A 143,125-nucleotide genomic window follows, 5' to 3' on the forward strand; every position below is an offset into this window, starting at 1 on the left:
ACTATGCCAGGAGTTCTTATGCCATTAGGTCTCAATGCCAGTCATGAAGTAGGCAGATACTTAAATAACACCTTGCCAGGTTTGCATGACTCGTTTCACGTATTTAGATAATGATCATCGTGGTGTCTTCCCACACAAACCCCCTCCCTTCATCTCCTCTGACAGTCAGGGCTTGTTTCCATGGAGCTATTTCATCCATACCTTAGAAAACCTTTTTTTCTGTTTCCCTATAGACATAATTTGAGGTTTCTATGGCAACATCTGAAGAGGGAAGTCCCATGGTATCTTAACCAAGTAAGAACTGATTTTTGGTAAGCCCCACGTATGAATGTATCCTCATAACACACGTGATGGCAGTGTTCACTGCCATATTAGTTATTCTAGCTTATGTCAAATATGGTGGGAAAAAGCCCGAGCGACTGCCTGACTTAAAGCTCAAATGCTGAAAGTTACAGTTCAAAAAAAGCAAAAGGAGTTCCGAGCTGTTAAAACTTAACTGTGTCATGCTGTATATAGCTGTAAAGACATTTGAGTTCAAAAATGAATGATGCAATGTAACTTCATTCAATGTCAGTGAATTTAGTAGAAGGATAATACGTCCTGTAAATCCCTAAGCTTTTATGTTTTAACATTTAAAGAAGTTGTAAAATAATACATTAAAACCAAATTATTTAAAAATAATTAAACTGATCGTATATCTAAAGAAAAACAGTTTTTCTTTCAGACTTCCAATATTTATTTGGGGGAGGAAGGAAGTAAAATAGTCACTCTATGTGGATGCCAACATCAACAGCATTGTTTAATTTCAGGAGAATCAGGAAGTGGAGTTCAGTTGTGTTGGAAGCAGAGTAGAGATCAGGAAATGACTGTAGTTGAAATAGCAGAGTCTGATCTGAGGCTCTGCCTATAGTGGGGTTGATACACACACACACACAAAAAAAAATCTATACTGGAGCTGATGAGAAAAAGATAGTAAACATTTCTGGGGGAAGACATGAAGGGCAGTCTTAAACTACCTGAAACAGGTTTGCCACATTGCTTCCTACAACACCCCTGCTCCCCAGCCAGCTATTTGAACTTCAGTTTGAACTGATTGGAGGTGAGAAGACTGTAGTTTGTTTAACAATAATCATTGGTCTCGTGTCACTTAAGACAAATAGTTCAAGAATAGGCATGTCCTTCCTGTGCCTGTGTTCCACTGTACTTCTAGAGATGTTTTACTTGGTTGTATTGAGTTGATGAGAGGTTTTGTTGCTTGTAGCGCTTTCTGGATCACATCCTGTGATTTTAATCTTGAAAGATCCTTTGAAGAATCCTGGAGAAGGAAGGGTGCCAAAAACTCTCCTAAGAAACTTAGCCCTGGGTATTTTTGTCACTTCAGCGAGTTGGAAATGTATTTCAGTGGTATTAACTGAGAGGCAGATGAGAAGGCTCTGCTAATGACTCATAAATAGAGGGTAGTTTTGTGAGTTGGAAGTGCTGTGAGTGTCTGGAGGTGGATTATCAACTATTGCATTAAAGAAACGCCTGAAGAAAAAAGATGTGAATCTTAGGAAAACATGGGCCTTCAGTTTTCTGTTAAACTATAGCTCTTTGTGTTCTTGTCATTTGCCTTTTCTTGAATTGAAAGTGACTAATACGGAGTATGTCCTAATAAGGGATCAGTTTAACACTCATGGGCATCTTCGCTATGTGGATTACTGGCAGCTGTTACACATTGTGAGCTTCAGTTCACTTTTTGCTCTTGTGGTTTTTTGTGTACTTTCATAAGCAGCACCCAAGAGTGAAGAAACTTGTATATAAACCAAATTCCCAGTGCAGTCCACCTGATAATTCTTGGGAGGGGGGAAGAAACCCCTTCAGGCATATCCCAGTTCTTACAACATTCAGTCAGGCGGCTGACCCCTTCTAGAGTGAAAAAGGATGTGTGGAATTACTAGTCGCTTCTGAAAAGTTCTATCTTTAATGTTCTTTATGTAAGACAATCTCCTTTCACATCTCTTGCTGCCTTCTGTCCTAAAAACAGATGCTGTAGAAAAGTTGCTTCTTAGAGGAGGTTCCTTGTGAGGGACAGGATCTCCTCAGTGTATGCCTGCAGGCCCGAGACCCGCCTGACAGCCACTTGGTTTCCTTCTGGTCCTTGTGGCAGCTGCTGTAGTAGCAGTTGTTGGTTGCAGTTGCTTTCTATGCCTGCTGAAATGCCAGAGCAAGCTGCTAATTCACTACAGTTTCAGACAGATTAGGGCCAGTGTTATAAATGTTAACTTTCTTAGTCATAGTCTTGTTTTCTGCCTCTGGCTTTGAAACCGCTCTTAGGTTAGCGGTGGGAAGAGAGCCACGGAAGATCCTGCCTGATTCTCATACTTCTATTCAGCAGGATTTCCTATGATCTGGTGATCCTCCCTATTCCACTTCCCCCCACTCCTTTTCTGTCCAAATAGAAATCCATACAGAGTGTGCCTTCTCTCCAGCACCACTGCAGCTCCCAGAGGCGATGAAATGAATCCAGTGCTGTGTTTTAGAGGCTTCCCTGATGAAGATAGCCACAGAAGACTGCCTATGCTCTCTGCTGTTTGTTTAACCCCGTAAGTGCTGCACTACCATGTGTATTTCATACTGGCTATTTGATACGTATACTCTACTGAGCATATAATTATTTAAACTTCAGCAATTTTAGTTCAAAACAAAAAATAATCAGCTACCAGAAAGGAGAAAAGTGTGAGTAGATGTGCAACAGTGGGTATTAAAGAGACTTGTTGATTGTGGCTTATGTTTTTTTATGTGAGGCTGTACAGAATAATAGCAGTTTCCTTAAAGTATTTGTGAAGGAAACTGCAGTAAATGTGGAGAAGTTTGCTAGGGGAGTTGGAGTGTCAAAGTGCTATATAGAAAAAGCATTACGATATTACACTGGTCGATTTTTGTTGAACAGTGATTCTTGACTAGTGATATACAGGTGAAATGAAAATACTGTTGTCCATACTATAAGTATTAGTCGGTAATGGAATTGTATTTAAATGAATGTCAGATGCTCTGTTATGCTCAAAAATAAGGTAAACGGTGAGTACTTCTTGAGACAGGCTGAATTGGTCAGAAAAGTGTGAAGAGATCTCAAGAATGTGAGTTCATACAGGCCGTTGATTACAAGCCTTTGTTTGTTACTTAAATTGGTGTTCACATCTTTTTAGCTCATCAGTGGCTTATGTACTGAAATAATGGATCTTGATCCTGTGGGAACTAATTTGTGGCTTTCCCTTGTTTTGGTCTTGGTTTTTTTGGCATAGGTTCATTTGTGAAAATGGCTTGTGTAGGCACCTGATGAGAAAGTGTGTTCCTACCATGCTCACTTCAGTAAAGATCTAATTCCTGCAGTTGTCTTTGAGTTTTATGTGGAAAATACCAGCCAGCAGTGACATGAGAGATAGATTCCCTACTCCCAGGGCAGTATTGACTTGTATGTTCACAAGTTTGATGCAACTCCTATAGAGAAGGGCTGGTTTTCCTAGAGCTGAGGATCTCAATTCTTCGTGCATGTGAGTTTGCTTAAGTGATTTGAGACTGACAGATGATGATTATTTTTATTTGTGTGACAGAAACCTTCTGGATGTCTTGAGCAGATGCTGTCGAATTCTCATTTTTTGAGGGGGAGAGACTCAGCCTGCTCATCCATCTGTCTGGCCTTCTGCCTCATTAAGTGCTCTATATTTTAGACTAAGTGGGCAGATCATTTTGATCTGAGCTGTTAGGTGTATTTTTATCTCAGACATACAGCTCCTTGTGTATGTATTGTATACCTGATTTGTCTGTCCATCTAAGTTTGGGAAAATGAAATAACATCTCTTGCACAGCAGTTCTTCAACTGAGCACAAGTACCTTGTAAAAGGTGCATTAGCAATTATTCTTATCCCAGAAACCTGCTTGGTATGGGAGTACAAATTTCACTGGAAGTTGGTGAAAGTTAGTTCTATAACATTCAATGATCATCTGAAAGTCCTATTGAACTACAACTGTGCAGAAACAAGGTAGATGAGTACAGACAAATCACTTTCCCCCTCCAGGCCTTAGTTTTACTAGGTAAAAGCTAGTAGAAGTATTCATTACCTGTGTTGTACTAGAGATAAAAACTTCAGTTGCTATCTGCAAGGTTTTACTGGGATTCTGATGCTACTGGTGCTGTATAGTGGGCTAAGCAAATGCTGGAAGCTCACCAGCTGCTTTCCAACATGCTTAAACCAAGGGATAGCTTAAAACACTGGTGTGATGTCAGGGACTATCACATCTTTATGTAAAGATCAAAGATGCAACAAATCCCATGTCTTTTGGCAGGGATTAAACTTAGGATCTTTGGAGGCAAACTAAGTTGTAGTGGAAGAGAAGGAAGATCGATGAGGGCCCTGGGCTTGGTCCCCAAAAGACACAGGTTTGCTGCTTTCTTGCTACACACTTAGTATTAAAATAAATAGCTTTACTTTGAGAACTCTTGAGGAAGTGTATTGAGCAATTGGCAGTCATCCTACTGCTATCAGAATCTTTTTAACTATGCCTAATTATAAAGCCCATTGGTTATTTTAGATCCAAATCAACCACTTACACTCTGTTAGATTTAATTACTAGATTTATTTAAATTAGGAACACTGATTCATCCGAAGTAGGTAATTGCCAGATTCCAGTGTGTTGGAGAGAGACGTTTATCTCATGCCTCACTGAGCTACTGCTTACCGGCTCTTATTCTTTTCTGTTCAATCTGGGCTTTTTTGTTACAACTTAATAAAGGTATCATTGTGCAGCTTAGCACCAGGCGAACTGATGAGAGGCCCAGAAATATAATTTTAAAAACCAATCTAATAATAAGTGTTATTGTTTGCTCTTATCTAATACTGGTTGGCTGGGAAGAAGTGGGAGCAAAATTGTGTGCAGTCAGGAATGAATGGCAGATATATTTATAACTAATGAAAAGATTTGGTGAGGATCTAAGTATTCATTCCTGCACAGGTTATTGACTCGGATGCTGAGTCTGGGCTGAATAATTTTGTAACTGAGTGAGAACTTCTAAATTCACGATTCAAAGGTTTCTTCTCTGTCTACATTTGAAACAGAATTGGAGAGCAGTGATATAGTTTGCTGGAATTGGTTTTTTCTCCCCACTCTCTATACAGCTGTAATTTGACCCTGAGAATAAGATGGTGTTCTGCTTGTAAATTAGTAGTTCAGTCTTTAAAATGTGTTGTGTAGTCTTATGTAGAAATTAAAAAAAAAAAACACAAATTAACTTCTAAAGATAAATAGTTAAAATGAGAAACATCTCGGGTTGGCACTGTTTCCACACACGCATCCACACACCTTCCCTGTGTCCTCTACCCCTTGTACTTTCTATGCACTTTGAAAATTAACAGTGGTTAATATTTTAACATCCAGGAACAGTCTGCTCTGAGAGCCCTTGGTTTCTAAATTCAATAGACAGGGCAAAATGGGAGATGTGGACACTTATGAAAGATCTGATTCTGTTTAAGTGATTAGCCAAAGATTTAGTCTGTAGCAGATAATGAAGTTAAAGGCTGAAGTCCTAATGTGCTTTCCTTTGTTACAGTAATTGTTCTCATGTTTTACAACATACTTAAACTTCCTTACTTGCTTAGCAGAGCTATGAAAGAAGGAACAAGTCTTCCTCTAAAAGCTGGGTTTTTTTGATACATGCCTACATGTCCTCTCCCCCCCCAATTTTTGGGTTAAAACTGATAGCCTTTTTGGTTTTTTTTTTTTTGAAACAGTAAAAGCTTACTGACAGGAAAAAAGTATAATCAACCCTACTGTTTGATCTCTGCAGGATTCTATGTTGGGAAAAAGAAGAAATAGTTTTAACTTTGTAAAAAGTAATGGGGGAAGAGGATAAAATCTGGACCTGAATCTTTCCTGGTCTAATTTATTTGACTTCATTGATTTATGAGGGATGAATTTGTTCCTTAGTAAATGCTATGTACCGTGTTTTGCATGCCTGGCTATCAAAACCTATCTGCACCCAGCTAGGTCCATCAGCTTTTCATTAGAATGTCTGCCCAGGAAGAGGCTTTTTATCTAAACATTTTTCTCGGAATAACCCTCTGAACCAGAAACAATCAGCCAGGTATCTCAGCTCAGGCTGGGACCTTGGTTTTTCTATCTTCTCCTCTGATGCCCATTTCATTCTTGATCTGCTAGTGTCTACTCATAACCCTTTCTCCTTTTAAAGTCTGTCTGACATCACTTCAGAGCATCTTGTACTCTGAGGGGAGAACTTTATTTTCTGTATGGGCATTGAGGCTGCTGATATGGAACAGCTTAAGACAAGCAACTGGAATGTTGCAAGAAAAACACTTTAGTCTATGAAGAAACTAGTGTCAAGGAGGTCAAATGCAGTTCCCAAAGTGGGTAAATAGGATCAATAGGTAATCAGAGCTCCCAGCTGTTGGAGAAAAGAAATTTTGTGGCTTATGGGTGATGTGCCTGGCTAGCTTCAAGATTCTGCTGTACCCCAGGGCTTTCTGCTATTGTCCAGTGAATTGGTTGACAGATTTCATGGGATTAAAGAGATGTTTTTGTGGATGGCTTATGAATTTATGAGTTTTTCACAAGAGAATAACGCTGTTAGGTGTGAAAGTGTCTGGCAACATTTAGCGGCAGCTAAGGACTTCAAACTTGGACTTGCAGTGTTGTGTTAATTCCTGTTTATCTGTATTTAACAGTATCTTGGAGGCAAGGAACCGATTTAAAAGCAAGCTCATGCCGATGGTATGGTACAAGCTAGGCTGTTAAACTGCCTGCAGCTTCTCAGCCGCTAGAGAGCAGCAGGGTCCCGTTGGTGAAGGGTCCCCTACCAGGTGTTTTGTTTCTGCCATACTCGGTCTGCAGAGACTCTGGGGGGCTGTGGATTTGGGAAGGCAGGAATAGGAACCCGGACCAAGTGTAAAATGCATCTCGCTGTAGGGATTCATGACACATCCAGGAAAATTCAGGCGGAACAAGTGATCCACTGTGGATGCTCCACTTAAATTACACTTCAGGGGGTGAGGCAAACAGACTTGTAATGTGAAATTAAGATGTGATCTTCTCTAAAAATTAGATGATAAATAAAAGCTCCATTTAGTTGGATGAAGGAGCCCCTGAAACAAGTAGCTTTTTATCTTCTATACAACTATCTTCTATAGTTAAAAGGCAAATGAAAGAAAATTCCTTTTAGTTTATGGCCATTACTGGTGTTTGTAGTTCCAGGCATAGATGAAATAGATAGAGCACACATTGTTAGTGTAAGCTTCCCCCCCAAAGCGCTTGACTCCGACCTTGAGTGCCTCAGCAGAGTTTGACCTTCCTGTCTCCACGAGTCTCAGGGGCACAATAATGATAATTTGGAGGGAAAATACGGGAAGCAAACTTCTGGCAATTGCAACATAACCTGACAGTTCTAAGTTATTTCGTGAAAAGATGACCATTAGACTGATGACCCTCAGCAACTGTTTGGAACTAAGTCGGTCAGAGGCTCTGTGGCACTTGAAATTGCATGTGTATATTTAGCTTATTTACAACCTGTATTAGCAATGTAACCTACTCTGGCAGCAAAGGCATCACTAGTCTTAGCAGGTGAAAATGTAGTAACAGATTGCTGCTGGGAAGATGTGACTAGGAGGGTGGTGTCTGTCATGTTTGGGCAATAGCCATAATGACTGTTTCTAAGATCTGCAGGATCTGCTACATTCCTTAATGTATTGTGGGGGCGTTTAGCAGTTGTTTCACACCTGCACAGGCATACTCAGTTAAAACTTCTGCCTCAGGGGCATATTCAATGCATTCTGCTTATACATGTGGCACTACTTTGTGACATGGCATGTGACAGTGCTCTGTGATCTCAATGTATAGAACTCTTCCATACTTAGTGCAGTCTCTACCTACTGGTGCTGCAGGTGTGGTACATGCACTGTCTTATATGTGCTCTGTTATGCAAACAAGAAACACAGGTATGAGTTTTATAGTCTGCATATTTTATCCATCAGGCATGTTTATGGCATGTATTACATCAATGGAGAGATTTGTCTGTATCATATGACGTGTATGTTGAATATGTGCTGGGGAGGAGGAAGAAATGTGCTTGGCTGGCTTCACTTCATAACAGCAAGTGCAGGATTGTAAGTGTGAATGGCAAAGCCAGCTGGAGGAGACATTTTTCAATTGTCCATGAAGTATTTTCCAAATAGCTTTCTTCCAGAGATCATGACGAAAAATGACAGTTGTCCTCAGGCATTTGTCTAATTGAAGGAATGGGCTCCATCAGCCTTGCTGCTGAGGTTGTTGATAATTGAGGTGATGCACAGGAATGGTTTTTATAAAGCAACTTCTATATGCTTATTATAAAATGAGTTTACCAATCATGGGAAAGAATCTTTTCTGTTCCTCTGTCATTTTAGTGGCTCTTGGGAGTTCAGAGCAAGTTTTGGTAGTTTCCATTTGGCCTTGTGCAGAATAAGGGTTGAGAAAACCTTTTTCTGGCAGGCATTTGTTTTCTCAGTATTTTAGTAGGACAAAGAAATATTCTGCTTCTTCCTATTCAGTAAAGACAAAAGGAGGGAGATGACGTTTAGCTGTCCTAAATATGACAAAGCAGAAATACTGAAGACCGTTCCGCTTCCAACCATGCTGTTAGTGCAAAATAATGATCTACGGGTAACATTAACATTTATTCGCTTTAGACTCAGTTTTAGAGTGCTGTATTTCCTGTATCAGTTGTGCAAAGGGCATACAAGTCATGAACTGGGAACCTCTGCTCTTAAAGCAGATAGAAATTTTAATTGGAGTCGGGCCACTCTAGAAAGGACAATATAGTTCTTGATAAAGCATTTGGTGTCTTTCTGAGCTAAAACAAAGGCCAAGTGGGAAGCAGATCTATGTAACCCCTACTCACAGGAGGGGCACTGAATGTATTATAGAGTTGGAGACTCGGGTCTCAAAATTCTTCTGATTAGGTAAAGCTGTCCTTTTCCAGACTGCTTTTTGTGCAAGTAATCAGTTGTGTCTTCCTTGAATGAGAGGGGGAAAATGGCTGATCATGTGAGTCTCAGTCACTGAACTGTAAGGTATTCTGTAAAAAAACATCATTCCTTCTTTTGTTACTTTTGTTTCAAAGTTATTTGTTTTGTTGAGGTGCAGAATGGAAACAAATACCAAAACCTTGCTGCTCTTGTAATTTGGCTTGTCCTATTTCCTATAAACACCGATTTCTTTTTTTTTTTTCCCTTTCAGCTAGTAACACCTTGTATTTTGTGATCTGTGCTTTCTTGATCAGAGGGGCTTTTAATCTGTCAAACTTTATTCCTGCTTTCATGCAGATATTGAGCTTTTCTTCAGAACTGTCTGCTGAGTGCTGATATTTTCAGTGTTGGAGGAAAGGGGCTGATTCAGTTATTTGTACAAAAACCACAAGTGATAAAAATTTCAAGAGCATTGTGCTGGGATCTAAGCCTACTTGCATGTGGTTTAGCAGAGGGAAGCAAGGATTTATTTTAATCTAATTTTGCTGCCCTTGAGGCAAATAAAACTTAGGCATATTCAAATTTTTGATGAGAACTGTGAGAGTTTGTCACTTCTATGTAGGCAATGGGGTTTATTTTCCCAAATAGAGGAGAAAGAGTTAAGTTCTTACTGAAACTGTTTTGTAAACGTATCGCACTAAAGCAAAATGTTTGGATTTTTTTAGAGGGTAGATGATTACATTGCAATATCTAGGTGCATAAGGATGCAGGGACCTGGGAGAACACTTACCCCGTGGTGAGCAATGCAGTATGCTGCTGTACATGCTTGTGCACCCCTGCTCTCAGTTGAGAGTCTAATTTATGTTGTCTGTGTTTGAGAGCATTGGCTGGGTTGTTCACAAATGCTACAAGGCCTAATTACTGCTATGCTGAACACTCGTTAGGGTGTGACTTGGAATCCAGCTCTCTGGTGCTTCTTGTGTGTGGTTTAGCAGAGGGAAGCAAGGATATATTTTAGTCTAATTTTGCTGCTCTTGGAGCAAACAAAACCTAGGCATATTCAAATTTTTAATGAGAACTGTGAGAGTCACACCTGTAGGCAATAGGTTTTATCTTCCCAAATACTTCACTGAAGTTTTTCAGTGTGCTCGAGGTGCATGTTTCTGTGTGCATGTCTGAGTTAAATACCGCAAACCTGGCTGACCTGAGCTAGTGAAGCAGACATTTTCGCTAGATCGGGAAGAATGTACTGTTCAGAGACCTTTTGTACTTACAGACTTGTTCTCCTGTGGTTAATGGTGTGTGCTGTGAGCTGTGACCCATTAGTTAAGTGCTGTACAGGTAGAGGAATTCCAAGGAATTTGGTCAGTCCCCTTGCTTCCTTCATATACAGTGTATATAATGCAAACCAAATGCCAAGCTCCTATGGAAATTAATTCTAACGGTAGCCCTATGTTTTGTGAGCGACTGAATTTAATTGATTTAACCTATATCCCCTCTATTAGGTTTATGAGAATAAAAGAGCTTCCCTTTTCAATGCTCAAGTGAGAGGTCTTGCGCAGTATAAATAAGCACTCCCAACTAATTCACTTCTGTTCTAAATTGCAAAGAAAACTCAAACTGAGAAAAAGGTCCTGGAACCTTTGCCCTACTGCTGTCTTCTGATCAATTATTGCTGCAAAGTCATGACACTGATTTAATTTGCTTTGCTTGCTATCTTACTGTCCCCTTTAATTTGGCAGAAGAGCACTACCTGAAGAAATCAACTGTGAAAGTATTGTCCTAATGCTGAAAAAATATGTAATGTGCTATGCTATTTGAATCATGCTTGACAAATTCTGGATTTCTGGGTGGTATCTGAAGACTCTGGGGTTTGCTACTGTGTATGAGACCAAAATTTAAATACCTAGGTATGTGTGGTACTCTTGTTAGTAAGAATTCACAGATTGAAGTCTCTAATGGTTATTGCTGACATGAGACTGGGAAGGGAAGGCACAAATAGATATAAGTTAACCTCTAATTGGAAAGCCCTGTTGGAATCTGCTTTCTTCTGAGCCTTTTCAAGTATTGTTGAAATGACCAGCAATTAATATGTAATATAATGTATATTCCACAAGTTGAGTGTGGTTCTGGTAGGAGAGATGGGATACTTTGTGCCTAAGCCTATTGCAACCACTTTCTGTCCCATGCTGTTACCCTCCAATGATGGGATTCGGGTAGGAGTTGAGAGCTACTGCTCCTAGTTCTTGGATCAGGTAACAATTCTGTAATGCACTTAGCACGTGTGCAAGCTATGCTTTGCACAGTGAGTACAAGTGTGTGTACACCTGTATTTTAGTTCAGAGGCCAATTATTATTGACCAAAATGACAGACATAGTGAAGTCTTATGCATAGGCCGGTGCAGTTCATGTAACTTACCCAAAGGTTGATTTCTCGCTGACTGGAGACTTGATTTAAAGCACTTCTATTATTTTTGGTCAAACTGCAATGAGAACTGTTTTGTTCTTTGGTCAAGTGGCATGAAAGGGACATCCCGAGTCCTTTGGGATAAAAATGTATTTATGTTCCTTCACACCATGTTTTTTTGGGAGATGAAGGAAGAGGTGCTGAGGCGGTGTTTGACCCAGGTAATCAGTATTTGCAGTCACTAAAGAGTGTGCAAGACTGCTTTCTGAACTGGGCTGCTTGTGGAAGAGCTTCTGTCAAGTCCTGAATAAATGTTGTACTGAGCAGGGAAGAATGAGGGAATGTATGGGCCACAGGAATGTCTCCATCTTGCTTTGTAATACACTGGGATATCAGTCTGCTGGTATTTCTCACCCTGCAGCCTGTGAAATTTGTCATCTGTCTTGTAACATAGTCCTTGGGTTTCAGAGGACAACACATGGAGGTATTGGGTATCACAGTAAAAATAAAATTGACTGTTTATTTTCAAATGATAGCAACTGCTGGTTGGTTGTGCATGATTTAAAGGGACAGACCTGTAGGAGACTAAAAATAAGAATGGTTGGCCCATACGTGCTCCTTGCATGTAACCACAAGTTGTCTTATGTCAAATTGTAATAGGCCTCATTTTAACTTAGGATGCAAAGACCAATGGATGGCCAAAGTCCTAGTTCAAGGAAGTGTTCCAATGACAAAGCTATTATGGAAAGGACTGCCAAAGAATCTGTACTAGCATTATTTCATGTTCTTCACTCAAAGGGATTTTTAGTTTTTCAGAGGATTTTTCTTTCTTCTTTGCTTAATTCGTAAGTGCTACTCTGAGGATACTGGAAAACCCAGGATGTTTCCTTAAGAGAAAGGCAGAGACATTTTTGTTCAACCTGAAGCATTGACAGCCATATGCTGCTCTAATGAATCTGTTGTTAGATGGATCATTAAACTGCAGAAGTAGTCATTAAACAAGGATCTAGTAATACCTAGGCTCTCGTTGAAGCAGTCCAACTGTGCTGTTGTGATTTGTACAGAAATAGTGCTTGATCACGGCTGGTATTTTTCACTTTGCGAGTCAGGTGTTTGAGCTGTCTCTCTTATTACATAGGTTCTCTTTTTTCTAAGCATCAGACAGGTGGCCAGCATCCTCTCTCCAAAATAAAAATGCACTGAGAATGTTGGAGTGCAAGGAAGTGCTGCTTACTAACCAGTGAAGTACTTGGAATTAAAGGGGTAGTCCTCATGCATGTGTACCCTGTCCTAAGTGGAAGGATTCTAGTGGCAGAGTCAGACAGAATTATTTTCAGTTTTGTATGTGCGAAGGGGAGTGGAAAAGGATCCTATCTACTGAATTCCAGTAGTGTTCTGTGAGGCTGAGGGTGAAGAAATTGTACTGGCATGGCCATGGCAACACAAAGCAGATAGGTGAAAGGGCTGTTTTTTCCTTGTCAAAGGCAGTGATTACCAAATGCTACTATTGCCCAGAGCAATGTGGTATGTATTAATCTTGTTGATTAATTAGAAAACATCTGTGGGGATTTTAAGGGTTTGCGATGTCTGCTGTGCAATTTATTACTAAAGAAAGCATGCCAAAGTACAAACTTTGACCCTTTTTACTTGCACATCTTTCTGCAATTAAATGAGAATCTTACATAGTGGATAAAAGATCCCACAGAGAAGAAACAAAACTTCTTTACGATAGCCTGCAAAGGGCCACTGATCCCTTCCCCCAAAGTTGCACATACTTGCTCTTAGTTAAAATTTAGGAATGATATTGCGGGTTTTCAATTCCCAGATGCCACGAGAAGGAAGAAAATGTAAGTTAATTTTCTGTGTTAACAGGTAGGCAGTAATAGATTGTGTACAGGTGACTTCTGTGTATGTGTGGTGATGTGATAAAAATCATGGCAACAGATGGCTGAAATACTCAGGTTCAGGTTTCTCCATATTGTGGATGAGGAAGACAAGGTACCAGGCCTTGAAAGGCAGAGAGGATGTACAGCTACTCATGCAAGTGTTCAAATATGGATTACTGACTTTTTGTCTAATATATAGATTTTTGTTTCTCAGACTTGAAAAAACTGTTTTATTTGACTTTATTTTTTTAAGTGGTGTAGAAGATGTTCTGAGTGTGTGTGCATGCGTGCAACGGATCTATGGACACCAAGGTGACAGGAGCTTCAGAAATTGAAGAGTTGCTCAAGCTATTAATTTACAGGATGAACAGAGCAAAAAGGACAGTTCAACAAAGAATATAGCACCTGAGGATTGAAAAAAAAAAAAAAAACAAACACCAAAACAACAACAAACAAAACCAAACAACCTCCCCCCCAAACATATTATTGAAATGTTTCCTTCCCCCTTGTTCCTGCTGTTATAATTTTTGTTTCTGACATGTTTAGTTCTGTGTATCTGAGATGGCAGTTTTTGATGTTCAGAGTTCTTTTGAAGTTTATTTTCAAACAAAACTGAGGCAGTCCATGCAAGAATCTATTTTCATTTGGGTTGACAAATATTTTCTGATCTGAAACTAATATTTTTAAGAGTTCAGGCTGTTGAACAATGAAAACTAAAGCTTGTCAGGTTGATTTGGAGACTTTTTTTTTTTCTGACAGCACACTTGAAATTCACGCAGCTGAATTCTAATCATTCCCTTAGAGTATTTAAGTTCTATGTCACTTTTCCACCTGAAAATACAACTACATTCAGGAGCATTCAGTGAAATTCAGGGAATCTTGATGTAGAATTTGTCATGCTGTTTGTTTTCATTATCTGATTTGGTTTCCTTACCAGAATTTCACAATTGTCCTGAGGCTGCTATTCCTTCTAGTGCCTGACCCTTGGTAGAGCTTCCTTAGTACATTAAATGCCTGGGAACCTTCTATGTAGTATGTGTCTTTCTCCTGGTATAAAATCTGTTCTGCATGTCTGATTGTCTTTGTGATGTCTTTGTTGGTTCCTGGACCTGAGACCATGCATCATCCACTGTCATTTTGGAAGCAGCATTGCCCTCCAACTTTTATCAGCTTTCACTTATGTGAACCTGAGCTATAAAACCAACCAGTCTCCCAGTTCTGGTGCCACCTGCTGCTACTGCCTTTTTAGCTATTCCTCAATCCCTCTCCTTCTTTGCCTTTTCTGTGAGCAGTCAATTGGCACGAACCCCCCCTCCCCTATTTGTGAAAGAAGGCTGAAAGTCCAAGTTTACTTGCTCCCTCACTACGTGGGGTGGGCTTTCTGAACAGGAGGGTGGGACAAGGGGAAAGCTGGTTCAATTGGCTTCTACAGAAGGCTGTTATCCCTTCTTACCCCCTGTCATTCGGTTGATTTGTAGCAGCAGCATATTTGGTAATCTAAACCCTGTCTCTTGGGATTAAGAGTGCATTTAACTTGCAACAGCTGCCTGCGTATGTCTTACCAGTTACAGAAAAAGAACATGCAGCTCCTCCTATTCTTGCTCCTGATGTTATCTAGTATTGTTGCTTCCCTCCCTCTCTTTGTTTCTCTTTCTGACCTCCTCACAGCTCCACGCCGCTCCACTCCATACTTGCTTCGAGAAGACTACAGCTGAGTTTCCTAGCACAGCCCCAGGAGATTGTCTTTTCTGAGCCAACAGAAAGCAAAGGCGGCGGGAGGGGGGAAGTGAGCCAAGCTGTTGCTGGCAACCCTTTTCTCTGTGTGAAACCTGCTGCTTTTAGAGAGACCGGGCAGGGGAGGGACTTAGTGTTGTAGAGAGGAGAAGGAAAAAAGAAACTTGAAACTGGCTTCCCTTGTGGCATGTCTGTGTCCTGAACATCCCCTCCCCACCCTGCTGTTTGTTAAATGAAAAGCACATGAAGAACATGAGGTTTTCTGCTTGAGAGGGAGGGCAGTACAGGACTGGGTGAGGGAGGAGGAAGGCAAGTTGTGCTTTTGCGGTCTGGTTTACACCGAGATCAGAGATAGTGTGCCTGGGGGTGGGAGCAGAAAGTGAAAGGGCATCTGATGCCAGCTGCCAATATGACAGAAACCCTGCAGCTCCCAGCACTGCAAGTCCCAGAGCAGCAGGTGGTGGAGGGTGGCCGTGCCTGGTCCAGTTCATCCACCCCAACCCTGCGCAGGAAGCGCTTCAAGATGAGGCGGATGAAGAATGTGCAGGAGCAGAGCCTGGAGGTCAGCAGGTATCAGGATTCTCCTTCTTCCAGCAAGGAATACCTGCAGCTCCCATCCATTGAAATCACCCCCTCCAGTGATGAGGACACTCCCTGGTCCAACTGCTCCACACCCAGTGCCTCCCCGCGGCGTAAGCGCTTCCTCCTTCGGAAGTGGCTGCGTGTGAGAGAGAAGAAGGAATGCAGTGAGAGCAGGTATGTTTTTGGCCACTTTACCTTCCCTGCTTCCAGGAAGAGCCTGGGACAATAGCTAGGTAGGGTCTACTGTCCCCCTAGAAATCTTGGTGTGCTTCTCCCTGGGACAGTCCTCACCAGTTAGCTGGAGTGGGTTATGTGGTTGGACTTGCTGATGCCAGATCAAATGGCCTAATCCTTATGTGCAAGCAGTAGGCATGTTGGAAACAGCAGTGCCGTGTTCTGTCTTTGTTTGTGGTCCTCTAAATACCATCAACAGGTAATAGAGAGCCAATGAAAAGAACTTGCTTCTGAGTGATGGAGACTGTCCTGAAAGAATGTGTGATGAGATTTAACTTGATTAAGGTTTTCTGAAGAGACCCTTGAGAAAGGAGGTGATCGCTCTGCTGGGATCACCAGGACAGGGAGTGATGATGCTAAACCTCTGTCAGCATTTTTTTGGTGATGTTCATTCCTACTGCTGGAACCTTCTATGAAATCCTTCCTTCAGTAGCTGATGTTGGGAAAATGAGAGGATGAGAGAGAAATAAAGAAGCCTTGTGGCTAGTAGGTGAGTCTGCTTGATCAGATAGTCTGGGTTCAGTTCTTGCTTGGCTTTCCAGACTTGAAAGTCACTCACTCCTTTGGCTCAAAAGAGGACAAATCATTTATGAAGACTTCCAAGAGCTTGTCAACACAGGAAAATTGATGCCCAGGGGAGTTATTGTGTGGCCATACAAAGAAAAAGCTGTACTTAATGTAATCCTCTGCAGGTGCAATCAGGGTCTACAACATGCAGTGTAGTTTACTGCATCTTTAATGGAAGAGTGGAACAATCTGCATTTCCTGAAGGCCCAGAATACACGGGACACTTTAAAGGTTTCTCCAAGAAGTTAGTGCATTATAAATCCTTATGGTACCTTAGTGTGGGCCAATTTCTCTTTTGTTGTGTGAAGCCTGTGTTGGTTTATGCCTGAAAGTATGTACTGTACTTCCATAAAAAAGAAACTTGTTTCTTACTGTTTCTGCACCCAGCGGACTAGAATGGCTCACTGACTGCTGTGTTGCTTGAGTGCTTATAGGACACATTCTTCTACTATATATAATATACTTCTATACAAGTATAATTCTTCTATTAATATCCAGTCTGACTATGCAGTAACTGTCCTTGCATGAGGTCCCTTTAGCAAGGTCAGTCTGTCACTTTAAGTTTTGGGGAAGTTTTGCAAATAAATGCATGCCACCAAGGATTTGATAATACCTCTTTTAAAAAGTTGACACTGAAAAACATAGCTTGGTTGAGAAATACTACTGGTTTTCCCTTAGCTGTGGTGATTTAAGTAGTGATTCAGTTAAAGCATAGAAAACAGGGGAAGGGTAATGCGTAGGGCATATGCTGAAGTGTCAGAATCGCAAAGTTCAGGTCTGAAGTTCAACAGAGGATGGCTTTTCAACTGAAGTGTTTAATTTGGATTTAGGGTGAATGTGTTTGAGACGGGGCCAAGACATGTTTCTTTCAGTGTGAATGCATAAGAAAACTTAGTTCTTTCATGTTTGCGTGATAGCTCCATGGCTATGCTGACAGCTTCCTGTGGATTCATCATTAAGACATTTCTGCCTTAAACCTGGTTGTTTTTGAAGCAGTGACTGGAAAAAAGTTGAAGTGGTTGATGGATTAGGTGGTATTAGCATACCAATGCCAGCACGGCATCTCCATTCTTCGTATGTAGCAGGCTCCAGATCTATTCCTTTTGCAATAGGAAATATGTTTTCAAATGGAACTTTTCCCTTTCTACTCCAGAGGAAAAAAGAAAAACCAGTTTGCTGGTCACTTTGTGCTGAGCCTCTGGGCTTGCAGAATGCACATATCATCATTGGGATGCAAAACTCAGCAGGCATGGAAACAACACAGCAAGCAGAATCAGTGGGGAGTTAGTGATGAACCCTGAAGGATTTTGTGGCATTAATTTGAGAGAGACTAGCAGCTAGCACTGTGGGGTAAACCTTACTGCACCCCAAGGCTGTTGCATGGGAAACCCTGTTCTAAAATAGCAGGGCAGGAAGCTGACTTTCTGTAGCAGATACTGCCTGTCTACTTTCCCCTCTTTATACTTGGTCATCTAGAACACTGGCTCTTGCTGCTGTTTTATAATGTTGCTGATTGTTACAGAGGCTAGTAATGTCATTTACTGTACTATTAATTTCTTCAAGGGCAACAGGGGCTACAGTACTAGAGTAAAGGCTGCAGCATTTTGTCCAGTGATTTTTTTTTTTCCACCAAGCCCTGTCTCGGGGTGTAACAACAGTGATGATGCTTGAACTGTCCAGCTGGTTAATTGTAACACTATTGTAACAGAGAACCACCGTGGTCAGTGTGCCGTCTATCTGCTAGGAACTCAGGTACACTATTAAGTATGCAGGTTCCCAAATAACACCTGATGAAAGGGGGCAGCCGTCAGCATGTGGTTCCCGCCAGGGAAATGAATGCAGTTTGCTTCCAGTCACTCCCCCTTTCTAGTTAAATTGTTATCAAGCAGTTTGATTTTCTTTTTGCAGTCTGATAACCTTTAGCCCCATTATGTGGCCAGATGTCTGACTGTTTCTATGGCAGGGTTTTCCCAGAAAAGCTGGTAGTTGAGAGCAAACTGTGCACCAGCTGACTTATTCCAGTGATGCATGTGTTGCTTATGTGCCCCTGAGCAAAAGCAATAGCTCTGTGACCATTAGCATACAGTAAGCATCCAAGTGAATAAACAAATGCTTTTAGGACTCGAAATGCTGTCTGTAATCCTCCGGGTCTGATGAAGGCTGGCTGCTTTTTTCATCCGGAAACTCCAGCCTACAAAATGTACTGTATCACTGATTAGTTTTTAACAGCCTGGGTAATTTTAAGGTTTGTTTACCTGCTGGGTCTCTAAAAGCTGTTAGGTGGCTGATAGTGAAAGCAGAAAAGGAGAGATTGTTTCTGTTCATTAAACAGCAGAGGTGGCATGTGAGAGCCTTGCTTGCCTATGACATGGTTTTGTTTAAGGTGAAAGAGCAGGAAGAAGCTATTTCTTAGGGATAGGAGTTTCCCTGTAATTTGTCCTTGCAGAAAGGCCTGATGATCCAAACTATGTTTGGTGCTCTGGGGGTCTATACAGATGATAAATAAGATGCTTTTTCTAAGGGATGCAGACAACTTCTTACCTATACTCCTGATCCATCATGTGCTACCCAGGTAATGATAGAATTTATTTCCTTGCATACAGCTTTACACAGCATGAACCTTGCACACAAGTGCACAAATTTTTTAAGACACGATGATGTGTCTTTCCTCACAGGCTAGTAGATGCAATCTGTTAGCATTTTGCTATGCATGTAATGAACATGTGTTATTAATGTGGGGATGTGAGTGTATCTGCTTTAATTTATTATTTACTTCTTAAAGCCACCCTTGCTAGTAATCTCTGGAACTGCACATGTAAGGAACTTGATGTTCCTTACAGGAACATGTAACTGCACGTGTAAGGAATTTGCCGTGCAAGGCAAGAATTGCCGGAGGGTAGATCACTCTGGCTTAAAGGACTGCTCTCCTTTTGGCCTAAAATCATGGAGTTGAATTGGAATGAGATCCCGTGCTTCCACCCATTCATTGGCAGAAGCTGAGAATAAGTAGGTGTAACCTGCTTGATCATTGCCTGACTTGGGCTCCAGTGTGAATACTCTGCAATAGTACATATGTAACAGTTGAGGTACGGTAAATCTTTCCATCTTGAACAGTTTTCTGCGAGGCATTCATGCTGGGTAAAGATTGTACTAGTGGTAGTCTGAATGTGCTCCCCGAAAAAGCTCCAGGAGCAAAGCCTGTAGAGCGTCTGACAGTCTGGAAATGCAGTCTGAGAAGTCTACTGTCTTTAGATAACATGAGCATATTTACTAACCTCGGAAACAGTGCTTGATGAAGACATAACTGTTAAAGCTCTGTGCTGCTTCTGATTAAAAAGAGGACTAGAAAGGCTTTGTGGACTATAGTTTTGTTCATTTCATGCCATGCAATTCCAAGAAGCTGCAAAATATGTGACTCTAAATTTTGTAATTTTCAGTTTCTCTGGCTTTCATCAACTTCCATGTTTCAGTTTTAGGACAGAAGAAAGGAAGTGGGGCTTCTCCTTTATTAGAAATACAGCAAGCTGCTGCGGGAAGTGGTGGATGTGTGTATTGGGATTGCCAGTGCACTTTTGCTTTTTAAAGTTCTGATAAAATTCTTGTTGAAATCCCATTTTTGTGAGGAGCAGACAGCTCCATAGGGATTTCATAATGGAAGAGGCCAATGGGTTGCATTTTTTCAGGTTCTGCTTGCAGCTGGACTTGGTTAATTGAGGTTTTTAGGAGGACAAGTATCAGATGTGGTATGCTTTGAAGTGTAGAGAGATATTGGCAGAAATTATTTTGTTACATGTTGTAATACTGTTCCACGTTTCTGGAATATGTCTCTCTGTTAATCTTTGAAACTGAATTAAAAACTTTGATTTTTGGCAAAAACTGGAGCAATGCGATGTGTGAATAAGCAGTGGATTTAATTTGGGACTTAAATACATAGTTGGGTATTTAGCTGGTATCTGTGCTCTTTTGCATCTTCAAAAATGGTACAAGTTGGGGTTTTTTAATATAGATTTCTGCAGTAAGCAGCCCATCTTCTCTGCTTTTGGAAACTTTGGAAAGTCCATAAGCACAAACTTCCATTTATGTGGTATCTCTCCTAATCTGAAATGTGAGAGTGGCTTAGTAGCAACTTGGCTATTAATGTAATCTTTTTTCCATTTAGAACCTGCAACTTCAAATGAGACCTAATCTGTGCTTCCAGTGAATCGATTTTTTTAAGTGTTATTTGTTTGTGATGATGTGTGTCAAGTGCCTGTGAATCCCACCAGCTCTGGTTTGTTTCATGTGTGTGGCTTTTTTTGTTTGAATGAGTCTTACTGCCTTTGTGCAGTAGTTCGTAGTTTTCTTTTCAAATATTTACCTTTCAGTATTTGTGTGGTTTAGGATGCCCAGTCACACAAAAGTATCAAAGTTGACTAATTTACAAACAGCTTGGAACTTAAATGGTGTTGATCTTATCTAGTCAGCAAATATTTACTGTTGGATCATCTGAATTTCATGTTTTACACAGCATTCTGCCTCTCAATGGTGTTTAACAATTTGTCATCATGTTCATTACCGCAGTTGTTTTCAACTGGATTGTGTTTTGAAATTCAAGATATCTGTTGTTCATTGTTGAATATGGTGTTGATGAAGGGGCTTGCCTTGACAGCTGTGAAGGTTGATGTTGATGCTTTAATTTGTGAAATGAATGCAGTAAGAGGAGAAAACTTGCCCATCCTGCCCCTTGTAACCTTTTCCGGCAAGGAGAGAAGATGACTCTTCTACAGATTCAGACTCTGGCTCTCCAATTCTGAATGTGATTACAAAGGGCACAGTCAGTACTAATTATGATGATGGTCTCTGTGATATATGCAACTGTTCACTAGGGCCAAGGCAGCTGTCCCTTATCTTTTTTGATCATTACTAATGGGTTTGGACTGTAAACATTGCTTTATATCCCTTGTCGATAAAACTGAGTTATTCAAAACATATGAAGGTGTGGAATAGGAAGTGACCCTTCGGTTGTTGGGAATGCTGGCGATACGTTAGGCTCCAGGTAGTGCATGTTCAAAGTTTAGCTTAAAAAAGCCAGTTGAAATTTGATCTGCAACCTCTGCCTTCTGTTTGTTGCACTGATTCACTGCGAGTGTGGGTGCAAATTTTCTTCCTGCCTCTCCATATGCCTATTTCAACTTCAGTCAAATGTGTGAAGAAACATGGTGCTTTGTACCTATTTCTTGAAGAAACTCCTTCAGAGTCAGTCCTTAGATGGAGCAGGGCTGTGTAGACTGAAGGGGTGCTGTGATCCTTAGAAATGTTGTGGTGCCTTTCTCGTAGAGGGCTTGGTATCAGTTAGGCAATTACAGTTTGCTGAACGTGAATCTTCCTTATCTTTTTTAATCAAGCCTGATGTTAGCTTGCAGCCTTCAGTGATAAGGGTATGTTTCCCCTGACAACTTTACACTTGTTTGCTGAGAGTGGGAACTTAGAGCACCTATGGGAGAGCTTTAGAGTGAAGGCTTTAGGTCTATCAAAGGACAGTCCACCTTGATGAGGGTGACTGTTATTCCTTGGAACTTAAGTTACTTCTAATTCATGTCCCTTATCTTCCTTTCTTCTTCTTCCCCTCCACCTGGCAGTTCCTTGACATTTGTAATGGCACAGTCATTTATGTATCCATGCAACCATAGTTACACAGTGCTTTGGATGACAGGAATTTAATTGGCCAAGGACAATGAGGTGCTGTTAGGCAGCTGGGACTGGGAGGGCCATTTCTGCTGTTTCATGGGAAATAGGAGGGGGGTTACATTCTGTGAAGGATGAGCAGAGCAGGAGGGTGAAATTTGAAGGTAAAATTGTTGTTTTGTCTTTGACAAGCTCCTAAAGCCCCCTGTGGGAAAACACCCAGAGGGAAATTTTCTTCTGACATATTTTCTTAATTATTTTTCTTTAGTATACGGAAGTCATGCAAATAATGCAAAATTGAATAGTTGTTTTTAATCTACAGATTTGAACAAAATGAGGGGTGTGTGATCAGGACACCTGTTTTTCACTCAGAAAAATGTTTCTTTTGTACTTGGGCTGCTACCTGAGTAAATTGCTTTGGAGCAGTGAAGTGAGGAGTGGTGGAAGTAGACTCCTCAAAGATTTAATTGTTAAAAGGCATGGTTAATCTGTATTTAAAACTCTTTATTGGTTTCTAAAGTTGTAAGTTATGAGTCCAAATATGTGCATGAGAATTGAAGGGGAAAAAACACAGGATATAAGCCTTTAATGTTTAGCATCTTTGAAATTATGAGAGAAAAGGGCACACTGGGGCTGTGTACCCAAAGATTTAAGACATGTCCAAATTAAGTTTATCATTGCTGAGCTTTGGAATGAGATAAGCTTGTTTTGCTGATTTTTTCCTGAGATTTTTAATCAGCTATTGGTTGTCTTTGTAAGTACGAAACTGATGTGACTATCTAAAAGCTTCCCTCATATTACTTTTCAGTAAAAATCATACATATCTTACCTCCCCTTATATTATCTCCAGTATAACAACAGTAATTTCTTGTTATGCTAGCTCAAAGGAACACTGTTGTCTTAAAAGCAGGTCAATTTAAAATGGACTGAAAAGCATCATAAAGCAATAGGCTTTGTGTTTCAACTGCTCTGTACTTTTTAGGGAATTTAACAGCTGCGCTGTCTGATAATCAGAATGATGAAATGATTTTCTTTGTGCGAAAAGCTCACAAACTTTTGCAAAGCTTCCATGCAAAACTGTTGTAGCGAAAATTAAGCTCATTGAATCCTCTCAAATAGACAAGTGGGTAAAAATGAATTTCTCTCTCCTGGTCTGAGTTTGTATCTTTGCTTGTAACCTTATGTTCCCTAGTGACAAGGGGGGTAAGGTGGTGTGTTGCCATGTGTTGCAATATCTGGATTCCATTAAATTTTAAACCTTGATCTGGAGGACTTTCTGAATGAGGAGTTAAATCATGGGTGGGTGAACATGAAAAGGTCGAAGGTTCATCTTGTATAGCTGCCCAAAAGCAAACTTTCACATGGGATTACTGGCACTGCAGGTGCGTTGTTGGGCTGTGATATATTGGGAATTATCTTTTGGTAAGTGTTGCTATATCTGCTTGATCTGAATTGAAATGGCAAAGTTTGGGGGGGGTGGGGTGGAGGGGGAAGGTTATGAAGAAACAAATAATTATAGAAATAGTCCCTGCCATGCTGCTTCTATCCTTTGAATTAGGAGGGAAGGTGTGGTTCCTTCTGCACTCTTTCCAAACCAGTTCACTGGGCTATAATTAAGCTCAGAAGTACAGGAGAGATGTTTCTTTGCTTTTTGGGATATATTGTCCTTACCCAGCTGTTGATTTATAGCTTGAAGCCAATAGACAATTCTTATGCTTCGATTATCCTTTCTACAGCGAGACACTTCAGAAAAGAATGACTAAGTATGTGGGTGTGGGAGGAGAAAATTAAATCTGTCTCCTTGCTGAGAGCCTTTTGCAAAAATGTTTACCTGTCTTGGCTAGGCTGGTAAATCTATATACTGTGCAATGGGGAAACAAGCTAAGCGTTCTCTGTGGGTTTCTGGGTATGTGCCCACACAAGATGCACATCTGACTTCTGTGCAATGCACATAACTTTAAATCTGTAGCTGAAAGTCACAAATATTGCATGAGTTTCGTGGTTTCGTGTGTCCAGCCTGAAAGGCTAACTTCTATATTACTTGTTCAAGCATTTTATAAATACCAATCAGGAATTACTTTCTTCTGCAATATTCAGCCTGCTCTTTATATTTTAACAGTAGGAACAGTTTTCTGCCTTATATTCTGAACAAGTGGCAAAAATAGTGGACAGTGTGATGTCTCTCAAATGCTAAGTGGGTCCCCAAGACACCTATTTTGTGTTCCAGAAGGATTGTATTCAATAAGATGGAGTCCTTGAAGACCTCAGAGAAGCTGGTCAAAACCAAGGTGGTTGATGAAGATATTAAATTAAAATAAGACTTTGGCTTTTTTCGTTTTGGAGGAAACTGCAAACCTCTTTGGCAAAACTCTGATTTCATAGGGGTTCTGCCAGGAAAACTAACTAATTGGTAAGGTTGCTTTGTGGGGAAGAAGACAGGAATTTTAGGGATTCAGGTCCCTGAAAAGTGTATGTGGGGACTTGTTAGAGCCATTTATTTATAAAGATTTGCTGAAGAAATGCTGTTCAGTACTGGAGCATGTAGCTCTTGCTTGTTATTGAGGTACTTGCTGGTACTACTTCCTCCCCTGCTGGCCTGGCAGTTTTTTATCCTTCCTTGGAAGGACAAAGACAAGATTACACATAAACCTCTCAACCTTTTCAAGTATTTTCTCTGTTAATATTCTGCGGTGGTAGAAGTAATTTCTTATTTTTGCAAGGGACTTAATTTTTTCAAGTCAGTACTCTTGCTACCATTGGGTGATTCTTTCTGTAGTTGAGTTGTAAAGTATAAGTAGGTGTAGGTAAGAATGGCTATAATTACTTTATGCAAGCACCAGAGTATGTTTAGAGAAGAAAAAAATCTGTTAATGTGTTTTTTTTCTGAGAAATTTATAAAGGGAGAGAGTATTGTTGAAGTGGAAAGAAGGTAGAGAATGCCTCTTGCACAGCAGAAGAAAGTGTCTTCTTCCAAGAAATAGGGTCCTCCTTATGGTGCTTAAAAAGCTGAAGGCCAGGTAAAAACAATCAAACAAAACCAACACAAACAAAAAAACCCCCTCCTAATCCCGAACACGTACACTTCGTGGAAAACTCCTATTGTTTTGGTACTATGCTTTTCCCCCCAAAATAAGCGTTAGTGCCTGAGAATTATTGCTTTTTAGAATGAAAAGATGTGATTTGGTTCTTTTTGATACAGTATTGTGCTGTGCAGATCTGCGTATGATGTGGTAGAAGCTGTAGTTACAAGCATGCGCATGTATACCTGAACTGGCTTTATTTGAACAGTTTAGATCCTGCCAGCAGCGAAGCTACAGCATTTTTAGCACATCCTGTGTGCTCGGGCAAGTGTCCCAAGTGGGACTGTGCAGTTTATGCTAAAGTTGTGTTGCCATGACTCCACAGCTGGTGGTACCCAGGTAAAGTAGATTAAAGCTATCCCGGGGACATCTGCTTTTTGCGCTATAATCTGTTACCTGGAGGCGGAATCAGATCTGTCTAGTGCTTGGAAGGAAAGCTCTTTCAAAGAAATAAAGCTATACAAATGATAAGCAGGAGCCCTGATGAGTCCTTGGAGCAGGTGGAGGCTGTTAGAAGGGAATAAGGCTGACTCCATACAATACACGTGTAGGGGAGAAAAATAAAATGCCCCAAAACACCGATTTAAAGAGGGAGAGTGACATCTTGTGGGCTCAGCATGCAACTCGCCAACAGAAATTCATCGTTAGCCACTTCATTGTTAGTAAGAGTTCATTTTAACTGCTTTTTTGTCCTGCTGCCTGGAAGTAGGGGGTGTATGAACAGACAGCAGTTTGATATTTGAATGTTAAGCTGTATGAAACTGTTCTGGGATGGCATGATGAAACAGTGCATAGGCAATGTATTTTGGAAAGTTCTTAGCAAAGTGTCGCTAAGTGAGGTTGAGGCATCTAACGAGTCATGCCTGGTGTAAAGCAAATACGAACTTGCTGTCTTCTGTTGTTTTCTCTTAACACCCCCAAATATGAAGTATGAACCTCGTGTTTTTCTTGTTCTGGCTTTAAACCAGAGTGTTTCATAGGGACTTATACAAATCTAATTGTTTCTGTTTTCCTGTTTCATTGCAGTAGCCAACAGAGCAGCCAGCAAAGCAGCCACGATGATGACTTGTCCCGATTCTTGAGCCCTCATATGCGTGAAGACAGGTAAGTTTGTCGGCAGCTGAGTTGGGGGAATGCCTGGAACCACTCAGTGAAATTACATGGGCTGGGCTGGTTGAGGTCCTTAACTTGTTTTCCCTGTATTGTTCAGAGTTGTTTAACAAGTGTGATTTACCTTGGTCTTTACCAATGTCTAAAAAACCAAAATTTTCATCTGTTTAGAAGTAGAACAAATGCATTAAACTCCTGATGTACCCTACATTTTCTTGAGACTCGTTCCCTGAAATTGTAGCTGGTTTAGCTAACTTCACCAAACTTGCTGTGTATTGATCATTATCAGCTCTGATCTTTAAATACACAAGCGAAAATTCATGTGTGGTTATGCTCAGCAAGGACAATATTGAGCTTAGCTGTTGTATTTCCCTTCTGCTGTGTTGTAATGGTCCTGAGATATCTAGAGCTCATGGGTTGCAGCTGGGTGAGAACTGCTATGATGTTCCTGAAGAAATTTGTTTCATGTACTTAGGGTTGATTAATGACTACCTCAAATTGCAGCTTTGGCACAGAAGCTGTTGAAAAATGAATGCTTATTTTTGTCCATGATTTATTATTGTTGCTTTGCTCAGAGCCATGTGATTAAGAATTTTGCTGTATCTTGTAATTCATCTTTTGAGCCTGAATCTGCTTCATTTTCTTCATCTGTGGATGAACTCTGAGCCCTTAGCTACTGCCACCTTTCTATCCTGGGCCTGTTTCCCTACTAACATCCTGGGGTCCAGCATTACATCTGGACTTTGGTTTCTGAAATACCCAGTGTTTTTTATTGCATGTACGGTAGAGTCATGTTGCATTTTCCATAGCTCATCTTGTGACTGTGGGTTACAGTGAGCCCACAGGAGGGCATATGCTGTGATTTGGGAACAGCTTCCTTTGTGCTGCTGCGTAGTGGATTACAAGACGCATCTGACTGGTGTCTTCCAGTCTGCATGCTTGTATCCAGGCATGGTCCCTCAGAGTATTGTTTCAGGTCTCTTACTCGGTTATTACACATAAGCTGTCTCTGAGGTCAGAGGTCTTTCTTACGAACTGTCTAGTAGGGCAAATGCTTCTTGAACTCAGATTCCTCACTATGATGTCAAAGGCCAATAGATTGAGTAAGAACTGAGTAGCAGCTGACTGAGCATCTGAGGAATTGACTCACTTGAGAGAACATCCTGACCTTGAAGCGCTAATTAATATCCCAACAGAGTCTGGCTCAGAATTAGCACTTGGTAGTTGTAGCTAACCTTTTCCTCCATATGTTGCACTCCAATTATCAGTCTCTCTGGTGCTGAGGAGCCTGGCATAATTGACTAGCGGGGAGTGGTGTTTCCAACCAGGAAATAAAGAATCTGACAGCAAAGCAGATGGGTACTTAGATCCTACCTGGACTTCCTCTGTGTAGTGTATATCGGTGTACCATTTGTTCTGAGATTTCATAGGTTAAACAGTGTTAGGCTTCATTAATACTCAAATGGGGGATTTCTGAGCATAGCAAGAAGGGAATATTTTGGAAGTACTGCTTGTTTCAGATGTAAACTAAACAGGAGCCTTTAGACTGGTGCTGAGAACAGGTTCCTGGTGGGAAGGGACATGTTTCAGCTGGAGCGCAGTCAGGTCTCAGGCCTATTTCTACAGAGTCAGGGTGATGGTGAGCCGGCTGACCTCTTATTGGGGAGGCAACATTCCTGCTGCCTAGATTAAATTAGAAGTAACTTCTGTTTTCATGGAGGATACTGGGCCTAAAATGATCCATACCATGGCTAGTAAATAACCTTTTCCTCTTTGGGTATTTTTTTTTTGGCCTTTGCCAATGTTAATTGCATCAGGCTCTGCTGGTAAAGTCTTCCTTTGGATGCTGGTGACTTGTGCTTATGAAACTTAACCAAAAAGTAACTCGAACGTGTTTTGAGTTTCATGTAAGGTGTGAAGCTGGACATGAAAGAGTCTTGAATCCCTAGACTCTTGAAAATTGAATGATTTTCTCTGTTCTTATGGTGGCATTTTTGACCACTAACAAAAGGTCCTCCAACCACACTTTTGGAGTGCTCTGCTTCTGTTAAAGATCTGCAGGCAATTTTCTTCACCTGATCAATGGACTTGTACAGCAGCTCTTAAAACCCAAAAACCCAAAAAAACCCAAACAAAATCAAAACACAAACCCGTACAAAAACCCAAGTCAACAAACTAACCCAAACAACAACAAAAAAATCCCCCTGGAAAGACACAATCACCAAGGGTTTTAGCAGTCCTGCAAGTTGTGAAAAAAAACTGGGCAGAAGAGGAGAGAGCAAAAAACCGTGTGGTATGTACTGGAAGGTGCACCTTCCCTTGGCACGCTGCTGCTGACATCAGGCAGAAGGAGCCTGTGCTGTGCTTGAAGGATTAGAGCAGAGAGCGAGTGAGGATCTGTACCAACCTCCGTACATCTGGGAAAGTGCTGAAAGAAGCTACCCTAGCTAAAAGTAAAGGGATGCTGAGTTGCTAAGTTGGCTCTGGGATAAAAAACAGAGGAATACATAGCTGAGGATGGCTGAAATCTGGACTAGGCTTAGCCAAGATCTTCAGTGCTTGCCTGCTCTTGCTGTAAAGGATGGTACCAGGGTATGCTGCCAGTGGAGTTAACTTCGCGGTGACGGATTTCCAAGGACCGTGCTCCAATTCTCAGGTCCTTTCAGAGAAGATTGAGAATTTTGTCCTGCTGCTGGCAGATGCATTTGGTGCTCTCCAGCAATTTTTTTCTTGAGGTGTAAGTGCTGCTGTTGACTTGTGCATTGTGAAGTACGGCCATGGTCCAGAACCCATACCCTGAAAAGGTGTCCTGCAGCACAGCAGTGAAGCAGGTCTGCCATCTGCGTGTATCTTCTCTGAGGAAAAAGCTTTCCTTCTGCAAAGTCATGTAAGTTGTCATGTGTCTGTCGTGCCTGGCTCTTTATGCTGAGGGGGAGCCTATGTAGATTTTGCTTTGTCTTGGGGTAACCTTGGGCTTTCATCTAGATTAAGTCCAATTTCACGAGCCTGCTTCTGCTTGACCCAAGGACTTTGTCTTTGTCATGACACTGAGGCACCTATCGGGTTTAGGATGCCAAGTATCTTTAAGAGTAAAAGTTAAGATACTGAACTGGAGGAAAAAACGCCAGTCTGTAGACTCATAGTCGAAGGAGGAGACAAACTGTTGAAGAGGGAGCAGCATGGAAAGCACAAGGATGGAAAGCAATAGGCTGCAGGGAAATAGAGGGGAGAGAAGTGACTGGCAGTTTACAAGAAATGATATCAAAATGATTTACATTAGAGATCATATCAAAATGAAGGCAATGGGGAAGAGCAGTTAGTTTTAAAGTATCTCGGAGTTTGGTATGTCGTACACTTTTGGTTTCAGTTTGATTAGCCCCTTAATCTATGCAGTACCTTATTCTGATGGTTCCAGGGCCGCAGGGCTTATTTTTCCGTTGCGCAAGCTAGTAAGTTTCTCAAAAAAAGGATCAAAAATCACAAAAGAGAGCTTGCAAGATTAGGGAATGGTTTAAGATATAGGCAAGTTTAAGAAATTTTGCCTGCTGCTTGAATTCTCACGAAGTTGTGTAAAGATCAGAAAGGAGGTGAAACTTTGCAAGGGTGCCAAAATTTACATCCTTGGGGTGTGTGTAAAAGGTCAGGATAAATTCCATATTTTATCTGTGTACCCAGGGCTTGCTTATGCTGCATCTTCATAGCCTGTGTCCCTTTCCCCTTGATAAAAAAGTTGGCGCTAACGTACTGTGCCCCTGTTTTCCTGCAAGTGAAAAGATTGCTACCTCTGCAGCTTCAGGGAGGGTGGAAGGTTTTTTCCATTGCTTGGGGCAGCTGAAGAACAAGTGAGGACTGAGGGCAAAATGTGGCCACACGTGCTGGGTCCGTTCTTAAAAGGGGAGGGTCGAGGCTGACAGAGCCCGGGGACCCTTTTTTGTGTGTCTGGATGTGACGATGCTGCAGGGAGCAGAATGCAGTAGCTCTCTGACCTGAGCTGTGCTAACCCGTGCAGCATGGTATAGGCCTCCTGTATTATTAAGGAGAAAAGCTTACTGGAATAAAAGGGGGAATAGATGCTGTTATAAAGGGGACCATTAAGTAGAAGCCAGCTGCTGCTTTCTATGGTATGAGTGTAAAATTTGGGGAGGCTAGTACACTGCTCTTGCCAACAGTGCTAGCTGTAAGGGATGACTGAGTCCTTGGTAGGGAGGGTCCTGATAATAGTGCAATCCCGGAGTAGCTTGTTTCTATTATGGATGGATGCCTGATGCATCATCTTTAGGGAGGTTTTCAAAAGTGGTGCTAAAGACCTTGTTGTGGAGGCTAATGAGCTCCCAGAGGGTCTCAGACCAGAACCCTGGTGCCTTTGTGATAACTTTAGGGTGAGTTTGAATCTGGATCTAGCTCCAACAAACTCCGAGTCAGTTGGACTTAATACTAAATAGAAAGCGTAATGAGAAAGGTGACAAAGGAGACTTGTGCCAAGGAAAGGTGGTTAATATTTAGATTCAGAGCTAGTATCGGTTTTCCTCTCTCACCTTCTGGTTGCTGCTGCTTCCTGAGCCCCAGCATTGATTCTGTGCTGTAGAAGACAAGAACAGCTTAAGATCAGATCTATTGCACTTGGATTGCCAGATTGGCTACTGTCAGCAGAATTACTATGAATGGAAGTATCACCTGCTCTCTGCTCCTTGTATGCCAACATTGGTTTTGTTTGAAGATGAGCTGTTGTTAATTGCAGAGTATGCCAATGTTCTGCTGTCAGTGGAGGTAAGGCTGTTCTTTTTGTAGAAAGTCAGTACTGGATTTGATTCATCAATGTTGTGCTCCATTTGCAAGCTCTTCCATTCTTGTTCTCCTTTAATCCTAAGGAGACTAAATTGAGAGCACTTTGATTTGAAGCAAAGGTGATAGTTCCTGTTGTTCCCTCCTCCACGACTGAGGTATATGGAAGGACAGATACCTCTCTTCAGTTTGTCTTATTGGGGCCAGAGGCAAGGAGAAGACCTGGGTGGGATTAACTGGTTTCCTTGTGCCTTTTTCTTGGTGGTGGCTGTTGCTCAGTGCATGGGAGCCTGCAAGTTTGGAGACTTCAGAGCAGACTTGAGAGCAGGGTAATTCTACGCTCTGTATACTAATGTAGTCAAATAGCATAATTCTGGGCATTAGCTGGGTAATTCTGAGCATTAGAATCTCCAGAGTCACTAAAAAGAAGCAATTCTTAAAATTTGGCCCTCTGTTCAAGCTGTCATGGTCAAATGATACCTGCCTACTTCCCTTCTAAAGACAGCTCTGAGAGAGCTTGTAGTGTGAGAGCCTCCATACAGATCAGTAATGTAATTTCACAAGAAAAGGCATGGTCTTACACTAGATGTAACAGCAGGACAAACCAGGATCTGGATCTCGTTTCTCCATTTCCTGATCAGTTCTGTCTCTACTGGACTAGTGTTAGTTAAGATTAGATAAACCCCAAAGTGCCTTGCATATCACTGAATGCAGAGGAGGTCTGACAGACCTCACACGGCTGCGTCACTAACTCGTGATACTCAGGAACATGAGGAGGAGGTGAAGAGGCGTTTTAATGTCCCTCTTTTTCCTTATCTGAGACACTGGGCAGACTCCTTACCCTTCCTTCCTGTTCCCAAGAGCAGAAGTTGTAGTTGTGTAACTGCATTTCACTCGCAGACCTTAAGTAATGGTCACCCCATCAGCTCTGTATCCTCTGGGGGTGCTGTGATTCTCAGAATATTACGGCAGCTGTCTTGAAGCATGTGGAGGAGTGGCGGAGAAGGGGGTAGGAGGCTGGGATGCATTATAATTAACTATCCCCTTTCATAGGTTTCCAGTTCTGTACGCAAGCCTCCTTGGCCCTTGTCAGCAGGGGGCTTTTTTGTGCAGCGTGCTGTCAGCTGCTGAGCAGTTTGCATGGTTTCACCTTGCAGCAAAGCATTTACTGTGCTCGGAGCCTTCCCTGTGTTGCCTACAGCAGGTCTGAGGGAATGATGCTACCAACTGGATGCTGAAGAGCATGCTGGTATCTATTGCTTGGTGTGAGTTTATCAAGGATATTTCCCCGTGATCCTTGGACAGGGTACCTCCTAGCCTGCTTAGAGGTACCCAGGTTTTGCTAAATCACCTCTGCCAATGAAATGCTGCAGTCAAGCAGTGGCTGTGGTGCAGAATGTATTGCGCTGCCAGCTTTGTTTTCGTGTTTGCATGTTCTACTTGGGACTTTTTTCAAGTAGTCATTGCTGTGAAATGCCAACTGGCTGTTGAGAGTGAGGCTAGTTTTTCAGAAGATTAATTTAGGTTTGTTCTGCTTGCACTTCCTTCCGTTTTGTACCAAATGTGGAGAAGGGCATTCTGAGAGGGAAAGTGTTGGCATTAAGCCTGTTTTAGGGCCTCTTGAGATTATTCACCTTGCCCTTTTATTCGGTCAACAGTTGGACCAATTTCAGGCTCAGACAGACAAGGCCACTGTGGGCTTCTGCTGCAGCTCTAAAACTTCAATCCTGCTATAAAATTAGCCATCGGAGTCTCAGAACTTGCCTGATTTCAGCCTCTCACAACCAGAGCTAGAGCGTTGCAAAGATGCAGGGAAGCGAGGGGTTTTCTAGGCAGCCTGATGCTTAATTATTTTGGTGTGTGGCCAGATCTATGCAGGAAGTGACTGCTATGAAATCTGTATTGCAGATCTCTGGGCCAGAGTTTCTCAAGGTGTGTAGAACACATCCCTTTTGATTGGGGATGTCTTCTCAAGCTGGGATATGGCCTGGGACGCATCTAGGGGCTGTAAGTGTCCCTCTGACTTTATTGTATGTGCCCAAATGTAGAAGGGTCTGGGAATTTGAACCGTACCAGTAATGTCTTCTTGATAACACTCGTAGAAACAAACTGATGCTAGAAATCAGTGCAGGGTTTCCTCAAAAAGGGCACTGTGTAGGCAATCTCTCTTTGTCTCCTTGTCAGAGAAACCCACCTTTGTTCATGCTGGGAACACTTTAACTGAGATGTCATCAGAAACCAAAGTGTACTTATGAGTCATGTCATAAATGTGCCTGGTGCTCCTGCTGCAAAGAAAAGCTCTGAAAGTACATTGTTCCTGACTTCCATCTTATGTGGTGTGACTGATTTACTAAATACAGTGCAGTAAAACAAAGGTGATGTTAAAATAAAATGGGGTGGGATGGTGTACGGCTCTTCAGGTCCTCGTTTTCTAATCTCTTTTCCTTGTGACGGGAAGGGGTTGTTTGGGGAATCAGCTGGGCAAACACTAAAAAAAGTACATCTCAAAATATCAGTCTGGAGTTCTGTGTTACTTTCAGTCGTTAACCAGGTCTCCCTCTTTTTCCCCAGATACGATAGCTGCAAGTCTAGTTTGTCATGCATTAAATCTTTTGTTAATATTATTTGCATACATTGATGCCTAGGATCCCTGGTCATGGTCTTGGACTTGGTGTGCTATTTAAGTGGAAGCAAAAGGGGATCCTCGCTGCACAGAACGCAAATCAGCGTTAGCATCGCTTTTCACAGCCCTGGCTTTCTAGCCAGTGGCTTAGAGAAGCTGAATGCACAGGGAGAAGCTAATCATTCTGCCTGTATTTCAGACTGCAGCTGGATGATGAAGTGCTGTTGACCCATGATGCTGCTGCCTCAGCTTCCCCTGAGACACTGGCAGGTTATGCGAGTGGTGGAAGAGGATCTGTGAATATTTTTTTTTTTTTCAGCTTGAATGCATGTGCTTTTGCCCTTACAGAGACCTTTACAGATCCTTGTTTACAGCGTGGCCATCAGCTGTTTCTGAATCTGCTGCTCAGTGCAGGATATCTTGTACTTTTCTGTAGGGACAGAAAAATTCTCCCAAAGTGTAAGGGCCCTGGTCTGAACTGGGAATTCAAGTTGTTTTGGATTTGCTTGGTGAAACATCCTCCTAATCTTCTAAGATAGCAGCTGTCTTGTACAGGTTGGTATCCCTGAACAAATCAGCTTTTTCCGAACTTTACAGTCAGCAGGTAAACACTTTATTATGGCCTTTCCCATTCTTTTAGTGCTATATATCTTTAGCGTATGCAAGTATTTGCAATGTTTACCTTGAAAAATATTTGCATCTCTGCTCTTTACAGTTGACAGTCTAAATGTGGAAATAGAAAGTATTCAAACTGAGTTATAATATAAAGCCGTAGAAACAACGTCGGGTGGGAAATATGTGGTGATGGTAAGCACTGAATTCTTGCTGCATTCCATGACCGTAGGAAATGAAATGATCTTTGGAAATGCAGTGCACAAAGAATAGGTACTTACTGTAAGGAGGAGTTAAATCATGGAATCGTGTATCTTACAAAGAGATCCTTGTGACTTTATACTTTACCTGCCTCTTTTTAAGTATCTCCTCCCCACCCTGAGATTGCAACTCCATTTAGCAGAGCATGGGACACAGTAGGAGGAGTTCATCTGTGTGTCCCTGGGAAGAAGTGTTAATAGGTGCTGGTTTGTTGTTGGGAGAAGGGGCGCCTCTATCAAGCAGAAAGTGTACAGGGTTCTCTGTGTGACCTGATACCTCACTGAGCTGCTCAGGCTGCTCCTTTTACCGGTGCATCAGAAAGTTCTGGCAGAAAAGGCAAATAGGAGAAAAATTTCCTTCTAATGGGTCAGATGGGCTTGGAACATCCTTTTGTGGACTCTGCCTCTGGCTTTCTTCTGAGCTAAACACCTGTGCGTTTCACCAAGAGGAAAACTGGTAGTGATGTTGATGTTAAAACCACTTTTCCTTCCCGTTTCAGGAGACTGGGGAAAAGCTGTGTTAGCTTCTGCCTGGGAATGGACAGTCTAGTTGAAGAGAAATGATAGTTAATTCTGGCCTTGAGAATTTCATTCTGGTAATTATCAACCTCAAATTATTTTTGTTTCAGTAGAGAATTCTTAATTCTCTCAGGGTTTGCGCATATTATCCCATAGCAGCAGCATATCTGGGAGAGACTTAAAGGCAGCTGTACCTTTAAAATTGAATTGCCTGTGATGGAGGAAATCTGAGAGCTGAGAAAGGAGGACCAGTGCCTCTTGCGCAGATCAAGGTCTTCAGAGATTTCTCTATAGCTCTGCCTTCTCATCAACCTAGTCAGTGCTCCTTACCTCTGGGGCCCAACTAGCCATCCTAGAACTGTGTCAGTGGTGGCATTGCATCTTTCTACGGTGGATTCTGAGGTCACCGGCTCTGTGCTGCCTTTTCTCTCAAAACTACTTGTGTGTGTAAACAAGCTGGGATTCCATCCTCCTTCAGCTCAACAGTGTTCTGCTCCCTTGCTGCTGAAGTGACGCTTCCTCAGATCACTGGGGAGCACACTGGCACTTGGACAGACTTCCCCATTTCTGCAGATGACAGTAACCGTGTGAGTGCTCACTGACCTCCGTTTCTTCTTTTCCTTCACCTCTTTCCTTGTTTTTCTTCCCATCCATTTCTTTCTTGGCCTTTGCAGAGTATTTGTTGTGCATTTCAGTGATAAGATGGCAGCATGCGCCTCCCCACTGCACCATGCATCGTAACAAGGTCAGGCATTGTAATGGTACTAGCCAAGGTCTGTCCTTGAGCCTCTCTGCTTTTTTCCTGTTCTCCTGCAAGTTTGACCTAATATTTTTCCTTAAGCCTTGTCTGCTGCTTGTTTTCCCTTCCCTCTTTAGTACGCTGCTCCAAATCTTCAGTTGTAGTGTGCTCTGTTGTGTGCTCTCTCTCTTCTGAATCCTTTCCTCCTGTTTAAATGGTAGGCCAAGTGTAATATGGGCCTGCTTGAGGGGTATGGGTCTAACAAAGTTTCTAGCGTTATAGGCTTTTTGTTATTTTTCTAGTTTGGAAAAGAATCTTTGTTTCAGGCTTAGACATGTAAATGCTAAGACTTCTTTATGTGAGCTTGAACAGGCTGTTGCTTTGTGCAGCACCTGCCATGCATCAGTCCCCTCAAACCAGGAATCTTTTTTCTGGGTTCCCCTATGAAGTGTATAGCTTTGTGGTATGTGACACTGTGAAGAAACCAGGCATCCTCTGTATTGTATCCCTGTTTGCAGCCTCCCATCCTTTGTTCTACCCTGTTGCTGATGCCACTGCTACTGGAAGACCCCTCAGACATGTGAGGGGTGGTATGTGACTTGAGCTTTGGGAGGCTTTCACTGCTCATCTGAAATGCCTCTGTCTGCAAACTGGAAGCTTGTGTTTAAGACCTGGGTCTTGAGCCCCTGCTTTAGCTAGTTTCTTCTGTCTTTTTAGGTTTCAGAAATTAAGGATCTAGGACCTTTCTCTTCCGTTCATGAACTTGTAGTCGTTCTTCTAGGGTATCTATTGTTAAAGCCAAAAGTAATGCTATGTGTGTTCTTGCTACAAGGTTTTCACCCATTTATCTGAAATGTCCAAGGTTAGTTTTTGCCCAGGATAGGATATTGCATTAGACACCCCATGGGTCCACATGAGTACAGAAGGCTTTGTTTCTCTGGTGTGCTACCTCTGTGTCTCTATAGGTTATCCTATAGGCAGTGCTAGCCCAAAACCCGCAAGTTGTTGGACTCTATATAGACATTTAGCTCAATGTACTTGAAAGACTTTTAGGTTACAAAGGATCCAAAACATCTTGGCTGTTAGGCACTTTAAAGTACTCTGATCTTGAGATCTGAGTGAAAATCTTTTTCTGTTAAGGTACTGGGCTATGGTGTGATGTGACTCATTTCATGCCATGAGTTGTTTCAGAACATCTTGATGCAAATAAAAAGGGAGATGATCAGGTCATATTTCTGCCCAAGGTAATGAAGTGTCATTACCTTTTCACTGGTGACTGCACGTTACTTGCAAAAGAAGGTAAAAATTAGAAGATGGCTTTTCATTTCTTGATGAATTAAAATCAAGGAGGAGTTTTTCTATGAAACATGCCATGAGTCATGAAGTTTTCTGTTAGCCTGACCCTTTTCAGAGGGAATGAGTCTTCTAGGGTGTGAGAGGTTATTACACCATCTCAAGCAAATGGTAGGTTAAGAGTTCAAACACAAAAGACAATGGGGGGGGGGGGGGAAGATCGGAAGGACTGTGTGAAAGCAGCAGCCCTCTTTTGTTATAATATTGCTCAAGAAAGAAGCAATAGTGATCTGAATCATCCCAGTTTTTCCATCCTCCTGATACTGACCCTCTTCTTACATGAATAGTGTTCTTCCTCCTCCAAATTCCCTGTAGGGAATTACTTTTCTTCACCTTTTGATGGAGGGGAGCTTCTCTCCATTCTCTTCTTCCAGGATAGCTGAAGGTACTGCTCTTCCGCTGTGATGCTCTTCTACCTTGTTCTCCCTTCCAAGACTGTAAGTTCTAACTTGCATGCTGTGACAAGCGCTGCTTTCGTGTAGCTTAGAAAGGAAAGGCTTACGGGCACTTTCTGTTCTGTATTCAGTGTGACTACAGCTCCCATGATGCTAAGAGTGTGAAATGCATATTTACTTTCTGGAAATGAAGTCTCACGTGACTTCCCAGCTGCTGCAGCAGAGAGAGAGAGTCCCTTCTGAGATTTTTTTTTTTTTTTTTCTCCCTGGGGAAATGGAGGTGTGCCCTAGCTTGCAGATGCTGTGATTGCATATGACTTCCTCTGACAGCTGAGGCTGTAGAGCTGCAGAATACTGCTGACTTCGGGAAGGATTCAGGAGTTTATCCATCTGGCACATTTCCTGGGGATCTGTATACGTGTACACTGAGGTGCATAATAGTTAAACTATCTCTTCCTTACATTCTGGCGTTCTTTGTAGCAGTTCTTTCTCTTTCCCAGTAATGTTTCCTGATTTGTTTCTAGTTTTCCCTCCCACTAGCTCTGTTACTAACAGGTATTGTTTTGCATGAATGTTTCACACAGGCACAGGGTTGTTTTTTTTTTTTACTGTTCCCCCAACTTATGCAGACTTTCCTTTCTTGCCATATGGGAGAATCAAACTGTAGCTGAAGTGATTACCTCAGAGGTTGCATATTGCATTTTGTGCCTGCAGGTTATGCATCTTTTCTGGTGAACTAATCTGCCTGAGCCTTTTAAGCCCCTTGTTTCCATGTGTGAATACTCGAATATGTAAAGTTTTCAATTACCATGGATCTTTCGGAGGTGAGTCTGCTCTTGTTAGTGTGAAGCTAGAACTGTAATGATGGGTGGTATTAAAGCCACAATCTATATCAATACGGAGGATGCCCTAGTGTCTGTAAGTTGTGACAGTGTATGGCTATTTGAAGGGACAGTGACATTTATAGGTGGTTCTTACGACAGGCAATGTTTTCTAATTTGTAAAACATCTTTTTGGAGGCTATTGCAAGTTCAAACCCTGAGCTAATGTGATTGTTGCTGTAGCTATTTATAGAGCTTTGAATTCTTACCCTGACCTAAAGTGTGTCGTAGTGGGTTGTTCCCTTCCGAAAAGTGGACTTCCTCAGGAGATGTTTCCTGTTTGCTTTTAAGTTCATAAGCTATTGCACCCTGCTGGGACTACAGATAGCCTCTGCTGTAAAGAGACTTCAGCATGGAAATTCAGCTTTTTCTGAATTGCAAAGTCAGGCTTTACTGGTTCTCTAGCTTAGGATTTGCTGAAGGTCCTTTGTGAGGCTGGTGGTGATGGTTTGTTTTTTTTTCCCCTGTGCTGCTGTGAATACTTGTAGCAAAATGCACAAAAGTGAGTAGGCTGCTCTTAAGGGACTTCAGTGGCTCCATAAAAGAGGGATTGGGGAGTAGATTGTCCATAGCATGGGCATTTGCTGCTTGTGTGTCTGTGTCTGCACTGGATGTCTTAGGGTTGCTTTTCAGACAACCGTCATCAGTGTTATAGCATAGGAGGCATTTGGAAATCCATCTAGTGCACAACGAAGATGACAATACTTATCCTAGTGAGCGTAACTCAGGTGGTGTGGTGATATTTTTCTTATGTGGCATTGGATCGGGTATGTTGAAGCTTCATTATGTCCACAGCAATGCTGGGGATGAAAATGGAAAATATATGTTATGGCATACCATGGCCCGTGATCTACATGTGTTCATAAGGTGGGCTTTATGTTGCTGATAAGCATGAGATTGGTATATTTGAATATGCTGAGTAAAAAGGCGTAGTGTGGCAGCCTTGATGTGTATAAGCAGGTTGCTGCCTGAATGCCTCAACAGAAACATACCAGAAATGTTTCCTGTATGTGAAGTCAAGACTTGGGAGCTTTCTCTGTGTATATTAGTTACTGATGGCCCATTTTAGAGGTGGTTTGAGTGCTCAGTGTTGTTATCTGTCTGTGGACTGCTGGACCCTCTTTACTATTTCCATCGTAAATCTGCATGATAGTGACATCTGTTATATGTATTCCAGTGCCTACTAATACTTTTAATGCAAAATACTTTTAGTATAATGAAACCCAGTGGGTCTGCTCTATGGGCAGGTGTGCCTGTGCACAAGGGAATAGTAGCGCTATGGTTTTGCAGAGACTACGTAGCTGCCCTTCAGTGTGTGTAAACTGTTCAGTGTGCTGTAAATTCTTTTCCAGTGCCCCTGGTCTTTGTGTACTACACTGTGGTGCCTGCTGTGTGCCTGAGCACAGCGTGCTGCGCTGTTGTATGAATAAGCACTTTCACGCGCTGATGTTTCTAGCCCTCGGAGGCTCTTAATTTGACTGAGCTCTGCAGTGTTTTTTCTACCTCCCTCCCAGCCAGGATTGCTCATGTCTGTCTGGTTTGCCAGGGCGCTGTGAGGAGCTGCGTACGAGGGTTCCTGGGCTGGCGAGCTAATGGATCTCCAGCCTGATTGAGTGTAGTGGAGCAGGCCAGGAGGAGCCTGCGGGACCGGGAGGCAGCAGCTCGGTGATGAATGGGGCGGCATGAAGTCACCGCGCTCCGCCAATCAGGGCTGGCTTCTGCCAGGCAGGGCTACGGCGCTACGGGTGCCTCTTGATGCTGGCACAAATCTTGCCTTAGACGATGATTTGATATTTTCGGTCTGAGCTGAGTGTGCACCAAAGAGCCCCTAGTTTAGGCCCAGTCACTTCTGAGTGTTACTGAGGTGAGTGTTCTCAGCAGGGTGCAGATGACTAGCCTCCACTTTGCATTTTTCTCTGCACGTGTAAATCTCTCTCTTTAAATGGTCTGTCTCTGGTATGCTTATTTTGCACCATTGCTTCTCTACCTGTCTGGCTGACTCCTTTCACACTTTTCTTTCAGAAGCTGCCTTTTCCTTTGCTGCGTCCACCCTCCTCATGTCTGATCCTTCCTCCTTTACCTGTGCACTGTCCTGATTCCTAAAGTACCCATTTGGGGGGTTGGTTGTGTCACTCTCCCTTTCCTGTGGAGTGAGAGGGAGAAAGAGCAGCATGTCTGGAAGACAGGGTTGCTTGCCTGCTCCCTGCAGAGCTCAGACTTCAAAAGGAAGCTGGGAGGAGGGTCCTCAGCATTCTACTGTACCTTTGGGTGGTGGCAGGGGGGAGGAGTTGGAGGAGGATGGCAATGACTTAGGTCTTGTGCCGGACTCCAGTTAAATATCTCAATTGGGACTAGCTTGAGATACTGCCTATCTCTGAGGGCAGGAGGGAAAACTTGGGACTAGCTCTTAAGTGACTTTTTTGGTTTTTCTCATCCACCTGTCAAGTTGTTCGTCTCCTTCTCTTCATCTTCTTTTGACTTTCCCTTTCTCTCTCCTCCCTTTTCCTTCAATGCTCTTGTTTACTGATAGGCCAAGCAGAAAACATGGAGACGTCTGATATGGCGACAGCAAAGGTAGGATGGAAATGCTGCCGGCCTCACTGTGCGTAAGTGGTTTCGCTTGGCAACTTCTTATTTTGTCTCTCAACCATTTTACTTGCTCCTGACCCTTTACCCTGATGCTTGGAGTTGGTACTAGTGCTGGGGTATGTGATGGGATTTGGATTCTGGGAGGAAGTAATGTTGTGAGCACAGTCTTTATATGTTGCTTTTCTCATAAGATTTGAGAAAATCTTAATGTTGATGCTCTAGGCAAAGGTCGGAGGTGGGTTGGAGAGAAATAGGGGAGTCTGCATTACTGTTGGTGGCAGTTTGTCTGTGATGCCAAGGAGGGAGTCGGGATGCTGGCAGAAGCCTGCCTCGCTGCTGTCTGAGAAAGCGACGCTAGAGGGTGCTTTAGGGGCAGCTTTCCTGCTCCTGGGGACTGTTGTGTGAATAGAAATGCCTTTTGGCAGCCTAAATGCTGCTTTTTTTTTTTTTTTTTTTTTTTTTTTTTGGAAAGGATCTTGGGGAATGCTGAGTGAGAAAGTAATTCGAGCTCATAGATGCATCCGCCCTTTTCTGTGAGGCTGTTCTGTTGCCTGTGCCGCTTGCTTTTACCAGGTTGTAGGTTCTGCTTTCCTGTGGGCTGGCAAACTGGAAATCTGTGGGAATGGAACTCAATGGATCAAGATGGTCTTGTGAGGTTGAAATGGGAGATGTAGACCACGTGTGGCTGCGGCATTGTTCGGAGAGACCTGGGAAGCATAAGATGTGTCTCACCATTGAATGGTTCTATCTCATGGCAGAGACCACTGATTATGTCTTCGTAGCAAACAGTTTGTTATCTAGCATGAGCCTGCCACCAGTGTGACTTCCCTTGGTGTCAGAATAAGGTTAATGTGCTGGGAATGTATCTGTGAAATGTATCTTGTGCTGTTATCTCAGCAGGGTCTGAAATTAAGCATGGTTGAAAAGAGCCATAGCTTGGAAAGAGTGGGAAATGGCATTAGTAGGTAGAAAACTCCTGCTTTTGAGCTTGCACTGAACTGGATGCTCGAGCGTGGCGATATGGCATGCTGTGTTCCAGGAGAGAACTGCTCTACCTGGGGATAGCAGTCCATGGTTAAAAACCCCTGTGGTGCTGCTAACAGATGGTAGGGCTTATTTTATGTCTCAGCTAGAATTCAAGTTGAGTTTGAGTTTTCCCTTTTCCCGGGCCCAGGGCTGGCAAAGAACTTCTGAGAAGGCTTAACAGTTGTGTTTTCTCAGCCTGAGATGATGCCAAAAGGGGCTGTGGGATGTAATATCAGGATGTTACTTCCACGGCTCCTCTCCATTGTGTTACGCTGTTGCTTCCTCTTCTGCTGGGGCACCTTTCAGGGTGCCTCAAGAACTGGCATTTCCTCGTGTGCCCAACAATGGTCCCACGTTTAGCACGTTAAAAATATAGAGCCATGCAGCTCTTACTATTTTGTAGCTTATGGTTTTAATAGCAAGGTAATCAATCACTCATCCCCATCTTGAGGCTTTTCAGAACTGTCATTGGAATCAGAAATTGTTTTGTCCCTTGTATGCTATGGAGGGGTACCTTGTTTTGGGATAGTGACATGGTGCCATGTCACCTCACAGATTTGCTTACATGGTGCCCTGCTAGAAGCAGGAACCCTGATTGTTTTGTCCCTGCTCCTTGCTGAGTGCGAAAAGGAATAGTTAACCTATTAGAGAGAGAAAAAAAATAATCGGGCCAATATGAAGCTAGAATGCTTCCTGGGAAAGCATGAATCACTTTCCAGGTAATCAACTAGTGGAAATGAGGAACATAAATCGGTGAGCTGCCTCTCATTCCCCTGACACTGAAAGGTTCTTGTTCTCTGTACTGCAAGTACATACACGGAAAGTCCTCAGACCTTTTAGGGTGAGGGGGAGATATTTAAGCATCTGATACCCTTGTTCCATCTTGATGGAAATACGTTCTTATGATTTGTAATGGGAACGATGAATGAAGCAAGAAAAGATGCCTATTTACAGTAGTGCACAGCTTTTGAGTAGAGATTATTTCCTTGGCTTTTATTAGATAACACTTGCTCAGGATGGAATTGCTTGGAGAAGTATGTGTAAGGGGAAAAGGACAATAGGGTAACACAAAATAGCCGATACGTGAATAGAAGTGCTAAATACTAAATACTGTCATATGACACTTAATTTTTGTGGTTGCCTGTGTGCCTTCAGCTTTCATCCAAGCCCTGACAAGGGAGGTGACAAAATGCTGAGTATGAATTGCCTGTTTCTTGCCATCTGACCAGAATACAAGAGAACACCAAGACCTAATTCATTACTGTCTGTTACTTTGTACAGATGTTCTTGCCTGTAGAGAGGACACATAAAGCACTGTCCCATCTGGACAGTACTATTTAGTGCTGCTTTCATCCAAGCTGGAGGTCAGAAATAAAAAACCCTACTCTGGTTTTGTGTATTACAGACCTAACTTTTTTAATTTATGTGGCCTTGACATTTTGTAGTTACGGGTCAGGAAAACATCCGGTTTTTTTTCTAACTCCTTTTTTTCTGCTACTCATAATCTCCAAGTCTTTCTTCAGTTTGAGAAAGTTCTGCATGGTTTTAACTTTGTTGCTCTTTTTAGTATTTGTGTGCGCTGTTTGACTTCCTCATCCTGACTGGGGGTGGAAGCAACCAGAAGCCACAGGGGAGTCTGTATTCATGGTATTCTTGCTCTGGACCAGAAGTACTCAAAATGTTACTGGCAGTAGGCCAGGGCCCCAGTTATCTTGTTTTAATCCTTTTTGAAGTTTGAGAATTCTGCCTGGAGGGAGGGATGTGGGACGACAGACACCATGTAAACTTGTCTTTTTGTTATTTATTGTTTATGCTTAGCAAATGGTGTACCTAATATTCTGCAATTAAAAAAAAAATCCTTTTCCCAAACACTCACAATTCTATTGCAAAAAGAAAATACTTTGACTTAGAGATTTCATGGCTAGAGGGGAAAATTATGAACATCTGATCTAGTATTCTGTATGAAGGGCGGTCCTTAGTGAAAATATACATATGTCTCTGTAAATAGGTCAAATATGAATGAGTACAAAAAAGGAGATTGGTAGAGGAAGAAATCATGAAAAAAGTTGGGTTTGGGGGAAAGGTGATCTGATAACTGAGATAGGAAAGTGAGCTGAGAACAGAACACAACACTGAAAGATGTGAAGGCCTTCAGCAAAAATGTTATGAAATAGTTGATGGAGGAGGGATATAAAAGAAGGAAGGAGAGGAGAAAGAAGCAGGAGCAGGTGTAGAGAGAAGTGTGGTGTTTTCTAGGAAGAGGCAAAAGATGCAGTTCTGATGTGGGCATAGAGATGGCTGTCAACAGAGAGCCAGGAGAGCCACAACTGCAGCATCTTGTGTAGAGACAGGTATGTGGGTGGGTGGGGAAGGTGGGTTACAGAAGCTGTAGGCACTCTGAGCTGGTTGATGATCCTGGTGCTCTAGTGAAAGCGTTCGTACTTTGGAGACTACTGCCTTACTCAGCAGAAGTGAAGGGCGCCTCCATGTGTTTCATGTGGCTGCTGTTGAATTCAGAAATTTTTGGTTAGGCGAGAGAGGAGAGGCTGTGGTAGGTGAGACAGAAAGCAGACAATGTTGTTGCTGTGTTTTTGGGATTTTGTGATTGCTAACGTTGGCCAAGAAGACACCTGCTCGCAGAAATCTTTCACCGTTTTCTGCTATGCTTGTTTTCATAAAACATGAAAGCAAACCAAAAGGAAAACCAATGTTTATGCATTTATTTTTGCTATTTTTTTTCTATCTGTATGGAAAAATAAAAGAATTTTTACCAAAATAACTATGGCTTGGGAAAGCTCTTTTGCATGCAAAACATGATCATCAAAGATTGTCACTGTCATTGATAAGTGTCAATGTAATTGTTTTGGATTGTATACTTATTACAACCACATAATGCCTCCTTACAACACGTAGTTGCAGGGGTGAGAGAAAAGACACGGATTATTGTGGGCTTACTGGGCATAACTGGGCATACCCATTTTCAAAACAGAGGTCTGTAGCAGAGCCAGAAATGAGTTTGGATCTCCCAAGCCTCAGTTCTGATTGCTCTTTTTCTGTTTTCCTGTTTTGTGGGATGGATGCTTGGGATGGAGTAGGTAGATAATTTATCTGGAATTCAACTTGCGTGTGACTTCTAAGTATTCTTAGCATTGCGGAGGTGGACAGGGTGGCTACGTGTAGCCTATCTCTCTTGATATCTACATATGCTCTTTTGTTACCTTATTAAAATTTTAATATTTTTTTTTCGCCCCTGGAGTGGTTGTGTGCAGAGAGGATGGAGAAAAAGTTAAGGGCTTGCCCATGCAGTATTTGCTGCCACAGATGGACCAGTCAAGTGAATACAGAATTGAGACTGTAAATAGCAGTGACAGCGGGGTCACCTGCTTTGGAGTTCATTGAAGATGGTGGGTGACCCACAGTCCCTTCACCAAGGCTCCTGCTGCGAGGATTTCAGAGAGGAGATCCCAGCTGAATTCTGGCAGAGGTGGCTGTGCCTGTCAGCTGGATGCTTATATGGACACTTTCTTCTGAGTGGTTTATCTCCTTCGATAATTTCCTAACCCTCATGTTAATTTAAAGAAAAATATAGAAAAGTTTTTAAAAAAAAAAAAAAGTACATGATTGCTTATCTCTTAATACCTTTCTTGCCTGAGCTTTGATTTCTAAACATGTGACTCTGCAGCATTAGTCTGTCCCAGATTTGCCAAGCTTGCAGGTCTCCTGACCCATTTTACAGCATTGTGATTTGCTTCCCTCCTTGACAACCTGCAGGCCACAGATGCAGAGCGTCTCATGGAGAAAAGTTGAGTCTGAGCCAGGCATCTAATATAGGTTGGACCTAATGAGGGCTGCATCTGAGATTATGTGGAGTCAGATTTGAATGTGGCGTGGTTTGTTTTTTTTTTTTTTTTTTTGATACTGTTTGTCATGTGGAAATGTGTGTGCCCAGCTTTATGGCTAAGCTAATGCTTTTTGTCTAGAAATAAACAAAAAGGCATGGTGCAAAGTTCATGTTGGAAACAATTCTCAAAGCAGGGGTTTGAAGTCTCTCTGCCTGGCATGGGGCTCTTCTGCAGGGTACTGTCCCTCTCCGTCCTTCCCAAACAGAGGGAAGACAGTTCTACAGAGGATGCAGTTCCACACTAGTTGCTTCCTTCTGCAGCAAGCACCCAAGCATGATGATATTTAATAATGAGAAAAAAGACTGTAGCATGTCACAAGTGTTTGGGGAGCTATTTGGAGGGGGCTAGCACTGAGCTGAGTTTTCCCTTTATCACTCAACTCCCTAGAAAGCGATGTCAGTGTTAACTTGCAGGGGTTTTGAAACTTCAGCCCCCTGTCAGGATCCTGTTTCCTTTCACCTGCCCTGGAATCACCGAAGCCCTACAACTGTGGCTTCCTGCTGAATTCAGAACTGGAACTTTGCTTCTGTCCATCTGTTCAGGCTCTGGGAGAATCAGAGATCTATTGCCTTTATTAAGCAAAATATGGAAGTGGAGGAGCACGTGTTTGTTACGTGAGCATCAGCGTCTCAATGTTTGTTCAAGTAATGAGGACAAATTTCACAGAAAGCCTTGTACAAGACTTCAGACTAGTAACCCCAGCACATCCCTATCCCATGAAACGTGCACAGAATGGAGGTGGTGATTTTCAAGCCACGATTTCTCTATCATTCCACTTGGAGATATCAACTGCAGTCCTGGGGACAAAAAACACCCTTCAAGATAGTAGAATCTTCCTATTTTCTTTTACCTGACGGCTGTCTTTACCACCACTGCCATTGATGAATTCCTTTACTGTTCAAAACTATCACCCTGTTTCTGGCCCCACACCAAAGATACTCTGATCTCTCTCTAAGCTGTGAGAGCACTCCCAAACTTCACTTTTTGATGTACATTAGATGACCCTTCAGTATGAAATAGGTGAAAGTATAGGTGATTTGAAATATACTGCCCTGCTCCTTGTGCAGAAGGAGCAGTAGAATGCATTATATCTTGCAAGCTAGAAAGAAGAATTCCTGGGAAAAGCATAGTGTGTAGAAGGAAATGAGGGAAGTGATGCAATAACTGCCACTGCTTTCCCCTTTTTGCCAGGCCTTGCCCATGGCCCAGCTCTCTGTGTGCTGTGGTGCAGATGATATTTATAGTATGGTGTGGGGAGGAAGAGGTCTTGACCCTGATACCATGTGTGATGGTCTGCAGATACCTCTCCTCTTCTGTTTGTGCCGATGCTGCCCCTGGGTGTCATGAGAATAAGATACCCCCTGCTTCAGTTCCAGTGCAGGGACTTGTCTCCTGCCCCTCTGAAAATTTCAGTTCCAACTAAGCCCTTCCTTCACTTTCTGTAGCAGGCGTTATTCAGCCCCTTCGCGCTCTGCAGTCGGAGCCGTGGGTTAATTAATCCCCCTGCAAAGAACTAGAGGGAGCGCTGGGGGCCGCCTGTCACTGCCCGAACATGGGAAGAGAGAAGGGAGGAGGGATGATGGGACGAGAGGAAGGCGCATTCCTCTTTTCCTGGCTCCCGGCCCGTGGGAGCTGTCTCCCCGGCCCGGAGCATCGCTGCGGGCGCGGGGGGGAGCGGGGGAAGCTGAGGGCCGCCCCCCGGGGCCGGCCGCGGGGCGGCGCGGCGGGCAGGCGCGGATGCCATGGCATGCTGCGCGGCGCGCTGTCCTGCCGGTGCTGCACATGCTCAGCAGAGAGCGGGGCGGCTCAGCCCCTGGCGGTGCTAGTGCGGGGAGCCCTGTGCCTCTCGGCGGGGGTCTGGGGGGGCGCCGAGGGCGGGAGGCGGCCGTGCCCCGGCGCGGGGGGCTCTGTGCATGGGGCTCGGCGCTCCCCGGGGGACGCTCGCCGGCCGGGTCTCCTCCAATATGTCCTGGGACCTCTGGAGCTGTCAGTGGGCAGACAAGGACACGGGCATCGGATTATCGTGACTGTACTAATGAAAGGGTTCAAGCTCGCCTGGTAAGCAGAGCGCTGGGGAAAGGGGGGCGATGCGATCACCCCCGTTCCCGAAATCTTCCTTCTTCCCAGCCCCGCTGCGCGCCGCAGCGGCGATCCCAGCGCTGCCGGCGGTGTTGGGGGGGGGGGGGAGGCGGCGGGGCCGGCGGAGGAAAGGGATGCGCTCCGCTAAGTTGGCCGGTGCCTGCGCTGCGAAGCTCGGGCCACTGCAGCACCGCCGAGGGGACGCTGTGCGGGCTGCAGGGGACACCGTCGGGCTGCGGTTGGGAGGGAGCCGCCGGGGAAGTCATCGGGGATAGATGCAACGATGGGCCGTTCCTGTCCGGGCATCTCTGCATCAGGACTGTGATGCCGTGAGCCTCCCTCTGGTCTGCCTGCATCTTCCTCCCTGCTGCCGCCACCCCTTCTCCTCCTCTTCCCAGCTTTCACTATGGTTGTGCATGAATTTGCATCTGTGCACGCACACGCATAGCACCCGCACACCTGACAGTCTGGGCTCAGTATCTATTTTCATACGGAGAAAATAAGCCCGTGCAGTTTTTTCTGAAGAAAGGTGGAGAAAACGTATTGAATCCTATGTGCGTGCAATGGCTTCTGCTCAACTTGTCCTTTAAATAGCCGCTTTTGGGGATGTACGTTATTGGCGTGTTTCTGTAATGATCTATTAGAGTTGGGAGGTGAGGGAACTGACAGCTTCCTGTAAGGTACCACAGTGCTCAATTAATTCTTTGATCATTCCTGGGTGTTTTGGGGGAAAACTCTCTGGTTTTGGACAAGTGGGCAATGAATGAAAACGTGTAGGTGAAAGTCGGTCAACAAAGCTGTGAGTGTATATCTAAAATGTTTGCCCGTAAATATTTTTGTTGGTCAAGTTTGTATTTGATATGGGTAGGTAAATATTTATGTAGGTAATATACGTGGATGCAATTATATATGTATAAAGTAGATCTAATATAAACGGGCCAACTAAGATTTATATAAAATCTGATTTATATCAAAACTGTTTTAAACCTCTAGTATGTCAAAACTACTTAGTTGCAATAAGTAGTCTTTAAATTATTGTGATGAAATTGATTTAATCAGAACTTTATCGGATGGGAATGGTTCCATAGCTAATAGTGGAATGCGACTTTGTAATTTGGATAGAAATTGCAAAGTGGATGACAAGAGCAACATGAAGGCCTGTTTCTTTTTCTTAATCCTTTTTCTCTGTAATGAAAAAGGAAGCGATCGTAGAAATAACAGCCTCTCTCTCAAGTGTGCTGGTTTGATTCAGTATGAATTTAGTGCTTTGAGATCCCTGTCTGTAAAGTGTGAGAAAACAGTGAAGTTATTTTTTATTTGTTGTTTTATTTATTGTTGCTATTTTTTTTCTGTGTAAAAAATGAAAGCACTACAGCCCAGCACTAGGAAGCATCTTGTACTGAGCCCCAGGGGACGGACTAGAGCCAGGGATGACTCAATAGGTCATCTCTTTTTCTAATTTCTTTAATTTTGTCTTTTATTTCACTCCACTGAGAGCCCTTGAATTTTCCTCTGTGTGTGCATGGCCACGAGTAACATAGATTGTAAAAATGATAATGCTGTTAGCATTTGAAAATCATAAACAATTTTTCTTTTTTTTTTTTTAAATTAAAAAAAAAAAAAGCCTAACTCTTGCACTGATTTGCTGCTTTACGTGGTCTGCAGTTGAGCTGATGAGTTGCATAATAGCTTAGTGTACTACCGGGAGAGTGAAGCATGTGTTATAAATGCTGTGATCGTGTGTGTGTATCTGCAGTAACGTGGCACCCCCCCGCATTCCTTTCTGTACCTCTGCAGGAGCAACACTGGACGTTTTTGTAATTGGAGCACTTTTACATACTCAGCTCTATGACAGCATTTATAGCAATTAAGGTTGAAGTCAGTCTGTTAATTTTGTCAGACTTTGGAGCTAAGCAAGCGAGGCTGGTAGATTCAGGAGCTGGCTGGGGGACATAAGAAGATTACTTATGTGCTGGATGAAATGGTAGCGGTGTTTCAGTAGGTGACGCTCTTCCCTCTGAGTTTTCTCCGTCTTGGGCTCCTGGCAGGTCCTAGGGACACTGTGCTGTCCTGGGTTCCTGTGTTCTGGTGGGGAGTGCAGTAAAGGTCCCCATCGGTTCCCCTGGCTCTCCTGGAAACGCTTGAAGAGTGCTAACCAAGCCCTGCTTGGGCTACCTCTTCAGCATCCCCCCTTCATCTTCCTCTGAATCCCAAAGAGAAATGAGTCAAATACGCTGATTGCTTGCCTTATTTAATGAAAGTGTACAGCATTTTAGATCTTTGCGATAGTTACTCTGTTTCCCCTCTAGGATGTTTACAAGCCATTTTATTGTGCTGCAATAGCCAGGCACAGAAGGGTGAGTTAAGGATATTATTTCAAGTCCTGTTTCACTTGTGTTTGTCACTACTGGACTGATTGGCGTGGCTCTGGAGGAGCATAGATTTAAGCGTAGAATACGGAGTTCTCTGCTCTTTGCTGTTTGTCAAACTTGGCTAGGGTACCTTAACGTGGGTTGTACAGCCTCCAATATTTGTAGTGGAATAGCTTTACAGCATTAGTATTTGTCTAAAGAAAAAAAAAATATGTTAAATGCGTGGCATACAAACGGATCTTTTGGTCCTTGCTGTAGAAGTGGTGATACCAGTTCTGGGCGGCACTGCTGGGGTTAATGCAGATTTCCTTACGGAGCTGTTCTCAGAAAGACACATGATTTCTTTCTGTACCAGGAAGGGCAGTAGCACAGGGACAGAATGCTGTCAGCAGGAGCAGCCCTCCCTGACCGTTAGGAAGAGGATTTGCTCTTGCCTGTTTTCAGACCACCCGTTCATTTCGTGCTGTTAGACCGCACAAGATAACATGATGCATTTTATCAGGGAACCTCTGGCCACCTCTGAGTCTCAGCGCAAGCTTGTTTTGGCACAAGACAACGTGCTGATCTCTAATACGATGTCATGCGTTTTTGCAGTACATCACCTAATTCTGCCCAAAATGATCTCATCACCATCTGGTATCATATCCCAGCATAGCTGTGTACCGTGGAGTCGTTAGGTGGTCATAGTACGCTGCAGTACAGCAGAATCCGGACGTATCACCATCATGGCTTTATGACATCAAAATGTGACTGTACTGTATCATGATGCGAGGTCCTGATGTACCAGTGCAGCATCATTCTGTTGTGGTACAGCGTCCTGCTATCAGAAACAACATTGCAGTCCTCTAGTGGGTTGTTACCACATGGCAACAGTTTGTCTCGTTGGGGCCTAGTGTCTCGGTTTAATAGGTCATCTTCATGTCACAGCGTAATATTTTAATACCGTTGCATACGTCTTTATGTTGTAACAGGGTATTGCGAGAGAGAACTTTTGCTTCCAGTTGTACATCACCGTTATCTCATAGATCCTTAGGGACTATACGTAATGATCCAGGCCTCGAGCTTTGAATTTCAGAAAACCAGAAACTACAACTGCAGGGCAGGCAGGCTTTCCCTCCCCTCAAATCTTGAGCAGTGCTGCTTGCTGTTAGCATTCTTCCTTGTTAGGAGTTTTAGGGAGTTCCAGTACAGATGGATACTAATTTGGATCTTTTAAGAAAAATGTGAATCAAACGACTGAAGAGTCCTGCAGGTACGCAAAAGCAAGCTGAGAGCTGAACTTGATGTCTCATAAATGGGATACCGAACAAAACTCTGCTCATCTGATTTTCTGTCTTTTGTGGTTCCTTCTGCATTGCTTGTGCCGATTTGTTGATTGGAATATTTCTGAGCCACAGAACCTGCTATATGGAACCTACAGAGAAAATAAGGGCCAAAGGCTCTACCTAAAAATAAATCTGTAATTCATTTTCCTGCAAGTGCCTGTGGGTGAGAAAAAAACTCTTAATGTTCCAACACCCTACTTATCTGAAGGAAGGATCTATTATATAGTTGTGGGGGTGGGATGGGAGCTAGGTAGGGTTACAGAACAGCAGAGCTAAATTTAGAAGTTGTTTGATGTCAGGGAGCAGCGAAGATGAACGTTAGGCAGTTTCAGTTATGCCTGCTGTAAGGCTGCGACTTCGGGAGCTCTTTGTATCTAGAGCAGGGTAACGAGACCTGCCCTTTCGGTCGATTTGTCAGAGTCTCAGGGCCACGAGTGTGTAAGAGGGGAGCGAGGGGTTCGTAAGCTTATCATGCTCTGTCCTTACAGTCTAGGATGGCGACTTCTTTGAAGTCTAAAATAACAGGTTAGTGAAAAAAGGACAGGAGGAACGTGTTCTGCCGTCAGTTGTAGAGAACTAGTACTTTCTGTCATACAGAAAGGCGATGGAGGTGGGCGTTAGGGATTCTTGCCCCCTTAATTACACAGCGAAACGATGAAGCCATTTAAATTGCTTTCAATTTCATATGGATACTGCAGAGACTTAAAGAGCTGCTGCGTGCAGTGAAAATGAACTTTGTTTCCAAATCAATTTTTCCTCAATTTTTGGGAGAAGGCTGGCAAAATAGTTCCGTTGAAGTTACATAATTGTGCTGTTGTGCATATTGTCCTGTTCGACCTTCACGTTACGGGTTAAAATGTTATGTTTCAGTGTCCTTTTCTCTTCATCGATTTTTCTGCGTCTACATCTTTCTTCTTTGTGTTTTTTATTCGAAAGGAAGAAATAGGTGCTGCTAATCCTCCGCTAAAAACCATCAAAGATGACCCACATACATATAAATACGGTTCTAGCATTTTGGAAAGAAAAGGCTTTCGCTCATTATAAATTCTGCAAATGGATCTTAGGAATCAGAACGTTCCTGTGTGCTGTCGATGTGGTAGGAAGAGGAAACCACATTAATAGGTTGCTCATCTCTCCCTGCGTCCAGAATGTTCTGAACAATTGACTGAACCACTGTCCATAAAATAGTTTCTATCCTTTCTCTCTCAATAGGAAGAAGCGTTATGATGTTGTGTAAGGCGACCTGAAGAACAACTTCGAGCAGTATCGGTAGATTTATTTTGTAAATGGTTTCATAGTACGCGGGAGTGGTTAGCAGCAGCAGGTTTTGTGCTAATTTATCTGGGCTTTTCCGTACTGGGAAGTGACAGTAAGCAGTTAGGAGCCTAATCCAAGTGCCCAAGTGCCTAATCCAAGTGCCGTAATCCAAGTGCCCAAGGAAAAATCTTGCACACAATTCACTTGGCCAGACTGTACTCGGAGTCACTAACTGAGCCAGAAATAGAACCAAGATCGGCTCGTTACCAGTTTTTGTCCCACACTGCACACTGCCATGCTGAATGAATACCTTCAGTGGTAATATGGTATAAAGTACAAGTGAAGTGACTATTTTAGTAAAAAAAAATACAAAATTACAGTGGAAGGGGAGACTATTTGAAGAAAAACTGAGTCATTATGAAGCCCTTGATCTGAGATTTGGTTTGCTGTAGCTCTGTGTGATGATAGACTGGCAAAAGTACCCCTTTAGTGTTTTTTGCTTGTTTTGTGGTGTGCTTTTGGCATGAACTTTTGATTTAAAATTGGATAAACACGTATCATTTTATTCTTTAATATGTATGTGCTTACTGAAACCTCTCCGAGGGCAACTAGTCAGAAGAGTTCTTTGACTTATGCCATGAAGATGCTGTGCTTTGCAGAGCTTGCTGCCAACACGCAGAATCTCTCCTTCAGATCTCTCCTTGGGCTGCAGATTATTTTGGCTAATTGAATCCTAATCATTTGTTTTGTTCTAAAATTGCCTTTTCCTCTTATCAGATGGTAAAATCACCTTGCTCTCTCTCTCTGGTCCTTCAGCAGCCTCACAAATGTCAAGTGAAGGGCAAACTGCTTGGAACCGTTCTGGAATTCTGCAGCCATAGCATGCTCAGAGCCTTAAGTTGGGATGAATGAGGCTGCATGAGGCTTCTCCAGAGATTCTTCCCCTCACGTACTCAGGAGGAAAAATCTTAGAAAGAGGAAAATTCAGTCCAGAAGAGGCTGTAGATAAAATTTCGCAGATACCATTTTTCTTTCTCAAAGCTTAAGTGTGGAGCTGAGACTGTTTTGTGCTGTTTGACTGCTTGGTCCCTTCAAATGAGAAGCAAGGGCCTGACTGTCACGAGAGGCCAGTTTTATGCCTGAATCTGTCATTGACCAGTTGTATCATGATCTTCTTGCCTATGCCCCAGTTTCCTTGTCTGCAAAATGGGGCGTACCATTCGTCTCTTCCTTCTTCCCTTGTGCTCCCTCTCACTGAAGCAGTTTGATATTTACACATGACTAGTGCTGGAAGGGGCAAGTTGAACAGTGTTCTGCAATTGGTAAGCTTGTGATTCGTCCCAAGTGTGTTAATAGTTCTGTTGAACTAAATGGAAACACTCACGTACTTTAAATTTCTGCTTGATCAGGGCTATTTGGCTCAGCAAGTGGGCATGGTCAAGGTCTGAAAGAGCTAAATGTTGCCATCAAAGCTTTTGTGGCACGTTATGCAAGAATCACTGTGTCCTGGTCAAGATCTCTTTTGTTTAATCACATTTGCCAAGTAAAATTCCCCTTGGGAACAGGATGCTTCTTCGCCCTCTACTCTAAACTAGTTAGTGGTATTCCTTTGGTTGATTAAGCAGCTGCTGTGTTTATGCTTGAATCTTCCCTTTCATGCCTCTGATTTCAGTCCTGGTTAGAAAGTGCATCTTAATGGCAGGCTGCCGTTATTAGTATAATTGCTACTTATTATGAATGGTAACTGTTAATTTCAGTATTTTGAGTTTGGTGATAGTAAATTATATAAATTGAGATATAATAGCAATAATAGTATCCAAGTATAAAATATCCAAGTTCAGGAAATGGAGAGACCAAAACAAATGCAGCACGTAAATCAGTAGCTTTTCTTTTCCTTCTGTAACTTCTGTATACTCTTGCAAGGCCACATGCCGAATACAAGATGGTAGAATGTTCTTTGGGCTTCTCCTTAACTAAAGTTTTCCATTTGGCCAGCTTTAGGTCTGTGCTGTTGATTATACTTTACATTTTCCAGTGGTTTATTCTCTGTAACAGTTTTTCCTGGACAGAACGGTCTCTGCAGCTCTCTGTGGTCACAGCCAAGTGGCCTGGGGGTAGATGCTGTGCTTTTTTTCAACTAACACACGACGTAAAATGTGCCATTCTCATTTGACAATGTCACAGCCACTCCATGCATGTGGCAAAGGAGCAGAGAAGGAGGAATTTGTTTAGTTTTGGTTGGTTGGGTTTTTTTTGGTGGGAGGGGGAGATATATATTTGGGTTATATATTTTGAATCATTTTCAAACCACTTGGAATACCAGGTTTGGAAGAATGTGGCTGGACCACACCTAATTTCAGGCCTTAGAACTGGAAGAAGGAAAATGGAGAAGAAAACGAGTTGAATGAAAAAGACTTGAGGGAGTTAGGGTTAGCAAAGGAGTAGCAAAGATATGGTAACAGAAAAAAATGTCCATATGTGCACATAATATAAGGCACCAAATTAGCTGGGGAGTGGAGAAGAATGACTTGTTTATCTTTAGTGCAAGAACAACTGTCTTTAACTAGAATCATTCCTTTAATGAAATACTGAGCAAACAAGCCTGTGTTTAAATGGCAGGAGGAAGAGATGGCAAGGTCTGAGGATTCCAGAGAAATCATTTGCAAGGTCTCATCCCTTACTTGTGTAGTGATGACACATGAAATGCTGTGAATTAAAAGGTTTGCACTGGAGGCAGAGGCATTTTAGAAAACTGGTGGAAAGCTAGAGCTGTAATTTTGGTGTATTTCTGACCCTGTAGGAATAGAAATAAAGCAGCTACAGAGGTCTGAAAGAAGTGCCCTCTGCTCATGAGGAGATTGGGTTGTCACTGTGCAGCCCTCAAAACTGAAATTCATTTATTTCAGAGCTGTCAACTATTAAGAAATGGTGTACTCATCTGGTAGTCTTCAATCTGATGTACATTTTAGGAAGGAGGTTTGGGAAGTGAACTGTTGCTTAGCTGTAGGCCATGGGAGAAGGTGTCTGTCTAGGGGTAGGGCCTTAGAGAATCTGAGCAATATTCAGTGGCTGGTTCAAGACAGTAAAACTACATCATTGCTTCAAATGCCTCTTAAGTTATTTTTCCAACAGGAAGAAAAGGTTCCCCATTGATTTTTCTGAGTTTCTATTTCAAAGGCAGATGATAGCACAACTGATTTTGGAAATGGATCCGTTTCTAAGATTGTGTTGTTTTACAGTGAGAGAGGCTCTTACAAGAAGGGCCTTGCTGTGCTAGCAGATTTTCATGCGCATCCCCAGAGACGGTTTGTGTCCAGAAGAGCTTACATCCTAAATGGTCAAGATGGACAAAGGGTAGGAGAAGGGAAGTGGTATTAGCCTCGATTTGCAGATGAAGCACACAGAGATTAAAGGCGTTTTTACTTTTAACAAGTTTATTAATAGAGGTGTACTAGAAAACTTTCCCTACTGGAAGCTTGGCTTAAGTGAGCAAAAAATTGCTATAGCTCAAACCAGTTCTTTAAAGAGAGCAAACTATATTGATGTAAGGCCTAGCATCAGTAATGCAAACTGGCCAGCCGTATCCCCTTCTCATAGGTGAGTTGTCCAAAGCCACAAGCAGAGTCTATAAAATTGCCCCAAAGCAACCTATGTCTTGCTCACATTTGGAAACACCATAATTGTCGTAAGGACATTTGTTCTTTCAAGGATCTCAGCCCAGATTAAGAACTTCAGATGATTTAGATGTTGCTTTGCAAGATTTCCCACATAAAACTCAAAATCATATGGATGTGTTTCACTTGGAGGTTTTGGGCACAAAAATAGAGCAAGTCAAAACAATTCTCTAAATTGTAATGCTCGAACAGCTGTAACACCAACCAAATACAAACCTTTAGAGTCTTGCATTGCCAGCAAACAACAGTAACTGAGAAGTCGTTGGACTGGGCTGCTGCCTATTAGGAAAATGATGGAAAGCAGAACTAGAGACAGAAAAAAACCCGATGGAATTGAGGCATTGATCCATGCTCCTGCCAATGTGGGACAGTTCCCTGCTTCGTCTTTATTGATGGCTGCCTAATGCTGTTTATAAACATGGCAAATGAATGCCTTTATACCACTTTTCTCATGCTCTTGACTGCAGCCTAGTTTTTTCCCTCAACTTAATATAATCGCATTGCTCGTTGTTATAAAACCTTTTAATATGGCTTCTCTTTCTCTTTGGTATTTACATTCTTCAAATACTTGTTGACCGTTTCACTTTGTTTACCCTTCCAGTTTCTTTTCATAAATGAGCCTCATGAATATTGTGATGTTTTTGTTGGCTTCCTTTGAACTTACTGCTGTATAAGAATATCTTTCTGGTTCTATGGCACCCTTATAATGAAGTTCCTGGTAAAGATTAACAGATCATACAGAGCAAATATTTCATCAGCTTCCATGAGAGATGATTGATCCGACTTTGCAGCTCTGAATCACATTAGTCTTTCCTGCTCCTCTGTCATGTTGCAAGAACATGTCTAATTTGCTTCGTGCTCTTACCCTGCGTGCTGTCGAGCTGCGCTGCTTTCTTGCTTTCTCAATTCTCTGAATTGCTGTATGTGACTTTCTGCTTTCTCCGTTATACCTGCTTGGAGTAGGTACAAAATCAAGGACAGCGGTAGGGTAGCGTTCTAGCATTCTTCATGCTTTGTCCAGAAGAGAATCAGTCACAGTCTCTGTTTATTTTTCTTGAGACAGGTTTTTGTATGTGTGTTTGTATACACTTTCAATATGAGTCACATTGTTACCTTCTGCATTTTATAACCTCTCTGCAGAAGGTGGCCTTTCAAAGAGTTTATATTTGGAAGTACCCATGTGTTGAAGACAAATATTTCTCCTGTTGCTGGTGGCGCTGCCTGCTGTTTTATCGGGGAAGTAGATGGTTTGTGTTGTGTCTGCTAGGGTTTAGAGAAGGGTGCGTAGTCCCTCTAGCTCAGCAACGTGAAGAGTCGGTATGTAGAAATGACTAAGTAGTCAGAGAAGAATGCTTTGTGGGAGTAAGAAAGTTGGATTTTGAGGTAATTGGGTCCATGCTGACTGCTCTGCTCCTTTGTTGTCACAAAGAAGTACTCCCGGGTGGTTTTTATAGTGGGGAGTACAGGGATATTTAATAAAGCTCTGCTAAAGTGCCCCTGCAAAAATATTTGGGATACCAGGGATGTGCAACAACATGGAAAAGCCGTACCAGGACAGTAGAATAGGAAGGTAAGAGCAGGAGAAGAAAAGAAATCCTGAAATTTCCTAGCTGTCATCAGTGACTGGAGTGAGGAGCAGCCAGGGTTAACTGAGCTCTAGTGATGTGGGCTACAGGGCATTCTTAAAGAGACAGTGGGTGCTTTTCTTTCCAGTGGGCAGCAGCCAGTTCAGATGCCAGAGCTGGCTAGCAAGTTGCAAAGAAGGCTTTGTTTCAGCCATGCCAAGCTGTTATCAGAGCGGGGAATCTTTTTGTCAACTACTTTTGAGAGCATAAAATGAATCGGAGCAGTAAGATTCTTGAATGGTTTAATGATCTCTCCCCCAGCAGAATTGCTTCTGTCTGCAGTTTAAATGGTGATTTCAGACTCGGAGAGCAGAGGAGCAGGGAAGACACGCAGCTGCGCCCCGGGAAATGCGATTTGGTAACAGGTGGCGATGCAATCATTTAGCTCTTCATTTTTCATCTCCCAGGCAGGCAGGAGGACTCCTTCCTGTGGATGCAGGTTCCTTTGTGTTTGTGTGTGCATTGTGAGGTCAGGCAGTTCCTCAGGAAAAAGGATGCCCTGACGCAGTGCAGGGCTGGGACGGAGATACGGAGGGTTTGTCTGAGAAATCTGAAGTCGGGGTGGAAGGGATGGAGGTGTGGGGGGCGAAGCCGAGCAAGGCTCTTACGGAGCAATGTTCTGTCTTCAGTGGGAGTAGAGGCTGGACTGAATAGCTGTTCAGTGGTGTTGGTGATTTTCTGGGTGAGCCCAGCAGAAGGTTACAGGAATCTGAGACCATCCTGGAAGAACGGGTCAAGCAAGGTTAAGAAAGTCAATCAGTGAGAGTGGGGAGGAATCTAATGTGTGTGAATGGGTACTGGGATTCAAAATCAGATTCAAAATCAAGAGGAGTCTGAAGATAGAGATTGGGGTAGTGCTTTGGGGGAAAGCTTTAGGATGCTGATTTTGGTTGGGATAAACAGATGGGAATGGTCTGGAGAAATGTAGAAGCTGGTATAACTGTAACTGTGTTATATGACATAGAAGCGCACACTGCATCAGCCAGTGCTAAAGAAAGAGATTGAACCCTTTTAATGCCCTTTGCCTCTTCCTTCTCTTCATAAGCCTGCTCACAGGTCTGAGCTGTTCCAGGAGTGGAGGGGTGGTGGTGATGGAGGGGATTGAAGGAGTGGGGCATGTCTGTACCAGGAGACTGGGTGTAGCCCAGCCCCTGGCACAGAACAGCCGATGTGCCTTTTGCTCTCTCCAATGGCAGCTATTGAAGCTTTATCCAGATGTCAGGGAATTCTCTCTTTGTGCTGAGCTTGCATAGGAACAGCATATATGAGGGTTGGTGCACAATTACTGGGAGTGGAGGGGGATGTGGCTTCTTCATATTCAGAGTGGTATCCAAAGAACGTAATTTGTTAATGTTTGCTTTGAGGTGAAATTTTGCTGCTGCTTGTCCCCTGGTGGCTACCTTCACAATGTAACTGAAAGTAAAATATTTAACTCTGTCCTGAAGGGATAAGAAAAGAAGGATACATAGATAATGGAGGCAGTACTGTAATGATTCCACAGAGACCTGTAATGAATGGGTGATCTCCTGTTTCTGTTGTTATTTTTCTTTGTGTGTGTGCGATGGTATTCCCCTGGTCAACCTGTTTTGCTTTTCTTTTCATCCTCTTTTAACTTGGGCACTGACCTTGCAGCGGTGCAGGGGTGCACTCGGACTGTGGTGGTGGAAGGTGGCTCCCTTCATTGCAGCAGGGTTTGAAATCAGTGCAGCCTCTCCTCTTCATCCCTTTCACTGCGTGGTTGAATCCTTGCACTGTAAGCTCCTCAGGGTGTGGGCCCTGTCTGTCTGCAAGCTGCCCAGCCCTCACCACGCTGCTATAAAACAAATAAATATGGAAGTTAATTTTATTAGTGCTTGATCTCAGAGATGTCTGTTAGCGTTACTGATGTGCTTGTTAATCTTCATTTTCGAGTACACTGCCTACTGTATGCATTATCTGTCAGTGCAGCGCAACTGCTTTCTGGAGTAAAATATGCACCAGCTTATCATCAGTGCACTAGAACAGGACATACAATGGTTTCAGAGGAAGAAAGAGATAGATTTAGTATCAAGTGGAAGTCGGCAGGGGACTTAAGGATATGGTTAGAAATTCAAGACAGACTTTGTGAGAGATCAGCTCAGCCAGCCTCTTCCACTGCATCATCCCAAACCGGTGGTTTCCAGTCCGGGAACTGTTACCTGTCCATAACCCACGGTGCATTTGCTTTGTGCTCTCCGTTTATGCCGACCAGGATGCAACGGCTACCCATGTTGGGATGTGACTCTGTCTGTCTCAACCTACGGGGCAGAGTTGGGCCTACAAAGATCGACTGGTTTCCCTTGTGCTATCCTTCCTTCTCGTTTTCAGAGATCACATTGAATTAAAAGAGAGCTAAAACTGCCTTAAATATCCTTATGGATAATACTATTTATGAAAGTGATAGCTGTAGTTACCGTAGGGATCTTGGGCAGTTCCACATGTGACACCAGTGGTTGCTGAAGAAACAGTCTAGGAAGATACTGGCCATGCTAAAAAGGTTTGTCCTGTGTGATGTAGGCTCCAGCTGTCACTCAGACACTTGGTGATGCTGAGCCTGACTCCCCGCAGCCTCTTTCCTAGCGTCATTTCACCTGTCCTGCTTTTGGCTTTCCACGTGCTGATTGTTTGAGCGTGGTGTTGAGGACAACAGGTAGGACTCTGTTTCCTAGGTGAGGTGGGATCTGCTAGTCGTGAATGTCTTTAATTCTGTGTGGTTTCTTTTGTGCAATTAAGGAGAGCTAATTAGCTCCTTTTAGTGCAGTCTCCTTGCAGAGGTAGCTGACCTCTTGTTAATCCTGGATTAAGTTCTTACTAAGAACTGGCTCTTTGTGTGTCCCAGTTAAGATGTTGACACTTTGTTCTCTCTCTCCTTGTTCTCCTCCTCCCCCTCTTCCTCCCCATGCCTTTGAGCACATGATTGCCTGCCTCCTCCATCCCCCACTACTGTAGGAATCCATGTGCTCTTAGCAGCCACTGTATCTTGCTCCGTGAAAATGCCATTGTCATTTCAGAGTACTCAAAAGATTTTTCCTTGATCCTGTACCTGTCTAGGAGCCCATTTTCTGCAAGGGAGAAGGAAGATGGGAGAAGGGCAATGCTCCCTCTTGCTTAATAGGGTGAGAATACTGTGGGGTTTGAAAAGCAGCACCCGGTTCCTACGCTGGAGGCTGGAAGGTTGTCCTATGGTTTGAGCTGGAGCTAGCAAACAGGACCACATATCCCAATTGGAGGACTCAGCCTGTACAATGCTGTGTATTTAAAAGCAGTATCCATACATAGATAGTGAAAGAGGGTGTCTAGGAGAAAAGCAGCTTCTGTGCTCCAACAGTGGTACGAGCAAAAAAATTAAACATGTGCAAAATATTAATTACCACCCAGATGCGTCAGTTACCCGCTAACGCTAATTGCACTTGCAGATCTTGAGGTTGTAGCACTGCACTGACTTTTCCCTGAGGACATGCTTCCTTCACATTCCTGATATGTCTTTTTGAAGACAAGCCCAGAAGTACTATGAAAGTGTAAGGGTCCCCTGGTTCTGTTCTGAACTGAGCTGAGGTGTTGGGGAATAACTGTCTCAATGGCTTTAAGTTTTCAAAATAGATCGTATTAAAAATGGACAAAATTACTGGGAAGCAAAAATGAGAAACCTCATGTGTTTTCAAATCCAGGTGGTCATTGTTCCCAGGCATTTTGCAGACAGACTTTTAAAGACTGCAGTTTGTTTCTGTATCACTTGTGCAGCTTACAGGGAGGGTAAGATTGCTCTAGCTGGATATAGACTTTATCTCAAACCCACTTGTTGCTCTGTAGGCCTGGATTTCCAGGCATTGGACTGTCTCGCATGTAGCTGTTGTCGGCCCCGGGCTTTAATTACTTGGACAGTGCATCATTTCCTCTCACCCGAGAGATGCAATATGTATGAGTTTGCTTGTGTTACGGCTGGGTCTGAGACAGTAGAGCAGAAAGCAGCTCTACCATTTGGTCCAGCAGGCAGTAAAGGTACAGTTTGTGCTCTTTGCATGAACACTGAAGAGCCTGCCACAGGCGTACTCTGAATAAGAGCATCCTTGGATGGAGTGCTCCTGATGTATGACTTTTACCCTTTCCTTAGTGCTTGGTAGTCCCTGTGGTGCGTGGCCATGTCATGCCATTAACAGCTCAGCAGTCATGCCCTCCTAAAGCTGTCCTTCACATATGAAATAATGCCCTAGTGCTTGTCTTCATTCTTTAACACCAGTACCAGGGCAAGGGCTGAGAAACATATGTGCAAGTAAATCCAGTCGACGTAAAATGTGTTCTGCAGCTCTTGAACAAAACAGGAACTGGTCGCTTTATGTTCAGAAGAGGCCCCGAAAGATCCTCTTCTCAGTGCAGTACTGTCAAAGTATTATCAGCATGAAACAATCTGTCTTCATCGTGACATGAATGGTGCTGCAAAGACCAAAGAAACATAACAGGAGTGTTTGTGCTTCTGAGAGTTCTGGGTTGACTTTTGCAGATCTGATAAAGTTTGTAAAGCATCATTGTCGTGTGATTTTTCAAATTACTCGTAACTTTTCCTTTTGCATGCCATCCCAGATAAGCTTAAGAAGCTTTTCTCCAAGTAAGTCTTGCATTTTTACTGCTGCTCTTACAGCCCTTTTAAGCAGAACTTACATTTGGTTCATCTTCTCCCTGACAGTCTGAAGAGCAGGTAGGTCTTATTAAACTCATGTATTGAATCTATTTTGCCGCTTCATCACCTGCTTTGAGCGTTTGCCCGTTCTCCATGGTTCTGGATCTGAACCAGCCATTATTACTGAATTTCATCAGAGCCTTTGGGTCATGTGACTATTAAAAAATAGTACCTTGTTCTAACCTTAATAGTCATTCATAAAACATACCAGAAGTTGTAGAAGCTGAGAATCACACTTCCAACTGTTTTCATACATCTCTGAATGCCATAGAAAAAAAACCCACTGCAAGATTGATAGACTATAAAATGAAATGGAACCATTCAGGTATCTCTGCTAAATCTTGTTGAGTGCAAGGAATAAGATTTGCCTGAATTGATTCTGGCTGAGGTACAGACCGGTATTTGGGAAAACACAAAACATTGCGTAACGTTGTTTGCCACAGATGGATAATCTAGCCTTGAATTAGTTACACTGGATAGTTTTGTTTACTTCCAAAAATGCATCTCTCTTGCCTAGACAGAATTTGTCTAGCTTCAGCTTTCAGCACTTGGTACTGATGTACTTTCAGCTGTCACCCAATATTATCAAACTTGTGTTCCAGGTGATAATTTAAGCTTGTCATTCCTTGACCTCCACTCTGTGTTGAATGGATTCAGTGCCACTGTCTTCTATTGTTCAGTGCTCTTATCTAAACCCTGTCTAGTTTTTCCATGTTCATGTGTTGAAACTAGGTAGAGTCCTAGATGAAGTGTTTCAGTGGGAATCACACCACCCACCCTTGGATAGAGGTACCATTGCATCGGACACAGGGAATTGGAAAGTTAGTATGTCTGTAGATTCACCAGTTCACAAATTTTTGTAAGTGTTTGAAACTTGTAGTGGTCACATCTGAAAATGAAAAGTCAAGGTGCGAGTTAGAGTGGCTCTGCTTATCACCTTGGTTTTTGTGACTGGGTAATGAGATTTGGCCGTATTCTTGTCCATGCTTAGGTTTGTATTGGAGAAACACTTCAATGTTTTTGGTGAGGAACACAAGACTACTGCATGTGGATTTCTCCAGTTGCAAAACACACCAGGTTTACCCATAAACACTGACACACAGTCCAATGACTTTAAAGTCTTGAGAAGGCGGCAAATAGAGTTCTATGTTAGCAGAAGGTCAGTGCGTGTGTTTTCAATTTAAAATCACGTGCAGCATTTGAATTGCACAGTGGCGTGGGTCTGCTGGTGCAGAGCATTGATCCTTAAGAGCAGAGCACCTCCTGCTCCCACTGATTTTGATTATAGTGAAATGATGGATAATCAGCCTTTTGGAAAGATGCTCTTTTGGGACATAAGGACTGAAAGCTGTGACTGATTCTAACCAGAAGAGGAAATGGGCAGCCCTGTGTATGGGTAGAATGCAACAAAAGAAGGCCAAGGGCAGAGTGATGAGCATTTGCATCACTTAAGGCACAGCTCCTTCCCTTATCAGTGGGGAGTGCTAAATCCCTGAGGGGGTCATTCGCAGCACGTAAATGTGGCTGTAGTCAGACTCCTGACTTAGGTACTCTGAATCACACTCTGGAGTTGCTCCTCTGGAGTTGCTCCTTTGGCTCAGTTGACACCACAGGAAACTTTGAAAGTAAACATTTAAGGTGGGCGATATGGATGTAGACTGCAGAGACTGCTGAGGAATAGAAGTGATACAAGGTGTAAATCTTTAAACTGATGTAGCCAGGCTGGTACAGGAGCTTTTCTGGATAGTCTTTAATACTTGTCTATGCTGGACAGTTATTTTACATTTAAAGCCCTGGAATAACCCAGAGCACTTCCCCACATGGACACTTGTACAGGAAGCTGTTCCAGATAAGTTCTACCCCATTTTCACAGACAAGGTCTGATTTCATATACTGGAAGGAAAAGTGCAAGTACATCTTTTCTGTCCTTCAGCCTGTGTAATTTATATTGTACTGTGAGAGCCCTTGAGAAAGGCTGAAACCCTTCTCCTTATTTTGGCATAAAGATGTCCATGAGTGGGCGTCTCAGGATGCAGCGGGATGTGTGTCCTCCAAAGAAACACCATGTACTGACACTGCTGTGTAGTTGTAACATTTGCTTGATAATGTTGCTTTAAAATTTAAATTTAAATTTAAAAATGAAACCAAATTAGCTTCCTAGATGAAGTAAGCTAAATTGTGTTGAGGTCACCTTAATTCTGAATGAGTGTGCCCTCATAGTGTTTAATTTAGTTTAGATAATCCACTTTACCAGTTAATTAGGGTTTAATTTTCCTGACTGTTCTTGTATTGACATGCTTACAGGTTTCGAAACTTTCTCCCACATGTGTGAATGCTCTAGTGTGTACACAGGGAGGGTGAATATGATTTTCGCAACCTGTAGGATCTTAACCTGTAGGCTTTGCCAAACTTCATGAAGAGCATCTAAAAGTGGCAGGTATAATCAGGGGACCTTGGGAAAATCGCAGGAGCTTCTCCCCGCCCCCTTTTCCTCGGGTAGATGAATAATGAAGGCATTAAGGGGGTTGCATTATGTAAAGCGGCAGCCCACAGGCTGCGTGCATGCGCGCGCACGCATGTGTGTGCGTGTGTGTGTGTGCGCGTGCAGGAGTGTGTGTGAAATCACTGGCAGTGAGGGGAGAGGCGCACAGACCTCACTGGAGCTGCACAATCATAACCACAAAGAGCGGGGCCCGGGGGAGAAGAGAGGCTGAACCATGGCAGGCGCCCGAGCAGCATGCACGGCAGCTGAGAGAGGGGGCTCTGGGTGCCCGTGAGGAGCCCCAGGCACCCCCTACTCCCTCTTCCCTTCGGGAAGGGCTCTGAGATGGTGCAGGAGGTGAGTACCCTCCCACCTCACCGCTGGCCCACCCTCGCTCTCCCCCCACCACACACAAGTGCATGAATGAATGAATTCCTAGCTGCTCCGCGCTGCACTACGGTCCCTAATGGCTACCAGGTTAGTGTTACTCTCCTGTTCCTTCTGCTGATGCCTCTCTTCCTCTCCCCCCTGCCTGTGTGCTGTCTGCAGTCTCTGAATGCGTGTGCACGCGGGGGCATGTATGCATGTCTGTGTGAGAAAGACGGAGCCAAAGGGCTGTGTGTGCTGTGCTCAGCACAGGTTTGCCGAGCAAATCTGCCGCCTGAGACATACGCTTTCAAGGCAGATTAAATCTGGAGTCCATGTTGGTTGCTGCTGCTGCTCCTTTCTGTTTGGGGGACTTGAAAGCAGACAGCGTGACATCATGTTGCAGAGATGCTTGGTTTCTTTTCCCTTCCACAGGCTGATTCCTTTTTTCCTTGTTCTCCCCCATGCATGCGCCCTACCTCTCCTGCAGCGGAATTGCTAAAGCAGCCTTTTTGATTGTTTGAAACAACCGATGAGCAAATCTGATTGTTTTTTTCAGCTTTCATTCCCCTCACCCCTCCTCCTTTTCCCTTTTCGCCTACTGTCTCCCCCATCCCCCAGCCCCGAAGGGGCAGTTATTTCTCTCATGACATCTGGGTATCTGGAGAGAGGCAGACGGGGGTTGAAGTTGGATGAACTGGCAATGCGTCACAGGAGGGCAGCTGGACCTACTGCAGAAATATGGTGTATTTGTTTGCCCATGTGCTCCCTTGCTCTTAAAAGGGCTCGGAGCATACACACTGATGTCTTGGTTCTGCTTTGCGTTCCTCTCTGTGTTTATATATTTGCAGTGATGGGAAGGGACAGAATTTGGTTTGTGCTGCTTTTTCAGACTGTCCTCCAGAGTCTATACAGGTGGCTTTTAATTTTTTTTTTTTTTGAGGGGAGAGCAGTAGAAAATGAGGACTCATTGCAGTGAGAATTTGATGAATCCTCATTCACGAAAAAATTGCTTTTTCTTCGATTACTGGTGACTAACATTGTCCTGTCCATCATGGAAGTCACTGATGCTATAAAGAGGATATATTCCTGTTTCCTTGCTTCATTAAGTCACACGCGTCTGCAGGACAACTCCTTTTGAAGCTGGTAGGTTTAGGATGGAGCTTATGATTTCGGCTCAGTAGGAAACTTCAAGCTGAATCTCGAGATATATTTTACATTTTAATTTTCAGCTGGACAGTGCTGCTGCATGGTTAGAGCAAAGGAGAGATTGCATGGAAAATATCAGGGTGAGGGGACATGAATTTGTTGCGTCGTTGTTTTCAGAATGATAAAGGGAGGAAACATCAAGGGATGAGCAAAAGAAATTGATTTGATCCTAGCTTTGAAGATGACAGCATCTTCCATTAACTTATGAAAGCTGATGCTGATGAGCAGCAGGAGTGAGTGGGAAGATGTAAAGCTCCAGCTTTGTCTTCTGCTCCCGAGACACACAATATCCCTGTCCACCCCCGCTTTGTTACTGATAAGATGTGGTGTGAGGCTTCATTAGACGTTTAATCTGTGGTTTATAAAACCCCTGCCACAAGATTGGAATGTGTTCAGGGGGACCCGACCTGTTCCGAGGATAAAGTCATGGGATGCTCATAGCCTTGCTGAAGTTATAACGGGAGATGGGCAGAAAGGAACAATGCTTGTGCTCTTCCTGAGGGAATCTAGGAGTTGTATCACACCTGTGTCCTCATCCAAAAATGTGCATGGATCTTTATCACTAGCTGTTTAGTGCTATAGTGCATTTTTCTCACGCTCCCTTGAAAAGATGCATGTGGATTGATGTATGACAGCAACGCTGTGTCTCCAAACCAGTGAAAGATTTTGATGCTAGCTTGGAAATAATGAGGTTTAAAATAAACATGCTTGGATTTATTTGAATGTTATTTTATATTCTCTGAGCTGTCAAGTTTTCAAACTTTTCTTCATGTCAGAGATGGCTTAACAGTGTCCTTCTTTATTATATTTATTTTTTAAACAAGACTTACGAGCTCTGTTCTGTCCCAAGTTCCAGGCTCTGAGATTTTGAAGACAGCATCAGATATTGCAATTCGTGCTGTTAATTAGATGAGCCATTGGCATTGCGGTGGGGAGGAGAGCGAACAAAGCCGGTACCTGTTCCTCCTTTGGAAGTAGAGCCATAGACTGAATGACCTGCAGGTGACCATGTTGGGGCTGTGTCTGAAGCAGACATGCCGTCAGCTTCAGAGGGATGTGAAATTCTTATTTTGCATTTTTCCCCTGTATTGCTTCCCAGATTTCATTGTATTACCCAGCCTACTTTGTTCCATGTGGTTCATCTTCTTTCAGAGCAAATGGAATTATACTGATTTGTGAGTGATGGGAGGGGTTTAGTGTATGATTTGTAACACGTGTTGGTTCTCTGCAACTTAACGATCCTTTCTAAATTATGATTGTTGTATTATTGGACAGTATGATTAAGATCTGTCTTGTTCCATTTTGAAAACATTTTCCAACTTTTTCTTAGGATTTTTGCAATAACTCCCAAGTAGGAAGGGAGCGGTGGAGGGATTGTTTCAAACAGCACAGTGGGAGTTTCTGTAAGATGTCAGACCATTTGTCCATCGGAGCTGATAGTCTGTCTCTAGTGGTAACCAGTATCAGATGATTCAGAGAAAGACAATGACATTGTTAATAATACATTTGACCAACCTTGCAGGGCTGTGTATGGGCAGAAGGCAGATTCCTCCCTAATGCTTGCAGTGATTTGCTAATCCCCTGAAGCATAATAATTGCATTAATTTTACCTCATGAATATGTAAACATGCTATTGAAATGTCACAGGAGGAGGACACCATTCTGTGAAATGTGAAAATAATCAGAGTAAATCTTCGACAAGGATGGACTTTTCTGTTAAAAACTAGTTGTTTAAAAAACATGCAGAAAATATACTGTTCTTAGTGTTCTTTTTAAAGCAATTGTCATGAAACACCACTTGGTTTCTGTACAGCCTTACAGGCGTCATTGTTTTTAAATTTAATACTTTCTTTTTTGTCTATTTTACTGGCTGATACAATGCAAGTATAGCATTTTGTTATTGCTTGTAGAGCAATGGCAAGCCCAGGGAATGGCTTGAGGATGTTTGGAGGTTTTCGTTCTTGGATTATCAATTTGAAGTGAGTGTAGGTTGGCGATGACCAAAAGTTGTTACCATCTGCTTGCTGTTTGGTAGACTGCATAATGAGTTTCTGAATCTCATCTTTTTCCACTGATGTCAGCCTGTATCACAGAAAAGTATCTTTGTAGGAGTGTAATTAACCCCCTTGCTGGCTGCTTCTGAGGAGAATTAACTCTTTTTGTACTACAGCCAGGCTTGAGGTGCCTTCTTGACCTTGTAGCTTTTTCAAGACTTTATCAGTAGACTTCTGTTTTATGCTTGAGGATCTCCTTCATTCTCGTTTAGGAAAGCATGTGAGCTTGACTTTGTTTTCACAGCCCCATAGACTGCAGTGAGTATATACTACATACAGACTTAAATATGCGCTTAAGTTCTTTACTGGTTTGGGGACATGGTGCTCAGCACTTTACAGAATGAAGTGCAACATTTGCAATACTCTCAGTAACCCCAGTTTTTGGCCTCGCAGAGCTTATTGTCAGGTAGGTGCTATGGGCTGCAGGGAGATGGGAGCAACTTCAGATTTGCCCTTGTAAAGCAAGGTCTTTTGAGAACTGTGGTGGAGGCTGCCGATAAGCTTTCCAGATCAGGACTTTCTTGAGGAAGTCTAAGGAATTTAGAAATACACTGCTGGAAATGGTGTCATTGATCTTTTTCTGCCATCTGAGAAGCAGGTGATCGTAAGGAAGGTAGAGAGCATTGTGTGCCTGAAGCTGCCACTTGTTTAGATGAGCTGCTCTCCTTGTTACAAATCCCTTGGTACTCTTGGTAACATAGTGATTACTTCTGGCAAAATTCTAATTCATATCCTGCAACTGGCAGATTCAACTGGATTTGCTGTGCCTCTGCTTAGTCTGTGTGTATCATTACCTGGGAGGAGAACAACAAGCCGCCGTAGCCGCAGGTGCTGTGACACTGCTCTTGCCGCAAGCTGCTTTGCCTGGAGGATGGCTGATGGCTTTGGGCCATGTGTGATGTGGGAAAGAACTGTTGGAGGGCGCTTGGCTTAAACCCTGGGATGGCTGTGTTTTAGCGGTGGGCAGAGTGATTATTTGGGAAGTTCTGGTAGGATGGACAGACTTTCATGTCAGCTCAGGACTCCTTGAATGTCACTCATGAAGAATTTATTTAACGGGCTCGAACAAAGTTAGGCTTCATATTGGGTTTTCCATTAGAGCATTGCAAAGAGTCCTCAGGGTTCCTTTATAGCTGTAAAAATCCCAAGCTTAGCTTGTGGAGTACAAGGCTACTGCTTGCTGAAGTCTCTTTTTACCAGCGGGTCCAAATATTTTCTTTACAGGAAATATTCTGTTGGAGAAAGAAGTCTGGCCTTTTTGCATCTTGCCTTGTGTCCTTGCTTTGTGGAATGTCAATGGTAGGGTGTGAGACCAGGTAACTTGTCCGGGCATTGCCAAATGTTCGTTCTTTTCCCACCACCTAAAGCAAAGCTCAGTTCCTCACTACGCTGCTCCAGATATTGAGCCTTGTCTTCCATGTGACTGAACAGAGTTTGGCTTCTTCCTAGCCACGGCACACTTGCTCGTGTTATTTTTATTGCAGCTCCAATCATAAGACGAGGTGTTTCTCTTAGGCACAGTATGAACATAAACAAAGAAGATGTGCTCTGCCTTCTATGCTTTCATATACTCCGTGCAGAGGTTTCACCTGGGAGCAAGGGGCTGCTGCTTTGGTGGGCTTGTTTGTGTTCTGTCCCTCACTTAATCTGTTGCATCTACTAAAAGCTACGCTGCAGGGGTATGTGAGGCCCTGAATGCACTCTGGTCAATTAGGTCTGTAAAGCGTTATTTATTACTATTATTTTTTTTCAAAGTGGGTCAAGCCGTTTTGGCATTTCAGGCGTTGATTCCTGGTTCAATTGCAGGCCTTGGTCACTATGGCAACTGCAGAAAGCGTTCGTCATGGCTGGGCCTTGGGCCGGATTCAAACTTCAGGGACTGAGCAGGAGCAGCGAGAGCTTTGACAGGCTCAGGGCAGGGGGGAGGCAAGTGCAGGCTTTTGGTTTTTTGTGCCCATCCTTGCTGTGGTAGAGATGAAAGACTGAACTAACAGATTCTTCATGATTTTTATTGCGTGCACACCCGTGGAGTCCTTCATGTGAGAAATACTCAACATTGCCCGGCCAGCAGATAGCATGGGGTGGATTCAGACCTCCTGAGTGTGACTCCTGAGCTCTGCCACTGACTTAAGGGAGAGCCTAAGATGGTGCCCTCAAAGCTATCTTTTTTTCCCTGTCTCTGCAAAGGTGATAATCCATACGTTCATAAGATAATATGTATGGATGGATTTAGTTTTTTAAAGCATGCCAGAGACGCTAAGTGGCTGGAAAACAAACTTGGAGGCCAGAGCCTGCTTTAGATTGTGCTTGGCAGAGCTGACACCAGAATGTACGGCTACGGTAGCGTGAACTGAGCCTGGACAAAAATATACATGCCAGCTTTAAGCTCGTGAGTGCTGATGCTGCTCCTGTGTAGCTGCAACAGTCTTGGGTTACTCAGCCGTGACTGAAAAACCCACCTGAGGAGCTTTGTAAGACCTTGGGTGATTAGCTTGAATTGGCCTCCGTAGCCGCACGCTGCTTAGCAGTGCCTGTTCCAGGCGTGTTAAGCTGGTTTTGGAGCATTGTGTGCTCAGAGTGTGAAAACCAAAAGTGTATCTTCCATGCCTGTGTGTGAGTGAATGTGTATTGATGTATTTATTGCAGTCCACAGAAGACGAAATTTGTCTCATTTCTCATTTGAGTAAAAGAGCCGAACTTTTCAGCAGGTTTCATCTGAGTTTCACAGGTGTAGCTGTACCCTGGTTTTGAACTGGTTGTTTTATGCTTTACTTTAGAAGCAGTAAAAACTCAGTGCTTCTTCATAACCGTAACCTGAAAGCAAGCAGAACCTTGCTTGAATTTGACTTGATCTTTATGGAGTTGCATGAAGCTGAAACTCAAAAGTGAAACTCAAACGAACTAAAAATGATAGGAGGTTGTGCATGATAGACGCGGGTTTCGTAGAGCTGTAGAAGAAACGGGTGCGCATCTGTTCAAACAGATTTAATGCAGTGATATGTGACTCAGGAACATTAGCTTCAAATTCTTGCCTTATATTTCTGGGGACCTCTCACATGAACCTGTTTGCATTGAATCAAGCATGCTGGGGGCAAGGTTTAGGAGATTTGATGTAATGCCAGATAAGCAATAACGTGGCATGAGCAGGAGCAATACAGCCTCAGAATGTACAATTAAATGGCAATTAAAAACTATTTCCATCTCTGGAAGCATTGCTGATGAACTTCAAGTCTTAGTACCATCTGCACATGCACGTGTTGCTGATAGCAGTCGGTACATTAGATGCAACGCTGGGTTGTTAAAAAAGTGTGTACATCTTGAGCTTGACTTGAGAAGTAGCAGCAGGAGGACAGAAAAAGTGAAATACCCTTTTTAACTGGATCAGCTGAAAGTCTATGAAGAAACCTGCTACTTTTGTACATTTCAATAAGCTAAAAAAACCTGGAGAATTTTAATTCATGATATAACTAAACTTCTCTTGGCAGTGCTGCTGGGAGAATGGTCCGGATCATCTTTTGCTCAGTCTTTTCTTTTATTTCAAGTATGATTTGGAGGGATTAAAGCTTGAGCATTGCTGCAGTTGGTGCTGTACATGTAGGTAGTATTGGGAATGCCTGTGTCTTGGTCAGGGGAAGGGAGGACAGAATACGCTGTTGGGATGTTTCACTCATGAGATGTGCCATTGTTAGGCGTGAGCAGTGAAGAAACAAGCTGAGGGGGTGAATTACTCTGCTGGTCTCACTGGGGCTAACTTGGGGTTTCGGTGGCATTTGAACAAGCAGCTTTTAATTATTCTGTGTCTATATGATTCTCAGTCTGTTACGTAGAAATGGGTAACAGAGTGGAGTCTGTTATTTAATCCATCTTTCTTTCTGTGTACAGAACATTTTGCAAACCCATTTTCTCTAGTCTGTTCTTTATTTATATGAACTTCCACATTTGATATTCTTGGAAATACTTTCTAAGGGTTTTCAGCAAAGTGCCATGCTACTGTTCTTGCCAGTTGCAAGCTCATTTCGTGTATGAGTGTGAAATTTGATTCTGTTAATGTTTGCAGAAGCAAGTTTGTTAAGCTTTCTGCAAGTTGTTTAGTGAAGGTTTCATCACTTGTGTGTTAACGCAAGCAGGGAGCAAACAGAGGATAATTTATGATACCCCTTCATCCAGTACTGAACCAAACCAAACTAAACTTGGTAACTACTAGAGGAGTGTATTACGTTATCTACCCAGAACTGCTAACTAACATTTGTAAAATGTTTTTGGCATCTTCAGAGCTAAGAGGCAGATATGATTTTTATCTGAGAATTAATGAAACCTCAGACATGTATTCAACGTTTCTAGATTTCGGAAAGGCAACAATGCATTTTAACTACCTCACTGTACATCCCAATGTGAGAAGCAAACTTCAGTTTGTTATATATAATTGGGCTTAAATTATAGACCTTAAGATTTTGATTGTACTAGCTTCTTTAATTCACTCCCTTACAGTTGTAATTCCCTCATCTTTTTTCTGTCGCTTAGAAGTGGTCTGATTTCTATTGCTCAGAAGATAGTGGGGTACCATAACAACTCAGCATGGCAGAGTTAGCATCCTTGGATCATCCTTAGTTCATCCTTGGATCAGCCCAGGTCCCACTGTAACCTGCGGGTTGCAGAGTTGAACGCTACCAGGTGGAAAGGCCTCAAAGATGTTTGGGCCAATCGTAAATAGATTCGACTGCTGAAGGAAATGAGTTATGTAGGGAAAAACGGATGTAGTGTGTGGTATTTTGAAGAGTCTGGCAGGAAGAGGAGGCATCAAAAGAGCAGGAACAGTGAGGAAATCTGAGTTTTCCCGTTCTGTATAAATATGTATGTAACTGGCTTTGTGATTTAGGTGTTAGAGCATTTGGTGTAGATACAGGATGGGAAATTCCATTTCTCTAAATGTTTCATAATTTCCGTAAAGCTCTGAAAGGTCTTGCTTTTCCCCATTATGAAAGGGAAACCTTTTTCTTTTTTTTTTTTTTTTTTTTTTTTAAATCGTGAAAGCTTTTTATGTTATAGCAAAACATTTTCATGCCCAGGTCGAGCTGGTGTGGGAAAGGATGATTTGATACAGGAAATCATGACTGCACTGTCTGTCATCATGACTCCCCTCCCAGTGCTCCATAGTTTTGGATAATCTTTAATGGAGTGCTTCCTAAAAGATATGATTCCATTTTTGTGCATCCTGTTGAGAATAGTTACACTTGCTGAAATGAAATAGGGGAGGGACAGAGCGGGACTGTATCGAGAACACACTGACATCATCCTCATTCTTGAGTGCAAGTTTAGGTTTTTAAAGCTCAGATCATCATTTTAAACTCTCAGAGCTGACAGGAGAGAATGAGTTCGTTCTTGTAGGCATTCATCTGTGGTCAGATGAATTGAAGAACGGGTGGAGAAAGACACTGGCAGGCTGTTGTAGTTCCCTCTGCCACTGGTAAATGATAACTGTCTACAGCCTGATTTTACTGGGGACATAAGTCCTGAGTGTGGCATTGGGTGTATTGCTTCAGGAAACCATATTTGTCTGCTGTGCTAGTGGAGGAATCTGTGGGTAATACCTCAGGCCTGGATGCAGTTGCTTTCTGTTTGAGCTGAAGATTATTAACCCTTCTCTTTCTTTCTTTCTTACTTTTCTGCAGTACTGCCAGTAACTCAAACCGCAGCACGCCTGCCTGCTCCCCGATCCTGCGCAAACGTTCCCGGTCCCCGACACCGCAGGACTCCCAAGGAGACACCATGGTGGAAAAAGGCTCAGACCACTCATCAGACAAATCCCCTTCGACGCCGGAGCAGGGTGTACAGCGTAGCTGTTCCTCTCAGTCAGGCCGCAGTGGGGCCAAGAATTCCAAGGTGAGGAGTGAGCAAATGACTTTGGTCAAGATGCGCATGTTTCCCCAGTTCTAAACTCTCTTAATGCGGTACACCGGCTTTGTCCTGTGTCTGTTTTTCTCTGGCTAACTTCGCTCCTGCTTCCCCCATCGTACCTTTGAAAATTCTGCTAGCTGGGAGCCATTTGCCTAGGTCAGACTCGAGCACAACTGTGAGTCCATGAGCTGCTGATGGCTTGTACTGTAACGGCTTATGCAGGCTAACCTTTTTGCAGTCAGGGCCCTGTTTCCTTGGGAGGCTCTTTGGTTTTGAGAAAGACCTTGAAAATCAGCTGTTGCAATTACTTTTTATCATCTGGATCATGAAGGGTCATGGAACAAAAGAAGATTCCTCTGTGCAGACAGCCTGTGAAGGGTCCTGTCTAAGCCCTGTGTTGAGATGAGGTTCAAGTTGCACAGAATCAGTTTCCCTCCTGTCGCTGCAGTATATGACTGTCTTGGCCAGGGTAGATGATATTTTCCCTAGAAAGGTACTGTGTCTTTTGACTATGTTAGAAACAGCCTTGTCTTTGCTGTACTGAGAAGAGGGTTTCATGTTTGGGGACTCTTGGTTTTCTGTGAGCAGTGGGACCTGGTGAAACACCCACAAGGGCCTTGGGAGCCCAACATAACCTTTGATTACAACCCTACTGTCAGTGGCATATTACAAGATAGTTAGCTGTCAGAAGCGCTTGTGTTTTTCCACATTTTTGAAGTGAAATTTTTCAGCCTGAATAACTTGACGGTGTCACAGGCATAACTCTGATGGCTTGTGTGAAATGAGTTGTTTGATCTTTGCCCGATTTATTGCTGGATTGTGTCATGCACACAAGAAGTCTTCATTCACTCCCCTTTGTGGTCACTGTCAGCAGAGGAAACAGGATTCACTGGCCCACATTGACTGGACTGAACTGATCTCTCGACATTAAGGGGGGGAGCATGTGAGTTCAAAAGAGGGGACGAAGGGTTTTCTCAAGATGAGTCATTTAAGACATGTCAGTTCTGAGGTTGTCCTTGAGGTCAGACTTGCTTCCTGCGCACACAGTAACCTACAAGCAACACCCCAGGGTGGCAGGACAGGGTGACACCCTCATGCACGATGGTGCCACCAGTCTGTCCCCAAAAGGAAGCCGTGCAGGTGGGAGGCAGGCAGGATGGGGGGCACGCTACATTTATAGGCACGCTGGGGGATGCTCTGTCTGGGAGATGGTGTCCTTGGTAAGGGGGAATCACAGACATGAGTTGCATTGCCCTGGCCTGTAAAGTGCTGCGATATAAGGCCATAGGAGTGTGATTTTTATCAACATGGTGACTATGAAAGCTTGACTTTAATTCGTGGTGCTTTTCACAAGGAAAGGGGGGATATAATGCTTTCTGTTGGGTTTGTGGGTTTTCCTTCTCTTGATTTGCGAGGTAATTTTTCTTCTTTCCTTAATTTCTCTCTTTTCATTCCTGCATGCTTTCTCTCCGATTAAGTCACACAAGCGCCTCTCCAAAGTAAGCCTTCTTTTTTCTCTCCTGTCCCCCACTGTAGAATTGTTTCATCACTCAGAAACCCTCCCCGTGGTACTGAGCGGTGACCCCAGCAAGGCATTCTCCTGGTGTGGCTGTGAGAATGTCAGCAAGAGCTCAGACCGATGCCTGTAGCTTGGAAGCTGGTTTCACTTATATCACTGGGATCTCATTAATATTTGCTCACATGGTGTGAGAACTGGCCTGTTCATCACACTCCTTCCATTACTTCCAACTAATTTTAGCCTTTGTTTTAAGGTTTGCTTTCCCTTTCCCTTGAAGTGAGCTGTTGTCTTTGCCAGGGAGAAATCTGCTGGCTTTGGTAGGCTGAACAGTACCGCAATCCCTTCTCTTTCCTCTCTTCTTACTTTATGCCTTTCAGAAACAAGAGTTGATCTCTCTAACTTCTCGCCTGCTTTTTATGATGAATAGTAGTTCTGTGGCCAGTGATCTCAGCTTACTGCCCTTGCATGCTTTCCTGTGTGACGTAAATATTAAAGATCAGTGATTTCAAATGAACCCAGCTTAAACCTGTTAGAACAGACCTGTCCCAAATGAATTGTGAGAATTCATGGGCTCGCTCTGAAAGGAAATAAGTAGAAGATCCCTCCTTGGGTGCTTGTATTGGAGATAAGCTCATTTGAGATTTGATCTCACATCTCTATGCTTCCCTCAGAAGAGTGTAAAAATCAGAAACGGAGATGGGATGCTTATTGGACAGAGTGCCAGGGTGCTGGCATTTCCACATGGATACAGGTAAAGTTAAAACCAGAATGGCTTGGGTGGCTTCATAATCCACGAAATCAATGCCTTGGCCTTCCCCCAGTTGATGCCTTATGTTTCATTCTAGGCAAGCTCTCAGAGAGTAGCGAAGTCGACAGAGCTGGCTTAGTGTTTCTCCTTGGTCATGATGCCTCTTGTAACCAGCCTGACCTTGCATGATTGCTGGTGTCTGCTGGAAGCTTCCTTATGTCTTTTTTTTAGACAGATTGTCTTTTGCTTGGTAACTGTAGCTTGGATAACTACAAAGGAGGACTGGGACTAACGTCTCAATGAGATGTGAAAGGAGTTCTGTGGAAAATTCAGGCCTGGAGTAGCAGAGTCCTGAAGGGATTGCTGGTGAGTAGAGAAGTGTGGGTCAGGACAGGTCATGGCTAGGCTGTGGTAGGCTGGAGGCGCTTTGCCTAAGCTATGGAGAGGTTTGTTAGGAGAGGGACTTGGGGGAAGAACATTAGTAGAGAGCGATGTACTTGTAAAATGTTTGTGTAGGAAGCCGATGCACAGAGGGAAGGGGATCCCGGGCATGACCTCCACCACTCTGCCGGGGTGAGCCTCCTGCTCTGCTCACCTACAGTCTGTGCACAGGGTGAGCCTAAAGCCATGTGAAGGCCGAGTCTCTTCTGGACTCCACAAGGTGACTTTCTGTGGTACAAGTGAGGAATCTCAGGTGTCATAAGCCCCCTGGTTCTCCCCCCACAGATGATGATGGTATCTGTTCAAGACAGGGAGAGGTTAGGAACAAAGAACTTAAGGACAAAGATTTAAAAATCTCTTTTCTAGCCTCTTCTCCTCTCCCCACCCATCTTCTGCGAGAAGAATGGTCTGATTTTCCAACCTGTCTTGCTAATGAAATGAAACAGCTTGAGCCCATGAGTTTGATGCTGTGTTTATACAATTGCTGACAGATCTGCTTGAAGTCCCTTGCCCTCTTTTGTCTGTTGTGTTAATTGTCGTGCTGCAGTGTTGCCATCAGAGGGAGCGCTTCACCAGGAGTTTTTAAGCACTGGATTTCATCTGTAGGAAATCTTTTCTGGAGCTTGCTTTTCTATGCTGTCCACCAGTGTGGCATGGACCAAACCACCTATAGAGCTCCATCAGCCTTAGGCTTTTACTGGAAAACGCTGCTGCTTCTGGAACAGCTTTCTGAACTCAGCAAAAAACCCCTTTTTGGAATCAGCCAACAATGAAATATGTATTTTTAACTCTTTTGCTTTATCCCAAGCATAAAAGTGATTTTGTCTCCATTGGAAATCCTTCAGATTCCTTCTTGCTGTCTGTAGCTAATAATGAATGCTGAAGATAAATAGCAGGTTAGGGAAAAACATGATTTTTGATGTAGGCCCTGGAAATTGTAGAACAGTTTAGGTTACATGGGTTCTCAGAAGGTCTCTAGTCCAAGCCCCTGCTCAAAGCAGAGCTGATGTGGTTAGATCAGGGTGGTCTAAAGCCTTGGCCAGGCTCATTTTGCAAGCCTCCAAGACTGGAGATCCCACAGGATCAGGCCCCTGCTCCAGTGCTTAACCACTCTTGCTGTGAACAGACTTTTTCCTTTTATCCGAATAGAATTTCCCTTACTGCAGCTTATGACTGTTGCACCTTGTCCTTTCAGTGTGCGATTATGAGAAGAGTTTGGCTGTGTCTTCTCATTTAACCCTCCCATTGGGTGGTATAATCCCCCTTTAGGTAGTCGGTCATGAAATTCTGATTGTTTTGGACTGGGGTGAGGGATTCGGGAATAAATTTCATCAATTTCTTTTGAGTTATTTGGTCATGGGCATTTAGAAGCCAAGTGAATAGCATAGATTTTGGAAGTACACAGGTCAGGAGAAAGGGCTCTGGAATCTGTTCTGAGCTCTGCCCTCACCTTGGTTCTGTGCCTCTGTTTCCCCAGTTGTAAAATGGACTTAGGGATACCTCTAGAGCTCTCATGGCACGTCATTTGCTTGGCAAAAGGTTTCCGTTCCCCTGGAAGCAGCAGTATGTAGGAGTGAGTTGTGATCCTGTTCCCAGTAATGCTAAAAGGTGGAAACTTCTGTTGGCATCAAGTTAGCTGAACTTCCGATGTGTGATCCACTGCTTCCCATCTGCACAGTAAAGCTGTAATCTTCCATAGCAGTATATGCAAATATGAGATAATTTACCCATGAAGGTTTAGAGATAACACTATATTAATTAAAGGCTCAGAGAAAATACCCCCTTTTTGCCTTCCTCAAGTTCTCCTAAGTTCTTCCTGGTTACAGCCACGATGTAACTATGAACTCTGGTATCTGCTCCTGTAGCATCCTCTCTGCTAGTCGGTTACATCTTTTCCACTTCTGTGTGCAACTCCATTCCTCTGTTACTTATTTATTTTCTCTTTTCAGTTCTAATGCTTATGGTTTCCTTTTCCAGTATGACAGACTTAACCTGCTCAAAGTAAGAATATGTTTTTCCTTTTTCTTTCTTTTCCCCTTCCATTATACTCGTCTCTTGATTTTCACAGTTCTCATCCCCCTATATGCTGTCAGTGAGTTGAAAAAAAAGGTAAATAAAATTGAAAATAGATTTAAGGACTCAGTCTCCCTTCTCTTTGAACCTCCTGTAGTCTGTTCCACCTGCAACACGGGTCAGGGGTAAGGAATCTCCTCTTGTTTAGGGCACGTGGTGGAGGCAAAAGATGAGGCTTGGATGTCAGTGTAATTGTGTGGGAGAGCTGAAGATGGAGGAGCTGCAGAGCTCCTTTACAGAGGAGCTGCAGTTTGGGGAAATTAAAATATGAGGGGGAAAAAAAGAGTACTGCAATTAATGCAGCAGAGGGGAATGAAATCCTGTTGCAGTGCGCTGACACCACAACATGCACACCCAGATTTAGAAGACACAGGGACAGCAGTGTCTCTGTTTTCTCTGTGCCAATTATAGTTTGGTTATGAATTTTTTTCCCCAGGAGTTTCTGAGTTACGCCTTTTGCTCATTAAGGCAGACAGATGGCAAAACAAATCTGCAGGAAAATCACTCCATCTTAGACCCTGTGCTCCTGAGGACAAGGTGGTGTGTACATGGATTAAGATTAATTCCCCTGATTTTATTTTTTTTTTTTTTTTTTAGTATAGGCTGAATTGCATAAGGCCTTTTTCTGTGTCCTACTTGCAGTGAAGGATGACTTCAGTCAGACTCTTTATGAATGGAGGGTATGGCCAAGTGTGGAAAAGTGTAGGAAGTAAGAGGAAATTCATCTGGTTAGTTGATGAGCCATACTGTATATTCAGTTCTTCAGTTCATATTCTTTCCCAAAGATTTGGGGAAAGGCCTTAGGGGTGTTGCTCTTTTTAACATCAAACTTTTGTATTTTGGTCTGTGGCAGATACTGTGGTACTGTGGGGTTTTTCCTTAGAGACCAGTGCATCAAAAGTGGCAGAAATGCCCAAGGTTGCAAGGGATCCTTCAGAACTGTTGGCTCCGTGACTGAGATGCAGATGCCAGTAAGGTTGTCTGCTGGAGTGGCATATAGGGAGCACAGCAGACTGAAAGCAGGGAGGTCTAGGGCAAGAACAGTGTAAGCAACCCCATGTCTTCATAAAAATCTCTGGTCCAATCTGATCTCATTAACACTTTGCTCTTACTTTCCTACGGTAAACATCCTGTACGTCGTTGGTCCTGTTGTGGGCTATCCCAGTGCAGGTAGTTTCTGTGTTTCTGTGAATATGAACTTAACTCTGTGAGTGGAACTTCCACGGGCTCTGTTACAAGTTGGAGAACAGTATGTTTTCCTTCATATTCCAGACTGGGTATAAAGCTGTGAAAAATACTCCCAGTCCAAGGTCAGAAGCAAAGATGAATTCCAAGAAAGAAATGCAGTGAAATATTGCTTCTGTCCTTGTCTGTTAGACTCAACTCCACCGAGTGTGTTGTAGACATGCCATTGCTGGCTGGGAGAGGGGGACGGGCAAGCTGTGTGGTTGCTGACACACAACGTGCCTGGCAGTATACACTGTAGCTGACCACCGTTAGTGGTGAAAGGCTACAGTGCCCCCGAGCTTCATTGCCCTGCGGTAAATCCACCCTAAAATGGGGGATGCCTCTATATTGTCAGTTCTGCTCAGCGTCCTGAGATTGGAAAGCCAGCCTGACTGGAGTGGGAGTGTGAAGCTTATTTCTTCCTCTCTCTGTGCAGATAAATCTCACCTCCAGCTGAAAATTGCCAAGTGTGACTTTCCAAGCTGAGCTAGCTTTTTCATATGCTCCAGTGGGACATGTGGCCTGTCCTCTCAAACCATCTGAAATGCCATGATAAAGACAAAAAAATCACATATGCAGGTGATGCAAAACACTGTGCGCTGAAATTCTGAAGAAAACCCGAAATCCCAGGCTTTTCTTTTTCTTGCTTAGCTTTTGTAGTGATTTTCTTCAGCAGTTTTCCTGGCTCTGTATGTGTCTCCCTTTTAAAATTTAAAATCCTATTGAAAGTTTTGCCTGATGGCTTTTGTGAGTAAAATCGTGTCCCTGCCCCCTGGCAGTTCTTCGAGTGCTTATTTGCACAGCGGCCGTTCCACGCAATGTGATTTTTGCAGCCTGGCCAGCAGACGGGGAAGAATGAAGCCTCTAAAAGGAATGGCTGGCAATGACTCTGACGGGCTCCTCTGTTGCTAGTGGGCGCTGCTGTTCTGCAAAAGTGGTGACAGCATGTGTCCGTGAGTTGGGGTGTGTGTGCGTGCACGGGGACATGCACACATTATTAGCCTGGATTGTTTCCTATTATGGACTCGTGCTTCTGGATTTGGTCTTTGTTCCTGTAACTGGAAAGAACTGTGTTAGAGCACACGGTGAAATCCATTGAAATCTTCTGTTTAATCCTGCTTTCACTTCACTAATTACACAAAACAGATTGGACCTAGTTTCTTTGTCCGCCTTTCTTTTTGATCCTAAGATCTCTGTGCTAACTAATGCTTCTTTTTTATTTTGTCCTTACAGAAAAGCCAGAGTTGGTATAATGTAAGTACTCCAGTTTCTCTTGTCCCTGGGCGAATACGGGCTGGGTACCTGGGGCGGGCTGGGGGGGGGGGGGAAGGTGCAAAGGGGCTTTGCAGTGGCACTGGCACATACATTTCCAAAACAAGGAGATGGAAATGGCTCAGAACTGGCAAAGGAGGACCGACATCCTGAGGGCAAGGATGCCAGAGATAGAGAGCAAAAGCTTTGTCTTTTCACTCACTCTTCTGATGATCTCCACATCCTTTACCTTCTGATTTCCCAGCAGAGTTGGTCTTGATGTGGTGACAAACAGAGCTGCCACCGTGCAAACCCTTAGCATCTCTCAGGGTGGTGTGGGGCGAGAGAGGAGTTATTTTCTGTTGACCTCACGGAAATACAAACCATCTTTTGCTTCTGCCTTGATCTTATTTTCGTTCTGCAAGCACGAGTGGCAGTGTTTGTGGTACGAAGCTGGTGGTGTGCAAATTTCCACAATTGGCGTCACCTTTGCACGGTTGAACCCTGGCCCCTCGAGCGCTCTAAAAGCGATACCAGCAGTACCTTGATTTTGTGGGCAAATGGAGCAGCCATTCCCTGTTCAGCAACAATTCCTACCTTCCTGCAGCCCGAGACATTAGAATCGGTGATTTTGGCTGATAAAGTGTGGTCAGATTTGACAGAGACATGAGACGCAGACTTACTTGCTGTATGTAATCAGCACCGGGATAGGAGCAAGGAGGGGAAAAGATGTGATCTCAGAAGCAGAGAGGCAAAGGCATTAAGAATGAAGTAGAAACCACAGTGTGCCAAACTGGTGGAGAAGTGGCAGATAACGGATTGTGGGGTCAGGCACTTTGGGCAGACGCACAGGCCCAAGGAGGCTGCAGCAAAAATGTGACTCTGTGGCCACGGCTAAAGGTGACTTTTGCTGTTACGCGAGAGCTGCTTCTGACTGTAGCTGCTGAGATCCATCCCCTGCTGCATGATGCTTTGCTGTGGTCTGCTTCTGTGGGTCTCTTGTGTTTTCATGTCCTCTCTATCTTATCTTTCTGTTCTCTTGTTTTTCCTCCATATATTTTCAGCATGAGAGACAGTACATCCGGAGAGTAAGCACTGGCTGCATTTTTTGTGGTTTCCCCCCCTAATTATTTTCCTTTAGAAAACAAAAAAACCCCTGTGTTCTAGTTAGTAGAGACATTCTGGCCAGATAAAAGCAGCAATGTGGAAATACGAATGGGCCACAAACTCCAGGAAGGCAGTCAGTCCTACTTGGCAGTATTACCACCATTTAAAAATTTGCTCATGTGTCTCCTTGATACAGTTTCCCTTCTTTGCCGACTCATTCCAGGCAGGATTTTCCTGGTATTTGGACCATTCTGAATCTGTTACTCCTTTCCCCACTGAGAGCAGCTCTAGAAATGACTCTGTGGAGGCTGCCACCCCTTCATGAAGCCTCGCAATTTCCCTCAATTTCATTTTACCTCGGCTTCACTATGCTCAGAGCGAACACCCTCCACGTTGTTCTTAGTGTCGGTTCAGCAGCCCCGGGTGCCAGGCACTGTACAAACACAAACCAAAAATACAGTCCTTGCTTCAAAGAGCACACAGTCCTCAAACATCGCCAGAGCATCGGTGGTCAGAATGCAGGTTTTCTAAGATGACTTCATTTTTTGCTGCTTTTAACTGGTCTTTTTGTCCTTGTAGCACTGTATCCATCTTTGCCAGTTGAAACCCTTCCTTTTCCCTCTCCTGGATTCCTTTTTCTCTACTTTTTCCTTAAGAAGCTATCAACTTTTCTCACCTTGTGTGTTCTCTTTTTGATCCTACCAGTGCTTTTTGGGATTGAAATCCCTACCAGATTGAGAAGTGGGAGAAAAGGGGGGAATCAAGGTCATGGATTGGTTTGGCAGGAGACCTGCCCTTTCTTGGTCTTGGTGTGCTCTCTCTGCTTTGCTTTCCAGAGGACAAATACAAACAGGTCCAGGTGCACTGTGAGATTTAGTAAAGAATACTAGTTTGAGAATAAGTATGCTAGACCTCATGGGGTTTGCTTTGTGCTTATGTCCTGATGGTGGAAGAGCAGACCATCACTGGGCTGGCTGAGTTCAGTAGCAGCGGAAAGAAAACATCCTTGAGGTGTTTCTCATGCCTTTCGAGAGGAACCGCAGACATGGAGACTCCGGTTTGGAAGAACTGTTATTCTTGCAGAGTAAAACTGTTGGTCAGCTGTGGTTTAGGCTGTTTATGCTTAGCCATCAAGGATGCAGTTTGCGTGTCTACTTTGGACTTGTGTGTCTGCATGTTGAATTATTGTTAATTGATTTATTATTTTAAAAATAACATTTTTAAAATAGACCTAAAAACCCAAATGTTCTCTGTAATTTTGTTTACTGAACCAGAGATGTGACTTACTCTGATGTGCTTAGAGAGGTGGGAAATCTGCGTTTCACTTCTGTGATGACATGAAGAATGAGGACAAATTGGTAGAAGGAATTTGTCACCCAGCAGACGTCATTAGAATTATAGACAAACTGGAGATATATTTTGCTGCCAAGGGTAAAAGCTTTTCTCCTTTCTTCTTCTCCTCCTCTCTGTGCTCTGGGTGCAGGGCCTCATCTCTGAGCATGGAGGAGCTCTCAGTTCTTGTGCCTGGAGATCAATGTACAGTGGAGACCCTGAGCCTGGCAAGTCTGCTGTGTTTTTTTTCTGCCTGCTTCTCTCTCAATCGGACTGTTGGTCCTTCTTCCCTGACTATTCCTAAATTAGGCCGTACGTCTCCAATTTTCCACAGCATTTCTAGCTGCCGCTCTATAGCAAGGCTTGTTTCTGTAAATTGCATCCTGTAGTGCCTGTGCTGGTAGATACCAGGCATCAGGAGAATCTGCAGAGCATGCTCCCAGAAAAGAGAATGAGATGATCTTGAAAAGTTAGAGCAAACACAGTTGACAGTGGGGAAGAGGGGAGATTTATATCTGTCCACGAGGTTTTCAGTTTACTATTTAGATGCCAAGGTCTGCCCTACTCTGTACTCCTTTCCTTTGTGTTTACCTACACACATTCCTTTCACCTGCCTTCTCTTTTGTAACCATGCTTGAATTTCTTTCTTCTTATGGTTTCTCCGTGTAAGTGACCTGCACCACCCCCTCTCCACCTATGTGCAGGATAGCCCCAGAATGGTTAATGGGGAAAAAAAAAATTACAGGGAAAAGACACTAATTGTCTCTTTCAGGTGTTTGTAAATACTACTAGAAACATTTGCTGTCCTAGTACGTCTGAAAAGATCAACAAGAGCACGGTTCTACCCACTTGTCTTTGGGAGAGCAAAGTCTGCACTCAGGATTGCACGGAGTGGGACAGGAGCCCTGCACCTGCGGTTCTGCAAACAATGCTGTGCACACAGGGCAGCTCTCAGACTGGCTTGCAAGAGGTTAAAGTCTCAAATCCAGTCAAATAGAAGTAGGTAGCCATGTAGAAGAGAGAGCCCTAGGTTTTCCTTTGGGAAAACTGCGGCAAAAGCCTATGCACTAGGAGATAGGAGGTGGCTGAGAGTCCATAGTGGACTGGGATGCTGCGAAGGGCCTTTCTTTGTGGAGACCTTTGAGCAGCGCTTGCAGCTTCTTAAGAACAATGTCAAGTGATCACAAGACTGAACGCTGTAAGAAATCAGCCTTTCCTGGTCTCGGTGTGCCATCTTTTCTTCTTGCAGTACCCTCTTGGACACCTTGTAGATACCAGAGTGGAGGGGGAAACTCAGCTGTTGGAAAGAGTAAAATGTTCCCTGTAAAGAAAAAGAGAGAGAAATTGTGCATCATTTTAGGGAAAACGTCAGAAACAGCTTTCCAATGAGTGGCAGCCCGAGTCTGATTCAGTAGCAGTGATCATGTAAATGAGGTTTATTACAAAAATCCAGGCCCGATAATGGGTTAGCAAGGTGCTGAATGAACAGCCTTTTTCTCTGTAAATCAGTGCAATCATCTTTTAATTTCCAGTAACCATTTTATCAAACTATTTCTAGAGCTATCTCATTCAGGCATTTTTCATAGGCAATTCCCCTCAGATTTTCCATGATTTTTGGTGTATGGATTACCAGGCCTGCCACGGTGACTGTGGTGTAGAGGCACTCAATTAGAAGTGATCTTTTGGTGCAAGCACATGTGGTGATGAATTCAAATCCGCTTTCCACCCCAAATGGCCAGTGATTACTTTGAAGCTTCCTCCTCTGCTGTTCATTAACTTTTAAAAAGAAAAAAAAAAAAAAGAGGAATAAAACCCGAGAGACCAGACTGGGTTTTGAAGAAGTGCTGTGGGACAGGTGGCCAGTTTCTTTGCTGGCATTAATCAGCATAGCTGTCCTGCTGTCAGTGGGGTCTAAACTCTCCCAGACAAGCAGGGAAATGTATTCTGTTCTTTTCCAGCAGTTTCCTGTTCTGTTCAGAAGCAATGTAAATCTTCCCTAAAGAGTTAAGAGCAAGTCCATCAGTCATGCAAATTGGATGAGATTTTCCTTCTCTCTTTTCTCTCTGACTCTTACTCTCTCTTCTCTGGTTTCTGTGCCATGTGCTGTACAAGACTATACCTTCCTCAGTTCTTGTGTTGTCAGATTTCCCTGTCCTGTTCCATCCCCCAGCAACGGTTGCTTTAAATTTCCTGTCAGAGGATTTGTTTGTGTATTGACAGGGAGATCTTACCATGGGGAGTCACCCTTTTCTCCCCATTTCCCCCCCTGAGTCTTTTCTCTCCACCCTTCGCAGTTGCCATCCTGTCCTGTCTCTCTCTGTTTGCAGTAGAGTTAATGTTTGCTGTCTCCACCTCCAGGTTAGCTCTTCCGATCGCTTGTGCCATTCATCTCTGCGAAGGGAGGTGGGTGGCTGTGTAGACAGAAGCATCCTGGTGGGGGTTTTTTTGGAAGTAATCCCATAAGCAGTTTCCAGCAAGTAGGGTCATTCAGTAAAGCAATGCAGGTACCTCACAGATGTCTGTAATCCTAATTTTTTGTCCTTCCCAGGCTACAGAAGTTTTGTTTTTTGTCCCCTCAATCTTTATTGACCCATACAGATGGATGTACTGCTTTCTTCTAACAGGGCTGAACGCAGAGACCTGTGTGCCATCTAGCACCAGCAAGGCTTTTGTGGTCCATCTGAGCAGAAAGAGAGCTTGTCTTCTCTCAGTGAGCAAGTTGAAGTCACTGGCCCTGGAATGAAACAGTGGCTTTGCAGAGGCTTTGTTGGTCACTTGGGGGTTTTTTTTGGTTTTGTTTTTTTTGAGATCCACGTGCCCAGTTTGTCGGAAGAATGAGGATTTTACTCCAGTATACGTGATTCCCCACTCAGCATCATGGCTGAGCAGCGCTGGTGTCCTGGTGTGGACGTTTACCTGTGCATTTCTGCACTTGAGCAGAGAGATGGAGAGCTGGGGACTCAGGGCAGAGGGATACAGGGGGTTCCAGCGCTCCAAGCAATCTTCCTGGGACCTGCAGGGACTTCATTTGCTGGAGCCTGGAGGAAGCCCTTGCTCTTCATTTCCAAAGTGACCTGACTAATGAATGACACCTAGAAAGACCTGTGCTTTTTGGGCTCAGAGTTACATACAGGAGTAAGCAGAGCCCTTAAGATTCCTAACTGTGTGGGTCTCGCGTGGCTGATTTCTCATAGCTATATGCTTTAGGCTGGTCTCTCCTTACTCCCCTTGCGCCTCTCCCAGCACACTCTGTCCGGCAACTTTCCATTACAGGAAACATCTGCTGGGAGGCAGGGCTGAGCCTGGGTTACTGCAGGGCATTGGCCGACAGAATTACCCAGCTACAGTAACTTAAAGCATGTGCGAGTCAGTTTGGTATCTTCCCCACCCGCTCCTTCCACCAGGAACGTTAACAAAGACTGAAGCTGCCTTTCAGAGCAGAGAGGGACTGGAGAGGAGAGCCCGAGGCAGACACTGAACGAATAAGAATAACTGCTTTTCTGGTTTCAAAGGGGAGGAAAAAAGCGGCTGAAGTCTCGGAGCTGTTTATCGTCCTGTTCGGTCCTGGAAACCGTGGCCAAATCTGTGACTTACAGCTGGTCCGGTGGGGTCCTGGCAGTCGCAGCTATTTCGGTTGCTCGCTCTGGCAGTCCTGGGCATCGGGCCTCGGTTGGGAGTTGCAGATGCCTCGCACAGACCTGCCTGGGACTGCTCAGGCTGTCGGCACTTTTGTGGTGTTGCTTTAAGAGATGCCCACAGCAAGAAGCTGGTGAGACTGGAGCAGAAGAGCACAAAGGTTGCTCACCAGCACGCTTACCCTAATGAGCCACTTTGAAGTCCTCTGGAAGGCAAATCCTCTTCCAGATCCACAGAGGCTGCTAGGGCAGATGACCTGAATGTGAGGAGGAAAATAGGGGAAGGCACGTAAACTCTTGCCAAACTGCTGTATCTCTTTCGACTTTGAATCTAAACAAGAAGCGGTGACAGCAGGAACAGGAAAAGCAGAGTTTGAGAACGCGGGGAGCTGTGCAAGTGCTGAGGGAACGCTATGGATTCCTTGCTGGAGTGCGGGGCTCTGTGGGATCTTGTGCTGGATCAAGAACTGCCTTGTCTGCTGTGGGACCTGGAGGGGCTTGTCGACTTATCGCAAGACAGTGTCAGCCGTGGATCAGATGAAATTCCAGCTGTGAGTGTCTCTAAACTGAACTGTTTGTCACTAGCAGAAGTTGTGGTGCTAAGCAGAAGCGTCTGTTGTAGTACAGGCTTTAGACAGGTCAGAACATCCCTTACTGTGGGGAAGGGAGGGGAGTGTCCCTCCACATGGAGACTGTACTGCTAGGTTGGGTTGCTCTAATGCATTGAACCCAAAGCTCAGAGCTGATTATAATCTCTGTTCCCCCCTCCTTTCCCATCTTGTCTGCTTGTCCCAGGAAATCTTGGGTTTGGGCTCTTGCTGGAGCCCATCTCTGACCCAGATCTTTTCCAGATGTTCAGGCTAGAAGTTTGGTAAGTAAAATTCATATTTCTGTCGTCTGCTGGTTAGCAGATTTTATTCAAAAGTAAGATACTTTCTTTTGGGCCCACAGGACTGGAGCAAATACCCGAAGTGCTGAGCTGATGTTAAAAAATACTGTTTCTAGTTTGTTGAATTGGTGTGAGGAAGAGGGAATGCTTTTGGGGGGTGGGGGTTGTCTGTGTTTCCTTCTTTGATTTGACAGCATTTACAATTTTGTAAGACTAATGCTAAATAAACTTCATATTCCTCCCACCCCTGTGACCCCACCAATGCCATTCTCAAACAGAAGGAACTCTGATCTTTTGGGGTCCTTAGTGGGAGGCTCTGAGTTGTGCCCACCTTTGTGCTTTGGGAGATTTGTGTTGCACAGCTGGATGAGATAGGAGAGGGTTGTTGAGAGGAAATGGAGATAGTGAAGGAAGAGGTTGTAGCCCAGGTTGCTTTACCTTCTCTACATTTGTGGGAGAGAGAACATGATAGATTAGACAGGAGTTACAGGCCTCCTGAATTTGCACCTGCCTCTATTTCAGTCAACTTTGCCTTCAAAAGGTGTTCTGGCTCTTATGAGCAGCTCTCAGCATGGGCATGGTGTGTCAGAGGTGATCTGACGTGGACAGAGTCATGTTATAATCTAGTAACCACCAGAGAGGAGGCAGCTCCTCGTCTCCCTCCAGTCAACAGCACCCTTTTCTCTGACGCCTTCCATGGGGCTAAGTGTCTGCAGAATAAGCATAAAACATGGTTGAGTCCCTATGAGAGCCTCTTTGAGCCACAAAAGTGTGCTTGCTACACCAGGGGGTGGTTGTGTGTTCACTGACTGCCAAAGTGGAGCACTTGATGGAGAGAGGAACGGGGCTGAGTGCATTAGTCCTGAGCTTTTGATGGCAGCGATCGTTCAGGTTCCTCTGGCAGGGCTGCAGCTGTACTCAAGCGCCTGTTTTCTGGGGTTGCTGCGCTGTTCCTGAGAGAGCTGGGGATTGGTGGCAAACTGATGCATTGCAAACAGAGCATGTGTCATACCTTGTACAGTCTGGGATTGCAGGAAAAGAGACTTCTCCTGCAGCCACAGCGTCTGCGCAATTCTGTTTTGCTACCTAGCAGATATGGGTATAGCCCTTCTGCTCTGTACTTGCTCTTCCAAGTCAGGTTCTCCTCTTCTCACATAATGCACTAAATCCCAAATCCTCCCGTCTGTGTGTCTGCTGTGATGGGAGCTCCTAGCCTCATGCTTTGTAAGTGCATCTGCTCCCCCTTCTCCTTACCAAGGTGTTCCTGTTTTCCCACTCCGTTTCTCTGTACTCATGCCTGCCCCTCTCTTTAACAGGCGCTCTGTTATTTGCAGGTGTTGAGTCCAACATACAAACAACGGAATGAAGATTTCAGAAAACTCTTCAAACAGCTTCCTGACACGGAGCGCCTCATCGTAGGTAAGGTCAGCCCCTTGGTGCGGTGCTCTGTTGCGCTGGCCCATGGTTTGGGGAGGAAATGCAGCACACGTGCCTGCAGCTTTTTCTTCAAAGAGATTGTGCCACCAAGGGACAAGCCCATTGTGTCTTTCTTGGGCACAGACGGAACCCTTCCTCACCATTTCTATCGGGTTTCATTCATTTTGCTTCAGGGAGAGCAACGGTGACTTCTATCAGCTATGGCTGTGTTCCCTCATGATTTGAGGAGCACATTTTCCTCCACGGTGCTCCCCCAGACCTGACAGTCTGTTAGTGTTTGAGCTCTTTCCTCATTTGGTCAGGGTTGCGTGTCTCAACATGCATCCTACTGAGCTTCCCTTTTTTTCTGACATCCACGATGCTCCCTACTCACACATGACTGCCCTTCCCGTACCCATTTAGGCTTTGGCCTTGCAGCGACTGCCTGGTGCATTGCATCTGCTCTTTTATCTTATGTAACTGGTGATCTCATACCGTGTCTCGTAGTGTTGAAAGATGCACAGCCTGGTGGAGGAATAGAAATTGTTTAAGGTGCTTAAACTGGGAGAGAAATGAACAGTGGCAGTAGAAGGTGAAAAGGAAAAGACAGATTAGAATCTGGAAATAGTACATAGGATGCTACAGAATGACCAGATAATAAGGAAAGATCATCAGTCAGTAAGAGAGGTTGTCCATGACGTGCCCTTGGGCAGGAATCATAAGCTAGTGGACAGAGCAGCAGCTGTGGCTCAGTTCGTTCTGGCTCTGCCTTTGACTTTCTGCAGGATTGTGTCAAGTAGCTTCTTCTCTTGATGCCGCTCCTTATCCTTACCTTTAGGCTGTCCTGTCTTCTGGTTTTGGTGCTCCTAAATTATCATCTGTTGTCCTCCCACAGATTACTCATGTGCGCTACAAAGAGACATTCTCCTGCAGGGCCGCCTCTACCTCTCTGAAAACTGGATCTGCTTTTACAGCAACATCTTCCGTTGGGAGACACTGGTAAGGCTGTCAGACTGCCGCATGGAGCATGTGTTTTATGTCAGCTTATTTGCTGACTTTGCTTTAAAAGCGCTCTTTCCATTGTCTTTCTCATCAGTGTCTCTCTTTACCCGTGTTCTTTTTCTGCCTTCCTCTTTTTGCATGGCTCTGACTGTAGCTGACAGTTCGCTTGAAGGATATCTGCTCGATGACCAAGGAAAAAACAGCACGGCTCATTCCTAATGCCATCCAAGTTTGCACTGACACTGAAAAGGTACATCCTTGAAGCCTCCACCTCTGGGGCCACCCTTAAGGCTGTCGGGGGCCGGGGAATATAAGGGTGTTGCGGGATTTTTCCACACTGACTGCTTGTGCTACCTGGGGCCTGGGAGGAAGCACCAAGGGAAGAGGGCTGGGTGTGGAGCTTCTGCAGACCTTGTGCTGATTCTGGAACACACGTAGCTCGTGTGTGTGGCTGAGTAGGAGATCTGGGTTATGGTAACATATCTCTAAAGGAACTTTTCTGTGCTCAGACTCACTTCTGTGGGGGAGAGGCTCTTGGCCTCTCTGGGAGGCCTCCATGGGCTTCAGTCTGTGCCCAAAAACTGAGCTGTGCTGTGTGGCATGCTCAGTCCTTTTGTGAACTGTAGCTGGAAAGTGATCCAAACAGGCTTGTCTTCTTTTTCCCTTTTTTGGGCCTTTTCTGAACTAGTTTTTCTCTCCATCCCTTCCCATTCAGCACTTTTTTACTTCCTTTGGGGCTCGAGACAGGACGTACATGATGATGTTCAGACTCTGGCAGAACGCTCTCCTTGACAAGGTAAGAGACCAGCACCTCAGTGTTGGGATGGGATGAAAGGGAGGTGATGAGTCTATGCAGAAGCATAATACCTGTGCCTAATGAATATGCATAAAAAAACCTAGGGACAGTAAGTGCATGTCTTTAGGCAGAGCAAGTACATAACTGCAGGTTCAATTACCTTTTTTTGCCTGGAATTCTATGTACGAGCATGTCTTGCACACACAGTAGATGCCACTTTTCCCTCTGCTGAGGTGTGGGAGCATGTGCCTCAGGAAGGAGTTTTTTTGAGGTCTGTAATTCAAGTGAAACCAGCCCAGAAGAAAGCAGATCAAAATGCAACAGAAATAGCTCACTGAACAGGCAAAGCTCTTAGTAGGTCTGTGTTTTGGAAGTGTAGAGTTCAAGATAAGACAGAAAAAGAGCACGTGTTCAGGGCATCCCAAAACCAGACAAGAGCAATGGTAGGTGCGGGGTGCACTGGGTAAGGGCTCACTGGATTGGATTTTAAAATAAAGCTGGGATGTGCACCTGCTGTGCCGGAGGCTCCGTATGTGCTATATTTGATCGTCTGAGTATCTGTTCCGCAGTCCATTGAGTATTTCTGGCCTCGCAGCGGGAGTAAGACTCATGAACTGATGTTACAGTGCTACCAGCGTTTCGAGATGTTCCAGCTTGAGTTCATACCATACTTGGAAGGCTTAAGTAATCAAGCACCCAGAATACCCTGTCCTGAACATCGGGGTAGTATTTAGTATGCAAAAGGATCGCTTTGCATTGGGCAGCTTGTGTTGCTACCCTATGCTGTAATTTGATCAGCCTTTTGAAGTTCCTAACAAAATTCAGTGCCCTTGGTTTCAAGGTCAAAGCAAACAGGGACTGAGATGTGGAGCGACAGAGACAGAAACTCTTCCAGAGCTCTTTTTCCAAATGTAGGATCCATGCCTGGCAGGAGCGAGGGAGAAAGAACCTACTCCATTTTTCCTGCTAAGACGTGTGAATTAGAGTGCATGTGGGAAGAAGGTGAAACAGTTAGACATTTTTCTAGATAAAAGTTTCTCATTAGAGTTTTTTCCCCATGCTTTTGATCGCTGCTTTTGGGAGCTAGATTAAAAATTGCCTGCCTTATTCCATGCAGTAGCTATGGAAGAAGCTCAAGTCAGCAACTCAGAAAAACTTCACTAGATTTGTTTTCCCTTATTACCAAGAAATCTTTGTCATTGGTCATAAATTTCTCATGGGTAAAAATTCATCCCCTTTCATCCTCCGCATATTTAAATCACAAGTTCTCCTGCCCCGTTTCTTAAGAACCTCAGAATGCAGTCATATGGTGATCAACTGACCTGCATTCCTGAAAAACTGAGCTTTTTTGAATGATCTTGATAATTCATTTTCTCTTATTAGCTGGAAGTATGTACAAGCTTTTCACAATAGTATCTGATGAGACAAACTCTTTTGGATTTTAAACTGCAACAGGAAATGTTATTCTTTATTGCTGTTTTAGATAGTTTTCCCTGCAGCTGTAATTCTTTAGGCAGCTTTAATTTAAACAAATTTGAAGGGGAAAAAACCTCATAAGGCGTTGGGGTTTGGTATAGTAGGAGACATTAAATGGAGACACAACAGGAGAGGCAGGGAAAACACATGGGGAGGGAAATGCAGCTTTACCGCTTACGTGATTACTCTGACTTCTCCTTTCAGGGCAAGGAATATAATAGTCCTGACAAGGTAGTTCCAAAAATTCATTATATCTCAGTATTCTCAGGTGAAAATGTGTGCTGTTCTCTGTTCCTTCTTTTAGCCTCTCTGTCCAAAGGAGCTCTGGCACTTTGTCCACCAGTGTTATGGGAACGAGCTGGGTCTGACCAGTGATGATGAAGACTATGTGCCTCCTGATGATGACTTCAACACAATGGGGTGAGTGAGGAGGAGTAAAATCTGCCTGTGATGAAGAAAAGATGGCCTCAGGAGAGCAGGAGTCCTGATACATTACATACCTCAAACTGGTGATTGTCCGTGGTGAGAGATTCTGGGTTCTGGCCTTTCAGTGTGTAATGTCTAAAAAGCTGAAAGCGTGGCATTTCCTCCTGGAAATCAGTAGGGACTGAAATGCCTGCCTCTCTGCTTGCTGAGCTAGATGAGCCAGCCATCTGTAAATGCCAAAGCATCCCGACCACAGCATGTTACATGGGCAGAGAGGGCTGATGCTTGTCGGTCTTAAAAAGTTGAAAAGTTTGGGCATGATCTTCCCTGTACTGAGCCGTTTCTGCTCCCGGTCAGACTGGAAACTTCATAGAAGTATTCTTACTTGCTCTGTGTGTCCAGTTGTAGCTGTACTGAGAGGGGTAAATATAAAAACCTGTGTTCTCTGTGGCGTCTCAGCTACTGTGAAGAAATCCCCGTGGAAGAGAATGAAGTCAACGACAGCTCCTCAAAAAGCAGCATGGAGGCCAAGCCAGAAGCTAGCCCTCAGCTGCCAAAGAAATCTGTCACTGCCAGCACGCTGACATCTACGGGAAGCAGTGAAGCGCCAGCCTCGGTAAGTGTTCTTCCTCTGCTGCAGTGGGAGCTGTAATCCTTTTCTCTGGGATCCCTTAAATGTACGAGGTAACTGTTTACCCTGCAGCTGGCCAGAGTCCTCCAGTCAGTGACATCTGTCAGCATGGCATTTGCCCAAGAAAAAGCGAGCAAAGCCAGGAAACTGGGACTCTCAGCAGTAACGGCATTTTCCTTTCTATACTTTTAGATGAAAAGAAATGGAGTGCTGGAGATAAAAGGGGTTATAATTTCTTCCCTTCCTTCAGTTATTCTCTAGGAAACAGCGTGTGCCCTCACAGTGTAATGTCAGAGCGGACCTTGTTTAGATAAAACCGCAGATCTTCTGAGCTGCACTGGGCTTGTTCAGGGGCAAATCCTGTATTGTTTGTGTGCTTGTCTGAACAAACACAAAGCCTTGTGTATGTCCCAAGCTTGAACTGTTCTTTGAGAGGAAGTGATCTAACATGTCCTTGTGTTTTACAAACACCATTGGGTAACCTTCCTCCTCTCTAAATTATTTAATTTCCAGACATGTTGAGGCCAAATGTTCAAAGGTATGAAAATTGGCCCACAGATGTAAAGTTTTCAGAAATAACCCCCAATTGCCAGGTGCTGATCTTGCCCTCATTATGCCCTCTCTGTGCTGCAGTTTGATGGAGTGCTACCAGAAGAAGAGGAGGCAGTGGCAGAGAGTCCTGTGGAAAAAGACATTGGCATTGCAAATATCATGGGAGAGAAGATAGAGATCATCGGCCCCGTGAACTCCCCTTCCCTAGACTTCAATGACAACGAAGACATTCCCACTGAGCTCAGTGACTCCTCAGAGACCCATGATGAAGGTATGTGGGGAAGGGCCGTGCCATCAGTGTTGTTTTCAGCCTTCTCCCATCTTTCCAGTGAAGGGCTGGAGCAGCAAGTATTGAATTCCTTTTCTGGACCTTAAGAGTTCAGAAGATGCAAAGAATTCCCATTCTGGGCTGCAGAAGGTGAATGTGTGGGCTATTTGGAAGGATGTCCTTAAAATAACCCATGTAGTTAATTACTGCTTGCGACGTTCCAACTATTGTCCTGGGATGAGTGGAGGAAAAGGGTTAGAAGTACGTCCTTTGGGTTCCTTCTTCAGGAAGTAGAATACTAAGGTGCTGGTGCTGTGAAAGCACAGCCTCTGATGTTGGCACGGAGGGTGATGGCTGGGGCTTGTGGGCTTGTTTCCCCACAGGGGAAGTCCAAGCCTTTTACGAGGATCTGAACGGCCGTCAGTATGTGAATGAAGTGTTCAACTTCAGCGTGGACAAACTGTACGACTTGCTTTTCACGGACTCTCAGTTCCAGAGGGACTTCATGGAACAGCGCCGGTTCTCTGGTAAGCTGCTGCTGGCAGAGCCCGGTCACTGATGGAGGCTGCGTTTCCTGCGGGGAGAGAGGCCTCTGCAGAAGGAAGGTCTTGGCACATGCCTTGAAGGTGTAACTTTGCCTGGTGACAGAGGGACTGGGTAATATTCTGAGCAGATGTTGAGACAGCTGTAGTCTGTACTGACAGTAATCAAAAGCAGGTAGAACCACCCTTGTTTGGCTATCTAGTTTTATTTTCTAAGAGCCGGATCTAAGTTTATGGAAGAAGCAGACTCTCTTATTTTTTAACATCAGTTAAGGCCTGATCCTGTGTTCAAGGCTTAACAGTTCGAGGAAAGGCTCTTCTAGCTTCACACCAGGCACTGACACGGACTGTGCAGTTGATGATGCAAGGAGACAGTCCCTTGGCATGCTGTATCCTCCTTGCCCTGTAACTGTAGGTTTGCTGAAGGAGCTATGTCCCCAGTCTCTCCCCTTTTCCTTGCACTTCAAAGAGAGGAAAATATTCACATTTAGTACAAGAGACCTTTCTTTCATGCTCAGTTGAGCTCTAGTGCTTCTGCAGCCGGGCTCTCCAAGGGGAAGGAAATACTGTCCTGAGCTTGATTATACGGTTATGCCTTTCCCAAGGGAACTGACCTGAGATCCCTCTCCAGTTACTTGAATGGAATATTGTTTTGCCTCTCAGATATTATCTTTCATCCCTGGAAGAAGGAAGAAAATGGCAATCAGACCAGAGTGATCTTGTATACTATTACCCTCACCAACCCTTTGGCCCCCAAAACTGCCACTGTCACTGAGACGCAGGTATGTGAAAGGGGAGCTGAGGTGTAATGCTTTGGAGAAAACATCTGTGATTTATTTTCTCGTCTTGGGCATGCTGCTTTGTGTGGTCTCATTCTCCCTATCCATTTCCTTTTACACGTTTTTCTTTTATTAACTTGCTACCCAGTGTTGCTGCAAATGTGAATAGCTAATCCAGGCTTTTTTATTACTGGTGAGGACAATTAGCTGACCTTTTTAAAAAGGGGAGTATATGCAACGCACCGGGAAGGGCCAGGCGAGCTATACTTAGTAGGGCCTGCAGCTAGAGAGGGAGGAAAAGTCTCCTTCGATGTCCAGAGATATGTTTAAGTGGCCAAAGGTAAATGCTGAGTTGGCTCGAGGGAATACTAAGAGGGAGCCAAGGAAAGATGGGGGCCTAAGCATTACATTTCAGGGGGAGGAGAATCCCAGCAGCAAGGATGGGATGAAGCGTGCTGTTCAGAAGCAAAGGCTGTGTGCAGGGAAAATAAGAGAAAGACAAGGGGAGAGCAAAGTGATGGGCAAAGGGACCAGTACACTTTCAGGCAAGCAAGGACGTGGCCTATTTTACTCTGAGTTTGGGGTCAACCAAGGCACACTCTGCTGTGTCCTCACTGCAGAGGTAAGTGGAAATAGTCTGGAAGAAAAGCCAGATCCATTTGCGTATGGATCTGCATTTCACTGTGTCTGTCCCCTTTGTGAGGTTTGTTCTGGGGCAAAGAATGAACCAGATCAGATCAGAACCAGATCAGAAGCCCTAAGAAGAAGTAATTTACGTTTTTTTTATGGTGTTTAGAATTGCAGAATAATTTACACCAGAAGGGACCTCTGCTCAAAGCAGGGCCACCTCTGATTTTAGATCAGGTTGCTCCCTGACAGGCCAGATGTCAGTTTAATGAGAGGAGGTGACACTTGCAAAAGTCCCAAAGAACTGGCCCTCACATGGCAGTGTGTGTAACTCTGATGCAAAATACTGGAGGTTTGAGCTGCTGGAACTGAATGCCCCTTCTGAAATATGCCCTTGGGAAACATCTGAGTGAAACCCTTGGGCCTTCCCTTAAATGCGAGCTGTTCACAGAAGAATTGCAGAGATGGGGCTTGGGCGTGGGGGTGTCTCTTCTCCGGGGGTAGAGCTGTTCTTGTAAAGTGCTCGTAAAGGTGCCAGTCTATCAAAGCCGTGTTCTAACCAGACTAATAGTTGCCTTGCATGCTGTCTTTTATGCAGACAATGTACAAAGCCAGCCAAGAAAGCGAGTGCTATGTCATAGATGCAGAGGTGCTAACTCACGACGTCCCCTACCATGATTATTTCTACACCATTAACCGCTACACGTTGACTCGTGTTGCCAGAAACAAAAGCCGACTCAGGTACACTTCCTGTGGGATAAAGAGCCTTACTGATGACCAAAAGTCACCTTGGGGTGGGAGTTATGCTGTTCGGTGTGGTAGAAGGGCTTGGGGAGAACTAAGCCTTGTTTCTGTGTCTTGCTGCCAGAACCCTCCTGTCACAAAGAGTTACCGTAGGGGCTACTGCCTGCTGTGGTGACATCAAGCAAACACTAGATCCGATGCAGAGGAGTTACAGCTGGGTCAGGGAGAGGATTTACAAACTTTTCTTGCCCCCTTCTTGGCGACAGGCCCTTTGCAGGGCCAGTTGTTACACACCATCAGCTACGTGTGATAAGCAACAGGAGGTACTTCCAGGGACTGTGCCTTTGAGACGCACTTGGGGGACAAGCAGAGGAATTTGGTACCAGGCAAAGCCATAGGCTTTTGTGTTTGACTCGATAAGTAACCTAAATGTCTGCCTGCCGCACGGCTGAAGGTCTCGGGAGTCCCCTTGGGGAAGGCCCTCTTGAGGCCTTCCTGCCACTGCCTTTGGAAGGACTTTTCATGCAGTGCTTCTCCTCGAGAGACACGAAGGGCTGAGACCATTCCAGAAATAGCACTGTGCATGATTATTTCTCATATTTACATTGATTAGGATTGTGAATTGACATCACTTTCAGGAAGCAAAATTGGGAGAATGACTTTCCTTTCTTCACATAGGGTTTCCACAGAGCTACGATACAGGAAACAGCCTTGGGGGCTGGTGAAATCCTTCATTGAGAAGAATTTTTGGAGCGGGCTAGAAGATTATTTCCGACATTTGGGTAAGAGTGGCAATGGCTGGATCTGCGGTAGTGACCCACAGTGAGTGACACCTTCCATAGTTCATGCACGCCTCCATGCAGGAGGGGGTCCCTCTGCCAGCCTACTGGGGATCACACCTCGGAGCAGCTTACGGAAGGGGCCAAGCAACGTTATTACCACGGCGTTGGTAGCGCTTGAGTTAATCAGGTCATCGAATCCTGCTCTCTGGCAGGAGCGCAGGCAGCCTGGGGGCAGAGTTTGGCAGAAGGTGTAAGGGATGTGTAACGTGTCCTCTGGCGTGAGCCTCTTAGACCCTGCCAACTTGTTTGGTGCGGCAGCTGTGCCATCAGAGGGCCTAACTCTCTATCTCTGCGAGGCCAGTGCCACTTGTATTAAATGCTTTCCCTTGCCGTCTCTGCAGAGAGTGAACTGACCAAAACAGAGAGCACGTACCTGGCTGAGGTCCACAGACAATCCCCCAAAGAGAAAGTGAGCAAGCAATCGACCGTGCGCCGAAGGAAACGGGCCCATGCCCATCTGCGGGTGCCGCACTTGGAGGAGGTGCTGAGTCCCGTCACCACCCCCACGGATGAGGAGGTTGCGCATCGAATCAAGCACGTGGCGGGTGAGGAACCGCAGACCCCTTACGCCTGGGGACGGAGAGCTGGGTGCTTCTGATGAAAAACTGGAGCTTTGTTCAGGGAGGGTTAATGGGAAGAGGGGCCAGGGCTTCCCAGGGCAGGGAGGATGTATTATCATTGAGTGAGGTGGAGGGGTGGGTAGAGGGAAGAGGTTTGACCTCTCCATAGGACAGCTCTTCCCACTCTAAACACATCTTTCTCCTCAGGTTCCACTCAGACACGGCACATCCCTGAGGAGAGCCCCAGCGGCTTCCACCTGCAGAGTGTCTCTAAGCTACTCCTTGTCATCAGTTTTGTGTAAGTGCTTTTTTTTTGCTTTCCTTCGCAGCCAGCTTTTAACAGCTTTTGATTCTTTCATGTTTCTGGTGTTCTGTGCTCCCTTGTGCCGGTTTTTTTCTCTCGCATATTCCTCTCTGGTCCCAAACTTTGTGCAACACAGAGGAGAGAAATGCAGTGACGGGCAGAAAAGAATGAATTAAAATTTCCCCCAAACACCCCATCAACTGTTTTGTCTGCCTCGATCCCAGCCTTTGCCAGTACTTCTCTAGCCACTTAGCTGGCTCTGTAGGTTCTGGATCTTATTTTATAGAAGTCTCTCCTTTCCCTTCAATTTTGACCTTGTTTTAACCAAACACGGCCTTCACAGACCTGTGTGTTCCTGGGAGTCTTAAATTCAGGTCAGCTCTGCTGTCTGAGGCACAGGCAATGTTGATAGTGGTGAGCAGGGCGAGGGGCAGCTGTGCAAGAAGAGGGTAGTCAATAGTTAAAAAGAGAAGAAATCCAACAAGTAGAATCTTTTTTATTTCAGGGACTCAGAGATTTTCAGTAACATCTAGAAGCTGTGGGGTTTTTTTTATTTATTTAAAGTAAGTCATTTAATGTAATCTGCTGACAAAGTAGCTGTTATCGTGAAAGGTGACCGTCTGAAGCTCTCTGGGAGTTACTGGGCTATCCCAGCAGGGCTCAGGCTATGTGAGGAGTCTTGTCTGTTACTTCTTTCCTCTGGTCTGGGAAAACCTATTCGGGGCTGGTCCTGGGCAGTGATTTTGACGAGAGATACCATCTCAGAAAGAAGCCAGACCGTTTAGAGATGATTTCTGCAAAATAAGGGTAGAAACACGTGAAGCAAGAGAGATTGGCACGATTCCACCAGTTCAGCAGCAAGAACTACGTTTGCTTTGGGTCCCTTTTCTGCCCACAGCTGTCAGTTGCCAGTCCTAGGGCTTGGCTGGCTGGATGTGTGCTCACAGGGAGCTGGGCATCTCGTGTCCCTGTGGCTCACTCCTTATGCCTAAACCCAGGCGTATTTACTGTTTCTCTGGGGCTGAAGGTAGCTTTCATGTGTTAGTGCTGCAGCGGTTACTGGGCGGGGGCTGTGAAGCCGTACGGTCTATAGGAGCGATCCCGATAGGACAGGTTTTCTCATCACTTGGGGAAGGGAAACACACTTAAGCCCGGAGGAACAGCAGAACTTGGGCTCATTCCTTTCTTTAACTCCATCTGCCTTTTAGCGAGGTGGGAAGAAGCCAAGATTTGCAGACTGAGGTTACTTTTAAAATCGAGCTCCTTTCTGCATCTCCTTTTCCCGGGGTGGGGGGGATAAAGACTGCAGGGGTTTGCAGCAGCAACCCAGCTGGTTGCTGGAATGATAAGGTAATGTAGTGATGAGAAGATAGCCTCGTGCCATCTCCTGTGTCTAAATGGGTGAGATGCAATTAAACTTTGGGTAGGAAGGCACAAACCTTTATAACAGTCTCTCCTGACAGGCCGCTAGCTTAGCCTAGAGTGGTCAGAGAGCCCTCCAGAATGTTTCCAGAATAGTCTTCTGGCCAGTGGCCATCCGCCTGACTGAAATGGGTGATAGTGGGCCATTCTTCCAGAAAAACAGCTGCACTATTCAGAGACGGGCACAAGCATGTTATTTTGGAATCTACGCCCTGCGTGTGGCTGAGGGGAGGAGCGGCAGTGCCCGTGTGTGGCGGTGGTGGGGCGAGAGGAGCTGGAACAGTGTCCGGTCCAAGCGCTGGTGTGTTCCCATGGCCGGGTGCGGCCGGAGTGGGTCAGGCTGGGTGCCCGCAGGCTGCAACCTGCGCTCACGTGTCAGACAGTGCCCTGCAGGGGGGAGCTCTGCGCTTGTCTGCCAGAGCTACAACACAGCTCATCTTTTGCTGAGTGAATTTCACCATCAGTCACAGGCACGCGGTTATCTGTCTGTCCTTCCTGCCTCTCTTCCCACTGTCCCTTTCTTCCCTCCTCCCCGCCCCATGTATCTTCTGCGCTGTCTATGAGCCTTCTCTGCTCAGCCCAGTTTCTCCTGTTCTGTGTCAGTCTGTTTCTAACCTGCAGCTCCTCCGTCTTTTCTCTTCCCTGCTCCCATTAGGATCTGTTTCAGGTACTGTCTCTCTCTTTTTTTACCTCTTTACCCTCCCCTTTCCCTCCCTTTTTCTGCATTCAGCTCATCCACTCACCCAGCCTGTTCTGATCCGTCAGCCCTGTCCTTCTCTCTGTCCATCCTTCTTGCTCACACATTTCTCCCACAAGGTGAAGTTTTGGGTTGCGATCACCGGGCCCTTACTCAGATTAAATCCCCGCTCACATACAGCGTGGACCTGGGCCCCACACACCACCTTAAAGCCCTGGGTGTTTTCCCAGGTGGGACTGGCCGGCAGAGGGCTACGAAGTGCTCCTACTAAACTGAGTGTTTTCCTTCTTTCCAGTCTGGTGCTGCTGGTCATTCTCAATATGATGCTGTTCTACAAACTCTGGATGTTGGAATACACCACGCAGACACTCACGGCATGGCAGGGCTTGCGGCTACAGGAAAGGTACTGTCACACCTGCTTTGTCTTTGCTTATTTTTACATGGTTCTATGGATGTCAGAGGCTTTCCCAGAACACCCAAGCTCCGGGCTCTCTTGTAGATTGCTTCCTTTGTAGAAATTTGTTTAAATTAGATGAAGCAGGTAGTTAAGCTGAAGCTGTGGGGCCATTAGCCTTTCCAGATCTGAAACTGGTGAACGGTTGCAGCAGAAGACAGCCAGTTAAGGCAGCCTCTGCTTCTTCCCAGCATCCCGTGTAACAGAGGATGCTCTACGAATAGATGTTCTGCAATCTTGGGCCAAGATTGTCACCTCCCCTCCTTTGATGGCTTAAACTTCCCTCTGTATGAAAAGCGGTGTCTTAGAAAGAACCCCTTGTACTCGGAGGAGAATTTGGGCCTGTGACACACAAGCAGTTGTTAGGTGCGTGTTCTGAAAGGTGTGGGTCCAGGTATCAGCAAGTTGTTGGAGTGTGAGAGGAAGAGAGAACACAAGGAGGGCACAGGGCACTCCTAAGTGTTCCCTGGCGATACTAGATGGCAATAGTGAAGTGTGATTGCAGATTAATTTAGTTTCGTCAATAATTGGCAGTGTGGGACCTTGTCCAAGGCTTTTTGGACATTGTGTTTCAGTATAGTGTGCACCTGGTGTGTGCTGGGATGTGTAGAGAGCTCCAGGCTGTACGGCAGCATTTCCTTTTGCAGAAAGCATGCTGAAAGCCTCCAGTCAGGCGGAATGCAGTGTTGTGATCGGTCTTTATTATTCTATAGAGTCCCCCATCTTGTCCAGGGTCAAAAGCAGAGCTGGCAGTCTGCATCTCCCAGGCTGTGCTCCAGAGCACCTTGTTGTAGATGGCACTGGAAGCGGTGACCTGACATCCCATAGTTGGTCGGTTACAATGATGGCCAGCAATTTTGGTTTGAATTCCTTCAGGCGTTTTTAGGTGAATGCTGTTTTTTTCATGTACATAGGGGCCAGGTGTCCTGCCTGAATAGTCTCTTCTCTATTTTCAGAGGTTGAGAGCACCCCGAGTCCACCGTGCTGAGGTGGTTTTGTCCCCTTTCTGTTTGTACTTCTGTGTGGTCGCAGTTGTTCCCTTGCTAAGTTGGGTTTAAGCATCCACAGCCAGGTGCTGCTGTCAGGATGACATTCTTTGGCATGATTTGTCTCATGTTATGGACTTTCTCATTTCTCCTTATCAGGGAAGGGAATTATTATTCTTTTCCCCATAATAGCATTAAGTGATTTTGCTGCTTTCTCTTCGTATTTATTTGAACCACTAGCATTTAGGATTTAAGTATAGGATTTAATGTGCTATTTGTACGCTTCTTGCAATGTGCATGTGCTGGGATTAATTATGTAGGTAGCTGTACCCCCTCCCCCTGCACAGGTCACTTCGTTAGGTCACAACCACGATTGGGGTGGAAGTAGCCTGAACCCCCCTGCGGGGTCCAAGGCCGGCTCTGCTCAGGAGCGTTCCGTTTGAGGCTCCAAAGACATTTTTTTCCGTAACTAGTTCTATTGAGGCTTCAGTTCTCTGTGAGCAGGGGCAGTCAACGGTCCCTCAAACTGTACAGATCCTAAGTATGTAGCCTCTCCACTCGGACAGGGAAAGCAATCTTTAGTAGTAGTAGAATTTTATTTATTAGACACTAGGAGTAATGACCATGAGCGATGGGTGTTTTTACTTGTGTTGGGATTTTTATTGTCATGCTGAATTAGTATTTCTTTCTCAGACAAGGAAAGCAGTCTTAATTAATAGTAGAATTTTATTTATTAGAGACTAGGATTATTGACCATGAGGAGTAGGTCCGTCTGTTTTTACTTGTGTTGGATTTTTATTGTCATGCTTAATTAACATTTCTTTCTCAGAGAAGGAAAGCAGCCTTTATTAATAGTAGAATAATGTTTAGTAGTAGTAGAATTTTATTTATTAGAGACTATGATTATTGACCATGAGGAATGGGTCCATGTGTTTTTGCTTGTGGTGGTTTTTTACTGTCATGCTTAATTAACATTTCTTTCTTAGACAAGGAAAAGAGTCTTTAGTAGTAATAGTGTTATTTATTAGAGACTAGGAGTAATGACCATGAGGAGTGGGTCCATGTTTTTACTTGTGTTGGTTTTTTATTGTCATGCTTAATTAACATTTCTTGGTTTCAGCTCCAGGTCTGGAGCCAGCTGAGCAGGGCAGCTGCGAGCCCTCAGGGCACTGGTGGGAGGATCCGCAGGACTGGCTGCCCAGAGCTGCCACTCAGGGGCTGGGGCAGCTGCCAGGGGTGGCAAGGGATGTCAGGAGCGTAGCGATGTGGAGCGTTGGCAGTTAGCGTGGCAAGTGGTACCCCAATCTGCCCGTTTGTAAGGTAAGAGGGGAACAAGTCAGACATTATGTTACCTTGCAAGGGAGAAAGGAAGAACTTACCCAGGAAGCAAGCTGTAGCTGCAGATGAACTCTCACCAACACAGGGACTTCCATCAAGGAGGCTGGAAATCTCTACTGTAGCCTGAAAGGAGGGATTCAGCTTTGTTAGGAACCAGCAAAGTCCAAAGAGGTAAGCAGAAAACAAAGTAGGAAAGACTTTCAGCTGTTACAAAGTAACAGAGCCCAAAAAGGTACTTTCTAACAGCTGAAAGTCTTTCCTATTTGGTTTTCTCTTACTTTTTTGGGGGTCTGTTAAGAGGAAACAAAGTAGGAAAGACTTTTTAGCTTTGTTAGAAACCAGCAGAGCCTAAAAAGGTAAAAGAAAACAGTAGGAAAGGCTTTTAGCTTTGTTAGAAACTAGCAGACCCCCAAAAGGTAAAACAAAGCAGGAAAGACTTCCAGCTGTTACAAAGTAGTTTTTTGGGCTGTTACTTTGTAACAGCTGAAAGCCTTTCCTACTTTCTCTTAACAGAGCCCAAAAAGGTAAGAGAAAATAAAGTAGGAAAGGCTTTTAGCTTTGTTAGAAAATAGCAGACCTCAAAAAGACAAGAGAAAACCAAATAGGAAAGACTTTCAGCTGTTAGAAAGTAACAGAGCCCCCAAAGGTGAGCAGAAAACCAAGTAGGAAAGCTTTGTTAGAAAATAGCTCTGTATCTTAACTGGGGGGCACACAAAAGTCGTACCTCTGAGGAGAAACGGGCAGAGTAGGGTGCCGCACCTTCCTGCCGTTGCCAACTGCCAATGCTCCACGTCGCTACGCTCCTGATGTCGCTTGCCTCCTCTGGGATTTACCCTGGCCAGGCCCACCACCAGCTGCCCCAGCCCCTGAGGGGCAGCTCTGGGCAGCCAGTCCTGCGGATCCTCCCATCTCCCGTCCCCAGTGCCCTCAGGACTCGCAGCTGCCCCCATTCGGCTCCACTCAGCAGCCTCCAGCCCTGTTCCGGAGGATTAATTGGGCCTGAAGGGAGGGGCTTGATACCTACACTTACCTGCCATTAAAAAGAGAGCCCATACCACTGTTGCTCATAATAAAGAGAAAGCCTTGTATTAAAGACAGACAGACACAGCATGCCTAGGTAAAACAAACCACAGGAACTGTACAGGGCTACTCACCCCCCAGTGTGTTATTCCCATCCATGGCCGCGGTGCCATCTGTCAGTGGACACGTCTCCCAGGCAAAGAGGGCACGCTGCCTGCTGTCCTCACTGTCCCCTCTGGCAAACGGGCCTTCGGTTCCACCTACACTACAACAGCTTCTGCAAAAGACACATCTTTCCTATTAATTACTTACTTACTTACCATGGTTAAGACAGAGTAACATTGGTATCCAATTCAGGAAAATACAAAGCATATTTAAATGCAGTTTTGCACAAGAAAAGCTGCCCCTTTAGGGTGCAAAGATTAGACACAAACTGATACAATCTACACACTCCCCCTAGATTGACTCTCGCTCATATTCTGCCTGACAGGTTACCCCAGTCTCAGACAGAATGGGCCCAGTTACTAGAATCTCAGCAGAAGTATCATGACTCAGAGCTACAAAAATGGCGTGAGATCATCAAATCCTCGGTGATGCTTCTAGACCAGGTGAGACTGCACGGCCAGTTAGCGCTGTGACCAGAGGGTCCCCGTGTCCTGCTGGCCACCCGCTCACAATCCTTCAGCCTTACCTGGTCCCACTGTAGTCCATCCGGTGCATCCCCTCCGCTACCGTCTCCCTGTAGATCCGTCTTGTGACGTAGTGGGGGGCAGCAGGTCCCTTCGCAGGATACCGCAGCTTGTGTCACCTCACAGGGGTCCACGCACGTCAGGGAGAGAATCCTACAGGGCCAAAAACCTTATATTAGCACATCTTGTACCTAGGCGGGTTGTACGCTGGGCTGCTTAGAACAGAGTTCATAAATGAAAACCGCTTTCCCCTAAGGACAGAGCTGCTCACCCCCTACCTCATCCTGCCCCCCACCTCTGGAGAACTGTCTCTCACAGGACCCCGTCTTCTCAGTCCCTGTTTGCACACCCCAGCCCTGACACGCTGCTCCCCAAAACCAGACAATTGCAGTATCGATACTTACACGGAAGGAGGAGGCACCGATGGGGAAGGAGATGCAGAAGCGCTGTCGCCGCTAGGGTAGCATCACAGCGGAGAAATTTCTTGTCTTGCAGATGAAGGATTCACTAATAAACCTTCAGAATGGCATCGGGTCCCGGGACTTCGGGTCAGATCCAGAGGAGAAACGGAAACGTTTCCACTAACAGGCAGGAATGCAGGAGGCCAGAGGACGGTGTGCAATATGTGTAAATAGGATATATAAATATATATATAAAATATATATATATACAGAATATAAATATATATATTATATACAGATTTTAAGAGAAAAAAAATAAGCCTACGTATCGAGAGGAAGGATTGACCTCCAACACTGGCTGAAATGGAGCGTCTCGATGGTAGCGTGGTGTGTGTGTGTGTGGGAGGGCTGTGCTCTCCCGGCACTGAGGTGCGCTTGGGGGTGTGCCCGAGTGTGCTCCCCTGGGCCCGGGCGCCACTCCTGTAATATTCCTGGCTGTTTGTCTGTCTGTTTTGTTTTTTGTTGTTTCAAAGGGAAGCATCAGAGTGAGTGCCCCCCCTGTCCCTTCCTGCGCATGAAGGTCCCCGATTGACTGTATTTATCTATACATACAAAGGGGACACTGTCAACTTTCTTACCTTGCTGGCTTCAGGGCAGAGAGGTTTTGGCAATCGCTGTCAATCCCTTCCAGAACTATTCCGCAGTTGGAGAGGAGGCCTCGGGAAGAATTGCTGTAGGTCTGTAGAGAGCAGATCTCACCGGCAATCACCTTCTGTACTTCTTGGAGCAGAAATACAATTTGCTGTCGCGCCAGCCAGCCTGGTTCAGAGAGGAAAGCACAGAATGTAAACGAGCTGAAATGCTTTCTCCAAACACCAGTTTGCCACCTCCTGTTATTGATACTGCACTAACGGCCAAGGAGATGGTGGGGAGGGGAGAACCTGCCTACAAGGTGCCTGGATGGAGGAGAGCCACACCACAGAAATGACACTTCCGTTCCTTTTGACAGTGTCCCCTTTACGTTTTCTGTAGTATCTGCTTTCTATGTGCTTGGGCCCCTGCCATTAAGCCATCCCTGTGCTGAAGATGTACATCGGTGCTGAAAGGGCTACTACCTGTGTGACTTCCCACGACAGGGGGGTACCCCAACTCCAAAAGAAAACCAAAATTAGTAGTTATTGGCAATTGTTCCCCCTACCCTGCTCAGCAAATGTCCCTCCTGCCCCTGGTCTGCCAGACCATTTCGCTCGTGCCACCCAGCCCTTACCTTGTCGTAGAAACTCTGTTGGAAAACATTAGGGAGAGTAAGAACAACTTCCTTTCCTTCCCTGGGATATTTACATATCTACATCCGTATAGCAACAGCCATCACTGTGGATATTTACGTGACTGCATCCATATAGCAACAAGGCCTCCCAAGGTCCAGGAAGAGGTTAGGAAGGGTCATGGGGACCAAAAAAGAAAAGAAAAAAAACAGAAGAAAAGAAAGGACCATCACTGGGTGGCAGGATAGAGCTGGAGGGGTATCCACCGTGTGAGGCATCTCACTGGTCTCTCTCATAAGCAAAACAGTTGCTCTTCAAGCAATTCAGGTGGCAGAGCTGCGTTAAAAAGCCAATGTGAATTTTGACTTGTTCCAGCCTCCCATTAGAGCCAAATGAGGAAAGAGGGGCAGCGAGGCTGCAGCGTCCCAAAGGCTGCTGTGACTGGTTGGGACGCAGGTGCTTGTTGGAACGTTTAATAAATGCTTTCTCATCTTACCCAGCCAGGTAGATTAGGTGACACGTGAGGTTCTCAATCTCCAGTTTGTTCAACGCTGGGATTTTTTCCACCTTCTGAATAGCAGTAGGGAGTCAGCTGTGTATTCCCCACATGCGAACGGTGCCGCTCTAGTTTGTCCCTTGTCTCTGGCTCCAACGGGCGCTGAAAAAGCAGAAGTAAGAGTGAGTAACTGGTTTTCATATCTCTGTACCAGAAGCTCTCATCTACCCAGCTGGGTGACAAAGCGGAGTCTAACGAAAACCCTCACAACTTCCCGCTCATGCATTCCAGTTAGGGAAAGGTAATGGATGTGGAAGTAGCCCGCTCGTTTCTCCCAACCCGCCTACAATTTTCATGACCAAGTGCTAAACACAACACGTCCCGCGGAAGACGACTCGCATCTGAAGGAGCGCGGATGAAGACGGGATATCAGAAAGACATTTTGAGTGTGAAAGCAAGGTACAGCTGGGAAAAACACGCCTCGGCAACTAGAGAGTAATGTGTATTTATGACTATTTATTTAATTTAATGCTGCTGACTACTGTACTGCTCCCTGACTTTTTTCCAGGGAGGCTGCTGAAATGGTTACTGTACAATGAAACTGAGGTGCTAGTGCCTGAGAAGGGCATTCTGTGGCTTATCTCGCGACAGGAGGGCCCCAACTCCCCGCTGTGACCTGCCACACTGGCCAAGAGTCCCGTTTCTCCATCAGTCACTCCCACAATTATTAAGCACAGAAAAAATCCCCTGCTGCCCGTCTTCCCCTCTTCTAGAATTTAATTCTAAGCACCAAGAAAGAAGACAGAGAGGAAGCCCTGTGCTTGCCAACGTGCCCACGCCACAAAAGAAGGCGGCCACGTCTTGAGAGAGAAACCTGGGATGTGGGGTCTCTGCCACCTGGCCGGGAGGGTTTCGTACATAGACGGATGTAACCCAATGAGAAGCAGAGAAACTCAACTGTCCGAGAGGGTTGAAAATAAATGCTAGTGATCAGAGTTAGTTTCTTACCAGTTTCACATTCTCCTGCTAGTTACGGAAGCAAGAAATCCATTTGCTCATCCATGCATCCTTCTCCCTCTGCAGCATTCTTCCAGATTGCCATCGCGTTCCATTCTGGATGTTCCCAGCGACGCGGCTTCCCTGGGCTTGGCCTTAGAGATAGAATTGCACAAGCTCTGTTAAATTAACGCCAGGCCACGCAGAGGCAGCTATAACAAGCTCAAGCACTAATATTTGTTCTGCTCACCCATTACTTTAACCCGGGTTTAACGTTTGACACGGCTCCTGACACACCTCCTCACACGCACATTAAATCCTTCAATAACGAGCGTAAGGGTGGGGGTCACTGAACACAGCCTTGTACAAGCAGCACCCTTCAGACCAAGGAAGGTTTCTCTTTGAGGCCTTAGGTATCTTTTTCTCCCATTCCTAGTTATTTACTTTCTTTTTGCCATTTGGCAGCAAGTCTGGCTTGGAGCTGGATAGGATTTCTGATCTTCTATTGTCTCTTAGTTTATCACAGTAGTAATAAAAGAGAAAAAAGCAAGGTCTTAAGGCAAAACCCACAAAGGCACTAAAGGTGAGGACTTAAACAAGACCTCGGTGTGTTTTCTCCCTCCTCTAGAGAGCTACAATAGGAATCACCTCCTACTGCAGCCGAGTCCCAGTCAACAGATTAATTCCTTTTGCAGCCACAGACAATTTTGGGCCCTGCCAGTTTATGATTACATTTCCTGGAGAAATTAGTAACGCTTTCTAGGAGCAAGGCTGAATAACGTTACAGGGGGTGGCACCTCTGCCTTCCCCGAGCAGGCACAGCCAAGCAGTAGCTTGGCTTCCATTGTCAGGGTTTCACTTTGTTCCGTGCTTACCTGTGCCAGGAATCCCACGTCAATGGCAGGGTGTTTTTATAGCATCTCGCAGATGCATCTCCCTGCCAAGTCCTCTCTCTGACCCTCCTGCCGCTGCTGATCTCCAGGTGAGCGCAGCTGGCTTTCCATCTGCAGAATCTGAACAAATACGAGAGTTTTAAGAAAGCATTTCTCCAGCTAAACGTGCAAACTAATGCTAACAGCTATAGCCTAATTCTTGCCAAGTAAGATGGAACCTATTGGGAGGAGGGAGAAGAGGGGACAGAAGGCTCTGATTTGCCTGTCTGTGTATCTGACCTGTTCGTATGGGAGAAGAATATCCTCACTAATCCCAGCTTGATACAATCTCACTTCTGATAAATACATGTCTGATAAATACATGCCTCTGAATGCTTACCTTGAAAGAGGTGCTTGGGTTATAGCATCTGGGACAAGCTCAAAGTGAACTTGAGACCTGGATAACTGCTACGCAGTCGTGCATTCCTAAAGTAAAGTAGATACCAAACGTATCTAGTGAGGCACCTGCGCGTGAAGTCTCCGAAGGACCAGAAGACAGAGGTTATTCCAGGCAGTAGGATCGGAAGCATGTGCCCAGGACAGGGGCATGGCTGGGGCTGCACATTCCACTTCAAAGAGAGAAAGGTGCCTGGAATGGTAAGAACAGGAGTTAGCTATGAATTAACTGGATAACTGTGCTTTTTGGGTGCTCAACTATTAACCGATAATCCAAGGCACGCTTCAGCCAGAAGACTTCACTATTAATTGGTATTAACTGATACTAACTTGTACATAAATCCTTTGTGGCTCCCTTAAGTCTTTTGGGAGAAGATAAAGAAGTCACACAAGTTTGATCTCCCCTAACACATCTCAGTTGTGTTGCTGACACAGATCACGCATTTACCCACAGCTCAGAGTCTGGGGCAGCCACTGACCCCCACTTGTCTCCTTTAGCTGCAATAAAGGCAAACCCAAGAGATACGTAATGTGCCTTTATTAATAATATAGATGTGACCCCATATGGAAAGAGGCACGTTTTCAAAGCACGATGCTTTGCTGGATTTAAAGCCCTGGTACAAAACTGCCTCTGAAATGCTGCTGCCTGCACTGCCACATCCCCTCTCCGAAAGCTTCATCTGTGTTCTTATCGGACAGAGCCCCTTCGTTTCAGAAGCTCACCTGGGTGAGAAAGCGGGGACAGACTTTTCAAGCCACTTGTCTCCTCAGCACTAAACCATGTACCTACATACATGGTTTTTTTCCTACCTTTAACACAAGAAGGTACAAACTTGTTTTCCAGATAGTTGCTGGAGAAGCTTTTGGTCCGAGTACTTGAAACCAGACCTTTTAGATCCGCTCCAGTCATTTCTGTGCAGATACAAAGGTGATGGGAAGGTGCCTGCAATACACCAAGGCTCAGTGAAGGACACGCTTGAAACCTCACGCTTTGGCTCTCCCCGTGTCAGAAGGGTGTGCGCACACGCCGGTTTGGTGACTACAGTACTTGTGTGTCACATAGCCTTAATCCCTCTACCCTTTCCTGGTAGCTCTGCCTTCTCAGACCTGTACTTCCATCATCTTTCAGTGATCCTAAGGCACGTCAATAGAGGAGACAGAAGGCAGCCTGCAGCCTCCCCACCAGCCAGCTCTAGGACAGAGTGGTGGAGATGGTCTCCAACCCTAAAAAGACCTTGTGCAGAATGAGCTGTAAAACAGAGGTTAGTGGCTACCCGCTTCCTATCGAGAGGTGGGACAGTAGGTGGAAAAGCAGAGTCAGTAATAAACACTTGAAAGCAAGAGTACCTGGCTCAGGAGAGGCAATTCTGTCCTCTTTGTCAGGGCAGCTGCTGCTGTCCCACAGCTCTGGACGGACCTGGCCTTCCCGTGCTGAGCTCCAAAGAGATCTTTCCGATGGGATCTCTGCCAGACTTGCTGCCACTGCTGTTTTCCATGGGGAATCTGGTTTAGTCTTTTCTCAGTCTCAGTCAGTCTCAGCACTAGTTACAATATCTGGCAGGGGTTTGCTTAAAACACTACTCCAAACAGGGACTCAAACCAAAGCACCCGAGGTAAGTGGCTCACACAACATTGCTGTCGGTGGAGTTTCCGAGCCGCGACCGTGCGGACTCTCTGGCCCGTTCCCCTGCCCGGCGCGCTCTGATCTCTCTCTGCTTTGCCGGCTCTACAGCACGAGTCTCTCTGTGCCATAATACCTTTCTTTTTCTAGATGTGCACACTGGCCAAATAATCTCTCCTGTCTTGATCAACTGCCGATTGAGATTATTTCCCCATCTAGCCAGACCGCATGGGCTTCTCTCTTAGCATGGATAGGTGGCGTGCCATGCCCTCCTCTCCCACACCCCCTCTGCAGTGCTTGCTATGGCTTTTCCCCCTCCCCTCACACCTTTGCTGCCGGACAATCATTCCCCGTGTCATAGATGGCCTGACCTGGTGCTGTCCCTGCTTGCCTTTCCTCGCCGCAGTCTGTATGCTCTTTAAGTGAATGTGTTTTATTTTTTTTTGCAGTAGGGAAAAAGGACTTCCTTCTGCTGAAGGAATTATATTTGCACATGGCTCAGGGAGGTACCTCCTCTGGCCGTTTCTGTTACCTCACTCATTTAGGCCAATTCCATTGCTAACGTTAAATGGCCACCTTCCCCAACCCAAACTCCGAGAATAGTTAGGGAATAAAACCAACGTGCAGCTCAGGTTCTAGAGCCGTTCGGTCGTGTCTCAGTTTCGGCCCAATCCGCCCCAGCGGCACTAGGATTTGGGAGAGCGACTGTTAGGAGACGGTGACATTATCCAGCAAAGAGGTGGAGCCTGTGCCACACGCACATTGTTCCCCGTCTCCGCGAGCCCACCTCCCTCGTAATAGCACTTAAACAGATACAGAAGCACTAACCTGGCTCTTGGCCCGACGAGCTCAGTGGGGAGGGAGGAGCAGCAGAACCCCCGTTGCAGCGTCACAACCGCCCAGGACTGGCATCGTGTGGCTGTGGCACCTCTGGGACGTTCCCATCCTCACGGCAGGTCATCTCCCGTCACATGCTCCAGGGTCGGATAAAGCTGCTAAAAACCTGGAGCGTGTCTTCCCCACCCGAGGTCCCGGATCCCGCAACCCCCGTTGCTGTGCGTAACCCCCAATTAACGAGGGTCGCCTCGCGTCAGCGTGGAACGGGAGCGGGTCGTACAATCACCCGTGGGCATGTGCCTCCCTTCTGGATGTCACCACCAGAGCTGGGGTAGCGGGGGGCGGGGGGGGGCTGTTGGTGCCTGTAGTGCTAATGTGAACTGTAGGGAGGGGTGGGGTGGGGGAGGAAGCGTGGTTTTGTTTTAGGAGTTGTCTAACTGTCATAAACTTTGCGCTGTGCGCAAAATGCGATAAAATGATACTGAAACTTACCTGCTAGAACCTAGGAATTGTAAAGGCTATGCAGCCAAAACTTAATGTAAAGTAGCTAGTACAATGGAAGTACGGTATAAATTAAAAAAAAAAATCAAAAAAATCTATCAAACAAACAGCGTGACTCGTGAGTGCTTTGTTCTTTTTATTATCCTGCCTGTTCTAAAGTCTCTTCTGTCATTTCCAAATACAGACAGTCTTTTGAGACCCACCAGGACACAACCTGCCTTTAACACCACCCTCGAAAACCCCCCACCCCAACCCTTTTTTTTTTTTTTTTTTTAAGAATCTTGAGCAAAATTTAGAATTTAGACACCGTTTTCTCCTGCCTAGAACAACAGAGGGCAGTAGTCATATCTGTCTGCAGGAACTGGAGAAGTGAAAGATATGTCCAAAACAAAGCATCTCGGGAAGATGCAGGTAAGATACCAGAAGGCGCAGGACTAGAGCACGGCCCTTCTTTACCCCCTGAGGTAGCTCTCAAGACGTTCTCAGTTTACTCCTTTTTTGACTGACCGTTATGACACCAGAGGGTTATCAGCGCCTCACGGGGACCGAGGAGCAGAGATGAAGTGGGAGAGAGGTTATGCGCCCTTACCTAAAAATCACCGTGGGCATCACTGCCACGGCCAGTGACGGCAACTCTGGAGTTAGAACCTCATCCCTCCTCTGTTGCTGTGGGTTTAGAGTTAGGATTATGCCCCAAACTGCCCTGAGGCCAGGCATATTGGTGTAGGGAAAATGAAGACGTACAGCTGGATTAGAAAAGGAGCTGTTTTTTCCCCTTTTGGATATTAGTTTTTAAGGAACCGGTGCCCAGGCTACGAGTGTGCTTCATCTGGAAAATGTACCGGGGTTGCCAGGCTGGGCTCTGGCCTTGAGAGCGATCCCACCGTGAAGACTGCACTGTAGGAGTTTACTAAAGTTGACACCCACTCTAAAAAAAAAAAAAAGAATTTTGAACAACTGCCAGTTAGAAATCTGGCCTGGGCCTGACTTACAAATGGAGTAATTTCTGTGACTGTAGCAACACATAACAAGCAGCAGAAGAAAGCAGAGGGAGTTCCGCAGGTGGGAAGGGAGCATGCCTGGATTCACAAGCACTCTAACTATTTAAAAGCAGTCAGTGTAGCAAAATCTGTCACCTCTGGCAAGCGGTACAGGCTCCATTGCAGCAGGGATGTACCAACATCTGCTATATGAAAAAAACCCAAACCTTCCCCCATCTTGTCTTAAGGTCCAATTCCACCCCGACCAGCGTTTCTGCCTTTTCTTTGCCTCGTAATCCTGGTTGTTGAACTCAAGTGATCTGTGTTTGAGGACACAGAACAAATTTTACTCTGCTTAATCCGCCACAATTGAAAAGGTAGGTTTGCCTAGGAAACATTGAACTTACAGCGTGATTCCTGTGCAGCTGGGGATCATTTACGATGAGTGCTGGCTATTCAAACCAGTGATGAACTATCACAAGAAAGAATTACGATTAACTAGGAAAAAACAAGTGTTTTCTGTCTGTTCCTCTAGGTGGTGCTATGCTACAGTATGAGAAGACTGATACCGCAGTTACGCAAAGTCCTACCATTTTAACAAAGCTGTCCATCCTTTCCCTGTGAGGGCTGTACATCCTATTTACTCGTCTACCTGCATCAGGCCGTCTTTTTTTTAGGGGGGTTTCCTCCAGAAACAGGTGAACTGCGAATCCCATCCTACCGGCTTGCCCCTTGTTGCAGAAGGCGGCTCCGCGGGTTATTCCTACGGCTGCGTCTCTGGGTGCTTGAGGAGCAAACCTGCTACGCAAGGCAAACGGACGGAACTAAGAATTCTGCCACTTGCTAAATGAAAGGGGATGGGGGGTACAGGGGATTCTGATACTTAGGTCACACTCCTCCCCCAAAGCAGTTCTTCAGGATCTATATTCTCAGTTCCCTCCTCCAGAAGCAAGTGTAGACGTGGCACAGGGACTCCTCCCTTCTACTACACGTTTTCATTAATTCTGATAAATAATAGTCCTCACCCTACTCTGCCTGTGCATGGCAGAGCCCGAAGTCCACAGTAACAACTAATTAATTAATTTCTTCCTGTTTTTATTCCCCCACTTGGGCTGTAACTTACGGTAGATCATCACCCTAAAATGACCTCACTCCCAGTCCTGCAGGTCAGAGTAACATGACATACATACCCTTTACCTCTGCAATGGAGAACTAGCGTATTTAGCAAATAAAGGTGGTGGTGACAGCAGCTAGGAAATGACACTTAACATTTACAAAGCCATTAAGGTGATGATGGGACTGAAACTTGGGAAGGAGCCGTGCTGCCCACACCCCTGAGCCCAGCACGCTTCAAAAGAAGAGTCCTTTAGCAATGGGCTGACAGCTCAGAATGGAGTCATGAGGCCAAAGTCAAGGCTGTACAGAGTCCAAGGCAAATGGAAGAGAATTTACAGTTCCCCGTATTTCCTCCCGACGGCGCAGAGCTCCCCCTCAAACCTGGCTAGCAGGACGCGGTCCTTCTGTCTTCAGAGCCCCTGCAAGGGAGAGAATTCCTCTTGGAGCGCCAGTCATTCAACCTTACTGAAGTGAGGATCGTGATATAATTAGCATCATAACTGACAGGACACGAACAAGGCTTTAAAAGATCTAGATTTTGGTGTTTTGCACACAAAGTCCTTCCTAGCAGATGCTTCCTTTGGAGATGGTGCCCTTACATTCCTCCCGAGCACAGCTGCCCATCTGCAGGGGACACTGACTATTCCCAACTCCACAGGAATGGGCAAAGGAGTAATTACACCATGGCCTGAAAGTGAACGTGTGTGTTGTCAGGGGTTTAAAGTAGTATGAGTACACCCACCACCTAAAGGTACCTGTTTTGCTCCTAAGGTCATTGGGGAAGCTCCAGAAGGAGCACAGCCGGACGCCAGGAGTCTCCCGTCCACCTGTTCTCCAGCCCCACGCTTGCCTAACCCACAGTGGCTGAAGGGTTGACACAAGCAGTGATCGACTGTTTCCTCATCACTTACCTCAGTGCCGTTTGTTCCAGTGACTCCTTTCTGCTATTCCTCCACAGGCACGGCACAGTTTTCCTTGTTTTCCGATGGAATTGCAAGATAGTCTGTCCTGTAGTTGGAGGGAAGGAGGAAAGCATAACCTCAAGGGCTAGAAACAGTCCGGGTCCATTCACCCTCAGTATCTCTAAGGTAACAAATGTCACCTGTAGAAGATGCTAACATTAGGAAACTCTCCTTGGCAAGAGTCAGGAGCAGAGACTGAGTCCTCCCTACTGTAAAATCCTACACAAACAGCCTTCCTACTGTGTACAAACACCCAAGCCAAGTACGCAGAAAGATGGGAATCCCTCATCACACAAGTCCCCTGTCTCTTTTGGTACTCCTAAACACTGCAAAGTTTCCACACGTAGCAAACATCAGCTAGAAACATGCAATAGCAAAGTTCAGACTTTCTTGCAGTCTGATCTGGGCTGAGACACCCGAAGAACCCTGGCAGAACAGCGCGCATCCGGAGAGATTTCACACTTACGCATTTTCCTGGGCAGCCTCCTCTGCCTTAGAGACTTTCCTGTAGCAATAGACCATCTCTATCAGTAGCCACAAGGTGAGGAAGACCAGCAGAATATACATCATAATTTCAGAGATGACCGAGGTGAAGTCTTCTCCAGCTGTTAAGAAAATGCAATAATCTCTGATCATTTACGTGCAGCTACAGCTCCACTGACGCTTTCCACCCCGTGTCATCCTTCCTAACCCACCCTGCCTGAGATACCCAGATGCCGCTACGCTGTGAGGGGGGCAAAAGAGAAGGAAAGGGTGAGGCTGCCAAAAGGATATGCCAGTAACGATCCCACTGCGTGTTTCCAGTGGAATCACGAACGGGCTTGGAGTGTGTCGTGCATTCTCTGCCACCCACACGTTCGCACGGATTGCTCACCGTTAGCCTATCTCATCTTCACACTTTGTTTCCTTTTGTGCATCCCACTCGCTGGTGCTACTTGCCTGTTATTGTGCCGCCAGTGGTTTGAAAGGGATCAAAACACAGAGATGCTTGTGGGGAAGAAGGGAAGGGAAGACACAGCAGAAAAAGATGAGGGCTAAAAGCTCTTGTCCCTCTCCGAAGAGAACAGAGTTCCCACTGATTTCTAACGAACCAGGATTTCAGCACTGAACTGAGCGAAACCAGGAGGAACAGAAAGACTGGGGAGCACTGCAGAGAAAGGAGGGATTGGGAGAGGGTGGAAGCAAGAGGGGCGAATATCAAAATGGAGAAGGAGTCGTTCCAGGAGGGAGGGGGCGGAAGCAGGGAAGCAGCCGCTGCGGTACCCTGGCGAAGGCTGTGCTGTAGCATCCCAGAGCCACCAGGGGAGAAGCCAGGGCTCTGAGCAGGGAAACCTCCGCCTGCTTCTTGTGCCTGCCCAGCTGTTCCCAGCTGTTCCCCCAGCCCGCCAAGCTTGTAATACCTTCCCACATTCACACTCAACCACCCTGAGCTTAAACAGAGGCTGCAGCCGACAAACAAAATGCAGGTCTTTCCTCCTGAACCCTGCGCAGTGTTTGTTGCTGGCAAAGACACACCATTATCTGGCAGCCCAGTGTCCCCTCCCCTGCAACGCAATAAAAAACTCTATCCCTGGATGACAACACCCACAGCGAGTTCAGGCAGGGACACGCTTTTGGCCCGTCCTTCATACCCTCCTCCACCACGGTGAGGTGGATCAGTCTGGAGCTGGTGAAGAGAGGTCGGTGAATCTCGAACTCAAACTCCCGCGTGATGTTACAGGTGTAGACACCCGAATCGTTCAGGGTCACGTTTAACACAGTGATGGATACGTCCTGCATGTCTTTACTCCCGTTCCACTGTAACCGACCGCTGAAGCGGCTTGGAAATTCACGGAAATTCTTGTTCCTGTAATCGTAGATCTGTGAGGAAATGTGAAGGTATATTCTGATTAACCACTGACTCGTATCGCGTGCAAGACCACAGCCTATATACAACATCCTCCTGTAGCTACACACGTGTATGTTCTGGGCTATGGCTTCCTTAGTAACAGCAGATATTCATATTCTATCAGCCTTTACCTCAAAATCTCAGACTGCTTTACAAAAGTCAGAAAACTGAATTATCTCCATCACAGAGTTCGAAAAACAGAGACACATGTGGACAATGACACAAAAGATCAGCACTGGAACTAAAAACTAGGATCCTGCAGTCTCCATGCCTCGCCTGTCGGTCACTGCATGTAAGATCATTTTAAGAAGGATCCAGAATAAATACAGCAACGACAGTCACTTTCGGTAAGCCCCAGGGTATTCAGTTGAAATGGAAGTGTTGCAGGATAATTACGAGTGTGAAAACCGTACATCAGAAGAACAGAATTGGGTGGCTTTTGCAGGCCTCATCTCTTGCAGGTTTCTGGCTGACCATCATCTAACTGCCTGCCCCAGTTCACTTTCGTCAGCATTCTTTAGGTCACCACTGGCAAATTGATCACCCAGGTCACTGAAAGCGAATTCCCATCTCATTCCTTAGCGTGGCCCCTTAATTCCCAGCCAGTAGGGAAATATTTGTCATCTTGCCTGGCCTTGCTCAATTGTAATGAAAAGCCACCGCTGATCTAATGCTTCACACACAGATAGAATAGCTAGAAAGAAACTCAACCTTAATCTTATTTGCTGTTTTACCATTCTTTCGTGAATTCCAGTTGTCCCTCATCTGTACAATTCCCATTTTTAATTCACTCTGATAACAGATTTTACCTTTTCCTGGCAGGCACATCCCCAAACAACTCACAGAGATCCTCCCACAGTCAGGATACCCCTGCTTTCTCTGAGGCAAGAAGTAGTAAATCCTGTCTTGCAGATTTGCCAGAGCCCAATTTAACCTCCAAAGAACAGCTCTGGGATTCAGAAGTGTCCTAAGAAGGGAGACTTGGCCAAGGGTACCAGGTGTCACTCCATACTTCCGTTTCCCTTCTTGATTTCCTTACATTCTAGACTTCAAATATTCAAGGAATGGGACTGGAAATTCACATTCCTGTATGCATGACCCCAAATGTTTGAACTCAACAACAGATTCCAGCTTTACCTGCCACGAGTTCATGCTGTGCCCAAGTGTGGACATCAGCTAAGTGAGGAAAAGATACTTTAGTTACTGCCCAAAACTGGTCTGTGGAACCTCCAGGTGAAAATGCTGCAGAAATTGTGAAGATCTGCAGCTTGGAGCTGAACTCCAAGCTCCTCTCTCCTCCACGTGGCAGAAAGCCTTTTATTCTTATTTGGGTCTCTCTCCTTCCTTTATATCGTCCTCCCTGGGTATCCTGCCACAGGACAAGCTTACATTCTCATAAATACCTTTTAGCTTCTCCCACCTGAGTTCACTGGACTGTGTTTCACAGTTAAGGTCTATGAAAACAAGGGCTCAGCTACCAGGCATACATACAGGTTCATCTTTTCCACCCTCTGGCCTGTAGAACCATTCCACCACCGTGGTGGCTGTGACCTCTTCCCTCTTCATGCAGGAGATGCAGAGTAGCTTCATGTCTTTTCCTTGGACAGCCTCTGTCTCTGATGGAACTTCCACACATACTGCAGAACAAAAACCGGCTAGGGAAAAGGAGCAGCAGAGAAGAAGTGTAAGACAGAATCGGAGAGACATCAGTTATCCACATCTCGGCATTTATGATCACATCATCCCCAATGGAAAACCGTTTGATTCATTACTAGCCCCCTCTGACAAGAGATAAGTCTCAAATGTCAAGTTTTACCAAGCTTCCTTTTCTGAGATATAAATAATTCATAATAATTAACAGAGGGTGATCACTTCATGTAGATTCACCTCTCCAGCATCTGCTTTGCCACAACTTTAATTTTTCCCATAGTAATTAATGCCACTTTGGAGGCACTGTTCCTTCCCTCCCATACATGCTGAGCCTGCTGCTGTTACAGTAGCAATTACAGGCTGGTATGAGAGAACGTGGAGGAACAGCTCGCTCTCTGTGCTAAGTTAAAAGATCTGGATGTTTTAATCTGGCAACGTGTTCAAAACAAACTGGGAGGATTCGCCACCCATCCTGTTTCTAGGTTTCACAAGCCATACTGGGAACCAAGGGGCTTGGACTCCAGTAAATTTGGCAGCGGGAGGAGTTATTGATTTTACACGCGTTCCCGTTCAAAACGCTTCCAATCAGATCTGCGCTATAAAATACTGCTCTCCTAAACAAGACAAAAACCATTGTCTGTGAAGCTAAACGCTTGATAAAAAAAACAAACAGGAATGCTCCAGCACCACATCTCAGACCAAATCCCTGCTGACATTTGTCCCTTGGGCTAAACAATACTGGCTTCTGTCTGTCCAAACCTGTCTCCGAAGCCTAGAGTTTAGCTCACTGGAGATGCTGACTTTGCTTGGCTGCTCCCTCCTCCCCAGCCTCTCAGAAACCATTAACCCACTCTCTCAAGCACTCTATTATCCCAGGACCTATCCTGGAAAGAGCCAGATTCCAATTCTCCCGTACTACCCGCTCCGCTACCCGCACCAGCTTTCTGGGAGAAATAAAGAAGCAGCTACTGGATGGTGCTTTACTCCGGTTAAATTAGATACACAGATGCAGATATGCACCCACACACGGAGCTGTAGCTGAACGTGCACATCGAACATAGACGAAATGGGCAAAACTACCCAACCTTTTCTTGGTGGCGGAACAAAAATCGCAATAAAATGATTGATTCCAGTTTATACAGACTGCGTGGAAAACGAGCACTAACACGCACCGCGTAACGGTTTGCACATCCTCCCCGAGGCAACTAAATGTTAAATTACATCGCACATTTCAAAACAACAGCAAACAGGAAACAGTAAAGAACTTGCATGCATATTAAAGCACATGCTTTGTGCCGTAAGTCTACTTAGCAGTACCGTATTTTATCTGCTCGTATTACCTCCAATACATTTATACTAACTCGGCACGAATGTAATTTCCTTCTCCACTTGTAAACAAAAAAAAAAAACCACTTAGAAGGCTGGTCTCCGCGACAGCGTTAAGGGAACCTTGCTAGGAAACCCGGTTCTTTAAAGAAGCATCCTGCAAGGGGCAAGCACCGCATTTGGGGGAGAACCTGGCTGAAGACAAGACGGAATGGAAGCACCTACCCCAGAGCACCAACACGACCGAAGAGGCACAAACCAGCCTTGGCAGCGCAGCCATTGTTCGGCGCCACGAGCGCATCTCAACCTGGGCAGAGGCTCTTTCGGAAAGAAACGCTGCTTCTCCCCTCCCGGGGCTGTGGACACGGCGCAACAGGATGCCCGGGGCTGCGCCGGTGGGCGAGCGGGCGGCGGCGGGAGGCTGGGCGGGATGCGGGGGCTGCCCCCGGCGCGGCGGCAGCACCACGGACAGGGCCGAGCCCCGGACAGCTCCGCTCCCGCCGGGGCGCGGCCGCCGCCGCCTCCGCCCCGCTGCGCTGCGGGGCGCGGAGCAGCAGGTGGCTGCGGGGAGCGGCGCGGATCAGGGCGGCCCCGCCGCCGCCGCCGCCCGCACCCCTTTCTTTGTTCTCCGTCCCGGCCGGGGGAGGGTGGGGGCAGCCGCGCAACGCTGCGCGGGGGCGCAGCTCCCTACGCACCGCGGCCGGAGACGGCTGCGCCGAGCCCAGCCTCGCCCGGGCGGGGGGCACGGCCCGCCGCAGGCATGCGCGGCAGCCTGCCTGCCTCCCTCCCTCCTCCTCCTCCCCCGGCCCCACCGGGCTTCCTCGGCACCCCCGGGAGCTCTCGGGAACACTCCTTCGCCCCCCCCCGCCGCTCGGCCAGGGGAGGGCGGGGGGGGCGGATATGGGCATTATTCGCCTGGCATCCAGCGTGAAGGCACGGGGGGAGAGTTGTCCATGCGGGGTCATGGAAAGGCCTCCGCCTCTAATGAGTTTAATGCTAACGTTTGCCCAGCTCTGAAGGTCACAGTTGGAAATACTGGGAAATCCTCTCTCCTCATGTTCCAGTCTGATTCCCCGGAGTTTAATGCCAGCAGCAGGCTGGGCTTTCTCCTCTTGGACCGGGGCCACCGTGCCCCGAAGGGCTTCTCCAACTTTGAAGGTCACAGTGGACAGAGAGGGAAAAATGAAGTGCTTGTTAAATGCGCTGCCTCTTTTTAAAGCATCTGCTCTGATGTCAGCTCAATAAACAGCACAATCTATTGAATTAAACCTGCCCAACCCCATCGGAGAGCGATACGTGAGCAACTCGCAGTGCCAAACCTTAGAGAGCAGACGGCGAGACCCACCCAAACAGGGAAATTCGCAGAAAAAGCATCAGATTTGAGGGCACGGACTCCCTGCGGGGCACAACGCCACCGGCAGTGGCCACTGTCACAGCTCTGTGACCTCCTGGCACCCGTGCAGTCTGGTCCCTGCGCTGCTCAAGCGAAGCAGGCGCAGAATAAAGACAGACAACGCTTTTCCTAGACATCATCTAATCGTGTTTGTGGATCATCAAGCTACATTCATCATCTGCCAATAACAACGTACAGAGCAACTGCCTCCACGTCACCCTTTAGAGCCTACTGTGACAACTCCATCTAATTCCTAGCTAAGGACATCTTCCCAATTCCTTCTTCTGCTTCACTTCAGCGGCTGCACAGGTTACTCTGCCCCCTTCCAGCCCACGTCTGGCTGTGAGCCCTGACACCTTTGCAGCCCTGAAGTATCACAGCAGGGACCGACCAAAGCCATGACAGTCCCTACATGCTGGCTGTCAAGTTTCACAGGCTGCCCCCTCTGTTCCTGGGCTTATTTGGGTTACTGAGCGCTCCTACCGCAATCTCATGAAAGAAAACACCTATTTAATGTACCTCCAGGAGCCAGGGGTGACTATGGAGACCAACAGCTTGCGAAACAGTGGCTGCAGATGCCAGCAACACGCTTCCAATTCCCCCCTTAGAAGCCATCCAAATATCCAAATCATAAAATCTGGCTTTTCTCCACAGGAAGACAAAATGGCAGCCACGGCACCCAGAGAGGACGGAAGGTCGTAGCCTCCTGCATTGAGGCATTTGCCTTTCTCCCATTGCTATATTCACATCAACCCATCAATGGGAAGGCCAGGCTAAGCCACAGGATTTGCTCCTACCTCTTCTGGAACAATCCAGCCTGTGCGTGGTGGATGGGTGCCGAGGGTGGGTTTTTTATAGCCACAGGAACTACTGGACAATGTCCCCAGTTGTATCTCGCTTGACAACCACCTGTTTCGTGAAGTACAGTGGAAATGGCATCTGTTCTCAGGAAGCCAGGTGCGCTGCCAGAAAACACAGGACAGGGATCAGCAGAGCTGTACTGTTTGTGCCACGGCTGCTCTAATTACATCTATTACGGAGAATCCTGCCAGGGAGCAGAGAGAGGGTCGGAAGGGATTAAGGGGAAGCTGGAGCTCTACCATGCTGACCGTCAACAGCCACCCACCGACCCTTCAACCTCTTCTGCTCCTGCCCGAGCACAGCCCTGCCGTTGGGTGCCTCGCTGCTTCCCTGGGTAGAAACAGAAGCCTTTTTTTCCTCTAACCCCAGGCACTCCAGAACTCATCTGCCAATCAATTTAAATTACAGTGACAAATAAAAATCCTAAGGAAGTAATGAGTTGTCCCTCAGAATGGCTCATGTACAACCCTCAAGCACTCCATGCTAGACCGGTGCTGTAACCGCTATTTAAAGAAGGGAAATTGGGCCCAGAGCTGAAGGAAATCTCTGGTGAAACTGGGCTTGGATTTAGGTGGATCGTAACACAAAAAGCCACAGGCCAGGGAAGGAAATGGAGATCACACCCTCTCCTCCCCAGCTCTGGGGAAGTTCTTCACCTGGAGCGTGCTTCATGTACTACAGACAAAACCAAAGGTGATTTGAAATAAATACTTGTAGTCAGTTCAGGTTATTAAACTGCCAGAACCTGTGTTGCTGTTTTAAAAACAAACACACAGAAAAACTTGTCTGGATTTATTCAGGGATACTGTACATTTTTAGAATGAAAGGGTAAGATACTCCCAATTCTTGCTATCATCTGGGCTGAGCTGGGAACCACTCCAACATCTCCGCATGCCTGTTCTGAACAGGCAGCAAACACTGCCCAGCCCTCTTCAGGAAAACGTGCAAATAAATGGGATGCCACATTGGAAGCCTGTTTCGATTTTCAGCCCCGGTGTGCTGCGGAAGAGACGGAGAGCACATCTTCTCCAAAGCCCACCCAATGCAGGGATGCACAGCCGCTCCATCTTGCCCTAACACAGCCCTGATGCCACCAGAGGACAGGCTGGAGGACAGGCGTCACCCTTAGGGCGCAGGACGCTCGGCGCCACGAAGCTCTCGGCCATTTTGGCGCTCCAGGGCAAACAGGGAAGGGGATTGAACGTTGAGAGAGAGAAATCTTGAATGCTGCAAGAAGCAGCCCAACTTATCATGCGGGGGTTGCTATGGCAACCCACCCAGTTAATGCTTCACAGGGGGAGGGAAAAAAAAAAAGAAAAAAAAAAAAAAAAGAAAAAAGGCTGGCACTTCTGCACAGGCACAACAAGACGAGGAGCTAAAAATAATGTCAGCACCCTGCCCCCATTAATCCCTCACTCCTGTGGTCCCCGAGCCAGGCTATGGGAAGGAGCACACAGAACCTGCACGCCTGGCCCTCCCTGTGACAGCCATCTCGGCAGCCGCCTCTGCCATCCGCAATCACATCAGCTCGCTTCAGTGCAAATGTCCTCTTCATCGTGCAGCTAAACATCAGCGAAGCTCGTTCCTGGCACAGCCCCTCCTGACTGTCAGGAGCCAAAACACCACCCCCTTCCCCACTGGGATGAACAACCATCCCAACCTCAAGGCCACCAGAGCTGCGCGACAACCAAGTAACAGCAGTGCAATCCCCCCATGCACAAGACAGAGCACAAGAAGGAAGAGGACGCCCTTTCCATTTGCTCACTGCTGCTCCTACAGAGCCTCCAGCCAGTATGAAACCAGTAAGGGTTTGCAGAGAAGTCATACAGAATGATGTATACTAATTTAAACATGTTGGATTTAATAGATGTAGGCATCCTGCCCCCGCACTTTAAAAGCCATCCTCCAGAAATCTGTAGCAAGGGAAGCCTTCTCTAGTTGCCTTTACAGGGTGCCTGGAGGGCTGTAAGAGCTCATTCAGCTTTCTCTTTTTCACACTCAAGTTTTAAAATGCATTCTCCATGTACCTGCCAACATCTGGATCCCCACTGTATGCTCTACACTACAGACAGCTCCAGCTTTGCTCTGCACACACCTTTCCAGCTGCAGACCTACATTTCCAGCTGATGCACACTTCCCAGTGCTGGGGACCAGTTCCGCAGTGTTTAGCTGCACCCAGCCCCAGCTGCATGTCCTTCTCACCCCGCCTTATTCAAGAAGGTAGGTCCCCATTGATGCTGTTAAGATGCAGGGACCCCGAGCGACTGTGAAATCTTGTATGTTCTCTCTCCACAAATACCTGCCTGCATTTGAGAGATCTGTTTCCCCCTGCGACATAACAGAGCGGGGTTCCCCGTGCACACCCCCCTGTGATTGCTGGAAGCTGTGCTCCATACTGAGCACTCTGTTTTCTGACAGATATGTGCCACAGGAACTCCTTCCACTATATACAGATTGTACGTGTTCTTGATTTACTACTGCTAGTAGCAAATCCTTGGATTAGCTTCCTTCATGCCTACGGAAGAGGCCAACTTTCCAAGGCCTTTGTTCTGGATGGGCAATATTCTGACCCTTTGATGTGGGCCACTCTCCTTTTCTGCTTTCCCTGGGGACCCACAGGGCACAGTCTCTTTCCCATCTTTATCTCCCAGAGAAAACACAGGCTGTTCATCATCCCTCTATTTATCCTTGGCTCTGGGAATTGCTTTCCTTTCAGGACTAACAATGAGAAGGACTGGATATTGGAGAGTCCTCTGTGAACAAGAAGGAACTGTCACAGAATCACAGAATATTTTTGGTTGGGTGGGACCTTTGAGATCATCGAGTCCAACCAACAAAAAAAACCCAAAACAAACAAAAAAAAAAAACCCAACCTGGCAAGCAGACTGCCTGAGCCATTTGCGAGCCTTTAATGCCCTTCATAGCGGTGCTCCCTGTCAGGGAAATACTTCCTCCAACGCACAACAGCCTTGCGTAAGCCAGAGCCCGCGCATGCACGGAGTGCCTGGCAGGGATCCCTTCGAGCAGCAGGTGCGCTCTGAAGCTGGGTTGAAAATTCTCAGCTCTCTGTCCCAGAAAGGCACCGAGCTACATTCCTGCACGTTGCTACCACTTTGTGGTCGGCAACTAAATAAATACATTTTTCCAGACCTTTAATATAGGACATATTTAGAGGTGTCTTACAGTATACATCCTGGAAATTCTAAGCCCTGGTGTTGGTTCAGGTACTTTTGGGGTATTGTTTTCTGAGAGTCGATGCCAATAAAATCAAGCAGTGCATATGCACATAGGCAAGCCTTTGTGTGCTCTAACTGAAGTGCTGCTTTACCAATCTGGAGCCTAATCAGGTGGCACTTTCAGAGATATGCTTTTAGGCCTCTCCTCAGCTCATTCACTTTAGCAGTAGATGAAAATCCATTAGCGGGTCAGAACGTCACAGACATTCATTCATATTTGCTCATTTAATTTCTGAATTCTTACTGCTAGAAAAGTACACCGACGCATCAATTATTTTAGCACCATGCGACGATGGCATTTTTGTAAAGAAAAGCTTGTTCAGCAAGTGTTACTGTCTCACCTTGGCTGGACTGAAGTGCTAGCTGCTGCTTTCATCCTTCAACGGTGAACAAAGCTGAATCTCCTCCCAGCTGTCAATAAACATTCTTGCAGAATCAAGTCTCCCATTGGGAAAGAGAAACGTTTTTGGTCGTCGGCTGCGTTCTACACCTTTCATCTGTGGGTGTCCAACTTCCCTCCTCCCAGTAGCACGACTGTCGTAATCTCCCACCTAAAATGACAAGCATGTATGTAATACATTAGACTTCACACAACAGAAAGGGCAAACAGTTTTTCCAGCTTCAGTATGACAGAATCGAAAGGTCTTTTGTCTTCTGACAGTGAGGAACATCTCCCCGGCCAAATTCAAAGGTGCTGTGTAAAACAGCAGAAGTTACACAGAGCTTCAAATCTGTAAAATGTCACTTTTTCCTTCAAAACCACCATTTTTCAAAGGGAATTCCTTGCTAGTGATTCACTTTCTAAGCAGGCATCTTCTCCTGGCTGGGTATTCTACAGCTTGCTTATTTTTGTAGTTGTTTTATTAACTTTGAACAAATACACAACCAGAAAAAAAAACAAACAGGTTTAGAATAATCCTAAGTTTCCATTCAGAGGCCAAATACTGTACAGGAAAGGAGAGATTTCATGGAGAAATCCCAAGGGGAGGAAGGGGAGAGAGAGAACATGTATATGCACACGTGTGTGTCTGTGTGTACGTCAGCGTGTGCTGCGGGCAGGCCGGGAACCAGCGGCGCTGTGCCGGCAGATCCGGCAGATAGCGCTGTCCCCTCTGCATCGCCCCGGGTGAAGCCCAGCTCCTCCGTTTGGAGACGTTTCAGGCAGTACAGATCTCAGAGCCAGAGAAACTGTGTCGCTCTTCCTGTGTTCTCCCCTCTTTCTAGCTCCATCCACTCGTCAGCTGATGTTATCACTGTTAATTATTCACCTCACAGAGTCCCCAAACTAAAAGCTCAGTGTAGCCCTTCTGTCCCACGATTTAATGACCGTGAGTTCTGCAGCGACCCATCTGGTGACTGATTAAAGTCATTTCTCTACGAAAACTCTCTTCATCTACAAATAGATGATGTGTCTGCATCACTTACACCTTTTCCCCAGTTACTGTGAAACTCTACAGAAGTACATCAATTCTCTTAGAAAAAATGGGGATGCAAACCCACACTACAGTCACGCATGTTAACTGAAATCAGCTGTAACACTTAACCCTTTGTGCGCAAGTGCAAATACTCCACTTTCACCCCAAAGATCTCAAGCTCTTGATTTAGGAGAACCATAAAATCCCTGCAACAGAATAGCTCTGTCAAATTCTAAAAGCATTTGGCCATAAAGGATTTACGTGATGCACAATCTTGATACAGACTTCAGAATTAGATTTCTGTCATATAACAAAGGCAAGAGGGATGCAGAAATTCATCTCTAGAAAACCCTGAAATACAGCACCAACTCTGCTCCACTCCACATGCTTGCCTTGCCTTGCCTTACCCCTCTCCCTCACTGCTCCCATTTCACCTCTTTGCCCTGTCCCTCCCACAGGAACCTTTATCTTATCTGTCATTCTGCTTTGCCTGTGCCTTGCCGACCCATATACCCTTACCTGCCCTTGTCCCCTCTCACTGCTGGGCACTTTGTTCCATGGTGCCTCTCAAGATCAGGTGGTTTACACTGAGCAGGGAGGACACTACACAAAAATAGACTATATTGCATGCACTAACCACTTACAGTGAGTCACTACTTTTTAGAAGAAACTACAGACTATATAAAACAATGGCTTTGGCTATAATTAAAAACCCCAGTGCTCTGAGAAGAAGGAATGTGTAACTGTTGATATCAGGTACAGATCTCAGTGTGTTCCTGCCAGATACCAGCCAGTTCTTTAAGATAAATAAAATAACAGTAAGTCAAAAAATGTCTGTGAGGTCGGACAAGCTGGAAGGCAGAGGGAATAATTCAGGTTGGCCAGCAGCCCTTGAAAAGAGCATAACAAAAGTACCCTCAGCTCCATGGCCAGACGAAAGATCAGCAGCTACTCGAGTCATCTAATTGCTTGAAGATCACAGAGGTTGCTTATTTCAAGGTCAGCTGAAACTGGGTCGTCAACTCCACTTTGTGTTTTGGCAAGGGCTAAAAATTAGTCTGCCAGCAAAGGCATGGAAGATGAATCAAGTTCAAGAGCGTTCTTGGCCCTGATGGTCAGGTGCCATTATCACCTGCCCACCCTCAATGCTGAACAAAACCAAACCCAATTATTTTGGATGGTACTTACTTTGGAAACGGAAACAGTTTCCTTCCAGCGCTGGAGATGGGGCTGTCCAACTCAGGAGCAAGGGACACTGCTGATGTGCACTCCCCGAAAGAACGTTGGCACAATGCTTCCAGGAGGCCGTTATTGTGAGTACTGTTTCCTATTAAGAAAACAACATGAAAAGGTATTTGTTATTAGCCATACTTGAAAGAGAAGCTCGCTGTTCTGAAGAGAATTAAGTTTTATCTGCAACTTACATAACGTTTTCCTTATTCTTATGCATACATTTGAATAATAAAAACAGGAAACCACGTAGACTATAATCTCTTTTTCTTTCCTATTTGTATATATTCAGCATCATAAGATCCTTGTCCAGGTACAATTATCCAGTGTAACAACTGATTTTTGATAAGGGGACATGCTGATGGTATCACACGCTATATGAAAGAACGCTATGCATGTATATTCCACTTCAAGAGACACATATATCTCTCTCTATATAAAAGTGGTTATGTTGGAAGCCATCCACAGGGTCACAAATGCCCAGTAAGAAGGAGGTGAAAGGCTATTTGCGTGACCCACTAAGCAGTGGCACGGTCATCTCCATTCCAATGGCACTACACATGGCCACCAGCCCCTAACAGTACGTGAGTTACTGAATTCTGATCATTCATGCACTCAGGATGCTCACAGTACATCTACAGCAGCTACTTAATACTTCTGTTACGCAATGTAAACAATCCTTGATTAAGAACATTTCTGGATGAAGAACATCCAGTTTTCATTCCAAAACCCCAAGACATTGTATATTGTCAAGGCTCTCTATGGGCTTTTCTGTAGAGGATCAGCAGAACGATAGCTGGGAGGCTGAGAGAAGCAGAGATCACCCTGAACCCTCACGCGTGGTGATGGGGATGTCCCCTTTTTGTCAAAAGTGCTTTTGACAAACAAAGCCTTTGGAGGAGAGACAAAATTAACTTCTTCTATAAAATACATAAGCTGTATGTATTTTAAAAACCAACCTGTGCATTACAAAACACAGCCCTGACAGCTTCACTTTAAGGTGCTCCATTTGCCTGGCAAGGACTATGTTCCCATCTCCTCCATGTAACTGTTCTCCCCGTGCACCTACTCCACGCTCCCGGACAGCCGTGGTGCAAGGTTCAACAATAATTTTTCCTCCTCCTACACCCATCCCAATGTAAACCATACAAGGAATGACACTTCCTAACAAAGGAGCTGTTTGTTCTTTAAACTGGCTTTTTCTCGCATACCACAGACATTATCACCCTTTCCCAGCATCTAAGAGCAACAAGATGCTAATAAGTATCAACACTGGTTGCTTCTCTAAGAAATAAAGAAATAAAGCCCACCAGTGTGACGTACCGAAGGCACAAGCACGAAGCTATTTCTGAGGCAGAAATAAAATTTCACACATCCTCAACAAAAGCTGGAAGCTCATTTCCATTTAGAAAGAAATGTGCTTTCTCTGAAGTGCCAGAGTGCTCCCAAACTGTAATCAAATATTAAGTATGATTTTCTTTTCCCAACTACTGTGGGGTCCGTAAATGAATTTGAAAGATGATATAGACAAGTAGGGTCCATTCTGCACCCACTTCTGATTTCAGTGAGTACTGAGTACATACCCACCCACAAACTAATAAAGTCTTTTATCATCTGAACCCACGGTGTATCAAATCCTCCCTCCCATGAGGAAGAGTGGAAACCGAGGTAGATCAAGGTGAAGTGATTTATTTGCTCAAGGCTGCAGATTAAATCTGGGGTTGAGGTGAGGGCTCTTACCTTCCTGTTTCCTGTTTTAATGACCAGGTTACGGAGCCTCCACCCCATCGCTGACCCCCATACCTTCATTGCTGTCCCATGATGGCACATGGGCTGGTTTAGCAATATATCAAGTCTCTCTCCTTCCCTTATGCACCTTGCTCAGCAGAACCTTCTCACCGCATTTCCCTTTCTAGGCAAAGCTTTGCAGTCCCTTCTTTTCCCCATTTTGTACCACGTTCTTGGAACATATGGGTGCCAACAGGTGAACGAGAAGCACTTTAGAACTTTAAAGTACTGAAAGCCTTTGCCTTTCTCTGTAGTGGCATCCTCTTAAACCCACAAAAGGCAGGTACAGACAAGGACAGTGCACAAGAGCCTATTCCTTTGACACAAGAGGTTGGTGACATCAATATGCTCATTCGCAAGTGACAACAGACGACTGCAGGGTGGGGGAACCAAACCAACGCCACGCTGGTAAATCTAGACTACACCAAACCTTTCCATTTTAACTTCAGAGAGTCCTTGACTGACTGAAATCCATTTAAAAAAAGTCACTTTTCCTCCTGGTGATATCTCAGAATAAAATGTTTCATGTTCTTTTCTTCCTCTTCCCACACTTTTTTCCCTTTATGGGGCATTAAGTCATTTGCATGTAATGATCTGCAATTTATTAAATATGCAAATGCTGCAGTTTATCTCTATAAACTGACTCCCTGTGCTGTTAATTTACTGTTTTCCAGTGAAAACAGTCATCAGCCAGCTTGACAGACATTCCACGCCTCATGAAAGGAAGCAACACTGAACACAAGCGTGGGAATCCACAGCACAATTCCAAACACAGACTTCGGACTGATAAGGAAGATTTAAGGCAGGCAGGAACATTTCCAGCAACTTATAGATTTGCTGGGTGCTATTTCGGTCTCAAGGCGAAAATATTGACATGGAAGTTTCAAGTCTCTGATTACATTTGGCAAATACAACACAAACTGCCCCGCTGCGAGAAGGAGCTACTTCCTTGACTTGTTCTAGTTTTGATTTGAGAGTTGGCATCGTCACCAAAGGGATCTACTTACGCCAATGGTGACAGCATTTTCGAGACACGCGGAAATACTATCACAGAAATTAAAGAGATTACACTTCGAAGAGCCCACACAAACAGCTCTCAGACAGCAACCTTCTCTGGCCCAGTCTACTCGAGCAGAACTCGGGCTTAGCAAAGGAAAGTACTATCTGCCGTTCATCGGAGCAGGCAGAAAAGCTCATCAGCTACACGTCAAGACTGCCAGCTGCTAATTTCTTATTTCAGCTGCTTTAAAATTGTTTTTAAAAAACACTTAGTTAAAAATCCAATAAAAATTTATGCTGATGCCCCCCCATGTAATTACTAAGAATCTGAAAAACATTAGTCAGTTTTGATTCCACCAACTACTACTTCATGGGGTGTCTCTACATTCCCGAAAAATCCCCCTGAACACCAAAGTGCAAATTCTTTCCAGCTCAAAACGTAATAAAATGGTAGTATCACCAGCTCCGTATGTGCTAAACTGCATCAAAGTGCTGAGCAGCAGCCGAGAGAAAACTTCAGAGAGAAAAATGAGAGGAGAGCACAAGACATCACCGAGGCAGGCTGTAGGAGACGACAGCACAATTACTGGATGAAGAAAAGCGGCTGGATTCATTAAATAGCAGCCCCCAATACTCACCTCAGCAACAAGAAAGGAATCTTGGGAAAGGAGATGTTTTGCCGCTTGTGTCCTGCTCTAATGAGGCCAACCCAGTCTTGGTTTCGACTGGAATTTCCTACTGCAACTAGAACAAAGCTTTCCCAGCCCTTGCCTGAAGCGGTCTGGAGTGCAGTTCACGTGTGACAGAGGTTCTTGGGTTTTGGTACAGTTCTCGGAAGCGGGAAGGAAGCAGCATTCCCACAATCCTTACTCCCATTACCAGCTGGTTGCTCCCAAGCATTTTATCACCCACCTATCTCACGAGGCTTAGAGTGCTTTCCATAAGGAGGTCGGCAAGTACAAACTGGCAAACAATATTAAAATAGTGCACGAAGTTGTGATGACAGAGATGGCAGAAAACTCACTGGCAGTTGGGACTTCAGATATATAAGCTACATACGCTCTGGTTCAGTGCAAATGTTTAACCCTTTCATACCTTCAGTTCTTCAGGGAAATGAATAATTTGCCTTTTCGTCCAGCAAATTCTCAAGAGGCATCCCGATACCTCCCCCAACTCCATCATTTGATTCCCTTTGCCTCCAAAGTTCTTCCAAGCCACTCTTACCATCCCTGTTTAGCCACTCAATTTTCCCATTCCCCAAAGCAGTGCCATCTCTCCCTGCTCCCAGGCAGGTTTTGTCCATGTCCTGAACTTCCAACTAACTTCTTTACCCTTGGGGCGTAAAAACCTGCTCAACCTGCCATGTTGTTCAGAACCAGGAGACAAATTAGTTGTATGGAAACTATACAGGTAGGTACAACAAGACTTACGGCACTGAGACAGTGACCAGAGCACATACCCATGGGATCAGAGGAGATTTCTCTAAGGCAGCAGAGCATTCCTAGGGAAGCAAACACCTCAGGAGTGGGATGAGTTTCCAGGAGCGAGGGAGGCGAGACACTGAGGAGGACACGTCAAAGAATCAGGCAGGGAGTTTGAAAATTATGAGGTAGCACGATGGCTTGGGACGTGCTCCCAGGCAGCGTCCTGACATGCCCTGTGTGACAGAAACCTCTGCTGGAATCAATGCCCACATCTCATCTCATCTCGCACTCCTCAGGAAATAAGTCTCAGAAAAAATACAGCACACATTTTAAGTAACGGAGTACTGGATAAAGACTGCTTGCTGCCATGGCCCCGGGCACAGTCTGAACCTCAGTTCAGGAGCTGGAGTCCTGGCAAGCCTCAGGGACGGAATTATGCCATTTAGTCTTCAAGACATGCACAGACAAGGAGGCCAAGTTTTGCTGTTTATTGACTTATAATGCAAGAACAGAAAGTAGGTCAGCGAGCTTGATATCTCTGAAAGGAAGAAAACTATCTTCCAGCCCTTTCTTCCAGGGTGGTTTTGATTGACGTACGTAGGCATGAACGGAGCTGATTTTTAGAATATAAAACCCAAGGCTGTAGTGGACGCCCCCAGACTAAGCCAAGCAGCAGTGCAAGGCATTCAGTACTCAGGGGAAAAGAGAAAGATGTTCACACCTAAGTTCTTGGGGGCCTCAGGCACCTCTGGGGTGCTGTAACTGCCTCAAAAATCCACCCATTGTAGAGCAAAGCACCGATTATAACATCAGATTTAGCACAGCACACACAGCTTTAAGCTATTCTTCCTGAGTGTCCTAAATAACAAACCCAAACAAATTAAGGAGTGAGTAATGAAAAGGTAGGAGGTGGCAAGGCTTGTTTTGGTTCAGGAAAGGATTCCCATCCCTTGCTTGGAATCTAAATTAGATTCAATTTAGATTACAGCGAGGCAAGGCCAAATTCCCTTGTTGAATGAGTTCCTTCAGTAGATCCCTTGTATTTTGCAGCCGTTCTTCAATAAATGTATTTTTCATCTCCTGCTTCTGCTTTTGTTTCTGATCTTGTCAGCTTTATGCCATGCCCTCTCCTGATCCTCTGGATCAGGATATCCCTTATTATCTCTCGGGGTACGGAAAGAACTAAATTTTTGTCTAGCAGAGACAGAATGTGTTCTTGGCCTGATAAGTGGATTATCTCCATAAACATGCTTTCTAATGCAACGACACCCCACACTCTCACAAAACCAAAGGAATTAATCACAATGGATGATGTGACATCCGCAAGTGAAAGCTCCCTCTCCTGCCCAATATGCTAGTATTACAGCAAGGTTTTTTTGCTAAAGGAAAATCCAGGAAAAACGCACATAACTTAAGAAAATCCACAATCATGCTCATCATGCCTGCAAAAGGACCTTAGCTTGAGGTATCAGTGGTATCAGCTAAGAAGTTCAGTCCCTGCCATCTCCCTCTTGGCAGAAATCAAGGATGTGTAGCAACTTAAGATACTCAGTTCCTCACTGGACTTGAAACTCTTTAGCCTCTGACTCATCTCCATAAGGAAAACACAAATATGTAAATCATGTATCGATCTGGAACAGCGTACCTGATAGACCTTTATGTGCCACCTGCTTCAGTGAAAAAGGGATTGATTCACTTTATAATTCTCAAGTACTGATTTACAACTTGCTCTTCCTGTTGTTGCAAGAGGTTTCATAGAGCATGTGGAGAAAGACAAAAGGGGCAATTCAGAGCAGGAGAGTGAATGCAAAAGGCCAAATGTCTGGTTAGAGGGAAAGCCTGCAGCAGCTCCTCATTTCAATTCCACAGTCAAGTGACTAAGGTAGCTGAGGTGATTTTCAGGGAGAGGGCATAAGCAAGCAACTTACCTGGGAATAATATATCTTTCTGATGTGCTTCCAGTTTTCCCTGATGGATCAAAATCAAACTGCTTTATTTCACCTGTCCAGCTTCCTTTGCAAGTATTCTAATTTTTGCCTCTTCCTTAGAGAACCCAATTTCATGATGAGCAGCTGCAAAAATACTAAGCTTTCATTTTTAGTGCTTAGGTTTTGCTTAAAACATGCTACCTTTGCCAGAATCAGTCCATTAATCATTCTGGTGAGAAGGAAAACACAGAACTGCTTTTCAGAGTACAAGACAATCCCCACAGGACCAGTAATTTATTAAGACTAATTTTCTTTATGATGCTATTTTCCCTTTCTGAACTTTGCCTTTTGCAACACTGTTTCATTATTGTACTTTAATCTTTTTTTTCCTACTAGCACAGCATATATTTTTTTCTTTCTGATGCCTGGTTCCACGTATTCACTTCGTGATAAAATGATACTCATTTTGTAGTGTCACGTCAGCAGCTGAATAACATATTTTAGGATGGTAATGCAAGACAGTAATATTGGAATGCAATGCTGATTTTGTGCAATAACCTGGTAAAAATAGATGTTGTTTCAAGGAGCTGCTCTCTTGAATGGATGCTCAGAAAATTCTGAAATTATTAATTTTAAAATACATTATGTTAAAGAGTAATCTCTTTCTAAATGATGCAGTAGCCTGAACTCCTACACGCAATGAATACAAAGCCTCATTTTGCCAAGCAGTGTAAATTTTCAGGGTTCTGAAACAGCTAGAAACAAAGTATTATTATGTGCATGTGAAATATCAAAGCATCCAACTTCACTTCCAAGGAAGAAAATACTAACTCATGCATTTTAATTTGCTGTGATTACAGTTTCCATAGGAGAGAGGAATAAAACACTTTTTGGAACTTTTCTAGTCATCCTGAATGCATTATCTGTTTACACCGTGCCGCCTGCCCAAATTGCACTACAATTTAAAACAATTACATGAGAAGACAAAGACAGAGTTTACTCTTGCTAAAAAGCACATGGCCAGTGTCCAATAAAACCCCAAGCCAGTAACTAAGCTATGCACATTCCCAAATTTAAATTCACATCAACACCAAAAGAGATGAAAACTTCTCAAGTGAAGTTAGCATTCTGGAGCTAAGCACTGTAAATCTCATCACACAACGGCTCACATTAAGTAAACCAGAAGCGCGGCTGTTTCCATGGCTTTTAGAGCACCTCGTGGAATCAAGATCCCAAAATGCTGCACATTGCTCTAACAGTTTTCTGAGCTCAAATGGTTTCACATTTGAAGAGGAATAAGCCCATCTACTCAGAACTAAACTGTAAAAAAGATATTTGATTCAATCCTTTATTTTACATTCAGACCAAGTGCCTAGCAGTCTAATTAGCTGAGAGGGCAAGCTATACAGGCAGGCTGGACGCCAACCTATTTATCATTCACATTTAAGCAATGCCTTCGTATTTGCAAAGTGCTATGCAAATACCAATTACCGCCATGATGCAGCAGAGCTTATTAACAAAAGCACAGCGCTGATGTGATTACGCTGCTTCCAGCGCTAAAGCCAGCTCATTTGCCAGCAGTTCAGCTGTCCCTGCCCTGCCTTCCCCGCTTTGCAGGGTGTAGTTATGCTGCGAGACACCCCCCCATCTCCCTCACACGGGCCTGGAAAGAGCCAGGAATAAAGAGTATAAGACACATCAAAATTGATTTCCAAAGCAGGAAGCTCAGGTTCAACACCTGTCACGCCCTCAATCCTTGTGCTGCAAGGAGAGCTCTGCGGACGTGGTGCACAAGGAGAGGAACCACCTCCTGCGCCCCAGGAACCGCTTGGGTCAGACTCACTACCAAAAGGACTCAATTTTTTTTTCCCCTCTTGTCCAAAGCACAGGCTATTTTGGCTCATTTTCTCACTTATACTAACATTGTCCTTGCCTGCATGTAATTCATGACAGACCTCAGCCACCACCTCCTCATTCATCAGAAAACTCTACATACTGAACGTGGATTTGGGGACACAGGGAGCCTTTCACTCATACTTAGCTTTTTCACACATCATCTCATCCCAGACACATTCCAAATAACTGACTCTTGAAGCAAAACTCGATGGCACTTGCAAAATGCCCTTTTGGTAAAAATCAGCATTATGAGCAAATATTACTCTGTGGCAAATCAGTGTGATCCGAGTGAAGCTCAACTCCTAGCAAAATGTATTAGAAGGAAGCCCAAGGACTATGCATGCTCACATCTGTGACTAGTTCAGACATGTCCGAACACAAAAGCCAAATCCAAACAATGCAAGCTTGGGAAATGTTTGTTTGAATATTTAAACCATGTCACCTGGACTCATCTATATGCATTTATTCCTAAGGACAGGATTCATCTCCCCTAAAAGCTAGGTATTTCATCTGAAGTAATTCTTCCAGGCTGCTCTTTTATTCAGGAAGAGAACAGCGTGCCTCTACAGGGTAATTATTACCTCATATATGCCTAACATGAACCGGACGAATTGCTGTCTGGAGGTGCTTCTTTCTTCCTTTTGGCTATAAAGACAACCCGAGTGACTAGTGTAGCCTCAGAGTTAAATTAGATGAGCTCCATCCCATCCTAGGCAATTTTGTACTGGGCGATCTTTTTATGTTTTGCAGCTATCAGGAAATTATACGGTGAAGGGATGCACACAAATCAAGCAAGTAGAAAACTCGGGTCTCATCCAGCTGGGGACCACCAGCTGCAAAAGCCCTGATGCCGCCAGCAAACAGTGGTCCTCCCTGCACCACCCAATAGAGCTGCGAGTCCACCCTGTTCCATCAGTGCCTGAGGCAGCAGTCAGAACACAGGACAGGCAAAACCACTTAGCAGGGGGCTGTGACACCCTATCAAGTTGACACGATACTCAACTAGGCCCCCAGATTTACTGGTTGATCTTGTACAAGTCACTGCCTCTCCGTGACTCAGTTTCTCCATCTGGAAAGCAGAGACGATGCTCCTGACCTCCTTTGCCAATTATTATTACATCTACCGACGAAAAAAACCCAGCCCTCACGCAGAGGTGTTACTGCTCACTAACTAGGGGCATTTTACAAATGCCTTTAAGTCTGATACTAAAAAGGCCCAGTTCTGCGACCTTCCTCAAGCTGAGCACAGTAAAAACAGATACCACAGACAGGACTTACAAAGGGAGAAGAGCTACAGGGAAAAATCTAAACTCAGCTAACATTCTCTGTTTAAGATAACATTTCGGAACTGTTAAACGCTTCACTGAAACAAGACGATGAAACGTTAAAGTACATCTTACATCTAACAAATCTTTGCATTCTCTGTGGATAGAACAGCTTTTCAAAACGTAAACCACGTCATCCTGAGCCATTTCCGAAGTCAAACAGACTGTGAGAACTGGTGAATTCATCGCTAAGCAGCCCCAATCCTCTTTCTGTATTTCTTACTTAACTGACTTTATTCTGATTTGCACTGAACGAGCGGTTGGACTGGTTCTCGGCAGCAGTCACACAACATCCAGCGTAAATCAAAGTCAAGGGCATTTTCCCAAGAGGAAAGCAGGTGAAAGGTGAGGCTGGCTTTTCCTACAGCATTGACTGCCCGTAGACCACAGGCGCCGGGTGAAACTCTGCCCACGTAGAGGGACACGCTCAGCGTTGGTGTACGGGGAGGTGACGGCAAGGGTGCAGGCGGAGGCAGAGCATCTCACTCGTGCCAGCTCCATGGAAGCTCTGAACAGAGCGCAAAGGCTCCTTCCTCTCTTTATGGCCATTGCTCCTTTCAAGGCCACTACTCCACGCCTATGGACCTACAGCATGTAAAATTCTCTTTTTCTGGTTGGAGCTAAGTAGCAGGGAAGTTTTTTCATCGTCATTTTCTCCATCATGACAAAAGCACAAGTAACTCAGGTTAGCAGTGTACTATCAAAATAGCTGGCCTTTTAGAAACCGGAGAGAATCGTGACTGGGAATTTCTTATGCTCATCATGCAAAGGCCCTGTGTCACGGCACTGTCACTTTCTCTAGTTCTGCATTTTACCTTTCTAATTGCTCATCTCCCACCTGCAACACCTCAGACTGCCAGTGTGACTCTGAAGTGACACACCGGGTTACAAGTACCAAGGATGGTGTGGGACCAAAGCAGAGGCACCAGCGCTGAGGGCATGGAGACCTGGCCAAGCCCCTTCACGTGGCTTTGACAAATATGAAACAAGTTTTTCTTGAGCCTAAGTATTTTCTGTTCAAGGTCGAGTGCAAGGTCTGCGCGGGTAAGATTTCATACTGCTCTGGGCTGCGTACAAACCCATGCAATTTTTCAAATTCCACAGGTAAAATGCTGGTTGCAACTTCATATCACAGCTCAAACATCCCTGTTGTGTAACACCTTGAACTATTTCAAGACCATTTTCTCTCACCCCAGAAGCCTTCTCTGAATTTTACTCAAGGACACAAATGTGACCATTAATACTAGAGGACAGAGTTTCAGAAGGAAATACAAATGAAAAATGAAATACATACAGATTCTGTGCAATACCTCAAAAGGTACGATGAACTGAGCAGAGAATGCTCCCCCTCCTCACCTTTTAAAGCAGCCAACAGCATTCCACTGCAATGATATCGCATATAAGTGGAAAAAAAAAAGAAAAAGGAAAGAAAAAGGGAACACTGCATTCTCTATTCAATGCTTCAACAGATGCCTACCATCTTGCCTGCACTGGTAGCAGCTCTTTAAAATCCACCCACTTTCTGGGAATGCAAAAATGCAAAGGCAAAATGCAAAAATAGTTTAAACCCAGTCATTTTTAGACATGGTTTACTCTTTTCTTCCACTAAGCCACTGAAGCCCTCAGTTTTCAATATCCTTTTCAACTATTGGCCATTTAAACTTTGCTTCTTGCCTGCAAATCTGCTACCTCTGTTAGAGATGGGAATACCAAGCAGAGAGGTCAGTCTGTACCAGAGCAATGGTCGCTGGCTGTCACCTCTTGTAAACCATGAGCCATCACTTTGTCAGTCCCAGCCTTCGGCTTTGCAAGCTGTGACTAAAGATCCTGACTTGCTCTGCTAGCAGCTGTTGCAAGCTGTGAGCCAGCATTTTGGCATTCTCAGCTGAAAGACTCACCACTTCTGTGCTCACAAACTGTCATTTTCAGTTAGCAGAACTCTCAGGTGACACGGCAGCCCACACAAGGACGTCGCAGGGTGAAAAAAAGGATCATCCATGTGAATGACCTACATTCAACCAACTGACTCATTTTTAATCACTTTCCAATAGAGGTCACCCAGACAGTAAACATCTGCTGTGCCACCTCTGTCATCTTCCAATGAAAATTGTCTTGCTAGTCAACATCTACTCCCGCTCTATCAGTTGTCAATTGCTTGTGCAGTCACATTAGTGCAATGACCTGCTTTTCACCATCAAAAAAAAACCCAAAAGCCACAGGACCAAAATTTTCTAAGGAGAAGAGCATCTTTGCCAAATAACGCTTACTTTGTTCCCGAATGAAGTTAGGAAATAATTCTTGCCCATTCACAGTGACTTTTGACAAATAGTGGACAACACCCTTCCCGAGGCTGTGTACAGAAACCTTCTGCTGGTTTTAGACAGCGTTACTTAAAACATATAGCACACATACCATGTGTTTTACAAGCAAGTCTACCCCAAAGCTCCTCACCTACATTTGCAGAGGTGCTTTGGGGTAAACATACCTCTCCATCACTACCCATTTTCTCTTCTCATGTGTCCAGCTTTGGCTACACCTAGGCCCGTACTCACATCCCTCTTTTAACCATCCCTTTTTCATCCCGAAGGGTTAGCTCTGACTCCTGCCAGGAGTCTGTCAGGAATGAGGTCGGGTATGTTGTTCCAGAGGAGCGGATTCAGACTGCAAACTACAGGTTGGCTCTGCAAATTCTAGCTGCACTGGTTTGGCGCGTTAACCAGCACATCAGATAACATTTTAAAAGGAAAAATGTATTGTTTTGCCTGAGGATGATGAAAGCATCAAGACAGCAGCTGCTTGAAAGAAAAGACTAGAATTTACAAATTCCTATAAATCATTTACGATTGCAAATGAAACACTGGAAATATCACCACGTTTAAAGAAGAAAGTTATACTGTGTTTCCACACCAACTTTCAGTCCCCGGACTGTACCTTTGCCCAGCACCAGGGAGTTGCAGAGAACATCATCAATTTTTCCTTACTTGAATGTGGTGGTTATACCACATTCAAGATGAATTCAGTCATATTCATAGCACTAGGAAGCAGGAAGATAAATTATCAAGAAGAATGGGAAAGTCCAAGGTACTGTATCCCTCAGAGACTGAAAATATCAACAGAAGATTGCTTCTAATATCCCCCCACCCACCCCTTTTCTGAGAAATGAGCAGGTTTTACTTCTTATCTTTTTGAACTTTCTCTGGGTGGAAGGCAGACAGCTCAGCAGTTGATAGCATGCCCTAATAGACACACCTCTGTACCTCACTATTTCAAGTAACCCAATATTACTTTAGATACATTAGAGAGAGTCACAGTTTCTTGATGACCCATGAGCAAATGTTCTGAATAAGCACTTCTCTACATCAGAAGTGATAGAATACAAATGACCTTATTGTTGTAGAAATGTAAGTAGAAACTCTGTAAACAAGGATTAGAGATGGAAAGACCAGTCACTTCCTCCACACCTAACTAGCTCTTCTTCAGGTGATGGGAAGAAATAAATGA

The 143,125-nt window shown here is 44.9% G+C and overlaps 2 protein-coding genes across 8 annotated transcripts; one reads left to right on the forward strand and one right to left on the reverse strand.

Moving 5' to 3' along the window:
- The first annotated feature begins 15,414 nt into the window (after positions 1-15,414).
- GRAMD1B (GRAM domain containing 1B) lies at positions 15,415-107,347 on the forward strand. Of its 7 annotated transcripts, XM_074162295.1 has the most exons (24): positions 15,415-15,776; positions 26,174-26,251; positions 74,744-74,954; positions 76,448-76,468; positions 79,655-79,678; positions 82,211-82,231; positions 83,293-83,316; positions 90,526-90,610; positions 91,503-91,606; positions 91,764-91,859; positions 92,325-92,405; positions 94,186-94,301; positions 94,767-94,923; positions 95,572-95,761; positions 96,142-96,285; positions 96,964-97,082; positions 98,305-98,447; positions 99,129-99,232; positions 99,634-99,837; positions 100,060-100,150; positions 102,234-102,245; positions 102,571-102,678; positions 106,564-106,681; positions 107,258-107,347. In XM_074162295.1, the coding sequence occupies exons 1-24, from the start codon at positions 15,415-15,417 to the stop codon at positions 107,345-107,347; spliced, it is 2,703 nt and encodes a 900-aa protein (XP_074018396.1). The 7 variants fall into 7 exon arrangements, with proteins under 7 accessions (XP_074018396.1, XP_074018398.1, XP_074018397.1 ...); XM_074162297.1 differs by lacking the exons at positions 79,655-79,678; positions 83,293-83,316; positions 102,234-102,245; XM_074162296.1 differs by lacking the exons at positions 76,448-76,468; positions 79,655-79,678; positions 102,234-102,245.
- A 9,900-nt stretch (positions 107,348-117,247) lies between these two features.
- Positions 117,248-122,409, reverse strand: SCN3B (sodium voltage-gated channel beta subunit 3). Its single transcript, XM_074162456.1, has 5 exons — positions 122,355-122,409; positions 120,645-120,808; positions 118,897-119,125; positions 117,732-117,870; positions 117,248-117,311 (listed from the first exon to the last, which is right to left on the reverse strand). The coding sequence occupies exons 1-5, from the start codon at positions 122,407-122,409 to the stop codon at positions 117,248-117,250; spliced, it is 651 nt and encodes a 216-aa protein (XP_074018557.1).
- Positions 122,410-143,125: the final 20,716 nt, after the last annotated feature.

Source organism: Numenius arquata, chromosome 22, assembly GCF_964106895.1.
Source record: "Numenius arquata chromosome 22, bNumArq3.hap1.1, whole genome shotgun sequence".
Taxonomy (NCBI): domain Eukaryota; kingdom Metazoa; phylum Chordata; class Aves; order Charadriiformes; family Scolopacidae; genus Numenius; species Numenius arquata.

Bases quoted from the DNA above. Each gene is read 5' to 3' on its own strand.
- GRAMD1B (XM_074162295.1), top strand. From the start codon at position 15,415: ATGCCAGCTGCCAATATGACAGAAACCCTGCAGCTCCCAGCACTGCAA. The intron at 74,955-76,447 runs GTGAGGAGTGAG...TCTCCGATTAAG, and splicing joins GTGGGGCCAAGAATTCCAAG to TCACACAAGCGCCTCTCCAA. The intron at 91,607-91,763 runs GTAAGGCTGTCA...CTCTGACTGTAG, and splicing joins TCTTCCGTTGGGAGACACTG to CTGACAGTTCGCTTGAAGGA.
- SCN3B (XM_074162456.1), bottom strand. From the start codon at position 122,409: ATGGCTGCGCTGCCAAGGCTGGTTTGTGCCTCTTCGGTCGTGTTGGTG. The intron at 119,126-120,644 runs GTATGTATGCCT...ATTTCCTCACAG, and splicing joins AGGGTGGAAAAGATGAACCT to ATCTACGATTACAGGAACAA. The intron at 117,312-117,731 runs GTAAGTGTGAAA...CTCCAACTACAG, and splicing joins GAGGCTGCCCAGGAAAATGC to GACAGACTATCTTGCAATTC.